Source organism: Muntiacus reevesi, chromosome X (assembly GCF_963930625.1).
Source record: "Muntiacus reevesi chromosome X, mMunRee1.1, whole genome shotgun sequence".
Classification (NCBI taxonomy): domain Eukaryota; kingdom Metazoa; phylum Chordata; class Mammalia; order Artiodactyla; family Cervidae; genus Muntiacus; species Muntiacus reevesi.
In genome coordinates, this window is record NC_089271.1 from 134097402 (window position 1) to 134241580 (window position 144179).

Below are 144179 nucleotides of genomic sequence, written 5' to 3' on the forward strand. Positions count from 1 at the left end.
GAGTGCGGTGGAATAATCCTGTCCCTGGTGTTCCTCTTCATTTCTTGTCACACTTCCCTTGCTTAATTTTTGTTAGTTTAACATGTGTCATGGTGTGTTTAGCCTTAGGGGATCCCGTATGGGCTTCTCTGGGCTTCTTGGACTTAGGTGGCTATTTCCTTACATGGCTACTGATATCTTTTCATGTGTATATTTGCGATCCATACATCTTTGGTAAAATATTTATCCCAATTTTTGGCCCACTTTGTAATTAGTCTGTTTATTTTTATTCTTTCTTTTCTAAACATTCTTTTTAAATTATATATATTTTTTGGCTGCTTTAGGTCTCCCTTTCTGCACACAGACTTTCTCTAGTTAAAGCGAACAGGGGCTATTCTTCATTGTGGTGCATAAGCTTCTCACTGTGGTGGCGTTTCTTGTTGCAGATCAGGAGCACTAAGGTGTGTGGGCTCAGTAGTTTTAGTGCACGGGCTTAGTTGCCCCCCTGCAGGTGGAATTGTCCCAGTCCTGGGGTTGAACCTGTGTCCCCTGCATTCACAGGTGGATTCTTAAACACTGGACTAGCAGGGAAGTCCTATTTTCTTATATTCTTGAATTTTGAGGGTTTCTCTATATTCTGGTTATAAGTAATTTATCAAATAGTTGTTTTAAAAATATTTTCTCCCTGTATGTGACTTGTCTTTTTTCTTTTCAAGATGTCTTTCTAAGAGCAATCTTGAAGTATAATGTATCAATTTTTCTTGTATGGATTATGCTTGTAAAAAAATCTTTGCTTAATTATATTAGTTTTGGGGCTGCCATGACAAATTATCACAAATTTGGTGGCTTAAAACATCAGGAATTTATTCTCTACACTTCCTGAGGCCAGAAGTTCCAAATCAAGATGTCAGCATAGTTGGTTCCTTTTGGATGCTCTAAGGGAGAATCTGTTCCATGCCTCTCTCCTAGTTTCTGCTGGCAAGACATGATGTTACTTGGGTTATGGGTGCATCACTTCAGTCTTCACCTTTGTCTTCACATGAGGATTTCCCCTCCACTTGTTTCTGTGTGTCCACTTCTCTTCTCATAAGAGCACCGTTCTTTGGATTTAGGCCCCACCTTAATCTAGTATGGCCTCATCTTAACATAAATAATTACATCTGCAAAGACTATGTTGAATAAGAGTGGCAAGAGTGAACATCCTTGTGATGTTGCTGATCTGAGAGGAAATGCTTTCAGTTTTTCAATATTGAGAATAATGCTTGCTGTGGCTTTATCGTATATGACTTTTACTATGTTGAAATCAGTATTCACCATTAAGTTCGGCTGCTCAGTTGTGTCTGACTCTTTGCAACCCTATGGACTGCAACATACCAGGCTTTCCTTTTTATCACCACTCCCGGAGCTTACACAAACTCATGTCTATTAAGTCGGTGATGCCATCCAACCATCTCATCCTCTGTCATCCCCTTCTCTTCCTGCCTTCAATCTATCACAGCATCAAGATTTTTTCCTACGAGTCAGCTCTTTGCATCAGGTGGCCAAAGTATTGGAGCTTCAGCTTCAGCATCAGTCCATACTATGTATATTCAGGACTAATTTCCTTTATGATGGATAGGTTTCATCTCCTAGCAGTCCAAGGGACATTGAAGAATCTAACACCACAGTTCATAAGCATGAATTCTTCAGCACTCAGCTTTCTTTATAGTCCATCTCTCACATCCATACATGACTAATGGATAAACCATAGCTTTGACTTAACAGACCTTTGTTGGTTAAGTAATGTCTCTATTTTTTTAATATGCTGTCTAGGTTGGTCATAGGTTTTCTTCCAAGGAGCCAGTATCTTTTAATTTCATGGCTGCAGTCACCATCTGCAGTGATTTTTGAGCCAAGAAAATAAAGTCTGTCACTGTCTCCGCTGTTTCCCCACCTATTTGCAGTGAAGTGATGGGACCAAATACCATGATCTTAGTTTTCTGAATGTTGAAATTTGAGCCAACATTTTTACTCTCCTCTCTACTTTTATCAACAGGCTCTTTAGTTCTTCACTTTCTGCCATCAGGGTGGTGTCATCTGCATATCGGAGGTTATTGATATTTCTCCCAGCAAACTTGATTCCAGCTTGTGTTTCATCCAGTCTGACATTTTGCATGATGTACTCTGCATAAAAGTTAAATAAGCAGGGTGATAATATACAGGCTTGACTTACACCTTTCCCAGTTTGGAAGCAGTCTGTTGTTCCATGTCCAGTTCTAACTGTTGTTTCTTGACCTGCAAACAGATTTCCCAGGAGGCAGGTAAGGCAGTCTGGTATTCTAATCACTTCAAGTATTTTGGAGAGTTTGTTGTGATCCACACAGTCCAAAGATTTAGAGTAGTCAGTGATGCAGAAGTAGATGCTTTTCTGGAACTCTCTTGTTTTTTTGATGATCCAGTGGATGTTGGCAATTTGATCTCTGGTTCCTCTCTCTTTTCTAAATCCAGCTTGAACATCTGGAAGTTCATGGTTCAGGTACTGGTGAAGCCTGGCTTGTAGAATTTTGAGCATTACTTCGCTGACATGTGAGATGAGTGCAACCATGAGGTAGTTTGAACATTCTTTGGCATGGCCTTTCTATGGGATTGGAATGAAAACTGACCTGTTCCAGTCCTGTGGCCACTGCTGAGTTTTCCAAATTTGCTGGCATAATGAGTGCAACATTTTAACAGCATCGTCTTTTACGGTTAAAATAGCTCAGCTTGAATTCCATCACGTCCATTAGGTTTGTTTGTAGTGATGCTTTCTAAGGCCCACTTGACTTCGCATTCCAGTATGTCTTGCTCTAGGTTAGTGATCACACCATCGTAGTTATTTAGGTCATGATGGTCTTTTTGTGTAACTCTTCTGTGTATTATTGCCACTTCTTAGTATCTTCTGCTTCTGTTATGTCCATACCATTTCTGTCCTTTTTTGTTCTGATTTTTGTGTGAAATGTTCCCTTTGTATCTGTAGTTTTCTTGAAGAGATCTGTAGTTTTTCACATTGTTTTGTTTCCTCTGTTTCTTTGCATTTATACCTGAGGAAGGGTCTGTTATCTCTCCTTGCTATTCTGTGGAACTCTGCACTCAAATGGGTACATTTTTCCTTTTCTCCTTTGCCTTTAGCTTCTCTTCTTATGTTGGGATAGTTTCCCTTTATGCTCACTTTCTGAAGAGTTTTTATCATAAATGAGTGTTGACTTTTCTCAAGAGCTTTTCTGTGTCTATTGAGATGACCATAAGGCTTTTATTCTTTAATTTGTTAATATGGTGTATCTTATTGATTGATTTCAGTATGTTGAAGAATCTTTGTATCCCCGGGATAAATCCCACCTGATCATGATATATGATCCTTTGAATGTGTTGCTGTATTTTGTTTGCTAGCATATTGCTGAGGATTTTTGTGTCTATGTTCATCAGTGAGATTCGTCTGCAATTCTCTTTTGTGTATGGTATCTTTGTCTGGTTTTGGTATCAGTGTGATACCTCAAGGAGAGTTCCTCCCTCTGCAATTTTTTGGAAGAGTTTGCAAATGATAGCTGCTAGCACTTCTCTAGATGATAAATTTGACTTTGAAGCCATTTGGTCCTGAACTTTTTTTTGTCACAAGCTTTTAAATTATGGTTCCGGCTCAGATGGTAAAGAATCTTGCTGCAACGCAGGAGACTTGGGTTCAGTCCCTGGATCAGGAAGATCGCATGGAGAAGGAAATGGTTACCTACTGCAGTATTCTTGCCTGTAGAATTCCAAGGCAGAAGAGTCATCTCTTCACATCAGGTGGCCAAGGCAGCTACAGTCGATGGGGTTACAAAGAGTAGGACACAACTGTGTGACTAACACTCATTTTCATTACTTGTGAAATTGGTCTGTTTATATTTCCAAATTCTTCTTGGTTCACTCTTAGAAAGGTGTATCTTTCTAGGAATATGTCCGTTTCTTCCAGATTGTCCATTTTATTGGCATACAGTTGCTTGTAGTATTCTTTTATGGTCCCTTGTATTTCTGCAGTGTTGGTTGTAATATCCCCTCTTTCATTTCTAATTTTATTAATTTGAGTCGTCTTCCTTTTTGTTTCCTCTTGCAGTCTTGCTAAGATTTACCCGATTCTTTTATCTTCTCAAACAACCAACTTTTGCTTTCATTGATCTTTGCTATTGTTTACTTCATTTCTGTTTCACTTATTTCTTATCTGATCTTTATTATTTCTTTCTTTCTACCGACATTGGGTTTTCTTTGTTCTTCTTTCTCTAGTTGCTTTAGGTGTTAGGTTAGATTGTTTATTTGAGACTTTTCTTGTTTCTTGAGGTGAGATTGAATTGCTATAAGTTTCCCTCTTAAAACTGCTTTTGCAGCCTCCTGTAGATTTGAGGTCAATGTGTTTTCATTGTCATTTCTTTCTATGTATTTTTAACTTTTCTCTTTAATTTCTTTAGTGATCTGTTGATCTTTTTTTTTTTTTTAGCAGTGCACTGTTTATCCTCCATGTCCTTGTGTCTTCTTACAGTTTTTTTTTTTTCCTGTAATTAATTTCAAATCCCCTAATGTAGTGGTTGGAAAGGATGCCTGATAAAATTTCAATTTTCTTAAATTTTCTGAGGAATGATTTGTGACCAAATATATGGTCTGTCCTGGAGGATGTTCCATATGCACTCGAGAAGAAAGTGTACTCTGCTGCTTTCAGGTGAAATGTCTTTTAATCGATTCAGTCCATCTGGTCTATTATGTCATTTAAAGTTTGAGTTTCCTTATTAATTTTCTGTGTGGATGATCTCTCCTTTGGTGCAAATAGAGCGTTAAAGTCCTCCAGTGTTATTTTGTTAGTGGCAACTTCCCCTTTCATGGTTGTTAGCATTTGCCTTATGTATTCAGGTCCTTCTGTGCTGGATGCATAAATATTTGTAGTTGTTATATATCCTTCTTGGGTTGATTCCTTGATCATAATATAGGGTCCTTCTTTCTCTCTTGTTGTTGTTCTTCAATCGTTCAGTCGTGTCCAACAATTTGTGGCCCCATGGACTGCAGCATGCCAGGCTTCCCTGTCCTTCATTATCTCCCAGAGCTTGCTCGAGCTCCTGTCCATTGAACCAATGATCCATTCCAACCATCTCATCTTCTGTCATCCCCTTCTCCTCCTTTCTTCAATCTTTCCCAGCATCAGGCTCTTTACCAATGAATCATCTCTTCGCATCAGGTGGCCAAAGTATTGGAGCTTCAGCTTCAGCTTCAGCAACAGTCCTTCCAATGAATATTCAGGGTTGATTTCCTTTAGGATTGACTGGTTTGATCTCCTTGCAGTCCAAGGGACTCTCAAGAGTCTTCTCCAACACCACAGTTTTAAAAGCATTAATTCTTTGGTGCTAAGCCTTCTTTATGGTCCAACTCTCACATCCATACATGACTACTGGAGAAACCATCGCTTTCACTACACAGACTAGCTTTTGCTTGTCTGTAAAGTTTTTGATTTCTCCATCGAAGCTGAATGAGATCCTTGTGGGGTAGAGCAATCTTGTTTGTAGGGTTTTACCTTTCATCACTGTAAATATATCCTGCCACTCCCTTCTGGCCTGCATAGTTTATGCTGAAAAACCAGCTCATAACTTTATGGAATTCCCTGGTATGTTATTTTTGCTTTACCCTTGCTGCTTTCAGTATTCTTTCTTTGTATTTAATTTTTCTTCATTTGATTAATATGGGTCTTAGTATGTTTCTCTTAGGATTTACCCTTTATGGGACTCTGCACTTCTTGAACTTAGGTGGCTATTTCCTTTCCCATGTTGGGGAAGTTTTTGACTATAATTTCTGTGAACATTTTGTCAATCCCTTTCTTTTTCTCTTCTCCTTCTTCTAGGGCTCCTGTAATTTGATTGTTAGTGTGGTTGTTTTTCTCCCAGAATTCTCTAAGACGGTCTTTAATTCTTTTCAGACTTTTTTTTTAAAAATTTTTTTATTATACTCAGCAGTTATTTCCACCATTCTGTCTTCCAACTCACTTATTCATTCTCTTGCCTCAGTTAGTTCGCTATTGTTTTTTCTGGTGTATTCTTTCATTTGAGTTATTGTGTTTTCATCTCTATTTGTTTGTTCTTCAGTTCTTCTAGATCTCTAGACACTTAAACATGTCTTGTATTTTCTTGATCCATGCCTCCATTCTATTTCCAATGTTTTGAATCATCTCTACTATCCTTGCTCTAAAATGTTTTTCCCGTAGGTCACCTATTTCCACATTTCTTTGGTCTCACAGTCATTTTAACTTGATCTTTTGCCTGTAACATATTTTTTCTCATGTCATTTCTTTTGATGCATGGGACTGTGTTCCTATCTTATGAGTTGTTTGCCCTGAGGCATACAGCACAGGAGTTTGCAGGCAGTTTGGCAGAATCAGATCTAGGTGTTGAGATAGGGCCCTCCAAGAGACCTCACTTCAATTAATATTCTTTGGGGCCTGATTTTCTCTGTTAGTCCAGTAGTTTGGACTCCATGCTCCCACCACAGAAGCTGAGGCCTGATCTCTGGCCCATGAATCAAGATCCTGTAAGCCACATGGCACAACAAAAAATAAAGAAAAACAAGAAAGAGGAGCAGGACAATAACAACAAAAAAAATAATAAATTTAGAAAACTAACAGTTATACTAGAAAAAATAAGCATGTAAATGAAATAATCACTGGAGGTAGAACAAAACCACAATAGGATAATAGCCACACACACCCCCCACCAGAAAAAAGCCTTTGTGCTGTGGAGGTGGGGCTTAGGTGGATAGAACTTAGCCAGGGTAGGGTCAGGCACAGGTGGGGCCTGGGGACCCCACAGGACTGGGGGTGGGGTGAGGGGAACACCAGGTGTATTCCCCTGAACTCTGGAGGGTCCTTCCCATCCCAAACTGATACCATGGAAGTAAGAGTGTCTCTCCAGGTCAGGGAAAACCTTTCCTCCCCTAGCTGCCCCTCAGGGAAACCAACCACAGCCAGACTCCACTTCTCCTCACTCTTACTACCCACCCCCCGCCCCCCAACATCCTACCCCATTGCTCAGGGGTTCCTCTGTTCTGTCTGGCTGTCAAAGCTCCCTTCCAATCTCCAGTAGGTGCCCTAGCTGTCTCACTTTTTTGATAATGTCCTTTGAAGGATAAAAGTTGTCATTTTGATGATTCCAAATTGCACATTGTTTCTTTTGTTGCTTGTGCTTCATATAAGGGAAATTATTACTTAATCAAAGATTAACATTTACATCTATTTTTTCTTCTGAATGTTTTATAGTTTTAGCTCTTATATTTAGGTTTTTGATCAGTTTTTAGTTAATTGCTATATACAGTGTGACATATAGGTCTAAATTAATTCTTTTGCATATGACCATTCAGTTACCCCAAGACCATTTCTTTTTTTTTTTTTTTTTTTAAATATTATTTTATTAGTTGGAGGCCAATCACTTTACAACATTTCAGTGGGTTTTGTCATACATTGACATGAATCAGCCATATAGTTACACGTATTCCCCATCCCGATCCCCCCTCCCACCTCCCTCCCCACCCGACTCCTCAGGGTCCTCCCAGTGCACCAGGCCCGAGCACCTGACTCATGTATCCCACCTGGGCTGGTGGTCCGTTTCACCATAGATAATATACATGCTGTTCTTTCAAAACATCCCACCCTCACGTTCTCCCCCAGAGTTCAAAAGTCTGTTCTGTACTTCTGTGTCTCTTTTTCTGTTTTGCATATAGGGTTATCGCCACCATCTATCTAAATTCCGTATATATGTGTTAGTATACTGTAATGATCTTTATCTTTCTGGCTTACTTCACTCTGTATAATGGGCTCCAGTTTCATCCATCTCATTAGAACTGATTCAAATGAATTCTTTTTAACGGCTGAGTAATATTCCATGGTGTATATGTACCACAGCTTCCTTATCCATTCATCTGCTGATGGGCATCTGGGTTGCTTCCATGTCCTGGCTATTATAAACAGTGCTGCAATGAACATTGGGGTGCACGTGTCTCTTTCAGATCTGGATTCCTCAGTGTGTATGCCTAGAAGAGGTATTGCTGGGTCATATGGCAGTTCTATTTCCAGTTTTTTAAGAAATCTCCACACCGTTTTTCATAGTGGCTGTACTAGTTTGCATTCCCACCAACAGTGTAAGAGGGTTCCCTTTTCTCCACACCCTCTCCAGCATTTATTGCTTGTAGACTTTTGGATAGCAGCCATCCTGACTGGCGTGTAATGGTACCTCATTGTGGTTTTGATTTGCATTTCTCTGATGATGAGTGATGTTGAGCATCTTTTCATGTGTTTGTTAGCCATCTGTATGTCTTCTTTGGAGAAATGTCTGTTTAGTTCTTTGGCCCATTTTTTGATTGGGTCGTTTATTTTTCTGGAATTGAGCTTCAGGAGTTGCTTGTATATTTTTGAGATTAATCCTTTGTCTGTTTCCTCATTTGTTATTATTTTCTCCCAATCTGAGGGCTGTCTTTTCACCTTACTTATAGTTTCCTTTGTTGTGCAAAAGCTTTTAATTTTCATTAGATCCCATTTGTTTATTTTTGCTTTTATTTCCAATATTCTGGGAGGTGGGTCATAGAAGATCTTGCTGTGATTTATGTCGGAGAGTGTTTTGCCTATGTTCTCCTCTAGGAGTTTTATAGTTTCTGGTCTTACATTTAGATCTTTAATCCATTTTGAGTTTATTTTTGTGTATGGTGTTAGAAAGTGTTCTAGTTTCATTCTTTTACAAGTGGTTGACCAGTTTTCCCAGCACCACTTGTTAAAGAGATTGTCTTTTTTCCATTGTATATCCTTGCCTCCTTTGTCAAAGATGAGGTGTCCATAGGTTCGTGGATTTATCTCTGGGCTTTCTATTCTATTCCATTGATCTATATTTCTGCCCAAGACCATTTCTTGAAACATTATTCTTTGCCATTGAATGGCCTCTGCATCCCTCACAATAGTCAATTGAACACAGAGATATGGGTTTGTTTCTTGATTCTATTTTATTCCATTATCTATCTATGAACTATCCTTATGTCAGCACCATAATGTCTTAATCATTGTAACTTTGAAGAGGGGTTTGAAATTGGTAAGTGTAAGTACTTGTCCTTTTTCAAGACTGTTTTGTCTGTTCACGGACACTTTTATTTCTTACAATTCTAAGATCAGTTTGTTGACTTCTGGGGGAAAGAGCAGTTCAAATTTTGATAGGGGTCTATTAAGGGAGTACTGCCATCTTAACACTAATAGTAAGTCTTCCAATCCATAAATGTGAGATCTCTTTTTATCTTATTTTACCTTTATTTATCTAGACTGTCTTTACTTTCACTCAACAATATTTTGTAGTTTTCAGTGTAAAAGTCCTGGATGTGTGTCGAAATATATTTGATTTTGGTATATGATCTTGAGAGGGTAACAGGCAGGAAGGTAAGGGGCTCCCAAACGGAGGAAATACACTGCAAGTATCAGACGTTTTATAAATCTCTCTTAAGTGGCAGGAGAAAACAAACTACAAGTGTCAGATTTTTTCCCTTCTCTATAAAAATTAAAAGGAGATTTCCTTTAAAATTCTGTGTTGCCATGATGACACCTGATTCCATCTGAACTTAACTTTGCTCACCTCTTGAGCTGACCAATGCGTTTTTCTTATGGAAACGTTTTTCTTAAGCTATGCTAATGAACTATGTATTTACCTTAGAATCTGTCTTTCTTCAAGTAGTTTCCACCCAAGACTCACAACTGACTTGACAAACCAGTATGTTTTGCTCATGCAAATGTTCTAAAAGCTATGATAATGAGACTATGTATTTGCTTGGAATCCTGCCTTTCTTCAAGATTCATGTCAATCATTTTATGGCCCGGGGTAATGCACCTTGTGCCAATGTTATCTCAAAATGCAAGTTGTATGTGAGGGACCTGGTGCCACACTCTGAGTGTTGAGACATTTCCTTTCTCTACTCAGCAGCCTGCTAGTCGTTATACAACTTCCTGCTAAAGACTAGCAGGGGGCGCTCTTTCTGCCCCCTTCTGAGGTCTATGTCAGAAGCTTTCTCTATCTCTTTTATACTTACTAAAACTTTTTATACAAAGCTCTGAGCGATCAAGCCTCACCACTGGCCCTGGAATGAATTCCTCTCCTCTGGCGGCCAAGAATCCTGGCATCTTTCACAGCTCAGCAACAACATTTCAATCTGTACCCTGTAACCTTGTTGAGCCCCTGTATTAGATCTAACAGTTTTGGAGGAAGGGGGTTCTTTAGAATTTTCTATACACAAGATAATGTCATCTGCAAATAGAAACGTTTCAATTTCTTTCCAATGCAGATTCATTTTATTTATTTCCCTTGCCTAATTATCGTGTACAGAACCTCCAGAACAATGTGGAACAGAAGTGGTAAGAGATGATATCCTTGTATTGTTCCTGATTTTAGGGTGAAGCATTTCTGCCTTTCATCACTAAGTACAGAGTTAGCTGTGGGTTTTCCATAGGTGTTTTATATCAAGGTGACAATGTTTCTTTCCTCTTCTAGTTTGAGTCTTTTTATCCTGAAGGGATGCTGAAGTTTGCAAAATGCTTTTTATGTAGATACCGAGATGATAATGTGGTTTTTGTCCTTTATTCTATTGGTGTGGTATATTAATTGATTCTTATTATTAAATCAATGTTGTATTCCTGGGATAAATCCCACTTACTCATGTTATATAATTTGGTGTGCTAGTATTTTATTAAGAATTTTTGTGTCTATATTAATACAAATATTGGTCTGTGGTTTTCTTGCTTGTGCTATCTTTGTTTGGTTTGGTATCAGGGTAACAACAGCCTGATAAAATTAGGTAAATTAATTAACTTCCTTAATAGATATGAAGTTATTCATATTTATTTCTTTTTGAGTGACCTTTACTAGTCAGCATTTTTCAAGGAATGTTCTCATTTTATCTAATTATCAATTGTTTTGGAAAATGTTTGTCTTCTGTCCTTTTTAAAATAGCTTTATTGAAGTATAAATGATATAGAACAAATTGTATACATATCATGTGTACAATTTGATTAGTTTGGACATATGCAAACAATGATTATATCATCACCACGACCAAGGTAACAGACATATCCAACACCTCCTAAACTTTCCTTGTGTCCCTTTATTTTATTATTATTATTTTTTTTGTTAGGTTTTATGTGTGTGTGTGGGGGGGGGCTTCCCAGGTGTCACTATTGGTAAAGAACACGCCTGCCAATGCATGAGACAAGAGATGCGGATTCCATCCCTGGGTTGGAATGATCCCCTGGAGGAGGGCATGACAACCCACTCCAGTATTCCTGCCTGGAGAATCCCTGGATGTAGAAGCCTGACAGGCTATGGTCCATAGAGTCACAAAGAGCTGGATATGACTGAGTAACTTGGCAAGCACAAATGTGTGCATGTATAGTGAGAACACAATATTAGATATACTCTCAACAAATTCCAGGGCTTCTCAGGTGGCTAAGTGGTAAATAATCCACCTGCTGATGCAGGAGATGTGGATTTGATCCCTGAATCAGGAAGATCTCCTTGAGGGGAAAATGGCCACCCATGTAAACTCTAGAGCCTGGAAATTTTCCAGCTAGCATGCTTGCCTAGAAAAATCCCATGAACAGAGGAGCCTGGAAAGTCACAATCCATAGGGTCACAAAGAGTCCAATATGATTAACCATGCAACAAATTTTGAATAATACTTTAAAAATCTTCCTTCATTGTGCATTTAATATCTGAAAGCTCTGTATTGATGTCTCCTATGACATTACTGAAATTGGTAATTAGTGTCACTACTTTCTCTCTCTCTCTCTTTTTTAAAATCAATCTGGCTGAAAGTTGATTATTCTGTTAATCTATTCAAAGTATCAACAATTGGTTTCACTGAATTTTCTGGTACTACTGATTTTCTGGTTTCTATTTAATTGATTTCTGCTCAGATGTTTGTTATTCTTTTTCTTTTTTTGGCTGGTTTTGGATTAAATTTTATTATATTTTTCTTGTTTCTTCAGTAAGATTATTGATCTTTGAACCATCATTGGCCTTTTCCCTTTTCTAATGCAAAGATTTAATGCTATAAATTTCCCTCTATGAAGATTTGGTGTCACCTCATGAATTTTGATCTGTCATGTTTTCTATTTCTCCTTTGATCTTTGCATTAATTTGAAGTGCTTTTTAATTTATAAATAGCTTGTGATTTTCCAGCTATCTTTCCACAGCTAATTTCTCTTTTAATTCTCTTGTGGTCAGGGAATATACTTTGTATGATTTCAGTCGTTTTGAACTCATGAAGTTTTAAAAATCACATATCGTATGAATTTCCATATTCACTTGAGAAGAATATGTATTTGCTTGCTGTTGTTCTGTAAATGGTCTTTCCAGGTGGCACAGTGGTAAAGAATCTGCCTGCCAATGCAGGAGAGGCAGGAGACGCACGTTCAATCTCTGGGTTTGGAAGATCCCCTGGAGTAAGAAATGGCAACCCATGCCGGTATTCTTCCCTGGAAAATCCCATGGACACAGGAGCTTGGTAAGCCACAGTCCATGGGGTCTCAAAGAGTTGGACACAACTGAGTGACTGAGCACATTCTATAAATATCAGTTAGGTCAAGCTGACTAATAGTATTATTCAAGTCTTCTATATATTTCCTATCTTTTTTTTTTGTTCCTTTAGTGTATTAATGATTGAGAGTGAAAAGTTAAAGTCTCCAGCTACAACTGTGGATTTGTCTGTTTCTCCTTACCATTCTATCAGCTTCTGGCTCCTATATTTTTTAAATTGCATACACATTCATGATTGTTATGTCTTCTCAATGAATTGAATTCTCTATCATTATGCACTGTCCTTCTTTATCTTCAGTAAAAGTCCTCATTCTGAAGTATAGTTTAATGGGATTAATTCAGCCTCTCCAGCTTTCATTTGATTTGGGATTTGGAGGTATAAGTATCTCCACCCATTTAATTTTTTTTTATGTTTTTTTTTTAATTTTATTTTATTAGTTGGAGGCCAATTACTTCACAACATTTCAGTGGGTTTTGTCATACATTGACACGAATCAGCCATAGAGTTACACGTATTCCCCATCCCGATCCCCCCTCCCACCTCCCTCTCCACCCGACTCCTCTGGGTCCTCCCAGTGCACCAGGCCTGAGCACTCGTCTCATGCATCTCACCTGGGCTAGTGATCTGTTTCACCATAGATAATATACATGCGGTTCTATTGAAACATCCCACTCTCACCTTCTCCCACAGAGTTCAAAAGTCTGTTCTGTACTTCTGTGTCTCTTTTTCTGTTTTGCATATAGGGTTATCGTTACCATCTTTCTAAATTCCATATATATGTGTTAGTATGCTGTAATGTTCTTTATCTTTCTGGCTTACTTCACTCTGTATAATGGGCTCCAGTTTCATCCATCTCATTAGAACTGATTCAAATGAATTCTTTTTAACAGCTGAGTAATATTCCATGGTGTATATGTACCACAGCTTCCTTATCCATTCATCTGCTGATGGGCATCTAGGTTGCTTCCATGTCTTGGCTATTATAAACAGTGCTGTGATGAACATTGGGGTGCACGTGTCTCTTTCAGATCTGGTTTCCTCAGTGTGTATGCCCAGAAGTGGTATTGCTGGGTCATATGGCAGTTCTATTTCCAGTTTTTTAAGAAATCTCCACACTGTTTTCCATAGTGGCTGTACTAGTTTGCATTCCCACCAACAGTGTAAGAGGGTTCCCTTTTCTCCACACCCTCTCCAGCATTTATTGCTTGTAGACTTTTGGATAGCAGCCATCCTGACTGGCGTGTAATGGTACCTCATTGTGGTTTTGATTTGCATTTCTCTAATAATGAGTGATGTTGAGCATCTTTTCATATGTTTGTTAGCCATCTGTATGTCTTCTTTGGAGAAATGTCTGTTTAGTTCTTTGGCCCAGTTTTTGATTGGGTCATTTATTTTTCTGGAATTGAGCTTCAGGAGTTGCTTGTATATTTTTGAGATTAATCCTTTGTCTGTTTCTTCATTTGCTATTATTTTCTCCCAATCTGAGGGCTGTCTTTTCACCTTACTTATAGTTTCCTTTGTAGTGCAGAAGCTTTTAAGTTTCATTAGGTCCCATTTGTTTAGTTTTGCTTTTATTTCCAATATTCTGGGAGAGTGCTGGCCTCTGGCTGGGTTCCTTCTTCCTGCCCTAATGCTTAGAAAGCTTCTTCAGAAAGTAAGCTAGTGAAAATTGTAGTTCTCAACTCATTTTTCCCCTTCTCTCAGGCATCAGCATCCTACATGTTGTATTATGTATGAAAACTGTCACAAAATTTTAGTTACTTAAAGTGGGAGGATAAATCCAAGCCTGTTAATTCCTCATGGGAAGAACCAATTCCTAAGTCAGTGTTGTTTTTTATTTTTTTTTAATTTATTTATTTATTTTAATTGGAGGATAATTGTCTTGTTTTTAAAAAACAGTTTATCTTTAATTGATCTCTCTACAATTTACATTTCTGTATGTATTTTGTAATAGACATAATTTATTAGCACAATTGTAAACCTGTAACATAAATAGAGAGTCTGTGCACCGCAAGCAAAGATCTGCAACTCAATTTGGGGTGCACCGACTCTCTAGTTGTGCCACAGGCTCAGTGGCTGCAGTGAACCCACATGCCCAGCGCTACAAGGTGAATTCTTAACCATAGGGCGACCAGGGAAGTCCCCTCAAGTCCATCTTAGTTATTGAATTCTGGGTTCAGAGGATCAGTTATCTTTCCCTATGGCATGTGTGTGTGTGTGTGTGTGTGTGTGTGTGTGTGTGTGTGTGTGTGTGTGTGTGTGTGTGTGTGTGTGTGTGTGTGTGTGTGTGTGTGTGTGTGTGTGTGTGTGTGTGTCCTGTGGTGAAAAGGTTGAGGGGAAACTCCCAAGAAGTTTACACCAGTGCAAAGATGTAACAACTTTGATGCAGTCCTGAAAATTACCACTATTTATGATGCAGAAAAGACCCTTACTTCTTGGAAGGAAAGTTATGACCAACCTAGATATCATATTAAAAAGCAGAGACATTACTTTGCCAACAAAGGTCCATCTAGTCGAGGCTATGGTTTTTCCAGTGATCATGTATGGATGTGAGAGTTGGACTGTGAAGAGAGCTGAGCGCCAAAAAATTGATGCTTTTGAACTGTGGTGTTTGAGAAGACTCTTGAGAGTCCCTTGGACTGTAAGGAGATCCAACCAGTCCATCCTAAAGGAGATCAATCCTGGGGTGTTCATTGGAAGGACTGATGCTGAAGCTTAAACTCCAATACTTTGGTCACCTGATGCAAAGAGTTTACTCACTGGAAAAGACCCTGATACTGGGAGGGATTGGGGGCAGGAGGAGAAGGGGATGACAGGGGATGAGATGGCTGGATGGCATCACTGACTCGATGGACATGAGTTTGAGTAAACTCCAGAAGTTGGTGATGGACAGGGAGGCCTGGTGTACTGCAATTCACGGGGTTACAAAGTGACACAAAGAGTTGGACATGACCGAGCGACTGAACTGAACTGAACTGATGATGCAGAGGAGGTTGTCACGAGGGTCTGGAGTCTGCACCAACCCCATCTTCCCTATTGTACCTACACCAGAAGCAGACCAGCAGGGTATGTTTACCATGGCCATGTGCTGCTCTTCCTACCCTCACATGAGCTGGGTTCCCTTATGCACACTAACTTCCTGGCCCTGGGCCATGTAAGTTTGAGAACCCTGTTCCTGGACATCTCCCAGAGGCCTTCACATAAAAATGCTCTGTGGTACAGGTACTGTTTTCATCATATGACCTTGCTTTATATATTAACAGTTACTCAAATATTATCTGAGTATGGGGGCTGATGAAAGATTCCATTAATATATCAGTACATGGACTAAACAAGTCATCTCTCTCCACGTTGTCTACTTCCAGGGCCTACCACTGGTGTTAGTTATTGTTGCCTCCTTGTTCCTTTTAAACACGTGTCTCTGTATTTAAAACTACACACACACACACACATGGGGCTTCCCTGTTATCTCAGCTGGTAAAGAATCTGCCTGCAATGTAGGAGACCCCAGTTTGATTCCTGGGTAAGGAAGAACCTCTGGAAAAGGGACAGGCTACCACTCCAGTATTTTTGGGTGTCCCTGGTGGCTCAGATTGTAAAGAAATTCACCTGCAATGCCGGAGACCTGATTGTGATCCCAGGGTTGGGACGATCCCCTGGAGGAGGGCATGGAAACCCACTTCATTATTCTTGCCTGAATAATCCCCATGGACAGAGGAGCCTGGAGGGTTACAGTCAATGGGGTCACAAACAGTTAGACACCACTGAGTGACTAAGCACAGCACAGCACACACACAGACACACACACACACACACACACACACACACACAGACACACACACACACACAGAGACACACACACAGCAGGCCCCACTATGAGCATCTCCCATTTGCTTCCCCTGCCCACAACTATTACCGGCATGTCCTGAAGCAGTTCCATCTTATCAGTACACACTGGTCCCTTCATTGTGTTCCGTGGCCAGTGTGTGCTGCATGCTATATCATGAACCCCTCTCCGTTCATTTACCATCCAAAGATCATTGACAATTAATGGACATAAAGAGGTTTTACACAATTATTTGCTACCACCATCCTTCTACACATAGGTCTACAAATGTGGGTGTGTTGATTATACATTTTTAAAGTGGAGCTGCTGGATCAAGACTCAGTCAGTCACCAACCACCCAATGAGTACCTACTATGTGCCACACACTGGGGTGACTGACAAAACTGGACAAAAAAATGTCCTTCCCTCAGGGACAGGACAAGGGATTTGTCAGGAGTTTTCACTTTGATAGATGCTGCCACAATGCTGTCCATATCTGGTGCAGAAGAAGTCAAGCTTGCTTACTACCTCCTCACATCATTCTTGGGGCAGACAGAGGGGAATCCCCTTTCTCAGATGTCCAGGAGGCCGCTCCACACCCATCCATGGCAGATTTGAATACACTGGCGGCAGTGATTGGTTGTGGAGCTTGGTAGGCAAGGAATCCTAGACCACTCTGGGCAGCCCAAGTGGAAAATGCAGATGCAGGCTCTCGTGGGGTACAAGGACAGAGACCCCAGATCAGACCAGGGCTCACACAGTCAAGCACTGAGGCTGATGAACAAGAGCTTGCAGTGGGGACCTGGGGGCTGAGCACTGAAGGACCAGTGGAACTCAATCTCCAGGAATGTTCGTTGCCCAGTCAAGAGACTGGAGACGCTTCTCCAATCAGTGGCTGTTTTAGTGAGGTCAATCTAGGAGTCAGCTGGCATCTGTGGGTGGGGCTCTGAGTTTCAGGTAATCATTCTTCTGAATTGCAGTGTCCTAAGCACTTCTCAAGTGCCATCTCACTTCTTCCTCATTAGCCCCTTGAGGATAACCCCGTCACACCTGTGGGACATTGAGTCTGGCTCTTTCTTTCAGAGACCCTCTCCCTTTCCCACCAGCCCTGAGGGAAGTGCCCTGAACTCCTGGTCTGGGTTTGAATTTTCTCTGGATCCTGGAGATTTCCAGTTCCTGCCTCACCAGGACTTTATGACAGACGTCTGTGTGTGGGCAGGAGAGAGGTGTCCTGAAGAATGCAGGGAGTAGACAGGGTCCTCAGGGGATCCCCTGAGGCAGTGTGGGTGCTGGGTGAGAAGCCACAATTGGAGTGAGGGTGTAAATGAGGCTCTGGGAGTAGGGCTGGGGGAGGGGCTAAAGAGGTCCCTGAGGTGGGAAGGGAGGCCTCTTGGAAGATGGGGGGGGGGGGTGGGAATTTTGGAGAGAGAGGAGTTGTGGCAGCTGTCACCAGGCGAGGGATTCTGGAAAATGACAGATGATTAAAGGGATGTAAGGGAGTTGTCATAAGCACAGTGAGGGGAAAACCTCTCCTATCTCCAGAATTCAGTAGCCCACAGTGGGTGCTGAGATAGAAAGGACCAGGTCCCTGGGGCTTCTATGGATCTGGGATTCACCCTGAACCTCTCCTGGGGAAGGATACAAAGTTACCATGATCAGAGGTGACTGGGGATCTGGGAGGGTTAGGGTCAAAGTCAGGACTCAGACATGGGAAATCAATTTCAGAACCCATCAACTCTAAGGCACACCACACCTCTGGAATGAACCTGCCTTCCTCAGAATGACATGCAGGTGAATACAGACTCCAGGGGTTGCAAGACTGGTGGCCTCTCTCCCTTGGGATTGACTTAACAGAGCCTCACTGCCACTGCCCACACAGAAGCCCAGAGGGAAATATTTGGGGCTCTGTGTCCCAGCGTGCAGGCTGTAGGCCCTGTGGGGAGGGCTGTGGGGCCTACGAGCTAAAGGCGAGGGGTTAGCTTGAGTAGTGTCTACTTAAAGAAAAACATACAGTGGAAGTGTTGTGAGTTTAAGTTGGATCCAGGGTCTTCTGGGGACTAGAGCCCAGGTCACAGCTACTCTGTTAGCTCTAAGGAAACTGCCCTGAGGAGGTACCAGAGAAGTCAGTATGATTTTGGCTAGGAAATACATGCAGTCAAGCATGCATATTGGTAAAAGATTACTGTGAAACACAGAGATCAGATATCACAAGTTAATGTTTTTTATGCTTTTCTGTTTTGGAAGATGCAAGAATCTGGGGTACTGAACCTTTTCCTGAGGTATCCATGTAACTAAACATAGGCTAGCTTGTCCAAAGCATAGTGTGCCTCATCCTGTTTTTCACTCTCAATTCCTTCAGAATTCAGTCTCATTCAGCAACCCCATAGGTTACAACTTCACCCCATAGAACTGGCTGTGAGCAATGCTGTTTGTTTTAGGGATCCTAATTCATCTGAGGCCACAGTCGGAATTTCTGAGCTGGTTTGGGTCTGTGTCCTCAGGTGTGACATATTTGAACTGATTGGAGTTGTTGTCCAGGATGAGCAGGCTCTGAGCTATTTGTGGATCTCTGTCTAGGCATGGAGTCTCTGAACTATCTGCCGGGGGGGTTCAGCAGGTTGGGCCTCTGAGCTGTTCATGTATCTGCAAATGAGAGTGTTCTTGAGATGTAGGCTGGATGGACCCCACTCTCACGGGTCTTAGAAGTAGACCTGTGATTTCACAGTTGCTATGATTTCTATTATGCCTCCCTACAGAGGTGAAATCTTGGGGCCCCATCCTCAGGGAGAGTAAGTGATGTGCTATTCACAGGAGCCCATGGTAATAATCCTGATAAAAACAAACCTTGCTGACAAGACTGCCACCCTTGATAGCGGCCCTGTGACCAAAACTGTGTTCACACACTCACTCATTCAATCTGCCCAACCCACAACAAGGAGGGCACCCTGTGCAGATGGGAGCCCAACGCAAAGCCCAGTGCAGATGGAAGGTCTCAGCACATGAGGAGGGGAGAAACTGGATGTAAGCTTGGGTTCCTTGGAGGAGGCAGTGAAGACTCAGCACAACCCTGGCCAGGTAGTGGCGGAGGGGGGCATTTGCACTGGGCCACAAGGACCCTGTGACTGATGCACTATCAGGATATGTCTCTGTGTCTCCCCTTCACACACCCAGCTTGTTACTGGATATATGGAATGTAACCTTCTCATTCCCTGGGAGGTGGTGCTGAAAGTCACAGAGATTAGCTTCCAAGAAGCTGGGGAGAAACCTCACATTCACCAATTTGCATGAGGCTCCACCACAAATGCAGAGATCCCTGCCTCTTTCCTCCATTAAAGCATTCATTGGCACTGAGGTCAGCAGGAGGGCAGTCTGGACAGAATAGGTTATGAGGGACCCTGTGTACAGCATGAGCCTCCCCATGACTGGAACATGTCCTTGTGTTGATGGGCAGAGGTCCCTGATGTGTATCAAGGGAGCACGACTGAGGCCCAGGCCATGGGCAACTGAGTCATTCCCTAGAGGCAGTCCCTGGGGAGGGGCCTCTTTCTCCTGTAGAGACAGGTACATCATCTAGTAGCAGGGCTGGGGCCCATAGGTGGATGATAACTAAGTGGGGACACTTTGCCTCTAGAAATAGTCTCTCTGCTTCTGTCTAATGCTCTAGCTTTGTCTTTCTCCCTGACAACTCGTGACTGTTACATCGTCCCTCTTTGCCTTTGCAAGACTGAATGTGACCTCATTCACACCATGAGGGTCCTTTTCTGTCTCTCCTGAGGGTATCATCAATTGACATGGATGTTCACTGGGAGCAGTAGGGGGGATTCCCCTTGAGAGTGGGGGATTTGAGGAAAGGCACGTTCAGTTTCAGAGGGCCTGTGGTTTTCTTGGTTTAAAAAACAAGTTCCTCAACAATCATTGTGTGATCTGGGCCTCTGAATGAAGTATGGGGGCTTCTCTTGTAAAGAACCCTCCTGGGGCTCAAGTCAAAGTCCTCCCCATAGCTAGTAGGCACCATGGGCCCTGCCCCTCATTACTTCTTTCATCAGATCTCCTGGATTTCCCTCCATCACGCTGTGACAGTCACATCGGCCTCCTCACTGTTTACACACACACGACACTGAGTTCCACTCCCCAATTTTTCCACTGGCCATTATTTCTGTCTGGGGTACTTTTCTCCCAGATAGGCATCTCCTCTAGGTTTTTGCTCAAATGTCACAATCTTAGAAAGAACTTCCCTGGCCACTCTTTCTATACATGATCCCTTCTCTCTATTTCACTCACCCAATTTAATTTTAATCACGGCAATTACAAACACCTGAAAAATTACTTATGGTTTGGGACTGTAATATCCGAACAGAATGTACATTCCATGAGGGCAAGCTTGATTTTCTCCTTCTTAACACTCATAGTTGTGCTTCACACATACTGTGGAGAGAATCAATGAATGACAGAATGAATAAATTTAAATTTCTTGAGAGAGGCACAGCTAGACAGGCTGAGGATTCTGCTAGGGAATATATTCAGGGATGACAAGATGATGACAAAGCTGTGGTCTTTATCTCACCTACACGGTGTCCTTGGGTCCCCTTGGAGATGACCCCTTTCCTAACAGAATGGAAAGTCCTGTTGTCCTTTCCCATGTCAGTCGCAGTCAGCGGCAGAGGCCGTCCCCTTGCCAGCCCTTCAGATCTTATTCTCAGATGCTTTATCTCTCCTCCCAGTTGGGGGGACTGTGGCTGGCTTTACCCATGAGACCTATTCTGTATTAAATCGGAAAGCACAAACAAGCACCAATGCCCAGCACAGAGAAAATTCTTTGAGTAATTCCTGTTACAGTAGTGACCACCACAGAGGAGTAATCTTCAGTTTATGAGGACTTTTTTTTCTGAGTCCAAGAGTGTGGCAATCTGTGGGGTTTTCATCCTGACTTTTATCTTTCCATCCTTTGCTTATCATCCTGGGATGGTAGGGGCATCTACGTCTGTTGTTCCTCAATCTCACCACCAAGGGGCGCTGGAGATGAAAAAGTTCTGTCCTGGGATGTACCACTGAGGGGTAGCGGTGGGACCACCCACTCTGGAAGGTACCATTGGGAGAGTGCGTGTGACGACACAGAGGGTGCCCTGACAGAGCGTCGCGCCTCGACCACAGTTCCTAGCGGGGACATTCATGGCGCTACTGGGTCCAACCGCATTCGCTCCACTCCGTCTTCCCGCCGCATTTGAATTCGAGTGGATACAGATATTAATTTGCAACTTTCTTTGTCTCTTTTCCAACTCCAACCCTTCGTTTCTACACGGTCATATCCAAGGTGGGAATGGCTACAGGGCGGAGACTGGCTGCCGCTTTGGGGGTACGGCGACCTGGAGATTGCTGGAATTAACTCTTCCGGGTGCGAGTACACCCGGAAGCCCGGCTACTCCCGCCCTCCTTCGTCTCCTGATCAGTTCCCATTGGCTGCCTGTCTTTGACAGGCACTGAGGTCCCGGAGCTGGAACTCTGGGCGAGAGGCGTGTGTATACCAGTGCTCCTGCGTTGGCTTGCGCGGCTTTTCAGAGTGTACAATTTTTCTCCGAGTTTTACCGCTTTTCCCGAAGGGGTTGAATAGCTGCCTTGCTTAGTGACGAGGTTCGGCACAGTCAGTGGCTGTGCAGGGTGACGGTGTTTCAGTCTTACTTAGCTCTCACTCAGTCTGGATCATATGGCAACGCGCAGTAAGTCACAGAGATGCATGCAATTCATGACCAGGGAGAGGCCTCTGGTCTTGTTTCGTGTCTCTCCCCGGAGAGTAACCTGAATCAGAGAGCTTGGGGTTGTGTATGGCTACCTATGACATCACAGATGCTGTTTGGGGTACATTTAATCTCACTGAGCCATTGCCCAGGATTGTGGGTGATGGGATATTTGATCTGAGTGGATTTTGCGAGTCATAGTCCAGAGCGTCTAGGATGTGTGTGCCTGTATGCCGGGATGTGCATTTTTGGAGCTTTCGGGCATTTGAGTCCCTGGGTGTGAGATCTCTGTGTAGGCATCTGCGCCCCGGAATTGGACATCTCTGAGCTTTTGATTCTGGTCCCAAGTTGTGATGTCTCTGAGCTGCTTTAAGGAGGGGTTTGTCTTAAGGTGTCAACTATCAGCTGCTTGGGGTCTGTGCACAGAGTGCAGGTGTTCCATTTGTCTGGGGACTTTATCTTCCGGTTGTATGATGTTCTTGAGTTACTCAAAGTTCTTTCTGTTGAGGGATTTCTGTATTAGGTTAATAAGTGTCCGGAGTGGTTCGGAAGTCAGTCTCCGAGATGTGAAGTATCTGTGCAATTCTCATTTGTTTCTGTCTTGAAGACCTTGGTCTCTTTGGAGGCTCTTTGTCGCAGTGTGTTTGGTCTCTGTCGTGTTTGAGGGTCTGAGACTCGAGTTGTGAGCTCTCTGTGCAGATGTTCAGTGACCTCTTTTTGGTGTCTCTGGGTATGTACCTGAGCTGTTTGGGGTCGTTGTGTTAGAAATAAAACCTCTCGTGTTCTTGGCTGTAAGGTCTCTGTCCAGGAACTGAGGATTTGGAGGCTGGCAGATATGATTCGGAAGCCTGGAACCTGACATGCTGACTGTTGTTGTTGAGTGTGTCACTCATCTCCTGGAATCTCAGTATGTATGAGAATTAATACAGTGGGGCCAGTGTCCATCTTGGAGGGTACCTGTGCGTGTGAGCAATGTGTGTAAAGGGCCTGGCTCCCGACTGTCCTCCAGCAAATGTTTTCTTAGCACCTGCCATATACCAGAGCACTATTTGAGGAGTTTGTGACAGGACAAAATGGACCAAGTCTCTCATTTCATAGACCTGGTAGTCAGTAAGTAAATCAAGGGTGTCAGGCACTATGAAGAAAGATAATGCTAGATCAGGGGAAAGGGTGTGTGTAGGTATGATGTTATTATTTTACTCAAGATAACGAGGAAAAGCCTCCCTGAAAGATGGCAATTAAGCAGAGATGTGGAGGAAGTGAGGGAACAGGCCTTGGGGTTTCCTAAGGGAAGAGCATTCCAGGCAGAAGGAACAATAAATGCAACAGTCCTGTTAGAGAAATCTACTTGACGTGCTTCTGAATGACAAGGAGTCCTGTGATGCTCTGGCTTTGGCATGTTTCAATGGATTTAGCACTCATTGAAAAGGGTCTGGTGCTGCTGTCTCTGTTTCTCCCACAATTTGTGGTCATCCGCATTTCACAGAGGAAGGACTCAAGGCTCCAACGTGTTCTCTGCACCTTCTCTCCAAGCTATACCTGAAATTAGGAGTGAGACCTCTGGTCCATGATGAGAGACAGAGATCTTGAGTATACCAGCAGTAGGGATGATAGCATCCATGCTGAATGTCAGTCAGCCAGCAGATAGCAGTTATAATGGGAGAATCGTGCCTCATAATATTGCTACTCTTGATAGAGGGCAGGACTTGAGAAGGAGAAAGCAACTGGGGCAAAGGAGGGAGGCAGGAAGGGGAAGCTGGAGGACAATGAGAAAATAAGAACCAATGACTTCATCACATTGCTTGGATTTGGTCCAATTTACCTTGAGTAACTGATTGTATTAGAATATAGTCACATTTTCTCTCTCCCTACCCATTTTTTCCCTCCGTTTCTCTTTTGGGCCAGGAATACCACCTGAGCATGGAGATTTCTGTAAATTTTTCAACTACTAGCTTGGTTTTTCAATAGATTATTTATTTCTTTTCTTTTTGGCTGAACTTAGTTAGTTCCTTTCACTGAAATTGCCAGATGTAGTTATGTAGAATCATTGACAGAATCCTTTTAATTTCTGTGGGATCTGAAATCTGTTTTACTCCCGATATTGGGAAGTGTTGTCTTTAGTTGTCTTGCTTTTTTTGGTCTGTATGGGTAGAAGTTTATGAATTTGTATTAATCTTTTGAAAGAGCCAGCTTTGGGTTTTGTTGATCATCTCTATATTTTTTTTCTCATATCTGTTCTGATCGCTATTTCCCTTATTTTGCTGACAGTTCACTACTAAAGGGGTTCAATAAAGTCCCTGAGAGTTTCCCAAGCATAGTGAAAACTGACAGATTCTAGGGCACTATTGTAGCTGCACTAAGTGAGATTCACTGAGTGTGGATCATGAAATCTGAATTTTTTTTTTTTTTTTTTTTTTTTTTTTTAGAATTCCTCAGTTCTGATTCACATGGACAGAGGAACCTGACAGGTTGCAGTCCATGAGGTTGCAAATAGTTGGACACAACTGAGTGACTAACACTCTAATAGTGAGTGATGGCGAGCATCTCTATATTAGCCCTCTGTATGTCTTCTTTGGAGAAATATCTGTTTAGGACTTTTGCCTACTTTTTGACTGGGTTGTTTGTTTCTCTGGTACTGACTTGTATGAGCTGTGTGTACGTTTTGGAAATGAATACTTTGTCAGTTGCTTCAGTTGCTATTATTTTCTCCCATTCTGAGGGTGGTCTTTTCACTTTCTTTATAGTTTCCTTTGCTATGCAAACACTTAAATTTTATTAGCACCCACTTATTTATTTTTGCTTTTATTTCCTTTATTCTAGGAGGTTTGTCATAGAGGATCTTACTATGATTTATGTCATACAGTGTTCTGCCTATGTTTTCTTCCAAGAGTTTTATAGTTTCTGGTCTTACGTTTAGGTCTTTAGTCCATTTTGAGTTTATCTCTGTGTAGAGTGTTAGGAAGTGTTCTAATTTCATTCTTTTGCACTTAGTTGTCCAGTTCTTCCTGCACCACTTGGTGAAAATGCTGTCTTGTTCCCATTGTATATTCTTGCCTCGTTAGTCAAAGATAAGGTGCCCATATGTGTGTGGGTTTTTCTCTCGGCTTTCTATCTTGTTCCATTGGTCTATACTTCTGAATTTGTGCCTGTAATATACTGTCTTGATGACTGTAACTTTGTAGTATAACCTGAAATCAGGTAAGTTGATTCCTTCAACTCCATTCTTCTTTCTCAAGATTACTTTGACTATTCAGGGTCTTTTGTGTTTCCGTATGAACTGTGGCATTTTTTGTTCTAGTTCTGTGAAAAACACCATTAGTAATTTGATAGGGATCACACTGAATCTGTAGATTGCATTTGGTAGTATAGTCATTTTCACAATATTGATTTTTCCTTCCCAGGAATCTGGAATATCTCTCCATCTGTTTATGTCATCTTTGATTTCGTTCATCAAATTATAATTTTCTGTATACAGTTCTTTTGTCTCCTTAGGTCAGTTTATTCCTAGATGTTTTATTCTTTTTGTTGCAGTGGTGAGTGGAATTGATTCCTTAATTTCTCTTTCTGGTTTTTCATTGTTAGTATATAGGAATGCAGATGATTTCTGTGTATTGTTTTTGTGTCCTGTGACTCTGCTAAATTCACTTATTAGCTCTAGAAATTTTCTGATACTATCATGGTTTTCTATGTACAGCATCCCATCATCTGCAAACAGTGAGTGCTATGCTTCTTCCTTTCTGATCTGGATTCCTTTTATTTCTTTTTCTTCTCTGATTATTGTAGCTAGGACTTCCAAAACTAGGCTGAATAATAGTGGTGAAAGTGGACACCCTTGTCTTGTTCCTGATCTTAGAGGGCATGCTTTCAGGTTTTCACCTTTGAGAATAGCATTTGCTGTGGGCTTATCATATGTGGCCTTTACTTGTTGAGGTAGATTCCTTCGATGCCCATTTCTTGAAGAGTTTTAATCAGGGCCAGTGTCCCCACAGACTGAGGGGTCCACAGGTAATGATTTTAGAGCCGCACACCAGTTGATTTATGCTGGGTGACTCTGCAAACCCTCCAAGCCCTCTTATGGATACAAACACACACAACAGGACAGCAGAAATTGTGAGCCTGTGTTTGTCTCCTGAGGTAATTGCAGATTTGTGGACTCACTACCCAGAGTTGTCACAGGCCATCCTTTACTCATTCTTGTCCTGGACAGGGGCGCTGCAGAGATGCGAGGACCAGTCTCCCCTAGTTTATGGGCGTCTCTTGCCTCCTCTACTCATCATTAGACATCTCATGTTCTTTCGCCTTCATCTCCGTGTCAGCAGGGGGCTGGGCTCATGCACACACATGCAAACACAGTGACACAAGCACACACTGGTACACACGCATGTCCAAGCCACAGGGATACAAACGGAACAAATGTGTCAGTACCTGAAGAACCAGTGGTTCATACAAAATATAGTGATTTCTTATTTCTATAGGAAAATCTCCATTCTGATCTTCAAATGTGAAATATACAGAAGTCCAACTTTCATGAAAGTGTTCAAACCTAGATTTTGATATAAGAAATACAAAGAATTTTATATGTCAGGGAAAAACAGTGGTGCACATATTTTCTCTTGTGAAATAGAGATAACTCCAATACCATATTGGTTCTTCATATCTTAAGAAAACCAAAACCATGATTTTCATCTGTGGAATACAGAGATTTCCATATTTGGTGTAAGGAAGTCACCACCCAAATTTTCATATATGAAGTATAGAAAATACTATATTTCATATAAGAAACTCAGCATACAGATTTTCATAAAGTAAAATATAAAAAGTTCAGTATTTCATGACGTCAATTCAGCAGTGACATTTTCATATGTAAAATATAGAGATTTCCATTTTTAACTGAGTAAAATTTTACCCTGATTTTCATATGTGAAATATGTATATTTTAGGTGGTAAAATTGGTGTACAGATTTTAATATCCAAAATATACATGATTCCAGATTGCACGTGACTTTAGCACCCAGTTTTTCATGTGTGACATACATAATGTTCAGTACTTCCTAGAGGATAATTTAAGCAGAGATTTTCATATGTGATATATAGAAAATTTCATAGTTTGTGGTAAATGGGTGCCTAGGTTTCTAATGTGATATATAGAGAATTCCACATTTCATGTGGGAAAATTGGCAATCATTTTCATATATGAAATATAGAGTTCAGTATTTTTTTGTATGAAAATCTGTTCACTGACTAATATATGTGAAAAGTAGAGATTTCATATTTCATGTAGGTATAGTTTTTCCCAGTTTTGTATAATGTGAAATATAAACAGTTACATATTTATGTAATAAAATCTTAATTAAGATTTTCATATATGAAAAATCCAGAATCCCATGTAATACAGAGGTCCATATTTCATTTAGGAAAACTTCCAATATGATGTCCACATGCAAAACACAAAATTCCACATTCACATTTGAGAATCTATGCCTACAAAACCCATGCTAATGTTTTAATATGTGAAGTTTGGGGAATTTAATAGTTAGTGTAGAAAAATGAATGTCTGTATTTCCTTTTTTTAAAATTTATTTTTATTAGTTGGAAGCCAATTGCTTTACAGTATTGTAGTGGTTTTTGTCATACATTGACATGAATCAGCCATGGATTTACATGTGTTCCCCATCCTGATCCCCCCTCCCACCTCCCTCCCCATCCCATCCCTCTGGGTCTTCCCAGCGCACCAGCCCTGAGCACTTGTCTCATGCATCCAACCTGGGCTGGCGATTTATTTCACACTTGATAATTATACTTGTTTCAATGCTCTTCTCTCAGAACATCCCACCCTCGCCTTCTCCCACAGAGTCCAAAAGTGTGTTCTATACATCTGTGTCTCTTTTTCTGTTTTGTGAAATACCAATACAGTATACTAATGCATATATATGGAATTTAAAAAGAATGTCTATATTTTCAAATGCTAAACACAGAGAACTCTGTATACCATGTAGGAAAATGTGCAATCAATATTTATAAATGCAGTACGAAAAATTCAATATTTCAATTGTGAAATATAGAGAAATACATATATTGTAGAATACATAGCACCCATATTTTCATATGTGAAAGATAGATTAGTCTATATTTAAATCAAGGAAATCTGCTCAGATCATTTATATGAAATGTAAAGAGTATCACACATCATGTAAGACAACCACTATCTTGATTTTCATTTGTGAAATGTACACATTTTGTAATTCTGGAATTAATATTTGCTTCTGGAATTTCATACTTGAACTATTGAGAATTGCATATCTCTTGTCAGAAAATTTAATTGAGAATTTATGAAAGTAAATTCCATAATTCAGCAGGAGAATGTATGCTCAAATTTTCCTATGTGAATAATACAGAATTCCCTATTCATGCAGGAAAATATGTGCCCATATATCCACATGTGAAACATGCAATATCCCATATATTATGACCAAATATACACAGCTAGATTTTCTACCATGAAATACAGATTTCATACTTCATGTGGAAAAATCTGCACCCATATTTTTGTGTATGAAATATAAATAGTTTCATATTTCTGATAGGAAAGTCATCATTCAGGCTTTCCTATATGAAATATAGAGAATTCCATATATTAAGCAGGAAAATCTGCACTAATACTTTAATACAAGAAATGTTCAGAATTTCATATTTCATGTAGAAAATCTATGCCTAGATTTTCATATGTGAAATAAAAGAATTCCATCTTTCATAAAGTTAACCTGTCCTCATATTTTGATAAAGGAAATACAGAGAATTCCATATTTCATGTGGGAAAATCTAGACCAAGATATTCCTATGTGACATGTAGCAAATTACACATATTATGGAGCTAAATCAGGGTCCACATGTCTTATAGGAAATATAGGGATTCTGTATTTCATAGAAGCATATCTAAGGTAAGATTTCCATATTGGAAACATAGAAAATTCCACATTTCATGTAAAAAAATCTGAACTCAAATTTTCATCTCTAAAATATACACGGTTCATATGTGATGTAAGAAAATCTATACCCTGGTTTTCATATGAGAAATGAACAAAAGTCCATATTTCATCTCAAAAATTCCTCATCTTGTTTTTACTTGGGAAATATATAGAGTGCCATATATTTTCTAAAATATCTGGACTGAGATTTCCACATATTAAATGTGAAAATTTTCATATGTAATGCGTGAATATCTGTACACTGATTTCTAGATGTGAAATACAGAGATTTCATATTACATGTAGGAAAATCTGTTCCCAGATATTTATATGTGAAATTGGTTACATATTCTATGTCGAAAAAAAATCATAACAAAGGTTTTCTTATATGAAATATGCAGAATCCCATATAGCAATATAGCAGAAAATCTACACTTATCATCTGTAAGATATACGTGATTTCATACTTCATTTAGGAAAATTTGCACTCAGATTTCCACACATGAATCATACAGAATTGCATATTTTCACAGTTGAAAAGCTAGGCTCACAAAACCCGTGCTAATATTTTAATATGACTTCTATAGAGAATTTAATATTTAATGTAGGTTAAGGAATGTCTATATTTTCCAAAATTAAACACAGAGAATTCCATATATCATGTGCAGAATGTGCACATAGACCTTAATCAGTGAAAAATAAAACATTCAGCATTTAAGCAGGAAAACCTTTATCCAGATTTTCATATAACATATTATATGTTTCATGTAGGAAAACTTGTGTCTAGATTTTCAAATGGGAAATACAGAGAGTTATATATTTAATGTAGAAACATCAGCACCCATATTTTCATATGTGAAATATAGAGTATCCCAAAACAAGGAAATCTGTGTCCATATTTCTTTATGTGAAGTGTGAAATATACCAACTTTCATGTAGGAAAATCTATACCTAGATGATCATTTCTGAAATATACAAATTTTCTAGTTCAGTAATGAAAATTTGCCTCCGTGTTTCACATTTGAACTATGGAGAATTATACACTTCATGTCTGAAAATCTTAACTGAGATTTTCATTACAAAACTACAAAATATTCCATACTTGATTCAGGAAAATATGTGCTCAAATTTTCCTATGTGAAATATACAGCATTCCATATTTATATAGGGAAAAAGGTGCAGAGATATCCAGATGTGAGCTATACAATAGTCCATCTATCATGACCAAAAATATACAGCTAGATATCCAAACATACATGCAGATTTCAAATTTAATGTAGAAAAAACTGTTCCCATAACTGATATGTGATATAGAGAAAATTGCATATTTCATGCAGGGAAATCATCATTCAGGTTTATATATACATAAAGGAGGGCATTCAAAACCAGTTCTCTAGAACAACCCATAGGAATAGGGTAGGGAGGGAGGTGAGGGGGGCTTGAGGATGTGTGGGACACATGTATACCTATGGCTCATTAATGTTGATATATATATGGCAAAAACCATCACAATATTGTACAGTAATTATCCTCCAGTTAAAACAAATAATTTGAATTTAAAAAAGAAAACAGGGGAAGGAACTCTACTCAGTGCTCTGTGGTGACCTAAATGGGAAGGCAATCCAAAAATGAAGGGATCTATGTATGCCTATAATAGATTGACTTTGATGTACAACAGGAACTGATATAAGGTGGTAAAGCAACTCCATTCCAATAAAAATTGTTTTTAAAAATATTACAATTCAACTATAGCTCCAGCGGTGAAGGAATACATGGTTCCCCCATTTGCAATATATATCTCCTAGGGGACATTATGCTTTTTAAGTATAATATTTCAGTTAGAGGAAGATAAAAACCACATAAATATCACATGATGTTGTTAGTTAATTTACCTAAGTTGTAGAAACAGAGTAGAATGTGATTATCTGGGACTAGTGGAAATAGACCATGATGGTTTAAGTTCTCAACTTTCAGTGAAAGGTTGAATACTCTCACCAAGGAAGATACTGTAATAGGCGAAAGATGGGCATGGAGCTGCTGTCCTTAGCTGAAGGCCATAGAGGTTAGAAGACTAGGTCCACCAATAGTCAGCCTGTCAGCAGAGTGTAGTAAAAGATATATTTCAACCTTTGTCCATGGCCCTTCAGGTCCTCTGGCCTTGGTCTGGGTAGCAAGGTGTGGAGCCACAGGACAGACTAAAGGCTGAGTCTCACAGAGGTCCAGAGACCTTGCTAGAGCCACTCACTGACCTGGCCCAGGGTTCAGAGCAATAGGCAACCTACCTCTGCCATCTCCACCTCCATGACCTAACACTTGAGCCAATCTGATTGGGTCAGAGTCTACAGGACTAAGCACCCCCCCAACCCCCCCACCCCAATTAGGGTAGACTAAGAAGACTGAGGGCAGCTGTGGGCTGGGCACCTGGCTTCTTCATTTAAGGTGGCTGGGTAGAGTATGGGCACCTTGGTAAGAGGAGAGCCCAGAGACTGAGATCTGCCTCTTCAGCTGTGACTGGCCACTGGTGGGAGGACCAAGACTGGGTGCTGGATGAATGTCTCAGACAGGATAATCAGCTTGCCCAGGAACTCCCTCCTCCTAAACAGGACCTTGGAGTGTGAAAGTCAAGCTTGGAGTCTTACCTTTCAGCATAGAGAATAGTATTTGTTCTGCTAGAGATTTACAGGAACATAGTTACCTCACCGTGACTTTTCTTCAAGAATAGAATATCTGACAGCAAGAAGTTTGTCACAGTGAATCGCATCCCTCCCTCAAGTTTTGCATAAGTGGACATTCTTGAAAGATTTTGGAAAGTCCAGGATTTTTAAAGGCATAAGCCACCCATATCCTTGCATGGCCCAGCAAGAAAATGCTCTTTTCTTTAAACTCCAGTGTTGTAATATATTGTTTGTCTAACTAACCCATGGGTACATCAGTTCAGTTCAGTTTAGTCGCTCAGTCGTGTCTGACCCTTTGCGACCCAATGGACTGCAGCACGCAGGCCTCCCTGTCCATCCCCAATGCCCGGAGTTTCCCCAAACTCATGTCCATTGAGTTGGTGATGCCATCCATCCATCTCATCCTTTGTCGTCCCCTTCTCCTCCCGCCTTCAATCTTTCCCAGCATCATGGACTTTTCAAATGAGTCAGCTCTTCTCATCAGGTTGCCAAAGTATTGAAGTTTCAGCTTCAACATCAATCCTTCCAATGAACACACAGGACTGATCTCCTTTAGCATGGACTGGTTGGATCTCCTTGCAGTCCAACAGACTCTCAAGAGTCTTCTCCAACACCACGGTTCAAAAGCATCAATTCTTCGGCACTCAGCTTTCTTTATAGTCCAACTCTCACATCCATATGTGACTACTGGACAAGCCATAGCCTTGACTAGACAGGACTTTGTTGACAAAGTAACGTCTCTGCTTTTCAATATGCTGTCTAGGTTGGTCATAGCTTTTCTTCCAAGGAGTAAGCGTCTTTTAATTTCATGGCTGCAGTCACCATCTGCAGTGATTTTGGAGCCCAAAAATGTAAAATCTGCCAGTGTTTCCACTGTTTCTCCATCTATTTGCCGTGAAGTGATGGGACCAGATGGCATGATCTTAGTTTTCTGAATGTTGAGCTTTAAGCCAACTTTTTCACTCTCCCCTTTCTCTTTCATCAAGAGGCTCTTTAGTTCTTCTGCACATTCTGCCATAAATGTGGTGTAATCTGCATATCTGAGGTTATTGATATTTCTCCTGGCAATCTTGATCCCAGCTTGTGCTTCTTCCAGCCCAGTGTTTCTCATGATGTACTCTGCATATAAGTTAAATAAGCAGGGTGACAATATTCAGCCTTGACATACTCCTTTTCCTATTTGGAACCAGTCTGTTATTCCATGTCCAGTTCTAACTGTTACTTCCTGTCATGCATACAGATTTCTCAAGAGGCTGGTCAGGTAGTCTGGGATTCCCATCTTTTTCAAAATTTTCCACAGTTTATTGTGATCCACTTAGTCAAAGGCTTTGTCATAGTCAATAAAGCAAAAATAGATGCTTTTCTGGAACTCTCTTGCTTTCTCAATGATCCAGCAGATGTTGGCAATTTGATCTCTGGTTCCTCTCCCTTTTCTAAAACCAGCTTGAACATCTGGAAGTTCATGGTTCATGTATTGTTGAATGCTGGCTTGGGGAATTTTGAACATTACTTTACTAGCATATGAGATGAGTGCTATTGTGTGGTAGTATGAGCATTCTTTGGCATTGCCTTTCTTAGGGATTAGAATGAAAACTGCTGAGTTTTCCAAATTTGCTGGCATATTGAGTGCACCACTTTCACAGCATCATCTTTTCAGATTTGAAGTAGCTCAACTGGAATTCCATCACCTCCTCTAGCTTTCTTCATAGTGATGTTTCCTGAGGCCCACTTGACTTCCCATTCCAAGATGGCTGGCTCCAGGTGAGTGTTCACATAGTCGTGATTATCTGGGTCATGAAGATCTTTGTTGTACAGTTCTTCTTTGTATTCGTGCCACCTCTTCTTAATATCTTCTGCTTCTGTTACATCCATACCATTTCTTTCCTTTACTGAGCCCATCTTTGTGTGAAATATTCCCTTGGTAACTCTGATTTTCTTGAAGAGATCTCTAGTCTTTCCCAATCTATTGTTTTTCTCTATTTCTTTGCAGTGATCACTGAGGAACATTTTCTTATCTCTCCTTGCTAATCTTTGGAACTCTTCATTCAAATGGGTACATCTTTCCTTTTCTCCTTTGATTTTCACTTCTCTTCTTTTCACAGCTTTTTGTAAGGCCTCCTCAGACAGCCGTTTTGGTTTTTGCATTTCTTTTTTCTTGGGGATAGCCCTGATCCCTGTCTCCTGTGCAGTGTCACAAACCTCCATCCATAGTTCATCAGGCACTCTGTCTGTCAGACTAGTCCTTTAAATCTGTTTCTCCCTTCCACTGTATAATCAAAAGGGATTTGAGTGGTTTTCCCCACCTTCTTCAATTTCAGTCTGAATTTGGCAATAAGGAGTTCATGATCTGAGCCACAGTCAGTTCCCTGTCTCATTTTTGCTGACTGTATAGAGCTTCTCCATCTTTGGCTGCAAATAATAAAACCATTCTGATTTCGGTGTTGACCATCTGATGATGTCCATGTGTAGGGTCTTCTCTTGTGTTATTGGAAGAGGGTGTTTGCTATGACCAATGCATTCTCTTTGCAAAACTCTGTTAGCCTTTTACCTGCTTCATTCTCTACTCCAAGACTAAGTTTGTCTGTTACACCAGGTGTTTCTTGGCTTTCTTCTTTTGCATTCCAGTTCCCTATTATGAAAAGGACATCTTTTTTGAATGTTAGTTCTAATAGGTCTTGTAGGTCTTCATAGAACCATGCAGCTTCTTCAGCATTACTGGTCAGGGAGTAAACTTGGATTACCATGACATTGAATGTTTTGCCTTGGAAATGAACAGAGATCATTCTTTCGTCTTTGAGGTTGCATTCGAGTATTGTATTTTGTACTCTTGTTGACTATGATGGCTACTCCATTTCTTCTAAGGGATTCTAGCCCACCGTAGTAGATATAATGGTCATCTGAGTGAAATTCACCCATTCCAGCTCATTTTATTTATTCACCCATTCCAGTTTGCTGATTCCTTAAATATCAACGTTCACTCTTGCCATCTCCTGTTTGACCACTTCCAAATTTGCCTTGATTCATGGACCTAACATTCCAGGTTGCTGTGCAATATTGGTCTTTACAGCATGGGACCTTGCTTCCATCCCCACTCACATCCACAACTCAGTGTTGTTTTTGCTTTGGCTCCATATCTTCATTCTTTCTGGAGTTATTTCTCCACTGATCTCTAGTAGCATTTTGGGGACTTACCAACCTGGGGAGTTCACCTTTCATTGTCCTATCTTTTTGCCTTTTTATACTCTTCTTGGGTTCTCAAGGCAAGAATACTGAAGTGGTTTGCCCATGGGGACATGGTATATGTTCATAGTAGGATCTTACCTCTCAATTCTTAATAGTAGCATCTTATCTCTCACTTCTGTGGAGGGTAACAGACTATCTGAATGTATGCCTCATTCCAAAGCCACCCTAAATCATAAAAGTGTGTGAAGTTTATCATTCTTCTGTAGAAACAAATTAGCAAACAGTGATGGTTACCCCAACTACTATGTCAATTTAGGACAAAATAACTGTGACAAATGTTTTAATCAGGTCTTTTTTGAGGACTGCTTATTATTTTGAATATTTTGTAATAAACTGTGCTTGTCAGGATCACTTCAGTTGCCTTCTCGTGTCTGAATCTTTGCGACCCCATGGACTGCAGCACGCCAGGCTTCCCTATAATCCTTTATCTCCTGGAGCTTGCTCAAATTCATGTCCACTGAGTTGGCGATGCCATTCAACCATCTCGTCCTCTATCATCCCTTTCTTCTCCTGCCTTCGGTCTTTCCCAGCATCAGTGTCCTTTCTAATCTGTTGGCTCTTCGCATCAGGTGGCCAAAGTATTGGAACTTCAGCCTCAGCATCAGTCCTCCCAGTGATTATGCAGACCTGATTTCCTTTAGGAATGATTGGTTTTATCACCTTCCTGCCCAAGAGACTCTCGAGTCTTTTGCAACACCACGGTTCAAAAGCATTAATTCTTTGGCACTCAGCATTCGTTATGGTCCAATTCTCACGTCCATACATGACTACTGCAAAAACCATAGCATTTACCATATGGAACTTTGTCAGTGAATAATGGGTCTGTTTTTTAATATGCTGTGTAGGTGTGCCATAGGATTTCTTCAAAACAGCAAAACTCTTAATTTCGTGGCTGCAGTCACGTTCTGCAGTGATTTTGGAGCCCAAGAAAATAAAGTCTGTCACTGTTTCCTTTGTTTCCACATCTATTGCCAGGGAGTGATGGGACCGAATGCTGTGATCTTAGTTTTTTGAATGTTGAGTTTTAAGTCAGCTTTTTTCAGTCTCCTCTTTCACTTTCAACCAGAGGCTCTTTAGTTCCTCTTTGCCTTCCGCCATTAGGTTGTTGTCATCTGCATATCTGAGGTTATTGATATTTCTCCCTGCAGTCTGTATTCCAGCTTGTGTGTCATCCAGTCCTGCATTTCCCATGATGTAATCTGCATATAAGTTAAATAAGCAAGATGACAATATTCAGGCTTGACATACTCCTTTCCCAATTTGAACCAGTCCGTTGTTTCATGTTTGGTTCTAACTACTGCTTCTTAACCTGCACACAGATGTCTCAGGAGGCAGGTAAGGTGGTCTGGTATTTCTCTCTCTTTAAGAATTTGCCACAGTTTGTTGTGACCCACACAGTCAAAGGCTTTAGCGTAGTCGACAGTTTGCTAGGATACATATTTAAAATATCTCTTTTCGTTGCAATGGTGAATGGTATTGTTTCCTTAATTTCTCTTACTGTTTTCTCATTGTTAGTGTATAGAAATGCAAGGGATTTCTGTGTGTTAATTTTATATCCTGCAACTTTACTATATTCATTGATTATCTAATGTAGAGGATCATGTCGTCTGCAAACAGTGAGAGTTTTACTTCTTTTTTTCTTTTTTTTTAATTTTTATTTTATTTTATTTTATTTTTTTCGCTCAGTTGTGTCCGACTCTTTGCGACCCTGTGGACAGTAGCCCACCAGGCTCCTCTGTCCATGGGATTCTCCAGGCAAGAATACTGGAGTGGGTTGCCGTTTCCTTCTCCATACTTCTTTTTTTCTTATCTGGATTCCTTTTATTTCTTTTTCTGCTCTGATTGCTGTGGCCAACACTTCCAAAACTATCTTGAATAGTAGTGGTGAGAGTGGGCACCCTTGTCTTGTTCCTGACTTTAAGGGAAATGCTTTCAGTTTTTCACTATTGAGGATAATATCTGCTGTGGGTCTATCATATATAGCTTTTGTTATGTTGAGGTATGTTCCTCCTATGCCTGCTTTCTGGAGAGTTTTTATCATACATGGATGTTGAATTTTGTCAAAGGCTTTTTCTGCATCTATTGAGATAATCATATGGTTTTTATCTTTCAATTTGCTAATGTGGTGTATTACATTGATTGATTTGCAGATATTAAAGAATCCTTGCATTCCTGGGATAAAGCCCACTTGGTCATGATGTATGATCTTTTAAATATGTTGTTGGATTCTGTTTGCTAGAATTTTGTTAAGGATTTTTGCATCTATGTTCATCAATGATATTGGTCTGTAGTTTTCTTTTTTTGTGGCATCTTTGTCTGGTTTTGGAATTAGGGTGATGGTGGCCTCATAGAATGAGTTTGGGAGTTTCCCTTCTGCAGTTTTCTGGAAGAATTTGAGTAAGATAGATGTTAGCTTTTCTCTGAATTTTTGGTAGAATTCAGCTGTAAAGCCCTCTGGTGCTGGGCTTTTGTTTGCTGGAAGATTTCTGATTACAGTTTTGATATCTGTGCTTGTGATGGGTCTGTTAAGATCTATTTCTTCCTGGTTCAGTTTTGGAAAGTTATACTTTACCAAGAATTTGTCCATTTCTTCCAAGTTGTCCATTTTATTGGCATAGAGCTGCTGGTAATAGTCTCTTATGATCCTTTGTATTTCAGAGTTGTCTGTTTTGATCTCTCCATTTTCATTTCTAATTTTGTTGATTTGGTTCTTCTCCCTTTGTTTCTTGATGAGTCTGGCTAAAGGCTTGTCAATTTTATTTACCTTTTCAAAAAACCAGCTGTTAGCTTTGTTGATTTTTGCTATGGTCTCTTTTGTTTCTTTTGCATTTATTTCTGCCCTAATTTTTAAGATTTCTTTCCTTCTACTAACCCTGGGGTTCTTCATTTCTTCCTTCTCTAGTTGCTTTAGGAGTAGAGTTAGGTTATTTATTTGACATTTTTTTTTGTTTTTTGATGTAAGCCTATATTGCTATGACCCTTCCCCTTAGCACTGCTTTTACAGTGTCCCATAGGTTTTGGGTTGTTGTGCTTTCATTTTCATTCGTTTTAATGCATATTTTGATTTCTTTTTTGATTTCTTCTATGATTTGTTGGTTATTCAGAAGGGTGTTATTTAGCCTCCATATGTTGGAATTTTTAATAGTTTTTTTTCCTGTAATTGACATCTAATCTTACTGCATTGTGGTCAGACAAGATGACTGGAGTGATTTCAATTTTTTTGAATTTACCAAGGCTAGATTTATGTCCCAGGATTTGATCTATCCAGGTTCCATGTGCACCTGAGAAAACAATGAAATTGTTTTGGGGTAAAATGTCCTATAGATATCAGTTAGGTCTAACCCTATATGCAAAGCAGAAAAAGAGACACAGATATATAGAACAGACTCTTGGCCTCTGTGGGAGAAGGCGAGGGTGGGATGTTCTGAGAGAATAGCATTGAAACAAATATAATATCAAGTGTGAAACAGATTCCCAGCCCAGGTTGGATGCATGAGACACGTGCTCAGGGTTGGTGCACCAGGAAGACCCAGAGGGTTGGGATGGGGAGGGAGGTGGGAGGGGGGATCAGGATGGGGAACACATGTAAATCCATGGCTGATTTATCTCAATGTATCACAAAAACCACTACAATATTATAAAGTAATTAGACTCCAACTAATAAAAATAAATGAAAAAAATCTCTTATCTCTTTGCAGTCTTTTAGTAGTTTGCTTATCATGTGCATCACATTATGCTTTAATACATATTCAATAATAGAAAAGTTTTCCATCCATTATGTCTCTGTGGAGAGGATTTCTAGATTGATAAGAAATGTGAATGTTGTTTTCATATGTGTTACTCCCAAACAACCCATTTTTTCTTAAGAACTGCTTTCTGTGTCAGGCGATCTGGTTAGTGGGGTGAGCTTTGGGAGACAGATGAATACAGAGCAGTACCAAATTGAGAGAAGAAAATCAATATTATGAATAAATTGTATTCTCTCAAAATTTGTATGCTGAAGATATAACTCTGTGTACATTATATTTTGTCAAAATGTGAGTAGATTGTCATTTCTTCTGACCCTATTTGGAAATAGGGCCTCTAAATAGGTAGTTGGGTTAATTCGACTGATTCTTTATAAGAAAAGGAGATCAGTTACAGACAACACAGAGACATTACTGTGTCAAGACAAAGCCAGAAAATTCTGGACTGACACAGTCCAGAACAGAACAAATCTCCTGACCCTTTGATTATTGATTTGATCTCCAGAAGCTTGAGAAAACATTTTTAAAGCTACCTGGTATGTTTCTCATTATTCTGGCAACCCTAGAAAACCAGTACACCCGCTTCCTCTTGAAAAGAGGCTTTAAGTTTGAAATGAGGCATCCTTTTCTTACCTAGTTTCTCACGGAAAGGAAACTGGTAAGGAAATCTCTTAATACATAAACTGATGATCCTCACAGATACCTAACTCTCCCTAAGAGTTTTCATTGTTTCTTTAGAGATTCAAGTGGGCTAGTACTTGTTCCTATTTCATGGGTAAAGTTGACCTAGAAAGTACTAGAATGAGCACCATTTACAGTAATTGGTAGAAGAAAATAAGCCTATCATGAAGGCAGCCCTGCCTCATAAAATAGATACAGTCCTCTCCTTTCATCTGTAAGAGGCAAAGGGAAGTGATCAAGGCATTGCTGCCTATTGCTTTAGTAATGACACAGAGTCGTGAAGTCATAGAAACCGTGCCTCCCTAAACCTCCCCTAACCAAGACACTAGGCTGTAGTAGCCATGGGGCAGGCTAGAGAATCACAGGCCCTCCTGAACTGTTGAAACCAGCTGGGTTTTTCCCCCAGAGAGTTTGCAAGGTGTGTTAGTGTTACCTTCTCCATTGCAGAATTTGTAATCTGTGTCCACCACTCTTATCAGCATCCCTCTGGTTTCCTGCAAACCCCAGGAGACCACCATTCTTACTTGCAAAGTACATATCTGGAAGAAAAAAAAAGAGAGAGAGAGAGAATGCAATCCAGTCCAAACTGAAGGGCTCCAACCCATGGAGATGTACAGGGTCCTCAATCCCAACAAGGGCTGTAAGAGCAGAAAACCGCAGTTCCAGGCAACCTCAGCATTAACACCTGCAGCCATGTCAGGAATATGTTACAAGTTCCGCACTTCAAGAGTGCAGACTTCAAGGCCTCTACGAACTTGAGAAATTGTGCCAACAAGATCTGTTGACTTCCATCTTAACCAAGCCTAAAAGACAGACTCTGTAGTGTAGCACATCAGGCCAAATGCATGTTCAACTGAGAATATTTGTATGTAAGAATATCAGGTACAGGGTATTGTGGAGAAGATGTGCAGCGCGAGTGAAGTCACATGAAAGGCTTTTGTGCCACTTTCAGAGGGAAGCTGTTCATCTTCCAGATGATCCAGTCGATAGGATTCATATCACTAATAAAATTCAACTCAGCCACAAGGCAGTGCAGGGTCCCTCTGTGGAACGTAGTAAAGAAGTTCCTGTGCAAGCCTGTCTGCAGCCTCTAATTTCCATTCCTCAAATGTTGTCATTCAATCAGCAGACAGTTCAAAATATGGACAGTGGGCAGGCACTCGTGGAAGATGATGAAGACTGCAAGAATAGAGCATCTTTCCAGGGCAATGAACACAGAATGCTGCAGGTTGGTGATAAGATGGAAGAAAGATGGACCGGAGAATGAAGGGGAGATTTCAGAGCTAGGATCTGGCTTTTTTGGGGGTGGTGGGAGCTGCTCCAGACCTGCCTGCAAGCCTTGGGGACATATTTCAAAATGTAATAACCAATGTGATCTCTGGCCTCAATGAGCTTTGGCAGTCTTAATGCCTCAGCATTCTAGACTAGACCAATTGCAGTGCAACAGCTTCGAAATTCAGGAGATATTATTTGGGGGAAGGGGGGCAGTGACTTAGAGGAGACTTGCTTGGTCACACTTGTTGAAACAGTGGGAATATTTAATAGAGCTGGAGCCGGGATTCACCTATATACAGACTGTTCTCTTAAGCATATTTCAATTTCGAGATCATAATGAGATAACCACGTATCTGTGATTTCATTTTCTTTCTCGTTGAATACTTCTCTACTTATACAACCAGAAGATAGCACTAACTTGGAAGTTACATTTTTTATTAGGACTTTTTTCTCACTTTTCCAACTGTACCAGTTGTGTTAAATGACTTCCTACCACTAAAGATGGCCCAGTTCATAGTAATTCCTCCTGCCATACAAGACTCAGAAAACCAAAAAGACAGATAGAATGCAAAAGCACAGACAAGCCACGTTTCTGAAGACTGTTTGAAATAAAGAAAGGCTTTATGGTGCTGACAAAGTTCAGCTTCACCTGAGCTATAAAAAATGTCACAGGAAAATCTTGGCAGACTTTCATGTTCCCAGAATGACAATGCAAAGCACCAACCTTCCTGTTCTGCCTTTGGTAAGACTTGTCCTAAGTCTCCAGACTCCTATTACAAGTACAGACCTTCCTCCTTGTCATTAAAGGGCAGACACAGACCATCCAACTCCTTGTTTTTTGTCTCATGACTAGTAACAGACATTAAAAGTCTGTTCTCCTGAAAATAGCCAGTCACAAAGATAATCATTTCCTGTTCTGTTAAGGAGACTTCCCACTAAATGTTTTCCCACCTGCAAATGTCCCCACTGTAACTAACTAGAGAGTAGTAGAGCTACTCTCTATGGAATAAAGTAGAATGCAAAGCCACCTTGCTGACAGTCTGATCTTCAGATCTGTGGTGCTCTCCCAGTTGCAATTGGTAGAATAAGGTCAGTGTCTTTATTAGTTTTTAGTCTTTCCCAGTGTGTTACTGGTAACAATTGGTAAGAAAAAATTCCAAGTAACAGAAGCTGCTGCTAATGTAGACAGGCGACAATACAAATTACCAGGCAATCAGGGAAAAGCCTCTGCCTTCCACCCCAAGAGCCACCACTCACCAGGTGTCATCTGTGATGTCGTCTCCAATACTCGGAAACTCTTGCTGTGACTTTGGAAGTAATTGTCCCTTCGAGCCTCCAAGCTGCTGGGAGAGGTTCTCTGACATGCAGCTGAGAAGACAGGGCACTACCTTCTCTTCCCCGAATACCCCCGCCCTACTGCCGCTGTCCCTGGGGAGGAACCTACGTTTCTTCAAGCCACTCTCAGCTCCCCGTCAATCCACTAAAATGCAGGGAGCATCCAGGAAGGTCCTTCTATAAGGTGGGGAGGGGTACATGTCCCATCTTTGTGATGTCAACTCAGACCTGCAGACCCCTCCCCGCTGAAGGGCAGGTAGGCTCTATGGGATGCTGGAGGACTCCTGCTCTCGGTGGTCTTTACCCTTCTATTTCCAACACATTGAGGATGGGAGGCCGACCCCATCCCCCTCCAACCCCGCAACTCCAGGTTCCTCTCCTGGGCTGAGGATGGGAGGTCCTGCATTGGCGTCCTGCTGGTGAGAACCTGATCCTGAGAAAGAACATGTGAGAGCCAGGGATAGAGAGAGGGACAGACATGCAGACAGAGGGAGACATCTATCTCTCTAGGACTGACCAGGTGTGCGTTAGGGTCACAGGACCAGAATCCTCTTTAGCCAAGTGGGATCCATGATTCTCTCAGAACAGTTACTTTCTGCAGATGCCCCACCTCTTCAGTATCAGATGGCAGTTGGACAGTCTGTATATGACTTATTTCTCTTTCTCTCCTTGGGGATTGCCAGTTTTAAGCCAATATTGAAACATCCAATGGTCATTGGCCCATGTCCGGGATAACTGGGCTCCAGTCGGTGTTCACCAGGTTCAGAAGTCGGCTCTTTCCATGGCATCTCCTCCCTCCCCGCCTCATTCCCACTTCATAAAATGAGACGAAAGAATGAAGTATTATCAGTCAGTCAGTTCAGTCGCTCAATCCTGCCTGATTCCTTGGAACGCCATGGACTGCAGCACGCCAGACCTCCCTGTCTACCACGAACTCCCGGAGTTTACCCAAACTCAGATCCATTGAGTCGGTGATGCCATCCAACCATCTCATCCTCTGTTGTCCCCTTTTCCTCCCACCTTCAATCTTTCCCAGCATCAGGTTCTTTTCAAATGAGTCAGTTCTTTGCATCAGGTGGCTAAAATATTGGCATTTCTGCTTCAACATCAGTCTTTCCAAAAAACACTCAAGACTGATCGCCTTTAGGATGGACTGGTTGGATCTCCTTGCAGTCCAAAGACTTGATCCCTGTCTCCTGAACAATGTTACGAACCTCTGTCCGTAGTTCATCAGACACTCTGTCTATCAGATCTAGTCCCTTAAATCTATTTCTCACTTCCACCGTATAGTCATAAGGGATTTGATTTAGGTCATACCTGAATGGTCTAGTGGTTTTCCCTACTTTCTTCAATTTAAGTCTGAATTTGGCAATAAGGAATTCATGATCTGAGCCACAGTCAGCTCCCAGTCTCATTTTTGCTGACTCTATTTAGCTGCTCCATATTTGGTGACAAAGAATATAATCAATCTGATTTCGGTGTTGACCATCTGGTGATGTCCACATAGAGAGTCTCCTCCTGTGTTGTTGGAAGAGGGTGTTTGCTATGACCAGTGTGTTCTCTTGGCAAAACTCTATTAGCCTTTGCCCTGCTTCATTCTTTACACCAAGGCCAAATTTGCCTGATACTCCAGGTGTTTCTTGATTTCCTACTGTTGCATTCCAGTCCCCTATGATAAAAAGGATATTTTTTTAGGTGTTAGTTCTAAAAGGTCTTGCAGATATTCATAGAACCATTCAACTTCAGCTTCTTCAGCATTACTGGTCAGGGATATTGAAATTATAGCAGGCATTCTTTCCCAAGTGTGTGAGTTAGGCCTTGATGTGACATAGGAATCAGTCCATACTTTTAAATAGAGTCCTTGAGACCTGCCTTCCTGAGCAATGCTTTTGAAAACATTTATCTCATGAATGAACAAGAGGCAGTGTATAGTAATTTAAAAAGAAAAGTATATTTGTTTGTCTGGTTTTCTGGAGTACAGCTGATCCTGGACAGTAGACTTCTGCTGTGGTCAGGAATTTGGATATATGATTTGTTAGGGGTTTCCATTTGTATTTCAATTGTTGTTCATTAGTCCCTAAGTCATATCCCACTCTTTTGCAACCCCATGGACTGTACCCACCAGGCTTCTCTGTCCATGGGACTTCCTAGGCCAGAACACTGGAGTGGGTTGCCATTTCCTTTTCCAGGAGGTCTTTATGAGCCAGGGATCAAACCCCAGTCTCCTGTATTAGCAAGTAGATTCTTTACCACTGAGCCACCAGGGAAGCCTTTGTATTTCCAATGCAAATGCCTTATATTTGACATACCTGCTTGTTTGTTTTCTCAAGAACAAAAAAGTGAAGTGGTTTTGCTTGCTTGAGTCTCTCAGGGAACCAGAAACCGAGAAAATGCATAAGAAGAAAGGATTTCCTTAACTTAAGGGAAAGAACTTCCACAACTCCCTATGAAAGGGGTTTAGTTTCCTGCCTAGAACATGTGGACATTCAATGAACTCTTTCGTGAGTGGTCATTTTAGGAAAGCAGTGGTTCTACTGTTCTTACTTGAATATTGGCTGCATTTAAAATTATGCTTGAGATTGTGTGAAATAGGTAAGTAAAACTACAGATCTCAGTGATGCATTTTCTTTACCCTGCATATGGGTGCAGTACAAACCCAGTGTAAACCATCAGTTTGGTTGGGGCCAATGTGCCCTGCAAGGAAATTTTGTTTATACAGTGAAGAGACTGGATATGTTAACAGGAAATCTATACATTGTTCAGCAGATTATTTACCTAATAAAGGGAGATGTATCGCCAAGGGAATGTATAATGTGGTGATTGTAAGTTAAAATAGGTGACAACATTAAGACAGAGAGAGAGAGTGGTGTAATGAATAGTGCAGAGACCTTTACATTTTAATAGATGTAGATGAAAAATGGTCAGGATCACTATCAAGCCCTGTGACCTTGAGTAAGATGCTCAGTCTCTCTGCTCCTGGGTTCCCTTGTCTGAAATGAGGACAATAATAGTATATGTTATCCCACCTGCAGGCGAATCCCATTCCTCACTGTCTGATCCCAGCCTCTGCTGGCTCCTGAGGCCAAGGCTCTCATCACACTTGTTGCACCATTGTCTTCAGTCTGGCCCCCTGCCCACGGTGAGCTCCTTGAGGACCCTTTTCCCACATGAAATGTCCCTGTGGGCACAAAGTCTGGAAAGCATCAGTCTGGGAGTCTGGTGCCCCACAGGTGCTCAGAACATGTTTACCATCTTATGAGTGATGATAAGGTGAGGCACACAGAGCCGCGCAGCTGTTGTTATGTTGTCAATTTGTTTGCTGCAAACAGCATATATGAAAGGAGTGGCTAGAGCAAACTGATCGCCTCAGTTTTCTGTTGGTCCAGGGCTGTTTGTGTCTTTTATCCCCACATTATCCAGAACCTTATTATACCAGAGTAACACCCGCCTTTCCCCTTCCTAGTGTGTAACCGTTGTAGCAGCCATATCTTAACTGAATTGTCAGTGAGTGAACCCTGAAAATCCTCAGCTCAAGGTTTTGTTCCCTCGAGTGGGTGAGGGACATCCTGTCTTCTAGCCCCACTCTGACAGGAGTGTCTAGTGTCCTTCTCTTCCCACTTAGCTTGCCCTTTATTCTGTGTTTTGGACAACCCTTTGCCTCCTGAGACTGTGGTGTCTCCTAGGTTATGGCTGCTTTCAGCACTGTGCTGAGGGCATTGATGACCAGGTGGGTGCTGAGGGGATACTTGTTGGATGAATACAGCTCAGAGAGTCAGTCTACTTTATTTCATGGGTGAGGGGTGTAGCTTCCACTCAGGCTGCCATCAGTAGGATGGATGGTTTGAACCCGCTGATCAGTGTCCTGGGCAAGTCCACAGGAGCTCTGTCACTCTGCTCTCCTCATCTTCCTCTTGCTTCCATAGCTGCTTGTACTCCTTACCCTCCTTTGTGCCCTCCTTTGTGCTCCCCCTGCTCTCTGTGTACATGTACTCTGTGCCTGAGCCTGAGCTGTCTCCTGACTTCATGTTGTGTGATTGTCAGTTACCTTTCTGATTAGGCCACTTTGAGGAGTTTTCTTTTCACTTGCAGCCCAAGGTGGATGCCCAAATACAGTAAGCATTGTGGGTCTCCCATTATTCTTGTTCATTCATTTTCTCCTTTTTTATTTTTACTTTTCTTTTCCTTTTATGAGGAAACAATATAGTGTTGTGGGTGAGGACACCAGCTCTGATTCAGAAAACCTTACTTTCAACCCAGTTCTGCCACTTGATATCATATCATCTTGAGAAATTAACTTGGCCCACTGTGGCATACTATGGTCACCTGAAAATGGGTGAATTATTCTTAATGACGACATGAACTGAGCGGGTTGTAATTGTGAGTATGGAATGAGGTTCATAGAAATGTGCTGGCTTGTTCCCTGTCGTAACAACTACTGAGCTGCCATGGGGCAGGTTGCAGGTCAGGCCTTACCTTCAAGCATCAGGAAGCACTTCAAGGTCACATTAGACATCTGTGTCCAGTTCTAGAGGCTCCTTCTTTCTCAGCCACAGTCCTCAAGCTTTTCCTTCACAGCTGGATGAACCCTCAGCAGGAGGCTGGCTTTTCTTTTACACATTGCCCACAGGGAACGCACCCCCAGACTTCAACTTCTATTTTGTGCACGATTCAATTCGTGGCAGTTTTGTCCGCAGATGGATTGGGGTTGCTCCTATTGCAAGGGGATGCCCAGGACTGATAACAAGGGTGTGATGTTTCCCTGTTCCCCCATGGTACTGAAACTCTCTGCGACCTGGGCCCAAACTCCTCTCCCCATGTCATCACAGTTCACAGTTAACACTCAAGCTGTGTTCCAGTGCAGCCCCTACCAGCCCAGTCACGCTCCTTCAGGCTCAAATTCCTTATCTATAAAATGGCAATAACTCTACCTGTTGGTGAAGTTTCTTGGGAGACCTACCGGAGATAACAGATGTAAAATACCTAGCGCCCTTGACCTGGCAGGGGGAAGGCACTAAATAAATGACTGTGCCCTCTATCTATCAGCTTCTTTAATGCACAGCAGCTGGTGTAGGATAATACAGTGACTCAGTCAATGTCTTTGGATTGGACTGAGTGAGATGTGACATACTGGGGTTGTATTTGTCAGGCTCTGCAGAGAAACACAACCAATAGAGAGAGACTTATTTTTGGGAATTGGATCATGGGCTCCTTGATGCTGGTAGTTCTGATATCTTTAGGGCAAGTCGGCTGGCTGGAAATCCAGGTTGCCATCCAGAATCCGAAATCTGCAGAGCAAGCCAGCAACTTTGAGTCTCGTGCAGGGTTTCTCAGGCTGTACTCTTGAGGCTAAATTGTATCACCCTCAGGAAGCCTCGGGAGAAGACAATGGCAACACACTCCAGTACTCTTGCCTGGAAAATCCCATAGGTGGAGGAGCCTGGTAGGCTGTGGTCCATGGGGTCGCTAAGAGTCTGACGCGACTGAGCGTCTTCACTTTCACTTTTCACTTTCATGCATTGGAGAAGGAAATGGCAACCCACTCCAGTGTTCTGGCCTGGAGAATTATAGGGACAGGGGAGCCTGGTGGGCTGCCCTCTACGGGGTCGCACAGAGTCAGACACGACTGAAGCGATTTAGCAGCCTAGCAGCCGCAGCAGCAACAGCAGGAAGCCTCAGTCCCTGCTCTTAAGGTTTTTCAACTGACTGAATGAAGAGGCCGCCCCGCCCCTGCCGCCCCCCACCCCTATTATGCAGGGTAATCCACTTCCCTTAAAGTCTACCGAGTACAATGTGAATCACAGATCCAAGTACATTCCTAGCCCGCCTTCTAGTGGCTAACATCTGAACAACGGGGCACCAGAGCCAAACCAAGAAGACTTTTACTTTATTCCTCACAGTGGGGAAGCAGTACACTGAGAGACATCATCTCCCAAACAGAATCTCTGGCCAATAGCCTGGTTGTCTAGCTTTACTCATCTCAAGTAAAATCTGTTCCCTTGCCTCAGAAGACATATGAGATAACGGAGGAATCTTGAAGCAGTGCTGATTGAGGCAGAGATTGGGTGTGAGATTTTTATTCACTTGGGCCAAGTGACTGCAGGGAATGAAGTGGGGTGGGGTGATGAAGGAAATGAGATGATGAATTTATTGCTCCAGCCACCTCCCTGCCCCCAGGTAGCTGACTTCAATAGGGCTGGCTGGTGTTAATGCCTTGTGTATAGGCTCACTAGGAACAACATCAAGTGTGCTTTATGAGAAACTTGGTGGGCAAATCTGATAGCATGGCCAAGTATTCACTTCTCAGAGTGGATGGAGGGAGAAGAGAAAAGAAGAGAATGGTGAACCATTGATTAGTTATGAGTCAGTTTCTAAAATCTCAGTATTTCTTCATAAGGTGTGTGTGTGTGTGTGTGTGTGTGCAAAATCTTTTCTTTATTTGAGAATTGGCTTTCTATGTGAAGAAATATCACTGTGAGAGACTCCCTGTGACATGTGAAAAGTGGTTGGGAGTGAGTTGGGTTCAGGTCATTTTCCAAATGTTTCACACCACGTGTTTGTATAAGGGGACAGTAGCCCTGAAGAACTGAACTGAGTGGTCAAAATACAGGTTTCAGTTACTGAAATGTGAAGAGGCTCTTTCTGGGATGTGTGTTCCTCCTAGCCTGTGGTCACAGGCAACCCATAGGATTTGAACTCTGTCTTCCTGATGTGTTTTGTTTCCTGCCTTGAATGTACTGGAGGCCGCAGGTCCGGTTACTAAAGTTGCTAAGTAATAGTTCTCTGAGAAAAGTAGCTCTCTAGAAAAGAGCAGTGCCTGGGAAGCTGATCTAAAGTTTTAGTATAGCCTGTGGTGTAATTTTTGTTAGCTTCACCCAAGATATGATTATTCAAGGAATATAAAGAGATGCACCTACTTCAATATCTACCACTGGATTTTTCAAATGAACCTATAGTAAGATTGGCCTGGTTTTCTTTCTAGTTTATTTACTTATTGTTGGCTGCACTGAGTCTTTGTTGCTGCGTGAGGGCTTTCTCTAGTTGTGGAGAAGGAGGACTACTCTCTGGTGGCGGTGCATGGGCTTTTCATTGCAGGTACTTCTCTTGTTGTGGAGCACAGGCTCTAGGCTTGTGGGCTTCAGTAGTTGCAGCAGGCAAGTTCAGTAGTTGTGACACACAGGTTTAGTTGTCCTGTGGCACATAGGATCTTCCTGGACTAGAGATCGAATGCCTGAGCATTGCATTGGCAGGTGGATTCTTCTTTTTTTTTCAATCATTAATTTAATTGGAGAATAATTACTTTACAATATTGTGATGGTTTTTTGCCATATATCAACATGAATTTGCCACAAGTATACACGTGTTCCCCCATCCTGAACCCTCCTTCCACCTCCCTCCCCACACTATCCTTCTAGGTTGTCCCAGAGCACCAGCTTTGGGTGCCCTGCTTCATACATGGAACTTGCACTGGTCATCTATTTTACTTACGGTAATGTACATGTTTCACTGCTATTCTCTCAAATCATCCCACCCTCGCCTTCTCCCGCCTACTTGAAAAGTCTGTCCTTTATGTCTCTGTCTCCTTTGCTGCCCTGCTTGTAGGATCATTGCTACTGTCTTTCTAAATTCCATATATATGCGTTAATATGTACTATTTGTCTTTCTCTTTCTGACTTCACTCTGTATAACAGGCTCTAGGTTCATCCACCTCATTAGAACTGATTCAAATGTGTTTTTAAAGCTGAGAAATATCCCATTGTGTATAGATACCACAATTTTCTTATACATTCATCTTCCAAAGGGCATCTACATTGCTTTCATGCCCTAGCTATTGTAAACAGTGCTGCAATGAACATTGGGGTACATGTGTCTCTTTCAATTCTGGTCTCCTCAGGGTATATGCCCAGCAGTGGGATTGCTGGGTCATATAGCAGTTCTAGTCCCAGTTTTTAAAGGAATCCCATACACTTCTCCAGAGTGGCTATACCAGTTTGCATTCCCATGAAGAGTGTAAGAAGGTTTCCTTTTCTCCCCACCATTTCCAGCATTTATTGTTGTTAGACTTCTTGATGATATCCTTTCTGACCACTGTGAGATGACACCTCATTGTGGTTTTGATTTGCATTTCTCTAATCATGAGTGATGTTGAGCATCTTTTCATGTGTCTATTAGCCATCTATATGTCTTCTTTGGAGAAATGTCTGTTTAGGTCTCTTGCCCACGTTTTGATTGGGTTGTTATTTTTCTGGTATTGAGCTGTATTAGCTGCTTGTATATTTTGGAGATTAATTCTTTGTCAGTTGTTTTATTTGCTATTATTTTCTCAAATTCAGAGGGCTGTGTTTTAGCCTTGCTTATAGTTTTCTTGGTTGTGCGAAAGCTTTTAAGTTTAATTAGGTCCCATTTGTTTATTTTTGTTTTTATTTCCATTACTCTGGGAGGTAATGGCAAATCACTTCATGGCAAATAGATGGGGAAATAGTGGAAATAGTGGCAGACTTTATTTTGGGGGACTCCAAAATCACTGCAGATGGTGACTGCAGCCATGAAGTTACAGACACTTACTCCTTGAAGAAAGGTTATGACCAACCCAGACAGTATGTTAAAAAGCAGAGAAATTACTTTGCCAACAGAGGTCCATCTAGTCAAGGCTATGGTTTTTCCAGTAGTCATGTATGGATGTGACAGTTGGACTATAAAGAACGATGAGCACAGAAGAATTGATGCTTTTGAACTGTGGTGTTGGAGAAGACTCTTAAGAGTCCCTTGGACTGCAAGGACATCCAACCAGGCCACCTTAAAGGAAATGAGTCCTGAATATTCATTGGAAGGACTGTTGCTGTAGCTGAAGCTGAAACTCCAATACTTTGGCCACCTGATGCAAAGAACTGACTCTTTGGAAAAGACCCCAATGCTGGGAAACATTGAAGGCAGGAGGAGAAGGAGACGACAGAGGATGAGATGGTTGGATGGCATCACTGACTCAATGGGCATGAGTTTGAGTAAGCTCCGGAATTCAGTGATGGACAGGGAGGCCTGGTGTGCTGCAGTCCATGGGGGTCGCAAAGAGTCAGACATGACTGAGCAACTGAACTGAATTGTACTCTGGGACGTGGATCATAGAGGATCTTGCTGTGATTTATGTCAGAGAGTGTTCTGCCTATGTTTTGCTCTTGAGAGTTTTATAGTTTCTGGTCTTACATTTAAGTCTTTAATCCATTTTGAGTTTATTTTTGTGTATGGTGTTAGAAACTATTTCAGTTTCATTCTTTTACACATAGTTGACCACTTTTCCCAGCAACACATGTTGAAGACTGTCTTTTCTCCACTGTATATCTGTGCCTCCTTTGTCAAAGATAACATATACATATGTGCATGGATTTATCTCTAGTCTTTCTATTTTGTTCCATTGATCTATATTTCTGTATTTATGCCAGTACCATACTCTCTTGATTACTGTAGCTTTGTAGTATAGTCCGAAGTCAGCAAGGTTGATTCCTCCAGTTCCATCTTTGTTTCTCAAGATTGTTTTTGCTATTCGGGTCTTTTGTGTTTCCATACAAAGTGTGAAATTAATTGTTCTAGTTCTGTGAAAAATACCATTGGTAATTTGATCGGGATTGTGTTGAATCTGTAGATTGCTTTGGGTAGTAGAGTCATTTTCACTATATTGATTCATCTAATCCAAGAACATGGTACATTTCTCCATCTGTTTGTGTCTCTTTTTATTTCTTTCATCTGTTTTTTTATAGCTTTCTGTATACAGATCTTTTGTTTCTTTAATTAAATTTATTCCTAAGTGCTTTATTCTTTTCATTGTAATAGTGAATGGGATTGTTTCCTTAATTTCTCTTTCTGATTTACATTCTTAGTGTATAGGAAAGCAAGGGATTTCTGTGTATTAATTTTATATGGCAGTTGGATTCGTAACCATGGGACCACCAGGGAATTCTTGCCCTGGTTGTCTTTGGGTGTGTAGCTCTCCGCACACTGACACCCAGAGAGAATCCAGTGACCACCATCATGAACACTGCCCACATCCATCACCCTGAAAACACCCAGGTTCTGCCCCTTTCTGGTTTCCCTTTCCACACCTCAATCCATGGCAAAAGGATCTGCCCTCCTTCACTACACTTTTTCCTTTGCAACTTTAAAATTCCTTATGTATTCTGAATATAAGACTTTTCTCAGATCTGTGATTTATAAACATCTTTCCCCTAATAACAAATAGCTTCTGTTTTCATTAGAGGAGACATGAGTGATGAAATCTAGTTTTCCTCCCCACACTCGGAGTCCAGTGTTGTGTACTCGGCAAGTGCCCATGAGATTCTTCAGAAGTGAAAAGGAATTCTGCTCTCTGTCATTCTGTGCTCTCAGCTGGTCCCCAGAGACATATTTCTGCAGGAATCCACGAGTCTTCTGCAGACACAGGTGCTCGAGAACAGGTGAATTTATTGGAGTCTGAACTTGTGAACTAATCAGATAGCTTCAGAGCTCAACCTGTCTTGTGAGACTTGTCTCCCAGCTCCAAGGGATAAGGTAAGTCAGGCCAGGTTTTTCTTGAACGTCAGAGGCCTGAATTTACTCACTACGGGTATGTTTGGCAGGGGTAACATGGGATTTCAAGGCTCTTCATCCTTTCCCAGATATCAGAACATAAGCAATATATGTATTTCTGTCACCTTATTTAATCCTCCTTCACAGATCCATTATTTTGGAAGATTTCAACCATAACTGATAAGGTGAGAAAGCAGAGGAAAGGGAAGTAAGGGGGATTGGTCACAGTCACATAAATTGTCAGAGGAAAAGTGACCCACAAATCTCAGCATCATCCATTCAGAGTCCATACTCTTAGTTTCTTCAGTAAGGTTGCCATGTGTGCATGCATGCTAACTCATTTCAGTCATGTCCAACTCTTTGTGACCACATTACTGTAGCCCACAGACTACAGAGGAGATAGGCTCCTCTGTCCCTGGGATTCTCCAGGCAAGAATACTGGAGTGGGTGACCATGTCCTCCTCCAGGGGATTTTCCTGAACCAGGGATCGAAACCACTCCTTGTGCTGCTCTAGCACTGTAGGATGATTCTTTACCACTGCACCACCCGGGAAACCCCAAGTTGCCATATGATATTATGTTAGTTTCAAGTGCACAAGCAAAGTGATTCCATATATTTAAACATTATGAAATGATTTACTATAAGTTTGGTTACCATCTGTCACCACAGAGATTTATTACAAGATTATTGACTATGTTTCCTGTATGTATATTCCATTCCCATGACTTTTTATATAACTGGAAGTTTGTATCTCCTAATCCCTCCCTGTTTTATACATCTACCTACTCCTTCCTCCTCTGGTAAACACCAGTTTGTTCTGCATCTCTTACTCTATTTCTGTTTTGTTTCCTGTGTACTCTTATTTATTTCTGAGATTCCACATATAAATAAAACTGTGTGGCATTTGTCTTTCACTGTGTGCCTAGCTTCACTTGCCATAATACCCTCTAGGTCCATCCATGTTGTCGCCAATCACAAAATTACATTTTTTTAATTGCTGAGTAATATTCCAGTGTGTGTGTGTGTGTGTGTATCATTTCTTCCTTTTTGATTCATCTATCAATGGGCACTTAGGTTCCTTCCATATGTTGGTTATTGTAAATATTGCTGCAGTGAACAGAGGAGAACATATAACTTTTGTGACTAGTGTTTCTCCTGTTCTTCAGAAAAATACCAAGAAGTGCAATTATATGTTAGTCAGCAAAGCAAGCAAAAACAAGACTGGGAGCTGACTGTGGCTCAGATCATGAACTCCATATTGTCAAATTCAGAACTAAATTGAAGAAAGTAGGGAAAACCACTTGAACATTCAGGTATGACCTAAATGAAATCCTTGACGATTATACAGTGAAAGTGACAAATAGTTTCAAAGGGCTAGATCTGATAGACAGAGTGCCTGAAGAACTATGGACAGAGATTCATGACATTGTATAGAAGACAGTGATCAAGACCATCCCCAAGAAAAAGAAATGCAAAAAATACGAAATGGTTGACTGGCGAGGCCTTACAAATAGCTGAGAAAAGAAGAGAAGCTAAAGGTAAAGGAGAAAACGAAAAGTATACTCATTTGAATGCACAGTTCCAAGAATAGAACGGAGAGATAAGAAAACCTTCCTCAGCAATCAATGCAAAGAAATAGAAGAAAATGATAGAGTGGGAAAGACTAGAGATCTCTTCAAAAAATTAGAGATACCAAGAGACCATTTCATGCAAAGATGAGCACAATAAAGGACAGAAATGGTATGGACCTAACAGAAGCAGAAGATATTAAGAAGAGGTGGCAAGAATACACAGAAGAACTATACAAAAAAGATCTTCACGACCCAGATAACCACGATGGTGTGATCACTCACCTAGAGCCAAACATCCTGGAATGCGAAGTCAAATGGGCCTTAGGAAGCATCATTATGAACAAGGCTAGTGGAGGTAATGGAATTTAAGTTGAGCTATTTAAAATCCTTAAAGATGATGCTGTGAAAGTGCTGCACTCAATATGCCAGCAAATCTGGAAAACTCAGCAGTGGCCACAGGACTGGAAAATGTCATTCTATCCAATCCCTAAGAAAGGCAAGACCAAAGAAAGTTCAAACTACCCCACAATTGCAGTCATCTCACACGCTAGCAAAGTAATGCTCAAAATTCTCCTAGCCAGGCTTCAACAGTACTTGAACTGAGCTTCCGGAAGTTCAAGCTGGATTTAGAAAAAACAGAGGAACAAGAGATCAGGTTGCCAACATCTGCTGGATTATAGAAAAAGCAAAACACTTCCAGAAAAACATCCACTATTGTTTTATTGATTATGCTAAAGCCTTTGACTGTGTGGATCACAACAAATTGCGGAAAATTCTGAAAGAGATGGGCATACCAGACCACCTGACCTTCCTCCTGAGAAATCTGTATGCAGGTCAGGAAGCAATATTAGAACTGGACATGGAACAACAGACTGGTTCCAAATCTGGAAAGGAGTACATCAAGGCTTTATATTCTCTCCCTTCTTATTTAACTTATATGAAGTGTATATCATGCGAAATGCTAGGCTGGATGAAGCACAAGCTGGAATCAAGATTGCCGGGAGAAATTTCAGTAACCTCAGATACACAGATGACACGACCCTTATGGCAGAAAGCGAAGAACTAAAAAGCCTCTGATGAAAGTGAAAGAGGAGTGAAAAAGTTGGCTTAAAACTCAACATTCAGAAAGCTAAGAACATGGCATCCAGTCCCATCACTTCATGGCAAATAGATGGGGAAACAATGAGAGACTTTATTTTGGGGGCTTCAAAATCACTACAGATGGTGACTGCAGCCATGAAATTAAAAGACCCTTGCTCCTTGGAAGAAAAGCTATTACCAACATAGACAGAATATTAAAAAGCAGAGACATTACTTTACCAACAAAGGTCCATCTAATCAAAGCTGTGGTTTTTCCAGTAGTCATGTTTGAGTGTGAGAGCTGGACTATAAAGAAAGCTGAGTGCTGAAGAATTTACGCTTTTGAACTGTGGTTTGGAGAAGACTCTTGGGAGTCCCTTGGTATTCAAGGAGGTGAATCCAGTCCATCCTAAAGGAAATCAGTCCTGAATACTCATTGGAAGGACTGATGCTGGAGCTGAAACTCCAATACTTTGGACAACTGATGTGAAGAACTGACTCATTGGAAAAGATCCTGATGCTAGGAAAGATTGAAGGCAGGAAGAGAAGGGGACAACAGTGGACGAGATGGTTGGATGGTATCACCAACATGATGGCCATGAGTTTGAGTAGGCTCCGGGAGTTGGTGATGGACAGGGAAGCCTGGCATGCTGCAGTTCATGGGATTGCAAAGAGCCGGACATGCCTGAGCGACTGATTTCATCTGATGGTAGCTCCAGTTTTCAGTTTTTGAGGAAAACCTCATTGTCTTCATCGTGGCTGCACCATTGCACATTCCCACCCACACTGCATGCTGGTTTCCTTTTCTCTACATCCTCCCCAACATTTCTGACTTGCTGTCTTTTTGATAATAGCTACTTGACAGGTATGAGGGAGTACTCACTGTGGCCTTGATTTTCTAATGCCTGATGATGAGATGTTGAGCATCTTTTCACATGTCTATTGGCCATCTGTATTTCTTTTTTGGAGAAATGTCTATTCAGTGCTTTACCCAGTTTTAAATTGGGTTTTGGGTCTTTTTCATAATACATTCTATGAGTCCTTTAGCTATTTTGGATATCAACCTCTTTCTGGATATATATTACATACTCATATCTTCTCCCACTCAGCAGGTTGCCTTTTGGTCTTGTTGACAGTTTCGCATGCTGTGTCAAAGCTTTTTAGTTTGTTGAACTCCCATTTGTTTATTTTTTATTTTGTTGCTTCTGCCTGAGAAGACACGCCAAAAAAACTATTCCTGAGACTGATATCAAAGAGCATACTGGCTAAGTTTTCTTCTAGGAGTCTTATGGTTTAAGGTCTAAAATTTTCATCTTTAATCTTTTGTTCTTGTTGTTTATTTTTGAATATTGTGTGAGAAAGGGGTCCAGTGATCCCCTAACTGTTTATTGAAGAGACAGCATTTTCCCTAATGTATATTCTTGGCTCCTTTATCATAGAGTAATAGGCCATATGAGCACAGGTTTATACCTGACAGAGCATCCCCAGCTGTACCCTCTCTAAAGGCTGGTGTGAAATGAGAAGACCTGGTGAGTTCAGTGTCCATCCACAGCTGGTGGCAAACCAAGTCTGGATAAGATATGTCACTGATGCTACCCACAACGCACTGGGGCAAGGATAGGCATCCCCACCTGGTACAAGTTCCCCAGGGTGGGGATGCCATTGGCTCATGCCAGCAGCAAACCCAGGTCGATCCCACCAAACACACTCCCTCCTTTAGCGAATCATGAAGGTTTTTGCTGTATCTATTACATCCCTCCTATGCCATGCCAGGCTGGCTATCGAGACAGTGAGGTGAGGAGGAATTGCATGGCCTGTCACTACCCTCGAGAATTGAGTCATTAAGCCCAGAGGAAATCTGACATCCTTTGATGTGGTGGCGAGTGCATCACTGATCCCCTGTGAGGCTGCATTGCTAGGAGATGAGAGAAGTAAGAAGGATCAGGGTAGAGTGAAGCGGACATGGTGGGGGAGGGGACAGGATATTCTGGGTGCTTGCTGTGCCAGTACCAACTGGAGAATTACCCATAGCCTTCATGAGGGCACACAGTTATGGATGGGCAGGTGCAAATGAAGGTATCAGCAGTGCCACCCCTTCTCCACCTCAAAGCCTGTATCCCCAACGTGCCTATTGGATGTAGGTGATCTTGGGGTCACTTCTGAGACAGCATACTCTCCGCAGTTGCAGAGTAGTAGCCAGAATCCTGTGATGTGCAGGTGTCGAACATGTCGAATTCTAGGCCAGAATTCGAGCCATAGGAACCAACAGACCAGAGAATACTGGATGGGAGTTGGCTGACATGAAGTGGCCAAATATCAAATCTGAATGTACCGGTAGCAAGCAACCTTATTTAACCATACATTTAAAAACCTTCCCACAAAGGGAAGTTCTGGGCCTCCTGGTTTCATTAGTGAAATCTACCAAAAGTTTTAAGAAGAAATAACACCCATCCTTCACAAATTCTCCCTGAATAGACAGCAAGGAGGAGGGAACATTTCCTAACTCATCCTATAAGAATAATGTTACCCCACTACCAAAGCCAGACTTGACATCACCAGAAAGCTACAGACCCATATCTGTCGTGAATAGCAATGCATACACCCTCAACACAGTATTAGCAAGCCAAATCAAGAAACACTTGCAAAGGGTTGTGCAAGATTTATCCTGGGGTTACAGTATTGGAGAAACACTCAACTTCAGTTATGGGAAAGAGTGTATTAATATAACGAAGGACAGACACCACCTGCCATTTTGACAGACAAACAAACAGCATTTGACACAATTAAAGAGTCATTCGTGATAAATAAGTATCTAACTAAATCAATAAACATGGTCAACCAACTTGGGATAGAAGGGATCGTCATCATTGTGCTGAAGAACATCCCTGAGAAACATTCAGCTTGCGTCACATCACATCTAGCAGTGTTTTAGTGAATGCTTTCCTCTTGAGATCCAGACCAAGGATAGGGGGTCTGCTTCAACCACCTCTATTCCACACTGACTGAAGTGTCTAGTAGGTGCACCATGCAAAATAAGAAATGAAATCATGGGGAAATGAAAAATGAAACCTATGTTCACACAAATACTTGTCTTTAAGTGTCTTTCACAGCAGCACTGTTTTTAACCTCCAAATAGTGGAGCAGCCTAAAAGTCTGTGACCTGGAGAGTGGTAAACAAAGTATTCTGTACCCATAGAGTGGAAGAGCAGAGATGGATGAAAAGTGATGAACTTCTGCTTTCTGCTGCCACATGGGTGAGCCTCCAAAGCATTATGCTAAGTGAAAGAACACAGACCCAAAAGGCCACTTCCTGTAGGAATTCGTTTATATGAAATGCCCAGAAAGGGCAAAACTACAGAGACAGAAATTAGAAGAGAGGATGCCTTGGCCTGCAGGTCCTATTGGGGATTGACTGCTGATGGGTACACAGAACCTTTCTGTGGTGCTGGCAGTGTTCCACAACGGCACTGTGGTGGTGGTTGCACCACTGTGTGAAGTTACTAAAAGTCACTGCCTTGACTTGTGGTACGTAATTGTACCTCAGTAAAACAGTTTAGGAAGGTAACACAGATGTCCAAGTGAGACATGTGGGAAAAGATATGCCATTGCTTTCCTAACAACGAGGAGTGCCCCTGCTCCTTCCACGTTCTGGGTCTGGCCTCCTCCATGTGTTCTAGATGCTCCCTCCAGAAACAGCCGGCATGAACATCAGGACAGATTCCCCAGTGAGCATATATGTCTAGTGTGTCTCTGTGTTCATGCACAGTTGCCCGTTGTGTGACCACAAGTCAATGGCTCTGGGCAGGCTCCCAGAACCCACACTGCATCTCAAATTCTACTTAGCTGTTTTTCCGTTCTTCTCAAATCACAAGGGAACAGCTTATGTACTGGTAACAGACCTCAGCCCTTAGCTGCAACCTCTGCTCACAACAATACCTGTAGCCAGGTGTGAAGGCCCTGCCTGAGCTCAGCAACACTTGATGGATCCTCAGCAGAGCAGTAACCAAGACAATGGAACTCCATCCATTCTTCTTCTGCCTCCAGGATTGAGGTGCATTCCCTACCCTCCATTTGCCTGAGTATTTGGTAAGGAAGGGCACTTGGGGGCATAACCCCACCACTGAGTCATTGAAATTGTTCTAAATATGGCTGTGATAAATACGTCAAAAATACCTCTCAGAAGGGAAAATACATAATTGCAAATATTTTTTAAAAAATTTCATTAGTAGCAAGCATGGCTCTTCAGTTCAGGATTCTACTTAAAACCAGGATGGGTTGAAGCAGCATGAGACTGTGCTTCTCAACCTAAACTGTGCATCAAATCTCCCCTGGAGAGGCTTTAGAAGAGCTGATGCTGGCAGGACACTCAAGGAGTCTGAAGTGCGGCAGTGTGGAAGTCTGGAATATGGCCCTGATGTGAGCATTATCTCAAAATGTGCTCTTATGAAAGCCAAGATTGCAGCTGTAGAAACAGAACCCATTCTTACAGGAGGAAATTGAAAACTTCCAACTCCTCTCTATAAGGAAAGCAGGCTTTCATCATGACCTGCTATGCTTGATGAATGTCTTAGGCTGAGGAAAGGGACAACTTGCTCAAATTAATACTTGTTTGAAAACTGACCTTGTGCTTGCTCTGCTGCATGTTCTGAATCCAACGTTTTCCAGTTAAAACCCTGCTGTTGTTAATAAAACTCAGTATGTTTTAGTTCTTGTCAGGATCCCTTATACCTAGTTAGTTGAATGCATTTCTAAAATACTGTGGAGATAACTTCATGCAACAGATCAAAATAGTGCTTCAAAGATTAAAGATGGCTGAGAATTGTAGCTGTTGATGTAGGTGTAGAAGGATTGGCTGTCAGTTTATCTGCTGCCTGTGCTTAGTTGCACTTCTAAACTTTTTCCTGTGTTATCATATTAACTCCCATGTTCAGATGAAGCCCAAAACCGAACAGGATGTCTACTGGGAAAAACACAATTAAGCAGTCCCTTGTTTGGTGCACACCCATGAAGACCCACCTTCCTAAATGTTCTCCTTGAGGGATCTCTTCTGGATATTCTTTGGCACATTCCCCAGTGATGGGCTTAGACTGCTGTGTCCTGATTCATCGTCTTGTTAAAGACAGGGCTTTCAACCTCTCGGGTACAGTGCCTGGGTTTTCTCGGAGATCCAAAAGAGGGTGATGGCCTGTGCTCAGGACATCTTCAGAGTGTGTCTGTAGGAACACGGCCTCACAGAGTATCTGATTCCCACATGTGGCAACAGGAAGATCTCGGGTGAAACTTTTCCAGAACAGCTCTGGGAGAGCCATGGCACAGTGAAGATCACACCCAGCAGCATGCCTGGTATTGTGGTTTAAGGAACTGGGTGGATGGCAGTGCCGGTGCATGAGACAGGGAATGTTGGCCTGGGGCTACTAGCAAGTCTGCAGGACTTATGGGACATCTGAGTGCAGATGCCACATACGTCTCGGCCTGTGGGGGATCTGGGGCCCAGTGGAGATGTCTTAGGTAGATTTGGTGATAGGAAAAGACATCAGCACACAGGGGATACTGATGAAAAGAAGTCAGATGGGTAAAAGCTCTGGGAGGTGATGTAGTCACCCAAGGATCATGTATAGAATGGAAGAGCACAGTGCAGAGGTTGGAAACCAGAGGAAAATGAAACCAAGATTTAGGAGGGGATCAAAGTAAATGGACAGACAAGGAGACTTAGAAGTAATGGACTTAGAGGCGGGGGAAAGCCATGGTGGGCTTCTGTCACAGACGCTGACCAAGGAAAATGGTTTTGAAAATGGAATGTGTGTGTGGCCAATACAGCAATGGGTACCATGGAACTCTTGGGAGACGTTAGCAAGGGGATGTTCTGTGGATAGGCATATGAAGGAGGAACTGAGAGGGAACCAGGTAAGGATGCTCCTGGAGCTTACACTTTCAAGAAGCATGGCTTGACAGGAATCAGAGATGCAGGGTATTGGAAGTAGAGGGCTGTGTCCTTGCAGGGTATGTTATTTTCTGTTCCCGAAACCAAAAAGACCAGGATGCAAGTTCCAACAATTCCTAAGAAACATCAGGACTGTTGTATAGAAGACAGAGTGGAGAATTGGAAGGATCCTCATAGGAGAGTCTTCAAGTTGAGGAGTGAGGAGTCTGGTGGTTTCAAAGCAGCAGTGGAGTTCCATGAAGACTTCCTTCCTTTCCCTCTGAGTCCCATTCTGCCTGTGACCCATGGTCATGGGAAGAGCTTGGGTGGTGGTGGTGAGGGTTCAGGGATGCTGAAATCACAGTCTCAATGTATGTGCCTCAGACTCCACGGGCATTTTGGTGTATTTGTTCTCCCTGGCTGATCTGATCTTCACAATGAGTGTTCACCCTTCATACTGGTTAGTAAGGGGAAAACCCCCACTGAATTTACTTCTAATCTGGAAAGTGTGGTTGCATGCAACCAACTGAATGTCCACAGATATAAATGCTCAGTCTGTTCCGGTGAAAATGCTCTCTACTTCTTTCAGCCATGGGGCAGAGCTGTGTGTTGCTTACAAGGCTCATTTGGATTGTGGGAGGGGGAATCTGTAAAATGGCACACCTTTGTTCCTCAGAGTGACCTCAGTGGTCCCTGAGGGAAAGTTGACTCTCCTCTTCTGACTCCAGCTGGTGATGCTGATCTACACTGCCCACAGGTGGAGGTGATGAAACTTGCCTTTTTGTCTCCCTCCTCTTTCTGTGGACCCGGTGCTCCCTGGATGACTGAGCCTCAGCCACCCTGCTGGCATCTGCAGACCCCTCTGAATCCGGGTCTCATTGTCCAGCCCATCGCTAGGCAGGGATGTCCACTCCTCAGCCTCAGCTTCAAGCCCCCGTAACCCATTGCCTGCCTAGGCTTCATCTGGATTCAGTCCCTTTCCACGTTTCTCCCTCAGGTGATGCAGATTCCTCCCTTGGATCTCACCTGCACCAGAGCAGGAACCAAGATCAGCTCCAGAAAACGAAACTCCTAATCTGCAGCTACCTATCAGACCAAAGACGTTGTTGGGTCATGGTACAGTGTGCTCCTGTGAGTCCAAAATGTGAGTGCGGTGGAATCCTCCTGTCCCTGGTGTTCCTCTTCATTTCTTGTCACACTTCCCTTGCTTAATTTTTGTTAGTTTAACATGTGTCATGGTGTGTTTAGCCTTAGGGGATCCCGTATGGGCTTCTCTGGGTTTCTTGGACTTAGGTGGCTATTTCCTTACATGGCTACTGATATCTTTTCATGTGTATATTTGCAATCCATACATCTTTGGTGAAATATTTATCCCAATCTTTGGCCCACTTTGTAATTAGTCAGTTTATTTTTATTCTTTCCTTCATAAACATTCTTTTTAAATTATTTATTTGATTATTTTTGGCTGTTCTAGGTCTTTCTGCACACAGACTTTCTCTAGTTAAAGCGAACAGGGGCTATTCTTCATTGCGGTGCATCGGCTTCTCACTGTGGTGGCGTTTCTTGTTGCAGATCAGGAGCGCTAAGGTGTGTGGACTCAGTAGTTTTAGTGCACGGGCTTAATTGCCCCCCTGCAGGTGGAATCTTCCCAGTCCTGGGATTGAACCCGTGTCCCCTGCATTTGCAGGTGGATTCTTAACCACCGGACCACCAAGGAAGTCCCATTTTCTTATATTCTTGATATTTGAGGGTTTCTCTATATTCTGGTTATAAGTAATTTATCAAATATTTTTTTAAAAAATATTTTCTCCCTATATGTGGCTTGTCTTTCTTTCTTTTCTCCATGTCTAAGAGCGATCTTGAAGTCTAATGTATCACTTTTTCTTGTATGCATTGTGCTTGTAAGAAATCTTTGCTTAACTCTAGTACTTTTGGGACTGCCATGACAAATTTTCACAAATTTTGTGGGTTAAAACAACAGAAATTTATTCTGTACACTTCTTGAAGACAGAAGTCCCAAATCAAGATGTCGGCAAAGTTGGTTGCTTTTGGATGCTCTAAGGGAGAATCTGTTCCATGCCTCTCTCCTAGCTTCTGCTGGCAAGACCTGATGTTACTTGGATTACAGGTGCATCCCTTCAGTCTTCACCTTCATCTTCACATGGGGATTTCCCTTCCACTTGTTTCTGTGTGTCCACTTCTCTTCTTATAAGAGCACCATTCTTTGGATTTAGGGCCCACCTTAATCTAGGAGAAGGAAATGACAACCCACTCCAGTATTCTTGCCTGGAAAATCCCATGGACTGTGGATCCTGTTAGGCTACAGTCCATGGGGTTGCAAAGAGTTGGACATGACTGAGTGACTTCACTTCACTTTAATCTAGGATGACCTCATCTTAACATAACTAATTACATATGCAAAGACTGTGTTGAATAACAGTGGCAAGAGTGATCCTTGTCTTGTTTCTGATCTGAGAGGAAATGCATTCAGTTTATTCAATATTGAGAATGATACTTACTGTGGCTTTGTTGTATATGACCTTTACTATGTAGTACTCTTGCCTGGAAAATCCCACGGATGGAGGAGCCTGGTGGGCTACAGTCCATGGGGTCACTAAGAGGCAGACACGACTGAGCGACTTCACTTTTGTGCATTGGAGAAGGAAATGACAACCCACTCCAGTGTTCTTGCCTAGCGAATCCCAGGGATGGGGGAGCCTGGTGGGCTGCCATCTATGGGGTCGCACAGAGTTTGACACAACTGAAGTGACTTAGCAGCAGCATGTAGAAATCAGTAGTCAGTATTCCGTTCAGTTGGTCAGTTGTGTCCGACTCTTTGCAACCATATGGATTGCAACGTGGCAGGCTTCCCTGTCCATAACCAACTTCTGGCGCTTACTCAAACTCCTGTCAATTGAGTAGGTGATGCCATCCAATCAGCTCATTCTCTGTCATCCCCTTCTGCTCCTGCCTTCAATCTATCCCAGCATCAAGATCTTTTCCAATGAGTCAGCTCTTCACATCAGGTGGCCAAAGTATTGGAGCTTCAGCTTCCGCATCAGTCCATACAATGTATATTCAGGACTGATTTCCTTTAGGATGGACAGGATTCATCTCCTTGCAGTCCAAGGACCATCAAGAGTCTTCTCCAACACCACAGTTCATAAGCATGAATTCTTTAGCACTCAATTTTTTTTATAGTACATCTCTTACATCCATACACAACTACTGGAAAAACCACAGCTTTGACTAGATGAACCTTTGTCGGTAATGTAATGTCTCTACTTATTAATATGCTGTCTAGGTTGATCATAGCTTTTCTTCCAAGGAGCAAGCGTCTTTTAATTTCATAACTACAGTCACCATCTGTAGTGATTTTGGAGCCAAGAAAATAAAGTCTGTCACTATTTCCACTGTTTCCCCATCTATTTGCCATGAAGTGATGGGACCGAATGCCATGTTAGTTTTCTGAATGCTGAAATTTAAGTCAACATTTTTACTCTCCTCTTTCACTTTCATCAAGAGGCTCCTTAGTTCTTTCTGCCATAAGGGTGGTATCATCTTTGTATCACAGGTTATTGAAATTTCTTGTGGCAACCTTGATTCCAGCTTGTGCTTCATCCAACCTGGCATTTTGCAAGATGTACTCTGCATAAAAATTAAATAAGCAGGGTGATAATATACAGGCTTGACTTACACGTTTCCCAATTTGGAACCAATCTGTTGCTTCATGTCCAGTTCTAAATGTTGTTTCTTGACCTGCCTGCAGATTTTTCAAGAGGCAGGTAAGGTAGTCTGGTATTTCCATCACTTCAAGAATTTTCCAAAGTTTGTCATGACCCACACCGTCCAAGGTTTTAGAGTAGTCAATGATGCAGAAGTAGATGTTTTTCTGGAACTCTCTTGCTTCTTTGTTGATCCAGTGGATGTTGGCATTTTGATCTCTGGTTCCTCTCTCTTTTTTAAATCCAGCGTGAACATCTGGAAATTCACTATTCACGTACTGTTGAAGCCTGGCTTGGAGAATTTTCAGCATTCCTTCACTAGCATGTGAGATGAGTGCAACAGTGTGGTAGTTTGAACATTCTTTGGCATGGCCTTTCTTTAGGATTGGAATGAAAACGGACCTTTTCCAGTCCTGTGGCCACTGCTGAGTTTTCCAAATTTGCTGGCATAATGAGTGCAGCATTTTAACAGCATCATTTTTTAGGATTCCAAATAGCTCAGCTTGAATTCCATCACCTCCACTAGCTTTGTTCATAGTGATGCTTCCTCAGGCCCACTAGACTTTGCATTCCAGGATGTCTGGCTCTAGGTGAGTGATCACACCATCGTAGTTCTGTAGGTCATGATCATCTTTTATGTATAACTCTTCTGTGTATTCTTGCCACTTCTTAATATCTGGTCCTTCTGTTAGGTCCATACCATTTCTGTCCTTTATTGTGCTGATCTTTGCGTGAAATGTTCCCTTGGTATCCATAGTTTTCTTGAAGAGATCTCTAGTCTTTCCCATTGTTTTGTTTCCTCTGTTTCTTTGCATTGATACCTGAGGAAGGCTCTCTAATCTCTCCTTGCTTTTCTGTGGAACTCTGCATTCAAATGGGTACATCTTTCCTTTTCTCCTTTGCCTTTAGCTTCTCTTCTTATGTTGAAAGTTTCCCTCTATGCCCACTTTCTGGAGAGTTTATTTATTTTTTATCATAAATGGGTGTTGAATTGTGTCAAAAACCTTTCTGTGTCTACTGAGATGATCATATGATTTTTATTCTTTAATTTGTTAATATGGTGTATATTATTGATTGATTTTAGTATGTTGAAGGATCTTTGCATCCCTGGGATAAATCCCAACTAATCATGATGCATGGTTCATTTAATGTGTTGCCATATTTTGTTTGCTCACATATTGCTGATGATTTTTGGGTCCATGTTCATCACTGAGATTCATCTGTAATTCTCTTCTGTGTATGGTATCTTTGTCTGGTTTTGGTATCAGTGTGATGCCTCATGGAGAGTTCCTGTCTCTGCAATTTTTTGGAAGAGTTTGCAAATGATAACTGTTAGCTCTTCTCTAGATGTTAAATTCGACTTTGAAGCCATTTGGTCCTGAACTTTTGTTTGTTAGAAGCTTTTCAATTATGGTTCTGGCTCAGATGGTAAAAATTCTGCCTGCAGTGCAGGAGACCTGGGTTCAATCCCTGGTTTGGGACAATCGCATGGAGAAGGCAATGGTTACTCACTGCAGTATTCTTGCCTGGAGAATTCCAAGGCAGAAGAGTCATCTCTTCGCATCAGGTGGCCTAGGCAGCTATGATCCATAGGGTCACAAAGAGTAGGACACGACTGTGTGTCTAACACTTTCACTTTCATTACTTGTGAAATCAGTCTGTTTATATATTCAAATTCTTCTTGGTTCAATCTTAGAAACTGTACCTTTCTAGGAATATGTCTATTTCTTCCAGGTTGTCCACTTTATTGGCATATACTTGGCTTCTCTCCTAGCTCAGTTGGTAAAGAATCTGCCTGCAATGCAGGAGGCATGGGTTCAATTCCTGAATCAGGAAGATCCCCTAGAGAAGGAAATGGCAACCCACTCCAGTATTCTTGCCTGGAGAATCCCATGGACAGAGGAACTTTGCAGGCTACAGTCCATGGGGTCACAAGAGTTGGACACGACTGAGTGACTTTCAGCACTACTACTACTACTTGCTTGTAGTATTCTTTTATGACCCCTTGTATTTCTGGAGTGTCAGTTGTAATTTCCCATATTTCATTTCTAATTTTATTTATTTCAGTCCCCTTTCTTTTTTTCTTGTGCAGTCTTGTTAAGATTTATCCATTTTTTTACCTTCTCAAATAACCAACTGTTAATTTTATTGATCTTTGCTATTGTTTACTTCATTTCTGTTTCACTTATTTCTGCTCTGATTGTTGTTATTTCTTTCTTTCTACCGACATTGAGTTTTCTTTGTTTTCCTTTCTCTAGTTGCTTTAGGTGTAAAGTTAGATTGTTTATTTGAGATGTTTCTTTTTTCTTGAGGTGAGATTGAATTGCTATAAACTTCCCTGTTAAACATTTTACTGCCTCCCATAGGTTTGAGGTCAGTGTGTTTTCATTGTCATTTCTTTCTATGTATGTTTCTATGTATGTTCCTCTTTAATTTCTTCAGTGATCTGTTGGCTTTTTAGCAGTGCACTGTTTATCCTCCATGTGCTTGCATCTTTTTACAGTTTTTTTCCCTGTAATTAATTTCAAATCTCCTAATGTTGAAGTTGGAAAGGATGCCTGATAAAATTTCAATTTTCTTAAATTGTCTGAGGCATGATTTTTGTCCCAAGATATGGTCTGTCCTGGAGGATGTTCCATGTGCTGTTGAGAAGAAAGTGTACTCTGCTGCTTTCAGGTGGAATGTCTTTTAATTGATTCAGTCCATCTGGTCTGTAGTGTCACTTAAAGATTGAATTACCTTATTAATTTTCTGTGTGCTTGATCTCTCCTTTGGTGCAAATGGAGCGTTAAAGTCCTCCAGTATTATTTTATTAGTGGCAACTTCCCCTTTCATGGTTGTTAACATTTGCCTTATTGCATTCAGGTCCTTCTGAGCTGGGTGCATAAATATTTGTAATTGTTATATGTCCTTCTTGGATTGATTCCTTGATCATAATATAGTGTCCTTCTTTCTCTCTTGTTGCTGTTCTTCAGTCGCTCAGTCCCATCCAACACTTTGTGGGCCCTGGACTGCAGCATGCCAGGCTTCCCTGTCCTTCACTACCTCCCAGAGCTTGCTTGACCTCCTGTCCATTGAGTCAATGATGCATTCCAACCATCTCATCTTCTGTCATCCCCTTCTCCTCCTGCCTTCAATCTTTCCCAGCATCAGGCTCTTTTCCAATGAGTCATCTCTTTGCATCAGGTGGCCAAAGTATTGGAGTTTCAGCTTCAGATTCAGCAACAGTCCTTCCAATGAATCATCAGGGTTGATTTCCTTTAGGATTGACTGGTTTGATCTCCTTGCAGTCCAAGGGACTCTCAAGAGTCTTCTCCAACACCACAGTTTGAAAGCATCAGCTCTTCAGTGCTAAGTCTTTTTATGGTCCAACTCTCACATCCATACATGACTACTGGAGAAACCATTGCCTTCACTACAGAGATGAGCTTTTGCCTGTCTGTAAAGTTGTCGATTTCTCCATCGAAGTTGAATGAGATCCTTGCTGGGGAGAGAAATGTTCCTTGTAGGGTTTTCCGTTTCATCACTGTAAATATATCCTGCCACTCCCTTCTGGCCTGCAGAGTTTCTGCTGAAAAATCAACTGATAGCTTTATGGAATTCCCTGGTATGTTAGTTTTACTTTTCCCTTGCTGCTTTCAATATTCTTTCTTTGTATATAATTTTTCTTTGTTTGATTAATATGGGTCTTGGTATGTTTCTCCTAGGCTTTACTCTTTATGGGATTCTGCACTTCTTGAACTTAGGTGGCTATTTCCTTTCCCATCTTGGGGAAGTTTTTGACTATAATCTCTGTGGACATTTTGTCAGTCCCTTTCTTTTTCTCTTCTTCTTCTTCTAGGGCTCCTGTAATTTGGTTGATAGTGTGGTTATTTTTGTCCCAGAATTCTCTAAGACTGTCTTTAATTCTTTTCACTCTTTTTTAAAAAATTCTACTCAGCAGTTATTTCCACCATTCTGTCTTCCAACTCATTTATTCTTTCTCCTGCCTCAGTTAGTTCACTGTTGAATTTTTCTGGTGTATTCTTTCATTTTAGTTATTGTGTTTTCATCTCTGTTTGTTCCTTAGTTCTTCTAGATCTTTGTTAAACATTTCTTGTATTTTGTCAATCCATGCCTCCATTCTATTTCCAATATTTTGTATCATCTTTACTATCTTTACTCTAAAGTGTTTTTCCTGTAGGTTGCCTATTTCCTGATTTATTTGGTCTCATAATTATTTTAACTTGATCCTTTCCCTGTAACATATTTTTTGTCATGTCATTACTTTTGATGCATGGGACTGTGTTCCTATCTTACGAGTTGTTTGGCCTGAGGTGTCCAGGACTGGAGTTTGCAGGCAGTTTGGTAGAGTCAAATCTAGGTGCTGAGATAGGGCCCTCCCGGAGATCTCACTCCAATTAATATTCTTTGGGGTCTGATTTTCTCTGTTAGTCCAGTAGTCTGGACTCCATGCTCCCACCACAGAGCTCAGGCCTGATCTCTGGCCCATGAATGAAGATCCTGTAAGTGCATGGCACAGCAAAAGATAAAGTAAAACAAGAAAGAGGAGCAGGACAATAACAAAAATTAAAATAAATTTAGAAAACTAACAGATATACTATAAAAAATAAGCATATAAATGAAATAATCACTGGAGGTAGAACAAAACCACATTAGCAAAATAGAAAAAAAAAATAAAGACTTTGCGCTGTGGAGGCGGGGCTTAGATGACTGGAACTTAGCTAGGGCAGGATCAGGCAGGGGTGGGGCCTGAGTACCCCACAGTGCCTCCAGTGTCAGAGTGCAGAAGATCAGGCCCTCAACCTCAGCAGGCTCCCAGAGGTGGAGTGGGGATGGGGTGAGGGGAACACCAGGCGCATTCCCCTGGACTCTGGAGGGCCCTTTCCATCCCACACTGATACCGTGTAAGTAAGAGTGTCTCTCCAGGTCTGGGTAAACCTTTCCTCTCCTAGCTGTCCCTCAGGGAAACTGACCACAGGCAGACTCCACTTCTGCTCACTCTCGCTACCCCCACAACATCCTACCCCATTTCTCAGGGGTTCCTTGGTTCCACCTGGGTGTCAAAGCTCCCCAACAGCCTCCAGTAGGTGCCCTAGCTGTCTCACTTTTCTGATAATGTCCTTTGAAGGATAGGTTTCATTTTGGTGATTCCAAATCGCCTGTTTGTTTCTTTTGTTGCTTGTGCTTTTGGTCATAGAAGGGAAATCATTGCCTAATCGAAGATTAACATGGACATCTATGTGTTCTTTTGAGTGTTTTATAGTTTTAACTCTTATATTTAGGTTTTTGATCAGTTTTTCATTAATTGTTATATACAGTGTGACATATAGATCTAAATTTATTATTTTGCAAGTGAACATCCAGTTATCCCAAGACCATTTCTTGAAACATTATTCTTTGCCATTGAATGGCCTCTGCACCCCTCACAATAATCAATTGACCACAGCAATATGAGTTGATTCTTGACTCTCTATTTTATTTCATTATCTGTCGACATACTCTACTTATGACAGTACCATAATGTCTTAATCATTGTAGCTTTGAAGTGGGCTTTGAAATTGGGAAGGTTAAGTACTTGTTCTTTTTCAAGACTGTTTTGGCTATTCCTGAACACTTTTATTTCTTACAATTCTAGGATCAGTTTGTTGACTTCTGTGGGAAAGAGCAGCTCAAATTTTGATAGGGGTCTATTAAGGGATTACTGCCATCTTAAACAGAGAAGGCAATGGCACCCCACTCCAGTACTCTTGCCTGGAAAAATCTCATGGATTGAGCAGCCTGGTAGGCTGCGGTCCATGGCGTTGCTAAGAGTCGGACATGACTGAGCGACTTCACTTTCACGTTTCACTTTCACACATTGGAGAAGGAAACGGCAACCCACTCCAGTGTTCTTGTCTTGAGAATCCCAGGGACGGGGGAGCCTGGTGGACTGCCATCTATGGGATCACACAGAGTCGGCCACGACTGAAGTGACTTAGCAGCAGCAGCAGCAGCCATCTTAACACTAATAGTAAGTCTTCCAATCCATAAATGTGAGGTCCCTTTTTATCTTATCTTACCTTTATTTATCTAGACCGTCTTTACTTTCACTCAACAATATTTTGTAGTTTTCAGTGTAGAAGTCTTGAATGTGTGTTGAAATATATTTGATTTTGGTATATGATCTTGAGAGGGTAACAGGCAGGAAGGTTAGGGGCTCTGAAACGGAGGAAATAGGCTTCAAGTGTCAGACATTTTATAAATGTCTCTTACGCGTCAGGAGGAAACAAAATACAAGTGTCAGATTTTTTCCCTTCTCTATACAAAATTAAAAGGAGGTTTCCTTTAAAATTCTGTGTTGCCATGATGACACCTGGTTCCACCTGAACTTAACTTTACTCATACCTTGAGCTAACCATTGCATTTTTCTTATGGAAATGTTTTTCTTAAGCTATGTTAATGAACTATGTATTTACCTTAGACTCTGTGTTTCTTCAAGTAGTTTCCACCTAAGACTCAATACCAACTTGACAAACAAGTATGTCTTACTCATGCAAATGTCTCTTAAGCTATGTTAATGAGACTATGTAATTGCTTGGAAACCTGCCTTTCTTCAAGATTCATGTCAAACATTTTATGGCCTGGGGTGACTCACCTTGTGCTAATGTTATCTCAAAATGCATGTTGTGTGTGAGGGGCCTGGTGCCACTCTCTGAGTGTTGAGACATTTCCTTTCTCCAATTAGCAGCCTGCTAGTCTGTATATAACTTCCTGCTAAAGACTAGCAGAGGGGCACTCTTTCTTCCCCCTTCCTATATCTATGTCAGAAGTTTTCTCTATCTCTTTTATACTTGAATAAAACTTTACTATGCAAAAATTCTCAGCGATGAAGCCTCACCACTGACCCTGGATTGAAATACTCTCCTCCAGCAGCCAAGAATCCCGGGGTCTTTCACAGCTTGTAACAATCTTTCAATCTATACCCTGTAACCTTGTTGAACCCCCGTATTAGATTTAATAGTTTTGGAGGAAGGGGGTTCTTTAGGATTTTCTATACACAGGATTATGTCACCTGCAAATGGAAAGATTTCACTTTCTTTCCAATGTAGATTCATTTTATTTATTTCCCTTGCCTTATTATCCTGTCCAGAACCTCCAGAACAATGTGGAATAGAAGTGGTAAGAGATGATATCCTTGTATTGTTCCTGATTTTAGGGTGAAGCATTTCTGCCTTTCATCATTAAGTTCAGAGTTAACTGTGGTTTTTCATAGGTGTTTTATATCAATGTGATGATGTTTCCTTCTTCTTCTAGCTTGAGTCTTTTTATCATGAAGGGATGCTGAATTTTGCAAAATGCTTCTTATGCAGATAATGTGTTGTGCTTTATTCTATTGGTGTGGTGTATTAATTGATTCTTATTGTTAAATCAAAGTTGCATCCCTGGGATAAACCCCACTTGCTCATGCTATATAATTTGGCCTGCTAGTATTTTATTAAGACTTTTTGCGTCTATATTAATAAAAATATTGGTCTGTGGTTTTCTTTTCTTGTGCTATCTTTGTTTGGTTTTGTATCAGGGTAACAGCCTCATAAAACTAGGTAAATGAATTAACTTCCTTAATAGATATGAAGTTATTCATATTTATTTCTTTTTGAGTGACCTTCATTAGTCAGCATTTTTCAAGGAATGTTCTCATTTTATCTAAGTATCAATTGTTTTGGAAAGTGTCTTCTGTCCTTTTAAAAATAGCTTTATTGAAGTATAATTGATATACAACACATTGTATATATTTCACATGTACAATCTGATGAGTTTGGACATATGCAAACAATGATGTCATCACCACAATCAAGGTAGTAGATGTATACATTGCCTCATAAAATTTCCTTCTGTCCCCTTATTTTTGTTATTTTGTTAGGTTTTGTGTGTGTGGGGGGGGGTGGGGGGGGTGGGGTTCCCTGGTGACGCTAGTGGTAAAGAACCTGCCTGCCGATGCAGGAGACAAGAGATACGGGTTCAATCCCTGGGTTGGACAGATCCCCTGGAGTAGGGCATGACAATCTACTCCAGTATTCCTGCCTGGAGAATCCCTGGACGGAGGCACTGGATGGGCTACGGTCCATAGAGTCGCAAAGAGCTGGACATGACTGAAGCAACATAGTACACACAAATGTGTGCATGTATAGTGAGAAGATAATATTAGATATACTCTCAACAGATTCCAGGGCTTCTCAGGTGGCTCATTGGTAAAGAATCCACCTGTCGATGCAAGAGATGTGGGTTTGATCCCTGGATCAGGAAGATCTCCTGTAAGAGGAAATGGCCACCCATGTAAACTCTAGAGCCTGGAAATTTTCCAGCTAGTATTCTTGCCTGGAGAAATCCCATGGACAGAGGAGCCTGGCAGGCTACAGTCCGTGGGGTGTCAAAAAGTTGGACACAACCGAGCGACTGAACACATGTTATAAACGTCAGTTAGGTAAAGCTGGTTAATAGTATTATTCAAGTCTTCTATATATTTTCTCATTTTTTGCTCCCTTAATGTATTAATGATGGAGAGTGAAAAGTTAAAGTCTGCAGGTACAACGGTGGATCTGTTTCTCCATTCCATTCTATCAGCTTTTGGCTCCTATATTTTTTAAATTGCATACAATTTCATGATCGTTATGTCTTCTCAATGAATTGAATTCTCTATCATTATGCACTGTCCTTTTTTAACTTCAGTAAAAGTCCTCATTCTGAAGTATACTTTAATGGGATTGATTCAGCCTCTCCAGCTTTCATTTGACAGAGGATTTGGAGTTATAAGTATTTCCACCCATTTAATTTAAATTATTAGCTTATTCAAGGTGAGATTATTTTTGACCATAGATAATGTGATCTGACAAACTAGGTCTTTATATACTTACTTGGCTTTATGGGTCTTTGATGCTGCATGAAGGCTTCTCTCTAGTTGCAGTGTGTGGGCTTCTCTTGTTGTGTCACAAGGGCTTATTCATCTTGTGACATGTGGGAGCTTTGCTCCCAGACCAGGGGTCAAACCTGTGTCATCTGCATTGGAAAGCAGATCCTTAACCACTGGACCACCAGAGGGTCCCCCAAAGTAGGTCTTTTAATTGACAGGTGTAGGCAACTTACAATCAGTGTATAAAGAGTTCAGTTTTAAATCTACCATCTGATGACTATACTACCCAAAGCAATCTATAGATTGCTTCAATCTATAGATTGCAAAAAAATTTATTGCAATCAATGCAACCCCTATCAAGCTACCAATGATATTCTTCACAGAACTAGAAGAAATAATTTCACAATTTGTATGGAAATACAAAAAAACCTCGAATAGCCAAAGCAATCTTGAGAAAGAAAAATGGAAATTGAGGAATCAACCTGCCTGACTTCAGACTCTACTACAAAGCCACGGTCATCAAGACAGTATGGTACTGGCACAAAGACAGAAATATAGATCAATGAAATAGAATAGAAAGCCCAGAGATAAATCCACGAACCTATGGACACCTTATCTTCGACAAAGGAGGCAAGGATATACAATGGAAAAAAGACAATCTCTTTAACAAGTGGTGCTGGGAAAACCACTTGTGAAAGAATGAAACCAGAACGCTTTCTAACACCATACAAAAAAAAAAAAAACTCAAAATGGATTAAATATCTAAATGAAAGACCAGAAACTATAAAACTCCTAGAGGAGAACACAGGCAAAATACTCTCTGACATAAATCACAGTAGGATCCTCTATGACCCACCTCCAAGAATATTGGAAATAAAAGCAAAAATAAACAAATGGGATCTAATGAAACTTAAAAGCTTTTGCACAACAAAGGACACTATAAGCAAGGTGAAAATACACCCTTCAGAATGGGAGAAAATAATAGCTAACGAAGCAACAGACAAAGGATTAATCTCAAAAATATACAAGCAACTCCTGAAGCTCAATTCCAGAAAATTAAATGACCCAATCAAAAAATGGGCCAAAGAACTAAACAGACATTTCTCCAAAGAAGACATACAGATGGCTAATAAACACATGAAGAGATGCTCAACATCACTCATTATCAGAGAAATGCAAATCAGAACCTCAATGAGGTACCATTACACGCCAGTCAGAATGGCTGCCATCCAAAAGTCTACAAGCAATAAATGCTGGAGAGGGTGTGGAGAAAAAAGAAGCCTCTTACACTGTTAGTGGGAATGCAAACTAGTACAGCTACTATGGAGAACAGCGTGGAGAGGCCTTAAAAACCTGGAAATAGAACTGCCTTATGACCCAGCAATCCCACTCCTGGGCATACATACGGAGAAAACCAGATCTGAAAGAGACACGTGCACCCCAATGTTCATCGCAGCACTGTGTATAATAGCCAGGACATGGAAGCAACCTAGATGCCCATCAGCGGACAAATGGATAAGGAAGCTATGCTACATATACACAATGAAATATTACTTAGCCATTAAAAAAAATTCATTTGAATCAGTTCTAATGAGATGGATGAAACTGGAGCCCATTATACAGAGTGAAGTAAGCCAGAAAGATAAAGACCAATACAGTATACTAGCGCATATATATGGAATTTAAAAAGATGGTAACGATAACCCTATATGCAAAACAGAAAAAGAAGCACAGATGTACAGAACAGACTCTGGGACTCTGTGGGAGAAGGCGAGGGTGGGATGTTCTGAGAGAATAGCATTGAAACAAGTATACTATCAAGGGTAGAACAGATCATCAACCCAGGTTGGATGCATGAGACAAGTGCTCAGGGCTGGTGCATTGGGAAGACCCAGAGGGATGGGATGGGGAGGGAGGCGGGAGGGGGGATCAGCATGGAGAACACATGTAAATCCATGGCTGATTCATGTCAATGTATGGCAAAAACCACTACAATATTGTAAAGTAATTGGCTTCCAACTAATAAAAATAAATGGGGGAAAAAAAGGAGAACTCAAGTTTGCTTACTACCTCCTCACATCATTCTTGGGGCAGACAGAGGACAATCCCCTTTCTCAGATATCCAGGAGGCCTCCGCAGCCCCACTGTGCCCACACCCATCCCCTGTAGATTTGAATACACCAGCAGCAGTGATTGGTTGTGGAGCTTGGGAGGCACGGAATCCTAGACCACTCTGGGCAGCCCACATGGTAAACGCGGGTTCAGGCTCTCACAGGGTACAGGGATAGAGACCCCAGATCAGACCAGGGCTCACACAGTCAGGAACTGAGGCTGATGAGGAAGAGCTTGTAGTAGGGGCCTGAGCACTGAAGGACCGGTGGAACCCCTTCTCCAGGAGTGTTTGCTGCCTAGTCAACAAGCTGGAGACGCTTCCCCAATCAGTGGCTGCTTTAGTGAGGTCACTCTAGGAGTCAGCTTGCATCTGTGGGTGGGGCTCTGAGTTTCAGGTAATCATTCTTCTGAATTGCAGTGTCCTAAGCACTTCTAAGATGCCATCTCACTTCTTCCTCACTAGGCCCCTTGAGGGAAACACTGTCACACCTGTGGAACCTTCAGTCTAGCTCTTTCTCTCAGAAACCCTCTCACTTTCCCACCAGCCCTGAGCGAAGTGCCCTGGACTCCTGGTCTGAGTCTGGATTTGCTCTGGATTCTGGAGAGATTTTTAATTCCCCCCTACCAGGACTTTATGACAGACCTCTGTGTGTGGGCAGGAGAGAGGTGTTCTACGTAATTCAAGGAGTAGACAGGGTCCTCAGGGGATCCTCTGAGGCAGTCGGGGTGCTGGGTGAGAGACCTCAATTGGAGTGAGGGTGTAAATGAGGCCCTGGGAGTAGGGCTGGGGGAGGGACTAAAGAGACCCCTGAGGTGGAGGGGAAGCCTCTTGGAAGATGAGGGGAGAGGTGGGAATTTGGGGAGAGAGAGGAGTTGTGGCAGCTGTCACCTGGAGAGGGACTTTGGAAAATGGCAGATGATTAGAGGGATGTAAGGTAGTTGTCAAAGGAACAGTGAGGGGGAAACCTATCCAATCTCCAGAATTCAGTAGCCCACAGTGGGTGCTGAGATAGAGATGACCAGGTCCACGGGGCTTCTTCTGTGGATCTGGGATACACTCTGAACCACCCATGGGGCAGGATACAAAGTTACCATGATCAGAGGTGACCAGGGATGGGGGAGGGTTAGGGCCTAAGCCAGGACCCAGACATGGAAAATCAGTTTCAGAACCCCTAAGCTTAAGGCACACCACACTCCTGGAATGAACCTGCCTTCCTCAGAATGATATGCTGGTGAATGCAGACTGCAGGGATTGCAAGACTGGTGGCCTCTCTCCCTTGGGGTTGACGTAACAAAGCCTCACTACTTCTGCCCACACAGAAGCCCAGACAGAAAGATTTGGGGCTCTGTGTCCCAGGGTGCAGCCTGTAGGCCCTGTGGGGAGGGGCATGAGGCCTCCGAGCTAAAGGGGACCTATTAGCTTGAGTAGTGTCTATTTAAAGAAAAACATACAGTAGAAGTGTTGTGAGTTTAAGTTGGATCCAGGGTCTTCTGGGGACTAGATCCCAGGACACAGCTACTCTGTTAGCTCTGAGGAAACTGCTCTGAGGAGGTAGCAGAGAAGTCAACATGATTTTGGCTAGGAAATACATGCAATCGAGCACGCACATTGGTAAAAATTACTCTGAAACACAGATATCAGATATAACAAGTTTATGCTTTTCATGCTTTTCTGTGTTTGGGAAGATGCAAGAATCTGGGGTCCCTGAACCTTTTCCTGAGGTATCTGTGTAACTAAATAAAGGCCAGCTTGTCCAAATCATCGTGTGCCTCATCCTGTTTTTCACTCTGAATTCCTTCAGAATGCAGTATCATTCAACAACCAGAGGTTACAACTTAACCCCATAAAACTGGCTGTGAGCAATGCTGTTTGTCTTAGGGATCCTAATTCATTAGAGGCCACAGTGGGAATTTCTAAAGTGCTTTGGGTCTGTGTCCTCAGGTGTGACATATTTGAGCTGTTTGGGCTTGGTCCAGGATGAGCAGGCTCTGAACTATTTGTGGATCTCTGTCCCAGGATGGAGTCTCTGAACTATCTGTGGGTGGGGGTGGGGTGGGAGGTCCTTGTCCAGTGTGTTGTGCCTCTGAACTGTTCATGTATCTGCAAATGAGAGTGTTCTTGAGAGGAAGGCTGGATGGATCCCACTCTCATGGGTCTTAGAAGTAGACCTGTGATTTCACAATTGCTATGATTTCTACCATGCCTCCCTACAGAGATAAAAACTTGGGGCCCCATCCTCAGGGAGAGTAAGTGATGTGCGGTTCCCAGGAGCTCATGGTAATAATCCTGATGAAAATGTTAGGTACTTATAATAGGGAAAAGGAGTCCAGAATGGCGATGGCTAAAAGACCTGGAAGGGAAAAGCCTGCGAAAATAGAACAAAGGAAGGTCTGAGGGTTGGAGTGAGAACCTCAGGTAAAACAAACAGCACTCTTGGCTGGCCCATTTTACATAGGACAGGCCCAGGGAGAGGAAAACATATAAAAAGAGGGGCCAAAGCTCTCTTCTCGCTCTCTCTCCCGCGTGATGGGGCTCTCTTCTCTTCACATCTTTGGATCGACGTGCGCTCACGCCTCGAAGATGGATTTTCCTGCTATTGTATAAATGAAAAAGAGCTGTAACACTGAGCTGTAACACTGATTTAAGAGCTATAACACAGTCCATTCGAGACCTGAGAGTTATAACATGGTCTGTGTAAGACCCGAGAGCTGTAACATGCTGAGGGGGCTTTAATGTCTGTCACTTCAAATCTTTGTTGTGACGAGACAAAAACCGAGGAGCATACACTCGCCTGACAAAAACAAAACTTGCTGACATAACTACCACCCTTGATAGGGGCCCTGTGACCAAAATTGTGTTCACACACTCACTCACTTAATCTGCCGGCCCACAACAAGGACGGCACCGTTTGCAGATGGGAGCCCAACCTAGAGCCCAGTGCAGATGGAAGGTCTCAACACATGAGGAGGGGAGAAATTGGATGTAAGCTTGGGCTCCTTGGAGGAGGAAGTGAAGACTCAGCACAACCCTGGCCAGGTAGTGGCGGAGGGGGGCATTTGCACAGGGCCAGAAGGACCCTGTGACTGATGCACTGTCAGGATAGGTCTCTGTGTCTCCCCATCACACACCCAGCTCATTACTGGATATATGGAATGTGACCTTCTCATTCCCTGGGAGGTGGTGCTGAAAGTCCAGGGGTGAGCCTCCAACCTGGGGGGGGGGGACCTCACATTCACCAATTTGAATGAGGCTCCCCCACAAATGCAGAGATCCCTGCTTCTCTTTCCCCCATTAAAGCATTCATTGGCATTGAGATCAGCAGGAGGGCAGTTTGGAAAGGACAGTTTGTGAGGGACCCTGTGTGCAGCATAAGTTTCCCCATGACTGGAACATGTCCTTGTCTTGAAGGGCAGAGGCCCCTGATGTGTGTCAAAGGAACATGACTCAGGCCATGGGCAACTGAGGCATTCCCTAGAGGTGGTCCCTGGGGAGGGACCGCTTTCCTCCTGTAGAGACAGGTACCTCATCCAGTAGCAGGGCTGGGGGCCCATGCTGCTGCTGCTACTGCTAAGTCACTCCAGTCGTGTCCGACTCTGTGCGACCCCATCCCTGGGATTCTCCAGGCGAGAACACTGGAGTGGGTTGCCATTTCCTTCTCCAACGCATAAAAGTGAAAAGTGAAAGTGAAGTCGCTCAGTCATGTCCGACTGTTCGCGACCCCATGGACTGCAGCCTACCAGGCTCCTCCGTCCATGGGATTTTCCAGGCAAGAGTACTGGAGTGGGGTGCCATTGCCTTCTCCGTCGGGGCCCATAGGTGGGTGCATAACTAAGTGGGGACACTTTGCCTCCAGAAATAGTCTCTCTGCTCCTGTCTAATGCTCTAGCTTTGTCTTTCTCCCTGACAACTCCGTGCCTGTTACCTAGTCCCTCTTTGCCTTTGCAAGACTGAATGTGACCTCACTCACACCATGAGGGTCCTTGTTCTGTCTCTCTTGAGGGTATCATCAACTGACATGGATGTTCACTGGGAGCAGCAGGGGGGATTCCCCTTGAGAGTGGGGGATTCGAGGAAAGGCACACTCAGCTTCAGAGGGCCTATGGTTTTCTTGGGGGTAAACCAGGAGTTCCTCAACAATCACTGTGTGATCTGGGCCTCTGAAGAAAGCATGGGGCTTCTCATTGTAAGAACCCTCCTGGGGCTCAAGTCCTCCCCATGGCCAGTAGACCCTATGGGACCTGCCCCTCTTTACCTCTCTCATCAGATCTCCTGGATCTCCCTCCATCATGCTGTGATAGTCACATCAGCCTCCTCATTGTCTTCACACACATGACACTGATATCCACTCCCCAGTTTTTCCACTGGTCATTATCTCCATCTGAGGTACTTTTCTCCTAGCTAGGCATCTCCTTCAGGCTTTTGCTCAAATGTCACAATCTTAGAAAGAATTTCCCTGACCAGTCTTTCTAGACATGTTCTCCTCTCTCTATTTCACTATCCTGATTTAATTTTCATCACAGCAGTTACAAACACCTGAAAAATTACTTAGACTTTGGGGCTGTATGATCCCAACAGAATGTAAGTTCCATGAGGGCAAGATTTTCTCCTTCCTAACACTCATAGTTGTGCTTGACACATACTTTGGAGACAATGAATGAATGACAGAATGAATAACTTTAAACTTGTTGAGAGAGGCACAGCGAGACAGGCTGAGGATTCTGCTAGGGAACATATTCAGGGATGACAAGATGATGACAAAGCTGTGGTCTTTATCTCACCTACATGGTGTCCTTGGGTGCCCTTGGAGATGACCCCTTTCCTAACAGAGTGGAAAGTCCTGTTATCCTTTCACATATCACTTGCAGTCAGTGACAGAGGCTGTCCCCACACCAGGCCTTCGGATCCCGTTCTCCGAAGCTTTATCTCTCCTGCTGAAGGAGGAAACAGACAGAACAGGCTCCATCTTGGAAGCATTACTCCATCTTGGGCTAGACTGTCGGCTTTGAACTATATGCCCAGTGTCTATGGAAACACCGTACCAACTGGAAAACTAGACCCCCTTGGATGGAAGAGCCCCAGGGCTCGTACCTAGACTATCTGTCACCTAAAAGAACACCATAATTATCTGTGTAACCAAATAGAATCATAAATTCTATCATGCTTATTGGGATATGACTGCAGGCCTATTGATAATTGTCCACTGAACTACCTAGGCTTAAGGCACACGAATCATGGGTTTAAGGCAAACGAATCACAGGTTAACTTTGATTGTATTTTTCTTTTCCTTTGTTCAGACTAGTTTCAGAGAATTTGGGAAGGTGGGTTTGAGCACATACATTTAGGGTATATAAGGTTTTCACAAGGGGCTAAGAGGAGACTCTGCCTTGGGCCTGCCGGTGTAATAAACTGCACTCCACTATCTGCATTGTCCTTCTGAGTGAGTTTGTTTCCTGGAAATCGTGGCTACAACACTGCCAGTTGGGGGACTGCGGCTAGCTTTCCCCATGAGACCTATTCTGTATTAAATAGGAAAGCACAAACTAGCAACAATGCCAATGCCCAGCATAGAGAAAATTCCAAGAATGCTTCCTGTTACAATAGTGGCCACCACAGAGGAGTAATCTTCAGTTTATGAAGACTTTTCTCTGAGTCCAAGAGTGTGGCCATCAGGTTTTCATCCTGACTTTGTCTTTCCTTCCTTTGCTTATCATCCTGGGATGCTAAGGGTATCTACGTTTGTTGTTCCTCAATCTCACCACCAAGGGGCGCCCGAGATGAAACAGTTCTGTCCTGGGATGTACCACTGAGGGGTAGCGTTGGAACCACCCACTCTGGAAGGTACCATTGGGAGAGTGCGTGTGACAACACAGAGGGTGCCCTGACAGCGCGTCCGGCCTCGACCACAGTTCCCAGCGGAGGCGCTCATGACGCCACTGGATCCAACCGCATTCGCTCCACTCCGTCTTCCGGCCTCATTTGAATTCGAGTGGACACCAATATTAACCTGCATCTTAGTCTCTTTTCCAACTCCACCTCTTCTTTTATACATGGTCACATCCAAGGTGGGGATAGCTACAGAGCGAGAGATTGGCTGCCGCTTTGGGGGTGCGGCGACCGGGAGATTACCGGAATTAGCTCTTCCGGGGCGTGAGTATACGTGGACATCCAGCTACTCCCGCCTTCCTTACTCTCCTGCTGAGTTCCCAATTGGCTGCCTGTCTTAGACAGGCACTGAGCTCGCAGAGCTAGAAATCCGGGCGAGAGGCGTGTGTATACCAGTGCCCCTGCGTTCGCCTGCGCGACTTTTCAGGGTGTGCAGTTTTTTTGATCTCTCTGAGACATTGGCTAGGATTGTGGGTGATGGGATATTTGATCTGAGTGGATTTTGCGAGTCATAGTCCAAAGCCTCTAGGATATGTGTGCCTGTATGCCGGGATGTGCATTTTTGGAGCTTTTGCTCATTTGAGTCCCTGGGTGCGAGATCTCTTTGTAGGCGTCTGTGGCCCAGAATGTGAGATCTCTGAGCTTTTGATTCTGGGTCCCAAGTTGCGATGGCTCTGAGCTGCTTTGAGGAGGGGTTTGTCTTAAGGTGTAAACTGTCAGCTGCTTGGGGTCTGTGCACAGGGTGCAGATTTTCCATTTGTCTGGGGAGTTTTATCTTAAGGTTGTATGATGTACTGAGTTACTCAAAGTTCTATCTTTCTGCATAGGGGTTTCTGTATTAGGTTAGTAAGTGTCCGGAGTGGTTCGTAAGTCAGTCTCCGTGATGTGAAGTATCTGTGCAATTCTCATTTGTTTCTGTCTTGAAGACCTTGGTCTGTTTTGAGGCTCTTTGTCGCAGTGCGTTTGGTTTCTGTCGTGTTTGAGGGTCTGAGACTCGAGTTGTGAGCTCTCTGTGCAGATACTCAGTGACCTGTTTTTTGTGTCTCTGGGTATCTACCTGAGCTATTTGGAGTCATTGTGTTAGAAATAAATCCTCTTGTGTTCTTGGCTGTAAGGTCTCTGTCCAGGAACGGAGGAGTTGGAAGCTGGCAGATGTAATTCCGAAGCCTGGAACCTGACATGCTGTGTGTTGTTGAGTGTGTCACTCATCTCCTGGAATCTCAGTATGTATGATAATTAATACAGTGGGGCCAGTGTCCGCCTTGGAGGGTACCTCTGCATGTTAGCAGTGTGTGTAAAGGGTCTGGCTCCCGACTGTCCTTCAGCAAATGTTTTCTGAGCACCTGTCACATACCAGAGCACTCTTTGAGGAGTTTGTGACTGGACAAAATGGACCAAGTCTCTCATTTCATAGACCTGGTAGTCAGTAAGTAAATCAAGGGTGGCAGGCACTATGAAGAAAGATAATGCTAGATCAGGGGAAAGGGTGTGTGTAGGTATGATGTTATTATTTTATTCAGGATAATGAGGGAAAGTCTCCCTGAAAGATGGCAATTAAGGAGAGATGTGGAGGAAGTGAGGGAGCAGGCCATGGGCTTACCTAAGGGAAGAGCATTCCAGGCAGAAGGAACATAAATGCAACAGTCCTGGCAGGGAAATCTACTTGACGTGCTTCTGAATGTCAAGGAGTTCTGTGATGCTCTGGGTTTGGCATGTTTCAATGGATTTAGCACTCATTGAAAAGGGTCTGGTGCTGCTGTCTCTGTTTCTCCCACAATTTGTGGTCATCCGCATTTCACAGATGAAGGACTCAAGGCTGCAACATGTGCCCTGCACCTTCTCTCCTGGCTGTACCTGAAATTAGGAATGAAACCTTCTGGTCCATGATGAGAGACAGAGAGCTTGAGTGTACCAGCTGCAGGGATGACAGCATCCATGCTGAATGTCAGTCCACTAGCGGATATCAGTTATAATGTGGGAATTGTGCCTCATAATGTTTCTACTCTTGATGGAGGGCAGGACTTAAGAAGCAGAAGGCAACTGGGGCAAAGGAGGGAGGCAGGAAGGGGAAGCTGGAGGACAACGAGAAAATAAAAACCAATGACTTCATCACATTGCTTGGATTTGGCCCATTTTACCTTGAGTAACTGATTGCATGAGAATATAGTCACCTTTTCTCTGACCCTACCCATTTTCCCCTCCTTTCTCTTTTGTGTCAGGTATACCACCTGGGCCTGGAGATTTCTGTAAATTTTTCAACTACAAGCTCAGTTTTTAAATAGATTATCTATTTCTTTTTGGCTGAACTTAGTTAGTTCCTTTCTTTCACCAAAATTGCCAGATGTAGTTATGTAGAATTATTCACAGAATCCTTTTAATTTCTTTGGGATCTGAAATCTATTTTACTCCCAATATTGGGAAGTGTTGTCTTTAGTTATCTTGCTTTTTTTTCGTCTATATGAGTAGCAGTTTATGAATTTGTATTGATCTTTTGAAAGAATCAGTTTTGGGTTTTGTTGATCATTTCTATTTATTTTTCTCATATCTGTTCTGATCACTATTTCCCTTATTTTGCTGACAGTCTCACTACTAAAGGGGTTTAATAAAGTTCCTGAGAGTTTCCCAAACATAGTGAAAAACAACAGATTCTAGGGCACTATTGTAGCTGCAGTGAGCTGCATTTTTTTTTCTTTTTTTAGAATTCCTCAGTTTTGATTGACACGGACAACTTGTCTAGGCACTACGAGAGCAGAGGAATGGTCTTATTTTGCCTCCTGCCAGGCTCTGTCTCCATTGGGAACATGTGTAGGTGACAGGGGTTTCCTGCCTTCTCTGATGTACAAACCCAGGACCCGCAGTCTAGGAGACTCACTGACATGCTGTCTGCTGTGCTGAAGAGGCTCTCAGACCATCATTTCTACAAAACATCCTAATTCCAGTCTTGCAAGCCTCTATCTGAAAGATTTCTGAAGAAATCAGATTTCTATTTAGTGTGCATTTCTTTGATGTAAGATCAATTTGTGTTATGTGGTAGCTGTTATTCTACATATTTTGCCATAGCTGTTGGATCTTACCCTTGACAAAATAAATGCAGAGCACACTGAGTTTTCCACAATGCCTCCAGACCCGTGGCTCCCTTACTGCTGTGCGATACTGAGAAAGTTACATAGCATCTCTGTGCCTTGTTCCTCTATTAGCCACATAGAAACACTAGCTTGGAGTAAATTTAACTACTTCCTGGGGCAGTGTAGAACACTAACTATGTTAAGACATGGGAAATTTTCAGAACAGTATGTGCCATATGGTATGTTCCCAGTCAATTTTAGTTGTTGTCATTACTGTAGTTAATATTATTTCTGTTCCACCTTTCCCTGGATAGTGTTCCAGGGACACAGTGTCAAGACCACCTTGACTCACCACATGGACTTTGCAATATCACTTCAGCTCTTCAGGGTCTTAAGAACGGAGTGTATGAGGCCTGGGGGAAGGTTTTTTTTTTTTTTTTTTTTTTTTTAGCATAATGAGTATTTGCCTCTTTTTGTGAGGATATCGTGAAGTCTAAATGCAACACTGAGGTTTCATCATGTGCTCGTATGGAAAAGCTTAGTGCATATTCTCTATGAAATTACAAGTCTAATGACACCTTCATATGATCTGTATAGTGACAGGAAATAAGTGATCACTGGACAGTTATAGAATATGAGTATATAAAGTTTTAAAAACCTTATACAGGGAAATTTAAAGGCCGAGAAACCTCATCACACAGCTATTTTTTTGGGGGGGGCATTCTTTTTATCGAGTCTAATTCTCCTATATCAAATTCTGATAATCTGAATCTGATCAAGATATGAAAATATTAGTAGTTAAAGTTTCATCAGTTATGCTTTATTTCTTGCATAGTTTTCACATTGCCAATGTTAGTCTGTTTCTTATTTCTTCTGCTCATATTCATTATTTTTAATCCAAGGGTGATGGTATTGATATTTTCTGAGGTAAATTATGAGGAGATTGTCAGCCATGGTTTTGGATGGAGAGTCTGAGAATGGGGCACAGGTGCTAGAGAGCAGAGTTGGGGTGGGAAGGGAAAAGGATGGGGGCAAGGACAGGGGTAGTGAGTACAAGCAGAAAAAGGAAGTGAAGAGAGGCAAGAAAATAAGCTCACCCTTCTGAACCGTGGTTAGCTCTCCATATTTACACATATAATAAAGTCTTTGAGTATTCATCACAACACTATGAGGTAAGCATTTTTAATACTATCATCCCTTTTGGCAGCTAAGGAAGCAGAAACATGAGGCGGTAAACAGGTGAATGAATTTGCCCAGTCACCTCCCTAGCAAGAGCTGAGTCAGATTGGTGCTCAGGCCAGAGAGGAACAGAGACGTGTTGTATCTGACCCCCAATCTGGAATACATTGCATTGTCTAGTGTACTCTGGATCAAAAGGCAGATCAACATGTCCATCCACAGGAAACTTTACTGTGTATGGATCTGTGTATGGATTGAACACAGTGTCTCCTAAGTGCGTGAAAGACCATGGGGTGTCATGTCAGCATGCACACATCACAGAGAACAGTTCCTGGTCCAAATAACAGATAATTAACTCCCCTATCTCATACATTTTAAAAATGAAGAGAACAGACCTGGAAGGCAATAGACCGCATATTGTTTTTTTTTTTTTCCTCTCAAGTGTGACATTCTAGATAATTTCCAAATAACCTTTTTTTTATATTTGAAAAACATATTTATTTTTCATTGATTGACTATTATTTACAGTATTGGTTTGATTTCTGTCATACATCAACTGGAATTAACTGTAGGTGTAGGTGTACATATGTCTCCTCCCTCTTTAATGCCTCCCACTTTCTGCTCATTCCCACCCCTCTAGGTTATTACAGAGCCCCCATTTGAGTTCCCTGAGTCATACAGCAAATTCCCATTGGCTATCTATTTACATATGTCAGTGTATATGCATCCATGCTACTCTCTCCATTTGTCTCACCCACTCCCTCTTTTCCCCTACCCGTGTGCATAAGTCTGTTCTCTATGTCTATGTCTCCATTGCTGCTCTGCAAACAGGTTTATCAGTAACATCCTTCTTGATTCCTTATATATGCATTAATACACGGTGTTTGTTTTTCTCATTCTAACTTACTTCACTCTGTATAATAGGCTCTGGGTTCATCCACCTCCTTAGAACTGACTCAAAGACATTCCTTTTTTTCTATGGCTGAGTAGCATTCCATTGTATATATGCACCATAGCTTCTCTGTCCATTCCTCTGTCGATGGACATCTAGCTTGCTTCCATGTCTTGGTACTGTAAATAGTGCCGCAATGAACACTGGGGTACGTGTGTCTTTTTTGGCTTTGGTTTTCGAAGGGTATATGCCTAATAGTGTGATTGCTGGGTCTTATGTTGGCTTTAGTCCTAGTTTTTTTTTTTTTTTTTTTTTTTTTTTTTTTTGTAATCACCATACTATCTTCCCTACTGGCTGTATCAATTTACATTCCCACCAGCGGTGTAGGAGGGTTCCCTTTTCTCCACACCCTCTCCAGCACTTGTTGTTTTTGGATTGTTTGATGATGCCCATTTTGTCTGGTGTGAGATGATATCACATTGTAGTTTTGATTTGCATTTCTCTAATAATGAGCTTCCCTGGTGCCTCAGAGAGTCTTCCTGCAGTGCGGGAGACCTGGGTTCAGTCCCTGGGTCGCGAAGATCCCCTGGAGAAGGAAATGGCAACCCACTCCAGTATTCTTGCCTGGAAAATTCCATGGACAGAGGAACCTGACAGGCTGCAGTCCATGAGGCTGCAAAGAGTTGGACACAACTGAGCGACGAACACTCTAAAAATGAGTGATAGCGAGCATCTCTTCATGTCCTTATTAGTCATCTGTATGTCTTCTTTAGAGAAATATCTGTTTAGGACTTTTTCCCACTTTTCGACTGGGTTGGTTGTTTCTCTAGTATTGACTTGTATGAGCTGTTTCTGTTTTGGAAATTAATACTTTGTCAGTGGTTTCAGTTGCTATTATTTTCTCCCATTCTGAGGGTGGTCTTTTCACTTTGTTTATAGTTTCATTTGCTATGTAAAAACTTTTAAATTTAAATAGTGCCCACTTATTTATTTTTGTTTTTATTTCCTTTATTCTGGGAGGTTTGTCGTAGAGGATCTTACTATGATTTATGTCATACAGTGTTCTGCCTATGTTTTCTTCCAAGAGTTTTATAGTTTCTGGTCTTACATTTTGGTAGTCCATTTTGAGTTTATCTTTGTGTATGATGTTAGGAAGTGTTCTAATTTCATTCTTTTGCACTTAGTTGTGCAGTTCTTCCAACACCCCTTATTGAAAGTGATGTCTTGTTCCCACTGTATTTTCTTGCCTCCTAAGTCAAAGATAAGGTGTCCATGTGTGTGGGTTTTTCTCTGGGCTTTCTGTCTTGTTCCATTGGCCTACACTTCTGTTTTTTTGCCTGTAACGTATTGTCTTGAATATAACTTTGTAGTATAACCTGAAATCAGGTAAGTTGATTCCTCCAGCTACAGTCTTGTTTCTCAAGATTACTTGGCCTATTCAGGATCTTTTGTGTTTCCATATGAACTCTGACATTTTTTGTTCTAGTTCTATGAAAAACGCCATTAGTAATTTGATTGGGATCACATTGAAGCTGAAACTCCAATACTTTGGCCACCTCATGCGAAGAGTTGACTCATTGGAAAAGACCCTAATGCTGGGAAGGATCGGGGTCAGGAGGACAAGGGGACGACAGAGGATGAGATGGCTGAATGGCATCACCGACTCGATAGACATGGGTTTGGGTAGACTCCAGGAGTTGGTGATGGACAGGGAGGCCTGGTATGCTGCGATTCGTGTGGTCACAAAGAGTCGGACACAACTGAGCAACTGAACTGAACTGCACTGAATCTGTAAATTGCATTTGGTACTATAGTCATTTTCACAATATTGACTTTTCCTACCCAGGAACCTGGAATATCTCTCCATCTGTTTATGTCATCTTTGATGTCTTTTATCAAATTATAATTTTCTGTATACAGTTCTTTTATCTCCTTAGGTAAGTTTGTTCCTAGATGTTTTATTCTTTTTGTTGCAGTGGTGAATGGAATTGATTCCTTAATTTCTCTTTCTGATTTTTCATTATTAGTATATAGCAATGCAAATGACTTCTATGTATTGATTTTGTATCCTGTGACTTTGCTAAATTCACTGATTAGCTCTAGTAATTTTCTGATAGTATCATGGTTTTCTATGTACAGCATCCCATCATCTGCAAACAGTGAGTGCTATACTTCTTTACTGATCTGGATTCCTTTTCTTTCTTTTTCTTCTCTGACTGTTGTAGCTAGGACTTCAAAAACTAGTCTGAATAATAGTGGTGAAAGTGGACACCATTGTCTTGTTTCTGATCTTAGGCGGAATGCTTTCAGTTTTTCACCTTTGAGAATAATATTTGCTATGGGCCTAATATATGTGGCCTTATGTTGAGGTAGGTTCCTTCTATGCCCATTTCTTGAAGAGTTTTAATCAGGGCCAGTGCCCCCAAAGACTGAGGGGTCCAAAGGTAATGATTTTAGAACCCCATACCACTTGATTTATGCTGGGTGACTCTGTTGATGATTATTCTGTCATTAAGTTAGTAAAAATATAAAGTAGAGCTAATAAGTTAATATGAATACAGAAAGTCTCAGTGTAGTCACTAAGAAAATAAAACTTAAACTATATCACTAAGGCAAGCCAAATGCTAAACTGAAAAATTTCATTTACAAATGAAGGCAATAAAGATAAAAAGAAGGACAAAAAAACATGAATTTTGAAAAAAATAAAATAGTCATAAATTTGATCATATTAATAATGATGCAAAATGCTAGGCTGGATGAAGCACAGGCTGGAATCAAGATTGCCAGGAGAAATATCAATAATCTCAGACACACAGGTGACACCACCCTTATGGCAGAAAGCGAAGATGAACTACAGAGCCTCTTGATGAAAATGAAAGAGAAGAGTGGAAAAGCTGGCTTAAAATTCAACATTCAGAAAACTAAGATCATGACATCCGGTCCCATGACTTCATGACAAATAGATGGGGAAACAATAGAAACAGTGAGAGACTTTATTATTATTATTATTATTATTGCTCCAACATCACTGCAGATGGTGACTGCATCTATGAAATTAAAAGACACTTGCTCCTTGGAAGAAAAGCTATGTCCAACCTAGGCAGCATATTAAAAAGTAGAGACATTACTTTGCCAACAAACGCCCAGTCAAAGCTATGGTTTTTCCAGTAGTCATGTATGGATGTGAGAATTGGACTATAAAGAAAACTGAATGCCCAAGAATTGATGATCTTAAATGTGGTGCTGGAGAAGACTTTTGAGAGTCCCTTGGACTGCAAGGAGATCAAACCAGTCAATCCTAGAGGAAATCAGTCCTGAATATTCACTGGAAGGGCTGATGCTGAAGTTGAAACTCCAATACTTTGGCCACCTGATGCGAAGAACTGACTCATTGAAAAAGACCCAGATGCTGGGAAAGATTGAAGGAGGGAGGATAAGGGGATGACAGAGGATGAAATGGTTGGATGGCATCACCGACTCAATGGCCATGAGTTTTAGCAAGCTCTGGGAGTTGGTGATGGACAGGGAAGCCTGGAGTGCTGCAGTCTATGGGGTTTCAAAGATCAGACACAACTAATTAACTGAACTGAACTGAATAATTATGTAAATTATGAATGAATTGAACAATCTAATCAAAAAGCAAATATTCTGAGACTAGATAAAAAACAAAGATAAAACTATATGCTCTCTACAGGAGGCATAATTTAGAGTCAAAGGTATACATTTTAAATGAAATGACAGAAAAACACATATAATGCAAACATCAACCAAAGAGAGAATTGGGTATACTGTACTAAGGAAAAAAATGATTTTTATTAAAAATTATACTAGGGGTAAAGAAGGACATTTCATAATGATAAAAAGGGGACTCTATTAGGAAGACATAATAATTATATATGCACCTAACAAAACAACAGAAAAATGCATGGAGGAAAAAAAAACTGATAGAATTGAAGAAAGAAATAGACAATTCAACAATAATTGCTATACTTTACTAATCCACTTTCAATAATGGATAGAAAGATTAGCAGAAGATCAACAATGAAATAGATATCTTGAACGAGAATAGAAACCAGATGGACCTAACAGATATCTATAGAGCAATTTATCCAATACAGGATATGCATTCTTCTTAAGGGTGCAGGGAATATTCTCTAGAATACCCTATATTCTAGGACATAAGACAAACCTAAATAAATATTAAAGGGCTCAAACCATATCAAATCCATCCTCTGAATATAATAAAATTGGAAAACAAAACATCTTGAGAAACAGACAAATATGTGGAAGTTAAACAGCATACTCCTAAATAATCAAAGGGTCAAAGAAAGAATCACAAGAGAAAGTAGAAATACATTTGGCTCTTCAACAGTGCGGGATTTAGGGCAACCACCTTTTCTGCAGTCAAAAATCCATATGTAACTTGTAGTTGGCCCTCTATATGGTTCTTCCAAATCCGTGATTTCACCTCTGCAGATTCAACCAGCTGCAGATGGTGGAGTGCTGTAGAGTTTACTGTTGAAAAAAAATCTTTGTATAAATGGACCTACACAGTTCATATGTCTGTTGTTCAAGGATCAACTTTACTTTGAGAAGAATGAAAGAGAAAACACACCACACCTATGTGAGGGGATGTAGCAAACTAAACTCAAATAGGCAGTCATAGTAAACAATTAATTCTAGAACAAAATTAATGGAATAGAGAATAGGAAAACCACAGAGATACTCAACAAATTAAAATTTGGTTATTTAGAAAGGTTAATGCTGCTGCTACTGCTGCTAAGTCGCTTCAGTCGTGTCCGACTCTGTGCGACTCCATAGACGGCAGCCCACTTGGCTCCCCGGTCCCTGGGATTCTCCAGGCAAGAACACTGGAGTGGATTGCCATTTCCTTCTCCAATGTAAGAAAGTGAAAAGTGAAAGTGAAGTCGTTCAGTCGTGTCCGACTCTTCGGGACCGAATGGACTCCAGCCTACCAGGCTCCTCCATCCATAGGATTTTCCAGGCAAAAGAGTACTGGGGCAGGGTGCCATTGCCTTCTCTGAGAAAGGTCAATAAATTGACACAACTTTAGCGATTTTGATCAAGGGAGGAAGAAGACTCAAATTACTAAAATTAAGAATAAAAAGGAAAAATTGCTACGAACTTTAGAGAAATAAATATAATTGTAAAGGAATACCATGATGCTAGTTAGAAAATTTAGATGAAATGGACAAATTTCTGAAAATACACAAATGACTGAAATTGACTCAAGAAGAAAATGAAAATCTGAATAGCAAGAGATAGAATTAGTCATTTTTAAACTTCTTGCCCAGCCCACCTCACAAAAGTCCCCCCTTACCCTACCTAGATCCCGATAGCCTTGCTGCTGAACTCTGCCAAATATTTAAATCAAAAAATCATGCTAATTCTCCACACATACATTCTAAATGTGTCCATAGAAGTGGAAAGAAACATTTCCCAACTCATTCTATGAGGCAGTATTACTCTGATGACAAAACTAGAGGTCAGTTATTTTGTAGAATTCTCCACAATTTTGCTCCATCCAGTATTTGCTCATGACAAATTTCATGTTTTGCATCTTTGACAGGAAAATGACAGAAATGATACTGTGTTCATATAATCTCATTCTATCAGGTGGTTCATGATTTCAGTGTGTCCCAATATTGATGATATTCACTTGGGTCACTTGATTAAAGTGGTTGCTGACAAGATTTTCCACTGTCAAGTTACTCTCCCCTATCTTATATTTTCAAAATTTTTTGTATTTTAAAGTTTTTTTTAAATTTTTTTTATTAGTTGGAGGCTAATTACTTCACAACATTTCAGTGGGTTTTGTCATACATTGACATGAATCAGCCATAGAGTTACACGTATTCCCCATCCCGATCCCCCCTCCCACCTCCCTCTCCACCCGACTCCTCTGGGTCCTCCCAGTGCACCAGGCCTGAGCACTTGTCTCATGTATCCCACCTGGGCTGGTGATCTGTTTCACCATAGATAATATACATGCTGTAATTTCAAAACATCCCATCCTCACCTTCTCCCCCAGAGTTCAAAAGTCTGTTCTGTACTTCTGTGTCTCTTTTTCTGTTTTGCATATAGGGTTATCGTTACCATCTTTCTAAATTATATATATATATATATGTGTTAGTATGCTGTAATGTTCTTTATCTTTCTGGCTTACTTCACTCTGTATAATGGGCTCCAGTTTCATCCATCTCATTAGAACTGATTCAAATGAATTCTTTTTAACAGCTGAGTAATATTCCATGGTGTATATGTACCACAGCTTTCTTATCCATTCATCTGCTGATGGGCATCTAGGTTGCTTCCATGTCCTGGCTACTATAAACAGTGCTGCAGTGAACATTGGGGTGTACGTGTCTCTTATTTTATGCCTCACCAAAGTTAGATGTATTCATTTATTTGTGTCTATTTGATTAAGGCTCTCTTATTTTACTAATTGAATCAAGATCTGTCACTTGTTATTTACTTTGAAGTTCACATTGTTCCAGCCTCAGACAGTGGGAAACTACTTAAGCCTGGCTCTATGTCCTTTTGACATCTCCCCATCAGTCTCTGAAAAATCTGATGCTTTTGGTACAAGATATTCCAGGCTCATCTTGTACTTTTCCTGTCCTATCCATGGAATTAACAATTTCTCCAAGAAGTCTCAAGTATTTTTAGTGGAAAATGAAATTTAGAATCCAATATATGAGATCTGTATGTACTCATTATTTCCCAGTTCCTCTCATTGACATAGTATGGGAAGTGTACATGTGTGTCCATGCCTGTGTGTGTGTGTATCCTCCTGATATAGCTCAGACTCTGATATCACAAAATGCTGGATTGTCCCCAACTCACGTGAATGCCTTTCTCAACATATCCAGGCTCTGACACCCTCTCCAGGTAGCCCTTATATAAACATACCCCCTCGCCCTGCTTGGGTTCTGATACTCTGCACTGGCACACCCCCATGTGCAGACACTCTCCTTGTTCCACTCAGTCTCTAACTGCCCACTCGGAGCCGGCCCACCTCCATCCATGGATGCCCTCCTCACATTGCTTGGCCTCTGACTTTCTACACAAATCTGCCTCCTCCTTGTGGATTTCGTCTTCTCTGAACTGAGGCTTTTACTCTGCATGCCTGGCCAGCTTCCTATTTAATATCCTCCGGGCTAAACGGACTCTTGTAGCAAGCTGCTTTGCTCTGTGAATGTCTCCTAATGCCACTTTGGCACTGACCGCACATTCCATGTCCTAGTATGGACATCCTTTTTTCCTTACTCAAATTCTGACATCTCATGCTACACATGCTACACCCTATTTGAATTCTGACTCCCCATACTAGGCTACTCTGACTGCATGGATATCCACTTCACCCCTATTTCACTTCTAACATCTCACTCTGGCCCATTATGCCTCCATGACCCCTGTCATGGATATCTGTCTTGATTGATCTCATCTAATCGTTTGTGATGAGTTTCTCAGCAAGAGGGAGAAGGGGGAGCGAGAGGGGGTTCTTGAATTGAATTTTGAAGCATAAGTGAGCGTTGCAATCAAAGATAGATAAACCACATTTCAAGTAGGGAACTTAATATGTGAAAAATGGGGTATAGAAAAATAATTCTTCAAGTTTATATTTTTTTCCCCAGAGGGTTACTACATAATGCATCAACATTAGTTGAAGAAACTTTCTTCTCCCAGTGTAAAATGACACCTTCTACCTTTATCATATTCTTAATGAGTATGTGTGTCTATGTATCTTAGTGCATTTGGGCTGCTATAACAAAATACCAGGCATAGAGGTGCTTGTGAGTAACAGAAATTTATTTCTCACAGTTCTGGAGGCTAGAGGTATAAGATCAGGGAAGCAGTATGGCCAGATGAGGGTCCTTTTCTGAGTTGCAGACTTCTCTCCTATAGGACGTCTCCTGCGTATGAACAAGTTCCATTCTGAGAGTTCACTTTTAAGCCCTATTTGTTCATAAGTCCAGCAAAGTTAGCCTTAGTACCCAAATAACAGAACTGGCTGTATACTGCTGCTTTTTTAAAAAATTAATTTTTTTATTGAAGGATAATTGCTTTACAGAATTTTGTTGTTTTCTGTCAAACCTCAACATGAATCAGCCATAGGTATACATATATCCCCTCCTTTTTGAAACTCCCTCCTATCTTCCTCCTCTCTAGGTTGATACAGAGACCCTGTTTGAGTTTCCTGAGCCATACAGCAAATTCCCGTTGCTTTCTACTTTACATATGGTAATGTAATTTTCCATGTTACTATTTATATCCATATATCATCTATATCTATATTTATATCTATATCTCTCTCTATATATATCTCCATGTATACTCTTTACTCCGTATATCTCACTCTCTCTTCCCCTCTTCCCATGTCCATAAGTCTATTCTCAATGTCTGTTTCTCCACTGCTGCCCTGTAAATAAGTTCTTCGGTACCATTTCTCTAGATTCCATATATATGGGTTATGATATTTCTCTTTCTCTTTCTGAGTTACTTCACTCTGTATAATAGGTTCTAGGTTCATCCACCTTATTAGTGAAGTGAAATTCACTCAGTTGTGTCCAACACTTTGCGACCCCGTGGACAATACAGTCCATGGAAACTTCTCCAGGCCAGAATACTGGAGTAGGTAGCCTTTCCTTTCTCCAGGGGATCTTCCCAACTCAGGAATCGAACTGAGGCCTCCTGTATTGCAGGCAGATTGTTTACCAGCTGAGCCACAAGGGAAGCTGATCCACCTTATTGGAACAGACTCAACTTTTGGAACTGACTCCTTTTTATGACTGAGTAATATTCCATTGTGTATAAGCACCAGAACTCCTTTATCCATTCATGTGTTGATGGACATCTAGGTTGCTTCCATATTCTAGCTATTGTAAATAGTGCTGGAATGAACAATGGGATACATGTGTCTTTTTCAATTTTTGTTTCCTCAGGGTATATGCCTAGGAGTGGGATTGCTGGGTCATAGGGTATACTGCTCTTTTATACGTGCTTTCAGACTTCCTGGGCTAGAAATCGACGTAGGGTTCTAATGTACTCTATACAGCACTGTGCTGTAAAATACACAAAAGCACAACCACTTGTAGAGCATGCACGCATGTGACAATGTCCACCAGATACGTGAATTAACTTACATGACTGGATATGGGAATGCAAGTTCGAATCTTTGAAATTTCAGTTTGAAGATTCCTGTGTAAGGGACTTTCTGTGTTCTCACATGGCAAAAGGAGCTTTGGAGCTCTGTGAGTTCTCTTTGTAAGAGCATTAATCTCCGTTCTTGAGGGCTACACCCTCATGACCTAAATATCTCCCTAAGGCCCCACCTTCTAATATCATCACACTGGACATTAGGTTTACAACATGAATTTTGGGGGGTGCCACATTCCTACAAAAGCTGTATGTGTGTGTATTTGAGTTGATGTCTGCTTTCACTTCTTACCTCATGAGCTGTAAGTCTAACCATGTACCAGTACTAGTCGTATACCAGTACTTCTCTATGTAAGCATGTAGGCTATCCATACGCTTTAAAATCTAGTAAGGACAACCTTCATGCTCATTCATCTTCTTTTTCAGAAGTGCCCTGCCTCTTACAACATTTTTATTTTTCCAAATATATTATAGAATTAGCTTATTTCTCATACCAATCATATTAGTATTTTTGTTGAAATCTCATCATAACTTCAGAATAATTTGGGGACAATTGATATCTGTATAAAATCTTTTCATACTCCCAAAAGATACATCTTTCCATTTTATCGTGCATTTCATTTTGTTTTTCAGTAGGGTTTCAGAATTTTCTTCAAATAGCTATTGCATATTTGTTCTTAAATATATTCTTAATGTTTATCTGTTTCTAGCTATTATAAATGGTGTCTTCCATTATAAATGTAATTGGTTGTTAGTGTGTAGGAACTCTGTTCTGTATATTTTTATTTTTATCCAGGCATCTAGTTCAATTTCCTTAAAATACAGCTGTCCCTCAATATTTGTGGGAGATTGGTTCTAAGACACCACCGCCAAAGATCAAATACCCAAATCCACAGATGTTCAAGTCCCGTATAATAAGCAGCATAGCATTTTAGTATTTGCATATACACTGCACATATCCTGTCATAGACTTTAAATCATCTCTAGATTACTTATAATACCTAATACAATGTAAATGACATGTCAAAGTTGACAGCATGTGGTAAATTTGAATTTTGATCTTTGGAAATTTCTGGAACTTTTTTGAATAAATATTTTTAATCCACACTTCGTGAATCCCTGCATGCAAAACCCATGAATAGTAAAGGGTGAATGCATAGAGTACTTTTCTTTGGAGTCTCCTGTCATCAGCAAATAATGTTAATGTTGCCTCCACTGCTCTATGTTTTAAAAATAAACTTTAAAAAGCCTTAGAATGATTTTACTAACAAAAAAGAGAAGATAGCTGCTTTGTATCAGAAAGCTCCAAAATATCACACATATTGTTATACACTAGAGTGCCTACTTTATTTCTAAGATTATTTTCATATTAAGATTTTCTTAGTTTTTACCCAATGTCCTTTTTCTGATCCAGGAACCCATCCCAGATCCTACATTGTATGTAGCAGATGTCTCTTTAGGCTCTTCTTGGATGTGACAATTTCTCAGACTTCCTTTATTTTTCACAACCTTGATAGTTTTGAGGAGTATTAGTCAGGTATTTTATAAAATGTTCCTCAACTTGGATTTGTCTGATGCTTTTCTTATTAGCCTGGGACTATGGATTTTTGGAGGAGTCTTCCTTGTGGTTCAGCTGGTAAAGTATTCACCTTCATTGGGGGAGACCTGGGTTTGATCCCTCGGTTGGGAAAATCCCCCAGAGAAGGGAAGGCTACCCACTCCAGTATTCTGGCCTAGAGAATATCATGGACAGTATAGTCCATGGGGTTGCAAAGAGTCAGACATGACTGAGTGACTTTCATTTTCACTTTCACTTCACGGGTTTGGGGGGAGGAAGACTGCAGAGATGGAGTGTCCTTTTCTTAACCACATGATACAATCTACATGCCTTATCCCTGGTAATGTTGACCTTGACCACTTGGCTGAAATAGCGTTTGTCAGGTTATTCCACTGTCAAGTTACTCTTTTTCTCCCTCTCCATATTGTTGTATTTTTTGGAATGAAGTCACCATGTGTAACTCATTCTTAAGGAATAGGGAGTTACACTCCACCTCCTTGAGAGCACAATTACCTAAGTCAATTATCTGAAATTCTTCTGCATGGGAAATTGGTCTGTTCTCTCACATGTATTCAATCATTTATTTATATCAGTATGGACCCGTAGATATTCATTTTATACTTTGGGGTATAATCCCAAAAGATAACTTACCTAATTTGTTACGTTGCTCATTTTGTTATAGCTTTGGCCATTGGAAGCTCATTCCTGTCTTGTTTGACATACCCCTGTTACTTCAGGGCTTTTTTATTTTTTTTTTAAATTTTTTAAACACTTCCTTTTTGATACAATAAGATTCCCCCAGACTTCTCTTCTATATTTCCTCTCTGAGCCCTACAATCAATAACTTCTCCAACAAGCCTGGTTCCTTTTATCGGAAAAGAGTATTGGGAACCAAGATCTGTGCTTATTTCTACATAATTGTTTCTTTCAGATTTTGGGAGTATCATTTCTCTTAAACCTTTCAGCTAAGAAGTTAAAGAAATATATGTATGTAAGTTCACGTGCCATCTATATAACTGTTCAAGTATGCATGTGTAACAATATCAGGATTGTTAACCTGTACCCCTACGAGAAATAACACTATCAACTAGATTACACTGGTTTTATATTTTACTTTCAGTCTTGCAAACTCCATTCATTTCCAAAGTTACTTAAGTCAGGGGATCTTAGTGAGGTGGTTTCATACATTTGTAATATAATTCCATTCTTTAGTCAAATTCTGCATTCCATTCTTGATGTCAAAGTTTTAAAAAATATACATGCATTGATTTAATTGTGTGCTGTAAGGTTCTTCCAATTTTCACAAATATGTAGTGTCACGTATTTTCTATAACATCATACAGAATAGTTTCACTGCCCTAAAACAGCCTCTATGCCTGGAGAAGGAAATGGCAACCCACTCCAATATTCTTGCCTGGGAAATCCCAGGGATTGAGGAGCTGGTGGGCTACTGTCCATGGGGTCTCAAGGAGTCAGACACGACAGCGACTGAGCACAGTCATTTTTAGGAACAGTGCAGCCACACAAAACACATCAGTGGCTTCTAGTTTGTGGCCTCTGGTTTAATATCTTACTTTCCCACTTGTCCCTCTGCTCCATAGGGGCACATGCCCATGGGCCTGCTCTGCTCAGCCCAGGGTCTGGATTCAACAAATGGAATAATGAAAATCGAAGATGGAACCACCCTCCCGGGAGAGCACCAGGTTGAGAAAGAATACACTGGCATGGAAATGGCATTCTGTCACTCCCTCTTCTTCTGTCAGTCCTCTTTTTCAATTGCCCTCTGGGAATGTCGCCATTTCCCTTTAAGCCCTACTCCCAATTGACCCCCACAAGCCTCCTTACCCTCTGCCCTGAAGTCATCACAACGACCACGTGGGTTCTGGCTGGGGCGGGGCCCATTGTGACATCACCAAGGGCCAAGCTTGGCTGGTCCTCAGTCTCCAGGTGCCAGCGCAGACCAGCACACCAGGAGCTGTTTCCTCTCGGCTCACCATGTGGTCCATCCAATGGTTCCTGTGCTTTTCCATGGCCGTTACCTATGTCGACGGCTTAATGTTTACTTCCCTGAGAGAGACAGCCGAAGAACTCCAGCGTCAGGTGCTCTGCGGAGGACACTGTTTAATTCAGCAGAATCAACCAGAGCATGCCCAGGACTGGCTTAAGATGGTGTTACTCGGGCTTTTCTTCATTGTGCTCATGTACCTGACAGTGAAGTTGACAGGAGAGAGTGGTGAGAGTAATGTGCAGACTCCTCCTGCCTGTCAGGGTGGTTCATTTGGCTCTCTGGGACAGAAAAAGAAAAAGGCCCCCCCAGACAAGGACTATATGTTCGCTACCTTAACCCAGCTCGAGATGGACCTTGTGAAATTTGTGTCCAGGGTGCGGAATCTGAAACTTGCCGCGGCAACCTGCAGTAACCTCAGCCCTCCCAATGTTGAGGTTCCCGCAGACGCACACGATACCATTACAGTGTATGAACTCTGGTGCGAAGAAGACTCTGAATGAGTGGATTTGTGTGTCAAAGTAGGAGAGGATAAGGTGTTGACATAACTTATCCAAACTAATAAAACTCCTCTGAAGCAAAAGAAAGAAGCCTCTGATAATTTTTACTTGCTCTACAGTTTGACCTTTTCCAGAGTGTGGTATAATTATCAGCTTGCAGTGTTTAACCTTTTCCAGACTAGCTTATTTTACTTAATAACATTCATTCAGGTTTCATCCATTTCTTTTTGTGATTTTATAGTTCACTGCTTCCAGTTTGTGGGTGAGAGAGAGAGAGAGTATGAATTAAGCTGTTATAAAATTTATGTGCACGTTTTTGTGTGGGCATTAACTATCAAATCATTTGCTGAACAATCTAGGAGTGTAATTGATAGATCATGTTGTATAACAACTCTCTCTATATATGTATAATAACTCTGTAAGAAATTGCTTCCAAAGTGATTCTACCATTTTGCAATCGATTAACAACAAATGAGAGTTCCTATTGTTCCTCACCTTTGCCAGTAACTGGTTTGTCAGAATTTTGTATTTGACCATTCCATTAAATGTAGTGGTATCTCATTGTTTTAGTTTCACCACTCTACTCTAAAACATTATCTTATTTTCATTTTTCCATTGCAGCATTTCCATTGTGTTTTATTACCATCAATTCTTCAGGAGTTTTATCTTTAATCTGAGGTTTAAATAGATCTTCTGCTCAGCAAAACTTCTGCTGCTGTTTATACCATCAGTGATTACTTTGCTTAATTAGTCCTCTAATAATTTTTTCTTGAACGACTCATAACTTGAAATCATGTATAACACTGAGCACGTTTTCTTTTCCTGAGTATCGCTTTGTCCACTAATGTTGAATGCCTCCATGCAAAAGTTTATGTTCAGCATGAACTCGCTTCCCCCATTTTTTTCAGTTTGTTTAGATTCTCTTATATACTTACTAGATGATAACCAAATCTGCATTTGTACCAGTTGCAGTTGCAGTGGTACATTTACCCTGAAGTTTTATTACAAGCAAATATGTATTTTATCAGAATCTTGACTTATTATGTGTCTTCTTCATATAGTTTTGAAAAACTACATGCCCATTATTCAAGTTTTTAATAATCTGTGCCTCTTCTCCACTAAGATTCTAATGAGTCAATATGTATTGATAGAACTAGAGAGCAATCATAAAATATGTTGGTATGGTTATTGAATAAGTTATATTTAAAAAATGACAGTAACTAAACTGTTTGCTATTGGTAACAATTAGTTTTCTCTCAGTGATTCTGTAATTTTGAAGGTCCAAATGCTCTTCGATATAATCCATAAACAGAGAAGATAAATTAGCAAGCACCTAAATAGAACATAGATTCATAGCATGTCTAATGATCAGTTTTAACTAGTTTCACCTAGAGTCTTGTAGTTCAGTTATAAACATTTTTGTTTTTCTGCAGTAAAGAGAATTTGCTAGTTCTCTTGGGGGGAAGACTATTTTGCTCAATGTTTTCCTATGCTTTTGATTTTCAAGAGAAGAGAAATCTTAAGACACTTGTCTTCTAATGTCTGGTACTGTGCCTAATGAATATTTTTTTCTAATTAATATGTTATCATTAATAAAATGTACATTATGTTTACTTCCAACACTAATTTAAAGTGACTCATGATAAAAGACATATTTCAGTTAACTATGTTTGGGATTGACAGGTACACACTGCTGTATTTAAAATGCATAACCAACAGGGACCTATACAATAGCACAGGAAAGTCTGCTGAATACTCTATAAGGACATAAACAGGAAAAGAATTTGAAAAAGAATAGATATATGTATAACTGAGTCACTTTGCTGTAGACATAAACTATCACAACATTGTTAACCAATTGTCTTCCAGTATAAAAATAGAATATTAAAAAAGGAAAATACTTTCACTGAAGCCAAAAATAGCAATATAAACTAAACAATGTTGAGATTGAGGCAAATGATTAGGGTTAGGGCTGATTCATGTCAATGTATGACAAAACCCACTGAAATGTTGTGAAGTAATTAGCCTCCAACTAATAAAAATAAATTAAAAAAGAAAGAAAGAAAGAAAGAAAGAGGAGCCTGGCAAGACCTGAATGATGGAACTCAAACCCTGACTTTAGCTTTGGTCTGGCAGCTGATAAGAAGGTATGGTACACAATTTTAACTGCTTAAGCTTCACTATCATACAGGTCTGTGATCTAGTCTTTACTGCTTCTAAGGAAATCTATCAATGGCTACACCTTTGAAATTTTTGTGTTTAGACTCTGAAGTGAGCTTAAGTAATGAATATAAGTTGGATGGTCAATGGGAAATGCCTTCTTGAAAGTGTTGCAGCAGAACTGTGAATATTTCCCTTTTTTCATAATATGCATGACACAGACTTGAGCCTCATTTTGTCTTGGTGAATAAAAACAGCAAAAATTATGAACATGTATACATTTGAGAAAGAAGATCTCTTAACTGTAGTGCTAAAAAGCAATTCATTATAACTGGGTACCAGCCAAAGCACAGCTTACTTTAAGTCGTTACCATGGGTTGGCCTAGTACAAAATGAGCCTGCAGTAGACTGGTGAACTTACTCTTCCTGCCACCAGTGTAAAAAGCAGCTCAATGGCAAGTCACTACTACTTGAAATTCTTTTTTTTTTGTTTTCATATAGTGTGAATGTCTTCTTGTGAAATCTTTTCTTTAATCTCTCAAACCTAAGGAAAAGAAATGAAAGATAAAGCATCTTTCTAATATTTGTATTTTTTCTAATAAACTAGAACGGAACTTGTTCTGCTGTTTTTTTTTTTTAATTAATTTTTATTGGTGTTTAGTTGCTTTACAATGTTGTGTTAGTTTCTGCTATACAGCAAAGTGAATCAGCTATGTGTTTAAATATATCTCGTCTTTTTTCAGATTTCCTTCTGATTTAGATCATTGCAGAGCATTGAGTAGAGTTCCCTATGCTATACAGTAGCTTCTCATTAGTTACCTGTTTCTTCTGCTGCTTCATTTAGATATACCCTCAATGCCCTGGAAGATCTTGGTGATGGTCAGAAAGCTAATGATGACATCATTGTAAGCTGGGCGAACAGAACATTGAATGAAGCAGGGAAATCAACCTCCATTCAGAGTTTTAAGGTAAGAATTCCATGTTTGACTATTAAACATTATGTTTGCTATAGAAAGTATCTATAGTTTAGAAGGCTAGCCTTTGGTTTCTTTGTCAGTGAGATCATTGTGGGGCTAATGACATGGTTCTTTTTTAATTCACTAGACTTTGTTTTTGACAGCTTTATATAAGTGATCGTGCATTAATTTGTACACATGGAAATTCTCAAATGTATTTACTCTAGGATAAGACGATCAGCTCCAGTTTGGCAGTTGTGGATTTGATTGACGCCATCCAGCCAGGCTGCATAAACTACGACCTTATTAAGAGTGGCACTCTGGCAGAAGATGACAAGCACAATAATGCCAAGTAAGAGATGCTGCCTAATATCCTGATAAGGGCATAGGCAATGTAGGTAGGCAGATTTGCATTATCATTCAGGTTCTGCCACTTAAGAATGGTGTCAGCTGGGGGAAATGTCTTCTAGCCTCAGATTCCTCATCCATAAAATGGGAGCAATAATACTTATCTTGGAGATTTTGAAATGAGTAAAATACATAAGAGCCTAGCATTGTTGCACCTGACCTAGTAGGTAGGTGCTCAGTCAGCCACTGGTTTGTAGGTTATAGAAATAATGTATGTGTTAAAGCAACTTAGCTGCAAACTTAAAACAAGGGGAAAATGGGCAAAGGATAAGCATGCCTTTGATAGGGTTTTCTTTTGTTGCACTTTTTTAAAATGCTTTAAAAACTTACTGTGCATAGCCCACCTTACTACGTACATTGAGTTTGTTATCTTGGTCCTTTAAGTGGGCAGGATGCTAAACTCTCAGCTGAAACCGTGCGTTGAAATTTTCCGGCATTTTGACAATACTGAGAGGGTCTTTTCCACCTGCCTCTTCCCTTCTTCTCCAAAGACCTAGACTGTGATCTGCTTTCATGGGCAACCCATGAAAGCTTTCCTAGTATACACTGAAAATCAGCTCCCAACAGGGCTTCACAAGATAGCTAAGAAGCATTATTGCAAAACTTCATTTTGGCATCACATACTGTGTCAAATCATTTCTTCCCTCCTTGAAAAAAATATTTGCAGCATAATATGATAAAGATTTATAGAGAACTCTTCAAACTTCTTTTTCCAGAAACTTGATCATATTTAAAGATTCATGTTACAGAACACCTAGAAATGCCTTGTGTATTAATTGAGGGATGCTCTTGCAAATTTCCTCAGTTGAACTTGTCAGTTCTTAACTCCTTTCCTTTCTGGATCCTTTTCATCCCTTTCTTCAGCCACTCTGGCATGTACCATATAGACTCTGTCTCTTCCCTTGAATATTTGAAAATATTCACTGCATCTATGAAATTGTATTTTGCATCTGGCACAGTTTCCCACTGTGTCTCTAACATCTCGTTATAGTCACTGTTATCTTATTACATGCTCAATGAGAATATCAACATCTGAGTACATATACATATTTTCAACATCTGGGTATACACACACACACACACACACACACACACACACACACACATATTCTGGAAAAAATGTTTTTTTTTCACATCAGTGCTCCTAAATTGTTCTCATTTTACATTGTAGAAAAGGAGTGAATACATATTATCAGTCCCAAATAGTAGAGCTTAAAAATCTGGTATCACTTAAGAGGGACCTCACAAAATAAAAAACAATGAAAAATGAAGTCATTCTGATTTGAACTCTTTCTGTAGAAGTTTTGTACCCCAGACATTGGATATATGAGAGGAAATAGAGGCCTCATGTTGTGCCCTTGACTAACCAGAATTGAACCTCAAATTTTGTTTCCTCCAAAAAATAGGTACACAGTGTCGATTGTTAGAAGAATTGGAGCCAGGGTGTATGCTCTCCCAGAAGACCTTGTGGAAGTAAAGCCCAAGATGGTCATGACTGTTTGCATGCTTGATGGGCAGAGGTATGAAGAGAGTGTAAAATAACCAATTTGAATAAAAAACAACCAGTACAACAATCTCTGGCTGAAGTGCTCATGGCTTAAGAAACTTTTGGTTTCTGAAAGGACTTTTTAGTTTTAACAAGACTAAGCTCATCATGGGAGCCCTCAGGAGAAAGAGTTTTAGTAACAACAACTCCTCTTTCCCATAGTCAAGGTGGATTTGTCAGGCCCACCCGAAATGTGCCCGTAGTCAAATAATTTACTCCCTCCTCCTAGATCGCTGCCCTTGACATTTCCCATTGCTGTACGTATTTCTATGTATCTGTTTTCCTCTTAGAATGTCCGCCTCCTGGGACTTGCTTAGATGATTGAATATGAATATTATTGGTATTAGACAATAATTTGCTTTCCATCCAGTATGCTAGTTCTTATTCAAGAACTTTGGTCAGAGGGTATTTGTATATGAGTATCCTTTGCTTATCAATTGACAGAAGTAACTGACTGTGCAGAATGTAATAGAAGCTTCTCATATTCTTTTATTCTTAAAATCAGTATCTTTTTACAGTATTCTTTCTACATGATCCTTTTTTGTACATTTAAGAATATTTTGATTACATTAAATAAGACTGCTGATTTTGCTACTTTTTTTTAAGGGGTCTTCAAGTAAGTAAAAAACATACATTATAGGTAGAGGGAAATGTACCTTGAATTTCCATCTTCCCTCTCACACTAAAGGTGTAAACACTTGGTTCAACATATGCTTATTTGTTTTAAAACGTGTACCATCAAACTCTCTCTTTAGATTTAAAGTGTTGCTGTATATGACACTTTTGAGGAGAGAGTGGGCTCAGAATTTAGGAAGGATATGGTAGGCCAAGTATGCTAAGTGTATATTGCATTTTCTAATTTTACACCTAAGATAAGGAGCTGTGGTCACTAAAAAATAAACATATATGTAGGACTTAATATACTCTAATGTACTCTTGCTTTGTCAAGCTGTTTGCTATAGTTTTTTAAGATCATAATGTTACTCTAACTCTGAAAAGTGTTGTAATCTGGTAGCAATGTATTAGTTCAAATAAAGGCATTTACATAATTAATCTCTTCAGGCCTCTGTCCCTTTGTAGTATGCCTATAATGTTTGCCAGATTTTTTTCTCCAATATTCTAACTCATTTTCTGGTATACTTTATAAAATGATGTTTGTTAAATTTATGTTTTGGAGCTGAATTACACGGATGGATAGATTAAGGTTATAATGATCAATGAGGTCAGATGGTTTTCTCCAACTTACCAAAATTTCCTTATCCGGTTTCTCCTTTTTTCTTTCTTTTCCATGTCACTCAATCTTTTCAGTGTTCAATAATGACATGATATGTGTTTGCGTGTGTGCTCAGTCACTTCAGTCTTGTCCGATTCTTTGCGATCCTACGGACTGTAACCCGCCAGGCTCCTCTGTCCAGGGGATTCTCCAGGCAAGAATACTGGAGTGGGTCGTCATTCCCTTCTCCAGGGGATCTTTCCGACACAGGGATAGAACCTGCAACTCCTGCATTGCAGGCGATTCTTTACTGCTGAGCCACCAGGGAAGCCTGTTCTATGATATACAGTAGGTCAAAACAATGGGGATCCGAACAACCAGGAAGGAGAAGTGGTTTATGACAGGTTTTCTTAGCCTCATCACTATTGACATTTTGGGTTGGATAATTCTTTGTTGGAGGTGGGAGGGAGCTGTTCTGTGCATTATTGCAGGGCATTTAGCTGTGTTCCTGGCCTCTATCCACTAGATGTCAGTAGCATACCCCTAGTGTGTAGACCAAATATGTCTCCAGAACTAGCCAAATGTTCCAAAGTGGGGGCAAAATCATCTCTAGTTGACGAACTGTTGTTTATGGTACCATTTTAACGTTTTGTGTGAATGAGTAATATGAAATGCAATCCTTTAAGGAACTACATGGTGATAACTATAAAATATTTTTTATTTATAACCCAAGAAAGACCTTTCTTAATATGATATAAACCCCAGAGACATAAAAGAAAGATAAATGTGACAATTCTGCTTTTGCAATAAATGAGTAAGCAAAGTCAGAATATAGATGACTAAGAAAAAAGTTTGGTCCCATTGTCTTAGTCCATTCAGGCTGCTGTAACATGGTATCATAGACTGGGTGATTTATAAACACCAAATTTATTTCTCACAGTTAGGCAGTCTGGAAGTCCAAGATCAAGGCACTGGCAGGTTTGCTGTGTGGTGAGAGCACACTTCCTAGTTCATAGATGGCTGTCTTCTATCTGTAACCTCACATTGTGATAGGGACAAGGAATGTTTGGCGTCTCTTTAATAAGGACACTAACCCCACTCATGACTTCACCTTTATAACTTAATGTCCCACCTCCTAATACCATCACACTGGGAGATTATGTTTCAACATACGAATTTTGGAGACGCCTGAAACATTTAATCTATAGTACCCGTATGATGGATTTTCTTAACATAAGGCTAAAAGACCAGTCTCTGCAAATATTTACCAGGGTAACTGATAAGACAGGACAGTTGTATCTTATGACCTGTCTTTTACTTTGTATTTCCTATGCTTATCTACATTTGTTTCCTTCCAGGTACAAAAGTTCTCTGCAAGTAATGTCTTGAAGTGGCTTTGAAGCAAGATATTGATAAAAAGACATATTCCATCTTTCCCTTTATTCCAAACAGGAGCTAGTCTCTTGGGTGGTTCACTGTACAGAGCCCACCATCTGTAGGAATGCACCTTTGGTTACTTAAGTGTCACATGAAACAGTTGGCCTGAACACACCGTTTCTTCTTTCCTCCAAATAAAGGGCTAAAATCACTAATATATTAAGAAATCTAACAAATCTATAAAAGAGAAAGTTCCATTAGAAAAATGGGCAAAGGAGATCAATATCGAATTCAAAGCCTATAATTAAACAAAGAACATTAAAAGGCAATGCTGATTCTCAAAAAGTAACAAGGGCTATGTAGTTTCAACCAACAAAGAGCTGCCTTTTTTAGTAGACTTTATTTTTAGAGCAATTTTAGGTTCACAGCGAAATTGAGTAATATGTACAAAGATTTTCCATATACCTCCAGCCCACACACATGCATGAGCCTCCCTCACTAAGAACATCCCCCATCAGAGTGGTGCGTTTGTTATAGTTGATGAACCTACATGGACACATCCATAATCACCTAAACTCCATAGCTTACCTTGGATATCCTGTGGATTTTGACAAATGTGTAATGACATGAACCTACCTTTATAGTATAATATATAGGATTTTCACTGCTCTAGAATCTTCTGTTCTCTGCCTTGCCATCCCTCCCTATTCCTAACCACTGGAAACCACTGATCTTTTTACGGTCTTCTTAGTTTTGCCTTTTCCAGAATGTCAGAATCATATAGTAGAGCCTTTTCAGATTGTTTTCTTTCACTGAGTAATAGGCATTTAATGGAAGGTGTCTTTTTTTATGAACTGCCTGCCATTGATTTTTTTTTTAAAAAAGTAATTGATAAATTATTTGATGCTGATGAAGGTATGAGCATACAGGCATTCTCTGACACCACAGATGGAAGAGTGATCAGTTTATAGATTGTTGAAGGCAACTTGGTAATTACAGAGAAACCAAAAACTAGCATATCCTTCAATTCTGCAGCCAGCAAGTACAGCAGTGTGCCATGATACATCTTGTAATACAATAAAGGGTTGGTGAGGTAAATGTGGTTCATCTACACAATGCAGTATTTATGTAGTTGTTAGAAAGATGGCTGTGGCTCAGAGCACTGGCTTTGAGTGCTCTGCTTCAATGCATAGAACTTCCACTGGTCATCTGTTTTACATATGGTAATATACATGTTTGAATGCTATTCTCTCAAATCATCCCACCCTTGCCTTCTCCCACTTAGTCCAAAAGTCTGTTCTTTATGTAGAATCTGAAAAGGAAAAGGTGGGGTACAAATATTTACAAACCAGAAGTAGAGTCACACATATAGAAAACAAAATTTTTGGTTACTTCAAGGAAAGGAGGGGATAAAGTGGGAGATTGGGATTGACATGTAACACTACTATATATAAAATTGACATTTACACACTGCTATATATATAAAATAGATAACTAATGACAACCAACTGTATAGCACAGAGAGCTTTACTCAATACTCTGCACTGACTTGTATGGGCAAAGAATCTAAAAAAGAGTGGATAAATATGTATAACTGATACACTTTGCTGTACAGCAGAAACTAACACAATATTGTAAGTCAACTATTCTCCAATAAAAAGTTTAAAAAATAAAAAAAAGATGGCTGTGGCTCTATAATGACAAGGAAAGATGCCCTGTGTTAATCCCATTTTAGAAAAATAAATGATAGTATATATATGTATAGATAGATAAAAGTGTCAGAAATTCCCATAAATATATTTGTGTAGTTATACTTGGAGGGATGTAGTGTGATAACAAGGGGTTTTTACTTTTCATATTACATATTTCTATAATATCAGAAGGTTAAGATTAAAATACACTATTACCATAATCAGGCAAATAACAGAATTTTCTTTAACCTACAATGAAGTTAAGAGTGTTACAGTGAATATGTATATATTGTTTACCTAAATTCCTCAGTTGTTAGCATTTTGACATAGTTGTTTTGTATCTGTGTGTTTTTTTGCTGAACCATTTGAAAGTAAGTTATAGATATTGTGACATTTTACTCTTAAATATTTCATCATAAATCTGAAAATAAGGACATTTTCCCACATGCTACAACAACATTGTCATGATGTCTCCAAAATATAACATAGATATGTCTAATATGAAATCCAAATTCAAAATTTCCAGATGATTCCAAAAATATATTTTTAAAAAAATTTTCTTGGCAGATAGTTAATTTTCAATGTTGTATTAGTTTCAGGTGTACAGCAAAGTGATTCAGTTATACATATATTCATTCTTTTTATATTCTTTGCTCACAGAGTTTATCACAGGATATTGAAGAATAGAGCTCCCTGTGTTATCAAGTATGTCCTTCTTGATTATCTATCTTATATATAGCAGTGTGTAGGTGTTCATCCCAAGCTTCTGATTTATCCCTCCCTGCCACGATTCTGTTTTGGTGACCATAAGTTTGTTTTCAATACTTTCAGGGATCATTTCTATAGTTTGTAAGTCTCTTTCTATTTTGTAAACAAGTTCATTTGTATCTTTTTTAAAATTAGATTCCACATATGAGTGATATCATATGATATTTGTTTTTCTCTGTCTGGCTTGTATGATAATCTCTAGGTTCATCCATGTTGCTGCAAATGGTATTAATTCATTGTTTTTTATGGCTGAGTAGTATTCCATTGTATATGTATACCACATCTTCTTTATCCATTGCTCTGTCAATGGACATTTAGTATAGCTTATCTCTTCATTTAGTTAGGTCTTCTTAGTTTATTTAATCAGCATTTAAAATATTTTGGTATACAGATTCTGTACATTTTTTAAAGTTTATACTTAAGTATTTCATTTTATTTGGAGTTTTTGGGTAATTTCTTTGGGATTTCCTACATAGACAATCATGCCATCAGCAAAAATTTGTTAAGACGGTGGATCTCATGTTAAGTGTTCCTAAAGATAAAGACAAATCATTGCTAAATTAATGGAAAGTGGTCCTCTGTCCTTCATATACTTTCCCAGAAACACTGCATGGAAAGGTTTATTTCAAGGATCAGCAAGATGGAGATGACAACCACTTACTGGAAAGCAAATAATATTGGCAAAAGGTTTTTAAGTAAAACCATTAAACACCAGGTAAAGGAACTTGCAGCAACTCATGAAGAATTTATCAGATTTTGTCCACTTTGTGAAATGTCCCTCAGGGAAGAATTTAGGACTTTAGTCTTCCTCATCTGTCACCTTTTATTCAACATACTTCCTGTACCTAGAGAAGTTCTGCAAGTTACATTTTACTTTGAGTCTTTTGTTAAAATATTTCTCCTATACGGTCAGTTAAACAATATTAAGCAACTGCTTAATTTCAGGCTTTTGTCTAAGGCCTGAATAAGATGAATGAGACCCATTCTTTTCCTTGAGCTCAACAGTTGCAGATCGGGGATATGAACACTTACCACTAGTTTAAAGTGTGACTGGAAGTTTGTATCCAGAGCCCCAGTCAAAAAGGGTAGATTTGGACAGGGGTAAACAATGTGAAGAAAGCTGAGCACCGAAAAATTGATGATTTTGGAACTTTGGTGTTGGAGAAGACTCTTGAGGGTCCCTTAGACTGCAAGGTGATCCAACCAGTCCATCCTGAAGGAGATAAGTCCTGGGTGTTCATTGGAAGGACTGATGCTGAAGCTGAAACTCCAATACTTTGGCCACCTGATGTGAAGAGTTGACTCATTGGAAAAGACCCTGATGCTTGGAGGGACTGGGGGCAAGAGGAGAAGGGGACGACAGAGGATGAGATGGCTGGATGGCATCACCAACTCAATGGGCATGAGTTTGAGTAAACGGGAGTTTGTGATGGACAGGGAGGCCTGGCGTGCTGCCATTCATGGGGTTGCAAAGAGTCGGACACGACTGAGCAACTGAACTGAATTGAACTGAACTGAAACAATGTGTGTGGTTCAGGGTCATGGTACTTGACAAAATCCCCAATGCAAAGTGATGTTTAGCTGCTGATTTATTTCTTGCAAATTTGATTGGAGATAAAGGGTCCCAGAGAGGTTTTTTGAAATCCTGCAGGCTTCTTGAGGTTCAGATTTGACCTATATTTACTCCCGGGTTTCAAAATCTTAATTTCAAAACTGCTACAACTCACTGGATTTCATGGAAGGGGCTCCTTGTAAGGCTTGACCGCCGAGACTTAAAATATAGATAAGACAGTCCTCTCAGAGTCTGTGTCATTGATAAGAAAGCGGAAAATAGCCCCTGGCCTATGGGAGCTGGCCTGGCATTGACGGCTCAGTCTGTTCTCTCGTGAGCATGGAGAAATTCACATGCCAACATCCGACAAGGCCCCTCTGAGGTGGTGACAAAGTGAGACCAAAACAAGACCACTGTGTAATCTTGTCTGAACACAGACAAAACATGAATGCCCTCTAAGTGTCAGAAATGAACAAACATCCTCTCTTCCCTGATAGAAGGTACTGCTGCTATCTTTTCTCTAATACAGTTTTAGCCTTGGTAAAATCTAGTGTGGTTTTATGGTGTTGATTATAAATATTTCTTGTCTTTAGATACTTAGGACTTACACCTTGTCTTCTCTGACAACTAGCCTTGATTTTGCGTTTCCCAAATCCAGGCTCCAAATTCAGATTCATAAAATTACTAAGACATCTTTTATGCCTAAACTATGTTTGGGTCTCCTGAAGTGGCCACTAGAGACTATGAAGATTTGAGTCTCAATTCTATATAAGAATAAATTTCTATACTATTTAATCAAGTCCAAACTGTAAAAATAATGGTGATGATAAACTTGACAAATTAAGAGTTTATATTGCTATTTTAATTTTGCATAAATAAAGTATGGTACTTATGTCTTTCAGTGATTGAATACATTTCAAGTTAAAAGAAACATGCATTTAAGCACAAAGACTGATGCACTGACTCTGCCAAGTATTTTTATAGGATTCTGGATTCACTGATTATTTTTCTTTTTTGTTCAAAATATTTGTGGGTAGGCACTGGGGGTATTAACTCAGTTACATAGGATTTGTGAAAAGTCTATTTTTTAGATTCAATAACCAAGACATCCCCACTTTGCAAGCTGTAACAGCAACAACAAAATATGTGAAAACGTCAAGAACTTAAAGTCTTCACTAAATGTAATGGCTCTAGTGCTATATACACTCTTCCATGAAGGAAAAGTGTTCACCACCTTTCAGCTAGTCACCTAAGAAATATTGCAATATTTCAGGGCTAGTCACACACCTTTCTTCACCTGAACTGGAAAACCCCTATGGCTGTTTATAGCTTTAAGGAGATTGTCTATGTGCCCTGGACAGACCTCCTAGAGACTCAAAGAACTGTGATGCAGTTGTATTTGTTAATGGTTCAAACAGAAAAAGTAAAACCAAACAATTGCTACATAAGATACGCTATTCAGTTCAGTTCAGTCGCTCAGCCGTGTCCGACTCTTTGCGACCCCATGAACCACAGCACGCCAGACCTCCCTGTCCATAACGAAATCCCGGAGTCCACACAAACCCATCTCCATTGAGTCTGTGATGCCATCCAACCATCTCATTCTCTGTTGTCCCCTTCTCCACCTGCCCTCGATCTTTCCCAGCATCAGGGTCTTTTCCAATGTGTCAGCTCTTCGCATCAGGTGGCCAAATTATTGGAGTTTCAGCTTCAACATCAGTCTTTCCAATGAACACCCAGGGCTGATCTCATTTAGGATGGACTGGTTGGATCTCCTTGCAGTTCAAGGGACTCTCAAGAGTCTTCTCCAACACCACAGTTCAAAAGCATCAATTCTTCAGCACTCAGCTTTCTTTATAGTCCAACTCTCATATCCATACATGACCACTGGAAAAACCATAGCATTGACTAGATGGACCTTTGTTGGCAAAGTAATGTCTCTGCTTTTTAATATGCTGTCTAGGTTGGCCATAACTTTCCTTCCAAGGGGTAAGCATCTATTAATTTCATGGCTGCAATCACCATATGCAGTGATTTTGGAGCCCAGAAAAATGAAGTCAGCCACTGTTTCCACTGTTTCCCCATCTATTTGCCATGAAGTGATGGGACCGGATGCCATGATCTTAGTTTTCTGAATGTTGAGTTTAAGCCAACTTTTTCACTCTCCTCTTTCACTTTCATCAAGAGGCTTTTTAGTTTTTCTTCACTCTCTGCCATAAGGATGGTGTCATCTGCATATCTGAGGTTATTGATATTTCTCCCGGCAATCTTGATTACAGCTTGGGCTTCCTCCAGCCCAGCATTTCTCATGATGTACTCTGCATACAAGTTAAATAAGCAGGGTGACAATATACAGCCTTGACGTACTCCTTTTCTTATTTGCTATTACAGATTTAAATATCTTCTTAAAATGTTGAAAGTTTCTCATAGAAATTAAATCAGTTCTTATGGCTCAATTAATTGTCTGTGCTCAGACTAACCAACAAAATATTTAAGAGGATATTTTATATTGATAGTAAACAGATGATTTTAGGTTAATTACATGATGTCTACATGGTGTACAAACAAAGATTTCCTGACCTCTCCAGGAACCCCTATAAAATAAACAATGACTTAACAAACCTTGAGATGTTTGGCCATTATCTAAGAAGATAACTTTGATAAAAACAGATTTTAGCAAAAATGCTTCATGGTATCACAGTCAATAGCAGAGCTAGTTTGACCACAATATTGAAGTAAGAGTCGGGGAAATGGTAAGTATTACTGAGGGTGCTTTCAGGGCATGTCCTACCTGCAATCTCACAAATCCTGAAAGTCTGTAAATGTAGAAAATAGGAACCAAAGCTTCAAGGTCCCCTTAAACATCTCCAAGTGGGCAATGACTGGGTTCTGTTTACTGTATCTTCTTGGGGTGGGTTGAGCCCTCTCTGCTGGAGAGCCAAGTGAAGTGATTTCCCAGTCCTGATGTCAGAAATCCCAAGGTATCTCTCTAGTAACAGGGACACACATTTTGCTAATATTGCTACTTTTCAATCCTTTAAAGTATTAACACTTTACTCAGAAATTCCTCTGTACATACCATATTCAATCTCAAAAAATAAAGAAAGTTAAGACAATTCTATCCTTTGATCATTATGTAGTGTCCTTCTTTGTCTCTTTTCACAGCTTTTATTTTAAAGTCTATTTTATCTGATGTGAGTATGGCGACTCCTGCTTTCTTTTGGTCTCTGTTTGCGTGAAATATTTTTTTCCAGCCCTTCACTGTCAGTCTGTGTGTGTCCCTTGTTTTGAGGTGGGTCTCTTGTAGACAGCATATATAGGGGTCTTATTTTTGTATCCATTCAGCCAGTCTTTGTCTTTTGGTTGGGGCATTCAACCCACTTACATTTGAAGTAATTATTGATAGGTATGGTCCCGTTGCCATTTGCTTTGATGTTTTGGGTTCACGTTTACACAACCTTTCTGTGTTCCTTGTCTAGAGAAGATCCTTTAGCATTTGTTGAAGAGTTGGTTTGGTGGTGATGAATTCTCTCAGCTTTTGCTTGTCTGTAAAGCTTTTGAATTCTCCTTCATATCTGAATGAGATCCTTGCTGGGCACAGTAATCTGGGTTGGAGATTACTCTCTTTCATTACTTTAAGTATGTCCTGCCATTCCCTTCTGGCCTGAAGAGTTTCTATTGATAGATCAGCTGTTATCCTTATGGGAATCCCTTTGTGTGTTATTTGTTGTTTCTCCCTTGCTGCTTTTAATATTTGTTCTTTGTGTTTGATCTTCATTAATTTGATTAATATGTGTCTTGGGGTGTTTTGCCTTGGGTTTATCCTGTTCGGGACTCTCTGGGTTTCTTGGACCTGTGCAACTATTTCCTTCCCCGTTTTAAATGGGAAGTTTTCAGCTATTATCTTCTCGAGTATTTTCTCATGGCCTTTCTTTTTGTCTTCTTCTTCTGGGACTCCTATGATTCAAATGTTGGGGCATTTCACATTGTCCCAGAGGTCCCTGAGGTTGTCCTCATTTCTTTTCATTCTTTTTTCTTTTTTCCTCTCTGCTTCATTAATTTCCACCATTTTATCTTCTACCTCACTTATCCTATCTTCTGCCTCCGTTATTCTACTGTCAGTTCGCTCCAGAGTGTTTTTGATCTCACTTATTGTGTTATTCATTTTTAATTGACTCTTTTTTTATTTCTTCTAGGTCCTTGTTAAACATTTGTTGCATCTTCTCAATCCTGGTTTCTGGGCTATTTTTCAGTAACTCCATTTTGTTTTCAAGATTTTGGATCATTTTTATTATCATTATTCTAAATTCTTTCTCAGGTAGATTCCCTATACTCTCCTCTTTTGTTTGGCTTGATGGGCATTTTTCATGTTCCTTTACCTGCTGGGTATTTCTCTGCCTTTTCATCTTGTTTAGATTGCTGTGTTTGGAGTGACCGTTTTGTATTCTGGTAGTCTGTGGTTCTTTTTTTATTGTGGAGGTTTCTCCCAGTGGCTGGGGTTGAATGATTGGCTTGTGAAGTTTTCCTGGTTAGGGAAGATTGCATTGGTGTTCTGGTGCACGGAGCTGGAATTCTTCTCTCTGGAGTGCAATGGAATGTCCAGTACTGAGTTTTGAGGTGAATCCATGTGTTTGTGTGACTTTGGGCTGGGCAGCCTGTATTGTTGATGCTCTGGGTTGTGTTCCTGCATTGCTGGAGAGTTTGGGTGGAATGTCTTGCTCTGGAACTTATTTGCTCTTGGGTGGTGATTAGTTTCAGTACAGGTATGAAAACTATAAAACATTCATGAAAGAAATCAAAGAGGAAACAAATAGATGGAGAAATATACCATGTTCATGGGTTGGAAGAATCAATATTGTGAAAATGAGTATACCACTCAAAGCAATCTATAGATCCAATGCAATCCTTATCAAGCTACCAATGGTATTCTTCACAGAATTAGAACAAATAACTTCACAATTTGTATGGAAATACAAAAAACCTCAAATAGCCAAAGCAATCTTGAGAAAGAAGAATGGAATTGGAGGAATCAACCTTCCTGACCTCATGCTCTACTACAAAGCCACAGTCATCAAGACAGCATGGTACTGGCACAAAGACAGAAATATAGATCCGTGGAACAGAATAGAACAGAATAGAACAGAGATAAGTCTACGTACCTATGGACACCTTATCATTGACAAAGGAGGCAAGAACATACAATGGAAAAAGACAACCTCTTTAACAAGTGGTGCTGAGAAAACTGGTCAACCATTTGTAAAATAATGAAACTAGAACCCTTTCTAACACCGTACACAAAAATAAACTCAAAATGGATTAAAAATCTAAATGTAAGACCAGAAACTATAAAATTCCTAGAGGAGAATATAGGCAAAACACTCTCCAACATAAATCACAGCAGGATCTCTATGACCCACCTCCCAGAATATTGGAAATAAAAGCAAAAATAAACAAATGGTACCTATTTAAACTTAAAAACTTTTGCACAAGAAAGTAAACTATAAGCAAGGTGAAAAGACAGCCTTCAGAATGGGAGAAAATAATAGCAAATGAAGAAACAAAGAATTAATCTCCAAAATATACAAACAGCTCCTGCAGCTCAATTCCAGAAGAATAAATGACCCAATCAAAAAATGGGCCAAAGAACTAAACAGACATTTCTCCAAAGAAGACACACAGATGGCTAAGAAACACATGAAAAGATGCTCAACATCACTCATTTTCAGAGAAATGCAAATCAGAACGTCAATGAGGTACCATTACATGCCAGTCAGAATGGCTGCTATCCAAAAGTCTACAAGCAATAAATGCTGGAGAGGGTGTGGAGAAAAGGGAACCTCTTACACTGTTGGTGGGAATGCAAACTAGTACAGCCACTATGGAGAACAGTGTGGAGATTTCTTAAAAAACTGGAAATAGAATTGCCATATGACCCAGTAATCCCACTCCTGGGCATACATACAGAGGAAACCAGATCTGAAAGAGACACGTGCACCCCAATGTTCATCACAGCACTGTTTATAATTGTCAGGACATGGAAGCAACCTAGATGCCCATCAGCAGACGAATAGATAAGGAAGCTGTGGTACATATACACCATGAAATATTACTCAGCCGTTAAAAAGAATTCATTTGAATCAGTTCTAATGAGATGGATGAAACTGGAGTCCATTATACAGAGAGAAGTAAGCCAGAAAGATAAAGACCAATACTGTATACTAGTGCATATATATGGAATTTAGAAACATGGTAATGATAACCCTATATGTAAAACAGAAAAAGAGACACAGATGTACAGAACAAACTTTTGGACTCTGTGGGGGAAGGCGAGGGTGGGATGTTCTGAGAGAATAGCTTTGAAACAAATATGCTATCAAGGGTGTTACAGATCACCAGCCCAGGTTGGATGCATGAGACAAGTGTTCAGGGTTGGTGCACTGGGAAAACCCAGAGCGATGGGATGGGGAGGGAGGTGGGAGAGGGGTTCAGGATGGGGAACACATGTAAATCCATGGCTGATTCATGTCAATGTATGGCAAAAACCACTGCAATATTGTAAGGTAATTAGCCTCCAACTAATAAAAATAAATGGAAAAAAAAAGAGAATTCTAGAATTTTAGTTATTAAACCTCCCAAGAAACCTCGGACTTCCCAGGCCTAAAGTACTGCCATTAGCCCTAAGATGATGAACTCAGGTCACTCAAATTTCCACAATTTTCTTCCTTGTATGTTAATAAAAAGCTGCCTCATGCATCTAGGAATTTCACTTCCAATTCCAGACTCGACTTTATTTACAGGCTCATGTGACTGAGTACTCCCGGAGACTTATAAAGTATCTCCAACTTTATGACTAATGGATATAAGGCACATCTTCAAAACACTTACCTAAACATCCCCTGTGAGATCTGCCACCTGGAGGTTTGGTCTTCTGAAATAGGTAACAGAGATAAAACTTCATTGAGCCTTAGTGAAAATATCTTGTTGGTACTGTTAACAACTGATATATCAGTAAATCTCCAAGATACTGATACTTAGACGTTTTTTGAAAGTATATCAAATGTTTACTTTAAAAGATATACATCATTTCCTCCCATACTACTGAACATTCATTTGATCAGAAGACCTTAGGCTAAGGATTCGTAGGACTCCCCCAGAAGCTGCTAACTGTGGAAATAGGCAGCTTCTGCCCGAGACAACAAAAGCTTCTGTCTTCAGAACTGGATAGGTTCCACCCAAGATGACAGAATGGAGATCAATTTTCTCATTTTTAACACTCTTTCTGTCCCTTTACCCAGGGGCTTCCCTGGTGGCTCAGAGGTTAAAGCATCTGCCTGCAATGTGGGAGACCTGTGTTTCATCCCTGGGTCAGGAAGATTACCCTGGAGAAGAAAATGGCAACCCACTCCAGTATTCTTGCCTGGAGAATCCCACAGACGGAGGAGGCTACACCCCACAGGGTCGCAAAGAGTCGGGCACGACTGAACGACTTCACTTTTACTTTTCATGACACTTTTACACCCTCAAGAACACTATTGTGATCTCCCTTCTATTGTTGTTCAGTCACTAAGTCATGTCCAATTGTTTGCAACCCCATGGACTTCAGCACGCCAGGCTTCCCCATCTTCCCCTGTCTCCTGGAGTTTTCTCAAACTACTCAAACTCATGTCTATGGAGTCAGTGATGCCATCCAACCATCTCATCCTCTGTCACTCCCTTCTCCTGTCCTCAATCTTTCCCAGCATCAAGGTCTTTTCCAATGAGTCAGCTCTTAAGTAGCCAGAGTATTGGAACTTCAGGTTCAGCATCAGTCCTTCCAATGAGTATTCAGGGTTGATTTCCTTTAGGTTTGATTGCTTTGATCCCCTTGCTCTCAAAGGGACTCTCAAGAGTCTTCTCCAGCACCATAATTTAAAAGAATTATTTTTTCAGCACTCAGCCTTCTTTAAAGCTTATCTTCATCCTATTATTTTTATCCTTTAAAAATTGTTTTAATCTTTTTTTGTTTCATCCCATTGTATTTTATCTCCTGTTAGATATTCTATCACCATCCTGTTAGTTTTAAACCCCTATTGCCCTCTTGTGCCACTTTAGGGAAAACAAAACTCTCCTATATATTTTTCCCAGTCATAGCTGCTGCTCTGAATTTATCTGATTGCTAGATCTAATATCCTCCACCAGACGCTGGGGACACTAATTTAATATAAATTCCTTTAAACATCTTGGAAGGAAGACGCTCTTATAAGCCCCTCCTGGCACTTAAGCTTCCCTCATATCATTAATCCCACTCTTCAACCTTATAAAATTGGACCTTGACCTTATATTATCAGAACACTTCTGCTAAGGTTTTTATAATACCATCAGCAAGACCTGCCAGTCAGTAGCAGACAATAACATTGAGGCCTGTTGACCGTGAGAGTCAGTCCACTCTCTTCAGAAAACCCTGCTTTGCTGATCTGTTTAATTCCACTCAGAAGATATGTCTTCCATACATAATACCATTGCACTATACTCTTAAAAATTAAGATGGTAAATTTTGTTATGCATATTCTACCACAACTACAAATAAAAAATGTACTCTGGAAAGAAAAAAAGTGTTTTCCTTGAAGGATACCAAGCTGGCCTCGCCTTGTGATAAATGATACTTAGGCTTCCAGTATAGTTTACTTCCAACTAGGGTACTCCATTTTACATAGATAGGCTTCTACCGATCTGCCACACACTGATTTATTCTGTGTACTCAGGATAATTATGAGACACTTCTACATATTTAAAGGTACCATCCCTCCTGTGGATCATGTGGGAAAAAAATACTACCCAGAAACCTTCAAAATGCAGTGCACCCAAGCTCATTAAAACACAACCCCTCCAGACGTTCTGTTTAAATGCATACTTTATAAGTGGCAATTTCCTCTTAGGGGTAATATCACTGACAAGCACGGCCCAAAACTTGCCTTAGACTCTAATAAATCATTAGTGATACAATTTAAACTTTGAAAGACAAACTAGTCTAAACCCATCAGGGTTGCTATGGACAATCATGCAGGGCTTGAAAACCTCTTAACCAGCCAAAGTGGAATTTGCGCTATGGCAAACACTCCTTGCTGTACCTATTGGTAAAGGTGAGTCATATATCAGGACCCACAAAGTGAAGCCCACCCTAGTGGCCAGGCCCACATCACGAATCTAAACCTAACTCAGCAGGCACTTATAGGAAACATCTGTCAAGGAATCCTCACACACCTGTAACTATCCGCCAACCCCGCTTTAGTGATTTACCTTAGAAAACAGGGCTTACTAGCCTTAGAAGGAAATCCCTGATCTCCTAGCAAATCGTGCCTTCTTTCGGCACTGCCTCTTCTAACTCTATAAAACTTGCTCTTCCCAAAATCCCTCAGGAAGAGTGCTTCATTCTTTGTGAGGCACTGTACTTCCCAATCCAGGGACTGTTTTCCCCTACATAATGGACTTCAAACTCGTAACCAAGTTGTTTTGTTTCATCAACTGACAGTTTTGGCAATGAGCTGAGACCTGAAGAGAGCTACTGAAGATTCCATGAACTGGATCTCTGGTAAGCTTCTCTCAGGTTTATCCCTGCTTATTTTGTGTTCGGAGTTTTTGGAGTTTGTTTGTCCTAATCCTTCTGAGTGGAAAATTGGGGTGTGAAAGACTCCAGACTTTTCTAGGTGAGACTTACTGGGCCACAACATTTGAGTTTGTTGTCAACTTCAGGAGGTTTTGATAGGTCTCATGAGCCATGCACAGGCAGCCAGAAACAGTAAGTCTCATTGAACTAGGGAGGATTATTTCGACAAGGGAAAATAATGGATACTCTTCAATCTAAGAAAGCAAGATGGACACTGTTAGGAGCTTTGCAAATCTTCAAGGTAAGCCCACAGCATAAACCACAGTGGGGCTTGGGGAAACAAATTAAGATAAGAAATTCTGACTGCTTTGACTGATGGTACATCAGAATCTATGTAGGCACATGTTGGACTATTTAAAACCTTTAGGATGTCTGCCACTGTCAAGAACTCTTGTGAAAGGAATAATAGATCTATTGCTAATGCGAATCTTGGAAACCATAGCCACAAAATTGGTGACTACAGGTGAAGCACTTAAAAGCTGTTAAGAGTGCTTGCTACCTAACTCTAATGTTACCTGCCAACCTCAAGAAGTGTGTGCATGCTCATTTGCTTCTGTCGTGTCCAACTTTTGTGACCCATGGACTGTAGCCCGCCAGGGTCCCCACTCCATGGGATTCTCCAGGCAAGAATACTGTAGTGAGTTGCCATGCCCTCCTCTAGGTGATCTTCCCAAAGCAGGGATCGAGCCTGCATCTCTTATGTCTCCTGCATCAGCAGGCGTGTGAAGGTCTATACAAAGAGGTATGCTGTAAAACACCACAAAATCCCCAACCCAGTAGCACTTTCCTCTTAGGTATTAATTTGGCTCTGAGAGACCTAAGACTTAGCTAAAGAAATGGCATCCTCAAATTTCAAAGTATTAAGCACACCACCTTCTGGCACACCTACTAATTCTGTGTCTAAGCAATGCACTCCCTTCTGAAGCTATCACTATCTACAAAAATGGCAGATTCTTACTAAGACCACCTAGAATCACAGTGGTCATTGTGAGGTACACTTCAATTAGACAAGGTCATTCATTTAAGAAGTTTACTTGAAAGTAAGAGTTCCCAAGTCAAACATACACAATGGGATACCTATTTTAACTGGCAGGTAGAAGCCTCCAAAAGGCCTTAGAATTCCAAAATGGCTTCTTTGGATGATTCACTGACGAAGACCAGGAAACAATAAAGACACACGAATTATCTAAAGTAAGACTGACATGACTCCTACTACTCTATTCTCCTTTGTCTGAGCATTCAGTCTACTAATCCTCTATCTGAATTGCTATTCAACTCTGAAGGGACTCAAGTCGGTCAGGTTAATGACCTTACAGATACCCTCACATCTACCCTTGTAGGAGGGCCCCTGTTTCTTCCAGTCCTGTGGGGCTCCTGCAATTAAGCTCCTCTTGCCTTCAAAACCTAGTACTCTGGGGTCTCCTCTTTCCAGTGCTGTACCCACAGTCTGGGAAGCCTGATGTGGAACTCAGAATTCTCACTCCTGTGAGAGAAATTCTACAATAGTCTACAATTTCCCAGTCTGTGGATCCCCCACCCACGGGGTTTGGGATTTGATTATATCACAATTCCATCCCTCCTATCCCTCCTATCTTATTGTGATTTCTTCTTTATGTCTTTAGTTGTAGAAGATCTTTTCTTGCAGGTTCCTGTATTTTCCACTGATCATTGTTCTGCAGATAGTTGTGATTCTAGTGTGCTTGTGAGAGGAGGTGAGCTCAAGGACTTTACTCCACCATCTTGGCCACTCTACATAAGTCTGTACTTAGTTGGGAGCTAAGGACATTCTGCCCTGAAATGGCCAAGATGGGGCTCTTTTTTGACATTCCAAAACTGGCTTTTGCCTATGCAACTAGAAAAATCCAGCTTGATAAAAACATCTTTTCAAAATTCTGATGCTACAGGAACAAAGTCCTTCTAGGAGGACCTCAAACAAAACCCTGTGCCTTCGAGAGGTAAATGTTCTACCAAGGCTCTCAGGAACTCTTACCTTACTTTTGCCTAGACCATCTCTACTTTCTGAGACTGAGGGGGGAAAAGGGGGAAACTTTTTAAAATTTATTTACTTATTTTACTTGAGGATAATTACTTTACAATATTGTGATGGTTTTTGCCATACATCAATATGAATTAGCTATAGGCATACATGTGTCCCCTCCCTTCTGAATCTCCCTCCTACCTTCCTCCCAACCCCATCCCTCCAGATTGTCACCAAGCACTGGCTTTGGGCTCCCTGTATCATACATCAAACTCCCACTGGCTATCTGTTTTACATATTGTAATGTATACATTTCAATGCTATTCTCTCAAATCATCCCAGCCTCTCCTTCTCTCACTGACTCCAAAAATCTGTTCTTTGTCTGTGTCTCCTTTGCTGCCCTGTACATAGGATTGTACATAGAACCATCAGTGCCATCTTTCTAGATTCCATATATATGCATTAATATATGATATTTGTCTTTTTCTGACTTCACTCTGTTTAATAGGCTCTAAGTTCATCCACCTTATTGGAACTGACTCAAATGTGTTTCTTTTTATAGCTGAGTAATATCTCATTGTGTATATGTACCACAACTTCCTTGTCCATTCATCTGCTGATGAACATCTAGGTTGATTTCTTGTCCTAGCTATTGTAAATAGTGCTGCAGTGAACTTTGGGGTACATGTGTCTTTTTCAAGTCTGGTTCCCTCAGCGTATATGCCCAGTAGTGGGATTGCTGGGTCGTATGGTAGTTTTATTCCTAGTTTTCTAAGGAATCCCTACCCTGTTCTTCATAGTAGGGGAAACTTTTTAAACTCCAGCAAGTGAACTTAAACAGTTATTTATAAACTAGTGAGTTTATATTATAGTATCAAATTTATGACTAGGTTTCCAAACAAAGCTATGAGATGTCTAGTGTGTGTCTGTATGTACATTATAGATATGATATGGCTCTATCTCCAAATAGCATTGCCAAAATTAATTTGTAAATGAGCTCTATTTAATTTGCTTAAAGTAAGTTTTCAAAAATATAAAGAAATTAACCCAAATGAATTTCAGGGTCACATGATCCTGGAAACATTCAGGTTAAAGTAATAATTGGTATTAAATTTAGTTTGATTTAAGTAATATGGACATGTCTTTAGAGTCATCAACATTAAATATATAATACCTTTATTATACCTAGGTTTGAAAGAAGTCAAACAAGATCTTATCACATTTATTATATAATTTGTTAGCAAGAAAAATAACTTGGTATGATATTTTCATAGGTAAATTAAATGTAAATGAAATAAGAATTTTTAGGTGAAGTCTAAGGATAAATATGTTTCATATTCTATCTATTTAAAAATATTTCTCCAGATATTTAGTAACTTGAAACCTTAGAGTTTTGCCATATTAAGTTAAATGTGGAAGTTTTTTGAATATCTGTATCATTCCAAACTAAGATACTGAAACAGTTAATGAACATAGGCTTCCTTTTACAGAGAAACTAAGGATATTTAGGACTCTTAATAAATATGTTTAGTGCCATACTGAGACATTTTATATAAGAAAGTACACACATTTTAGAAATTGTAAATAGTGTTTATCAGTTTGCTAGCCTAGAGAATGCTAATGTAAAAGGCTGCCCCTAATTCAGACACCAGTCACAAGTCTCAGGTTGCTACTTGTACCTTGGACCAATTGGTTATAAATCAAAGATTCCCATAACCCCTCCTCAGGTTTGATAAGTTACTAGAACAGCTCACAGAACTCAGTAAAATGCATATACCTACTGCTTTATTATAAACAATACAACTCAGGAATAGCCAAATGGAAGACACATATGTGGGGGAAGGGAGATGCAGAGTTTCCATGATCTCTTCAGGCATGCCACCTTCCGAGCACCCTGCTGTGTTCACCAACACAGAAGCTCTCTGAATCCTATGGTTGAGGGGTTTTATGAAAATTTTATTATGTAGGCACAATTCATTAAATCATTGGCTGCTAGTGATTATATTATTCTAGTAAGTTTCTCTAGAGAAATAGAACCAATGGGAGATTATATATATATATATATATATATATATATATATATATATATGTATATATATATAATGAATTGGCATTGCTCATGTGGTTATGGAAACCAAGAAATCACACTAATTAGCATCTGCTAGCTGGATACCCAGGAAAGCCATTGGTGGCATAATTCAGTCAAAGTCTGAAGACCTGAAGAACAGGGGAGGCAATAGTATAACTCTCAGTCCAAAGGCCTAAGAACTCAGAGTAGGGGTTGATACAAAAATCACCCTCTGTATACCAATACCAAATTGAATCTTGGAGATAGAGTTTTGGGTGAAATATAAAAGTAGAGCTTTATTGCTTTGCCAGGAGACAAGAGTGGGCTAATGCCTTCAAATCTGTGTATCCCAACCTGGGGTGAGAAGGAGTTGTGAGTAGTCTTATAGTCAAGGAGTGGAGTTGATGATAAGGATAAGGGTACATGCAGGGCTCGCATTTTTTCAATACAGAGATCATCTGGTATCAGAAGGTCTCATGGTGGCCTTCTGTGATTCTCGATATTACTGAACTTTGACCTTCTCTCTGGAATGAAGAATGCTTCATCGAGTAGTTTACATCTTCCTTTTGGTGGGGATTTTTAATTCTCAATGATATCTTTGAGCATATCATTATGTTGTTCAGTAGCTAGGTCGTGTCCAACTCTGCAGCCCCATGGACTCCAGCATGCCAGGCTTCCCTGTCCTTCACCATCTCACGGAGTTTGCTCAAACTCATGTCCATTGAATCAGTAATGTCATCCAACCATCTTGTCCTCTGTCGACCCCTTCTCCTCCTGCAATCTTTCCCAGCATCAGGGTCTTTTCTAATGAGTCGACTCTTCACATCAGGTGGTCAAAATATTGGAGTTTCAGCTTCAGCAACAGTCCTTCCAATGAATATTCAGGATTGATTTCCTTTATGATTGACTAGTTTCATCTTCTTACAGTCCAATGGATTCTCAAGAGTCTTCTCCAACACCACACTTCAAAAGTATCAATTCTTCTGACTGGCGCTCAAGCTTCTTTATGATCCAACTCTCACATCTGTACATGACTACTAAAAAAGCATAGTTTTGACTATACGGAACTTTGTTGGCAGAGTAATGTCTCTACTTTTTAGTATGCTGTCTAGGTTTGTCATAGCTTTTCTTACAATGAGTAAGTATCTTTTAATTTCTATTGTTTCCCATTCTATGGTTTTCCTTTATTTCTTTGCATTGATCACTGAGGAAGGCTATCTTATCTCTCCTTGCTATTCTTTGGAACTCTTCATTCAAATGGGTATATCTTTCCTTTTCTCCTTTGCCTTTAGCTTCTCTTCTTTCCTCAGCTACTTAAAAGGCCTTCTCAGGTAACCATTTTGCCTTTTTCTATTTCTTTTACTTGGGGATGGCCTTGATCACTGCCTCCTGTACAATTTCATGAACCTCCATCCATAGTTCTTCAGGCACTCTGTCTATCAGATCTAATCCCTTGAATCTATTTGTCACTTCCACTGTATAATCGTAAGGGATTTGATTTAGGTCAGACCTGAATGGCCTAGTGGTTTTCCCTACTTTCTTCAATCTAAGCCTGAATTTTGCCATAAAGAGTTCATGATCTGAGCTGCAGTCAGCTCCCAGTCTTGTTTCTTGCTGACTGTATAGAGTTTCACTATCTTTGGCTGCAAAAAACATAATCAATCTGATTTCAGTACTGTTCACCTGGTAATATCCATGTGTGGAGTCATCTCTTGTGTTGTAGGAAGCGGGTGTCTGCTCTGACCTATGTATTCTCTTGGCAAAACACTGTTAGCCTTTGCCCTGCTTTATTTTGTACTCCAAGGCCAAATTTGCCTATTACTCCAGGTATCTCTTGACTTCCTACTTGTGCATGCCAGTCCCCTATGATGAAAACAACATCTTTTTTTTTTTTTTTTGGTGTTAGTTCTAGAAGATCACATAGGTCTTCATAGAACCGTTCAGCTTCTGTTCAACTTCAGCTTCTTCAGCATTAGTGCTTGGGGCATAGACTTGGATTACTGTGATATTGAATTGTTTGCCTTGGAAATGAACAGAGATTCTGTCATTTTTGAGACTGAACCCTATACTGCGTTTTGGACTCTTTCATTGACTCTGAGGGCTACTTCATTTCTTCTAAGGGATTCTTGCTCAGCGTAGTAGATAAAATGGTCATCTGAATTAAATTTGCCCATTGCAGTTCATTTTAGTTCACTGATTCCTAAAATGTCAATGTTCACACTTGCCATTTCCTGTTTGATCACTTCCAATTTACTTTGATTCATGGACGTAACATTCCAGATTCCTATGCAATATTGTTCTTTATGGCATTGGACTTTATTTTCACCACCAGACACATCCGCACCTGGGCATTGTTTCCACTTGACTCAGACTCTTCATTCTTTCTGGAGCTATTTCTCCACTCTTCTCCAGTAGCATTTTGGGCACCTACTGACCTGGGGTGCTCATCTTTCAGTGTCATATCTTTTTAACTTTTCATATTTTTCATGGAGTTTCAAGGCAAGAATGCTGAAGTGATTTGTCATTCCCTTCTCCAGTGGGCCACGTTTTGCCAGAACTCTCCACCAAGACCTGTCCATCTTGGGTGGCCCTACGTGCCATGGCTCATAGTTTCATTGAGTTAGACAAGGCCTGATTCATGTGATTAGTTTGGTTAGTGTTGTGTGATTGTCATTTTCATTCTGCCTGCCTTCTGTTGGATAAGGATAAGAGGCTTATGGAAGCTTCCTGATGTGAGGGACTGGCTCTGGGGTAAATTGAGTCTTGGCTGTGATTGGCAGGGTCATGCTTTGTAAATCTTTAATCCACTTTTCTGTTGATGGGTGGAGCTGTGTTCCCTCCCTGTAGTTTGGCCTGAGGACTTATGACAGCATGCCACAGCTCCCAGAACTGTTGTATTCAGTGCCTCTGACCCTGTGGCAGGCAACTGTTCACCCACATGCCTGCCAGAGTGTCCTGGACACTCACAGGCAAGTCTGGCTCAGTCTCTTGTGGAGTCCCTGGGTCCTGGTACACATAAAGTTTTATCTGTGTCCTCCTGAGGCAGGGAGGGTATGATGTTTGATGCTAAATGTGATCATTATGTACATCCTAGTACTTGCAAGGGAATCAGAGCTCTGCCTCAAGGCTACATTGTTGTTTCTTGATTGTTCCTCTCTTGTCTTTGAATCTTCTCTGTTCCCTGATAAACAACTGCTTGAACCTGCCCTAGGGTTCCCTAGTGGCTTCCCTAGTCAAGAATCTGCCTGCAATCCAGGAGACCTGGGTTTGATCCCTGGGTCAGGAAGATCCCTTGGAGTCCAAAGGATGGCAACCCAATTCAGTATTCTTGCCTGGAGAATTCCATGGACAGCAGAGTCTGGTGGGCTACAGCTCATGGGATTACAAAGAGTCAGACCTGACTGAGCAACTTTCACTTTGGAACTCAAGGAGGGTCATGGAGACTGGATGAAGCCTATTTCCTACAAACAAGGAGTAGGGGCAGGGGGGACACAGAAAGCTTTTGTGCCTAGGCCCACAGGGCTTGATTGGTTTCAGATTGAGAAATAATTTACTGCTGCTAGTCCTAGTCCCAGGGCCCAAGAACCAGGAGCTGTAATGTCTGAGGGCATGATTAGCTAGATGTCCTGCCTCAAGAGAGAGAGACAGACAGAGAATCCACCATTTCTCTGCCTTTTTGTTCTATTTGGACCCTCAATTGGTTGGATGGTGCCAGTTTACACTGGTGAGGGTGACTGAACTCAGTTGCAAGTCCGTTTCCCCTCCCTGGAGGTCAGAGGATGGGGCTGAAAGTTTCACCCTCTAATCATGCTTTCATCTTTCTGAGACCAGCCCCCAGACACCAGTCACCTCATTAGCATAAAAAACACATTCTTATAACCTGAGAGATTCCAAGAACTTTATTTTTTGACTTTTTTTTTTTTTTTTTTTGCTGTGCTGTACAGCATGTGGGATCCTTGTTCCTTGACTAGGGATGGAGCCCACACCCCCTGCAGTGGAAGTACAGAGTCTCAGTCACTGGACTACCAGGGAATTCCCTCCAAGAGTTTTACAATCTGTGTGCCAACAACCAGGGACAAAGACCAAATATTTATTTTTTATTATATCACAGCATATAATCTAGAACAAAGCACTAATTCTTTCAATCCTCTGTAAACCATCTAATACACATTAAAACCCCATATTAAGTCCTTTCTTACAACCTTTTATGGAGGTCATCCATGATTTCTTCAATAAACAAGAATTCTCACTTTTTTTCACTACAGGGACGGATGGTCCTAGTGTTCATTAATGCAGGAAGCAACAGCCTCCATCTTCACGTTGTTTGCAAGGAGAGTGAGAAAGTGCATTTAAGTTTCGCTTCTACTCACATACCCAGAACTGGTCTCCTTGTCTCCAGTTTTCCTTCAGTTCACTGCCTTATTTCCTCTGGCTTTATGTTTGAAAAAGAGGAAAATAATTTTGCAACACACCTACTTCACCCCTAGAAAGAGCTCAAAGTACTTAGCATGAAATGACTTTTAAAGATATGTGAATAACTGAATGAAATTTGGATTAGTTTTTCTGTGTTTGAAAGGACCTCTGCTCAGCAAGCTTGCTGAGGATTCCTTTTACATACATTTTCAACAAAAGTGGAGCCTCTGTGTTTGTCCTGTATTTCCATTAAAAGTTTCAGATATTCTTTCCCAATTAAAGTGGTTTTCTTTAAAAGAGTTCTTAAATGTGAAGGGAGGATGTAAAGAGGGCAGATTTACCAATGTGGAAATGAGGTTGATAATAAAAATTACACTTGCTAACATTATCAAGATATGCTTGGGAAAAGCTTCTTTCAGCAAAACTAGATCAGTTCCTCTTGCTTTGTCTGGGGCGTCCCCCTGTGATCACTTGGAGTTGTTCTGAGCAGTTAATGTTATACTCAAATTGAACAGGTCCTGCCATCTAGTTGTTAAATTGCATAATGCAACTTGCTTATTTAAAAATTGAACTAAAGGTAAGGAAAGTTTTAAATTTTGGGGAAATATTATGTCTTTAGAAGGAAAATAAGGGAAGGATTTTGACTTGACCTTGAAGCTGAGGTTTCCTTTAATCCTAGGTACATATGATCATGTGTGTGGGTATTTGTGGTAAAGAGGCCTTCCCTGGTGGCTCAGATGGTAAAGCATCTGCCGGAGAGATGCGGGAGACCTAGATTCAATCCCTGGGTCAGGAAGGTCCCCTGGAGAAGGAAATGGCAACCCACTCCAGTATTCTAGAATGGAAAATCCCATGGACAGAGGAGCCTGGTAGGCTACAGTCCATGGGGTCACAAAGAGTCTGACACCACTGGAGCAACATGGGTATTTATCTTGAAATCATGATGGGCTATATTTCAGGCGGGAAGATTCTGAGAGCAGAATAGGTGATTTTGTAGATTTCAGGAAAAATATTTGCCAGCCGAGGCCTCATGCCCCTTACAAGGGTGCAGAAAGCATGAAGGGGCCACAATTTCTATCCCAGTGATTTCAGGGAGATAGCAATGAGCAGTAGCTCAGGGTGAGACCTTAGTTCCTTGAGCAGATATTTAACCCTGATCACAGTGGTAACAGCACCGAATCCTAACTGAGGCAGAGGATAGATGGGCCCCAGGCTGAACAGTCTCTCCCCCTATTGACCAAAACTTCATAAAAGTTGGATGATGGCGGAGGCTGGGCTCTGCCCAGATAAGAGATAAAAGACCACATATTCCTCATACTTGAAGTCAAGAAGACCTTCCTGACTACATAGGCACAGAAAGGCTTTTTGGAGGTCACAAGGGAGGGGGCGCTGTCACCTCATAGTCAGTGATGTTAACCTACCCATGGGCCTCTCTACTAGAATTCATCTTGGCTAAGAGATACCATGCACACATGGGAAGATACTGAGATAAACCAAATACAGACTTAGAACCAGAGAAATGAAAATGATTGGCCAAAGGAAACCCAGAAGAGATGCTCCATAAAAGTGATTTAAACCACCACGAGGGTGTATCCCTCTCTCTCACTCTGAACCTGCCTGTGTGTCTATCCACATGTACTCTTTTGCCTCTTAATGAACTACTTCTTTCACTACTTTCCATCTCTATGGAAATTCATTTCTACACAGCTGAGGGACCAAGGCCTTGTCACTGGCTAGGATTTGGTGCTCTTCCTGCTGTGACCTGACCTCAGTCTCTGGTTGGGAACAGAAACCCTGCTATAAGCTGCTGTAGGGTGAGGCTACATGAGATCAGAGCCACTAGACCATGAGGGCCAGAGACTAGAGTCTGCAATCCAGTTCTTGTCTGCATTGGAAAAAAAATGACAAAAAGACAGAAGGTAGAGAGGAAAAGGTGTCTATTAAGAAAACAGAATACATGCTGACAGACACACAGGTGAGCTCTGAGAAGTCGTGGCTTTGGGATATTTAAATCATTTATAAGGGAGCCATCTTCTGGGTCTCCATTTTCCTCTGGCCAATCATTTTGTTTGGACCCAATAGCTGATTTGTCTCAGGGCCCTCCCTGTGTGCACACAGATCCTTTAGCCAAGATGAATTTCAGCCTAGGGACTTTCGGGTTGTTAGCAAGACTTATCATTGTCTGGTGTCCCCTTCCTTCTTGACCTCCAGGAATCCTTTCTCTGCATGTGCAACTGAGATCTCCTTGACTCCAAAGATCAGAAATATGTGACCTCTTGATCTTTTATCCAAGCAGGGCTTAACACCTCTCTGCCCCTGCCATTACTGTTATCTTATAATGTCCACAGGAGACAAAGTCTAGCTGTTTACCTGGTTCCTATTATTATTCCTGTCTCAAAGTATAAACAGGAGGCTGGTTGGAAATGTCTTACCTGGAGCCCATCCATCTCCTACTTACCAGAATGCCAGAGCTAATTGTGGAGTTCCAGGGAATTCAGGGGCTAGGGGAGTGAGCTTGATGCACTGAGTATTGAACTTGTGAATCAAAAACCATCCACAGGCAGGAGCGGAAACCCTGGGGGGAAGTAATGTTCAAGAACCCGAGCCGAGGCACAACTGGAGAGAACAGGGGCAGGCCAGAAACCAGGTCAGGATGGTCCTGGCCTGTGACTGAGAAAGGAACTAAAATCATCTCTGTTGGTGTTGCAACTGGGTGGATCCAGAGAAGTGAAATTGGAGCTGGAGCTGAGGCTGGGAGTCTATTAATAGAAGCATCAAGTGTTAGGAAGTTTGCAGGTCAAGTTGGTCTCCACTCTGGAGGGGAACACAATTTGCCACCCCCAACAGTCTCCTTGGCCTGCAGATTATTTTGAACTGAAAACAATCAAGACCCCAAAGACTCAGGACACTTTGACTTTCCTCTAAGGAATGTGGATAGAGGATCTGTTCCAGGAAGGGGTATGACCATAGATAACTATAAAATGGACTAGACAGGGAGGAACCTAGCAAAGTCTGTTTGGTAAAATTCCTCTCAGTGTCTAGTTGTCTCTGCCTGACCCAGCATACATTTGTTTACCAAACATTTGCTTTTCATGTGAATTGCTCCATGTGTATTGCCATCCCCCCTTTGAAGTTCCAAGCCACTACACCCAACATCCTCTTTTGTTTTCAGCTGAAGATGGTATTTAATGTGAGGGTTTCAGCAATTTTAGTGAAGTTTTCAGTTTTTCTGGTCTTTCCCATGAATACATTATGAAACTTTGATTTTCTCCTATTAATCTCTCATGCCAATTTAATGTTTAAAACAGCCAGAAGAGCCTAGAAACATAGAAGAAATGAAATAAAAAAGTCCATTTATAGCATGGAGAGAGCAATTAATTTGAAGCATGAGTAGCCCACATGTGTGAATTTATCATGTGAAAATTGGTTCACAATGGCAAAAACAGTTAGCCTCTTTGGACCTTGGTTTCCTGGCATACTTGCTTATATCACCTTTCACACCATCCACTGCTGTCCCTTTTATTAAGGAACACTTTCTTCTGATGCAGGTCAACCCCTTGTTCATTGTTGTATCTCTCTCTTTGTTTCTGCTATCAACGGGACACATTCCTTGCCCTCTCTTTTGACGTGTACACTGACCACCATGTACAGGCCAATGGCTACATGAAGTTCCAGAGGAATACTTTTTGCTGTTTTGGCATTCGTATATTTGAGCACTTGCTTATCACCAAGCCTATATCCTTTGGTAGGCTCTCCAAACAAAGGCAGCTGTCTTTTGTTGGTACAACATTTGATCTTGAATATGGTCTTTCCGCTGTCTGTTTGGAAACTTATTGATCTTACTCTGGCTCCATATCCAGATATTTACTTGTGGTCTGGTTTCATTTTATGGATTGCTACTTTAGTAAAATCAATGTGACTCTCTGGTTAATTGAATCCTCTAGAAGTTGACTCTCAGGTTGCTGTGTTAGTGTGATGGCTCAGAGACAAATGATATCTGATCCTCATGTAGCACCTAGTCCTGGGCTTGAATAAGTATATATGCTAAATAAAATAAGCTGGACAAAAAGGTTCAGTTCAGTTTAGTCGCTCAGTGATGTCTGACTCTCTGTGGCACCATGGACTGCAGCACGCCAGGCTTCCCTATCCATCACCAATTCCCAGAGCTTACTCAAACTTATGTCCATTAAGTCGGTGATGCCATTCAACCATTTCGTCCTCTGTCGTCCCCTTTTCTCCCCACCTTCAATCTTTCCCAGCATCAAGGTTAGTTAGTTCTTCGCATCAGGTGGCTAAAGTATTGGAACCTCAGCCCTTCCAATGAATATTCAGGACTGATTTCCTTCAGGATTGACTAGTTTGATCTCCTTACAGTCCAAGAGACTCTCAAGAGTCTTCTCCAGCACCAAAGTTCAAAAGCATCAATTCTTCAGTGCTCAGCTTTCTTTATAGTCCAATCCTCACATCCATACATGACTACTGAAAAAACCATAGCTTTGACTAGATGAACATTTGTCGGCAAAGTAATGTCTCTGCTTTTTCATATGCTGACTAGGTTGGTCATAACTTTTCTTCCAAGGAGTAAGTGTCTTTTAATGTCATAGCTGCAGTCACCATCTGCAGTGATTTTGGAGCCCCCCAAAATAAAGTCTCTCACTGTTTCCATTATTTCCCCATCTGCTTGCTGTGAAGTGATGGGACCAGATGCCATGATCTTAGATTTCTGAATATTGAGTTTTAAGCCAGCTTTTTCACTCTCCTCTTTCACTTTCATCAAGAGGCTCTTTAGTTCTTCTTCACTTTCTGCCATAAGGGTGGTTCATCTGCATATCTGAGGTTATTGATATTTCTCCTGGCAATCTTGATTCCAGCTTGTGCTTCATCCATATGGCATTTGCATGAGGTACTCTGCATATAAGTTAAATAAGCTGGGTGACAATATACAAAGGTTACAAATATTGTTAAATATTATATGATTCCACTTATATGATGTACAACTGAACAACAACTACTGTTGTTCAGTCACCCAGTCATGCCCAACTCTTTTCGACCCCATGGATTGCAGCATGCCAGGCCTCCCTGTCCCTCAAAATCTCTTGAAGTTTGCCCAAGTTCATGTCCATTGCATCAGTGATGTCATCCAGCCATCTCATCCTCTGATGCCGTCTTCTCCTTCTGCCCTCAATCTTTCCCAGCATCGGGGACTTTACCAATGAGTCACCTGTTCACATCAGATGACCAAAATATTGGAGCTTCAGCTTCAGCATCAGTCCTTCCAATGAATATTCAGGACTGATTTCCTTTAGATTGACTGGTTTGATCTCCTTGCTCTCCAAGGGACTTTCAGGAGTCTTTTCCAGCACCACAGTTCAAGGCATCAGTTCCTTGGCGCTCTGCCTTCTTTACAGTCCAGCTCTCACAACCGTACATGACCACTGGAAAAACCATAGCCTTGACTATATGGACCTTTGTCGGTAGAGTAATGTCTCTGCTTTTCAACACATTGTCTAGGTTTCTCATAGCTTTCCTACCAAAAAGCAATCATCTTCTGATTTCAGGGTGGCAGTCACCAACTGCAGTCATCCTAAATTTTCTAAAATTGAATTTTTAATCAACTTTTTAATTTGTTTTTCATTATGACAGAGCTTTAGCATATTGAATATTTCCCAAATTCTTGGTATATGCACAATGTCTTAAGCCATGGCCCCCCTCATCTGTCTTCTGCCATCTAGGCCTGCCCTAGCCCCTTACTTTGAACTCAGTATATATGAACACATAGACCATATTCTAGACACTGTGAGGGCTTCCCTGGTGACTAACATTAAAGAATCTGCTTGCAATGCGAGAGACCTGTGTTTGATCCCTCGGTTGGGAAGATCCCCTAGGGGAGGGAATAGCAATCCACTCCAGTATTCTTGCCTGGAGAATTCCCATGGACAGAGGAGCCTGGCAGGCTACATTTCGTAGGGTCACAAAGAGTTTCACTGGACTGAGTAACTAAGCAGAGACACTGTGATAGTCCCCAAAATAGCTATCCAACCTGAGACAGTCATTTACTTGAAGGGGAGAGGAGTGACATCTATTAAGTGATTACTGTGAGTCAATGTCTATGCTACTGATTGACTGGTTTGATCTCCTTGCTGTCCAAGGGACTTTCAGGAGTCTTTTCCAGCACCACAGTTCATGGTGGTGAATAACACTATTTCAATAGTCTTTCAATCCTCACCAAAATCTGAGAGGTAAGGTGCCCATGCTATAAATGAGGAAAAACTTAGGTTAAATAAGACATTCAAAGTATTAAAACTAGAATGGGAGTTCATTGTTATTTTCATGCTCAGAACAGTCCTAGGTTCATTCACTCTAAAAATAAGTTATTTGAAAAAGCACTTCTAGAATCGTGGCATGAGAAGCTCCATGGATCCCTTCTATCAGCAAAACAGCAATAACTGGCAATTAAAAAATATTTAATATATCTAGAAATTACTCTAAAGCCTACAGCAAATGAAGAAACATTTTTAAAAATACTTATTTTTACTTTATTTATTTATTTTGGCTAGGCTGTGTATTCATTGTGTGCTAGGGCTTCCTCTAGTCTCAGTGAGCAGGGACTACTCTTTGTTGTGGTGCTTGGGCTTCACATTTCGGTGGCTAATCTTGTTGTGGCATGCAGGCTTCAGTAGTTGCAGTACATGGGCTCTGGAGCAGGGGCTCCATGGTTGTGGTGCACAGACTTCATTGCTCTATGACATGTGGAATCTTCCTAGACCAGGACCAGGGATCAAACCCATGTCCCCTGCTTTGGCAGGCAGATTCCTATCCACAGCACCACCAGGGAAGGCCCGGGGAAACATTTACTCAATAAAATCTAGTAAATCTTGGTAAGATGAGCTAGAGTCTATGGCATTTGAACCATGACCTACTCCCCACCTCCCATCTTGCCCAGCTCAGTGCAACAGAAACTCTATTCTACGTGGTTATAACTAATTACACAGGACTTGCTCTTTTTTCCAGACTTCAATTCAAGACAATGATTTCTCCCCATGAGGGGTTGGCTCCAGCATTCTTTATCCTTCCCAGCTTTATTGCAGAAGCTCTTTCCAGGTCAGAGAGATTCAAGACTCCCTTCCTCTACCCAGCTTACATCCATAACACAGAAACTCTGTCCTAGGCCGAGAGGAGCTACTCCACATTCAAGATCAGAAAGGGCGGCCACGAGAAGATACCTGTCGTCCAAGGTAAGGAGAAGCGGCTGCGCTTTGCTGGAGCAGCCAGCAAAGAGATACCCCACATCCAAGGTAAGAGGAACCCAAGTAAGACAGTGGGTGTTGCGAGAGGGAATCAGAGGGCAGTCACAGTAAAACCATAATCACAGAAAACTAGCCAACTTGATCACAGAACCACAGTCTTGTCTAACTCAATGAAAGTAAGCCATGCCGTGTGGGGCCACCCAAGACGGTCGGGTCATGATGGTCTCACAGAATGTGGTCCACTGGAGAAGGGAATGGCAAGCCACTTCAGTATCCTTGCCTTGAGAACCCTGTGAACAGTGTGAAAAGGCAAAATGATAGGATACTGAAAGAGAAACTCCCCAGGTCAGTAGGTGCCCAATATGCTACTGGAGATCAGTGGAGAAATAACTCCAGAAAGAATGAAGGGATGGAGCCAAAGCAAAAACAATAGCCAGCTGTGGATGGGACTGGTGATAGAAGCAAGGTCCGATACTGTAAAGAGCAATATTGCAAAGGAACCTGGAATGTTAGGTCCATGAATCAAGGCAAATTGGAAGTGGTCAAACAGGAGATGGCAAGAGTGAATGTCGACATTCTAGGAATCAGTGAACTAAAATGGACTGGAATGGGTGAATTTAACTCAGATGACCATTATATCTACTACTGTGGGCAGGAATCCCTTAGAAGAAATGGAGTGGCCATCATAGTCAACAAAAGAGTCTGAAATGCAGTACTTGGATGCAACCTCAAAAACGACAGAATGATCTCTGTTCATTTCCAAGGCAAACCATTCAATATCACAGTAATCCAAGCCTATGCCCCAACCAGTAACGCTGAAGAAGCCAAAGTTGAACGGTTCTATGACGACCTACAAGACATTTTAGAACTAACACCCCCAAAAGATTTCTTTTTCATTATAGGGGACTGGAATACAAAAGGAGGAAGTCAAGAAACACCTGGAGTAACAGGCAAATTTGGCCTTGGAGTATGGAATGAAGCAGGGCAAAGGCTAACATAGTTTTGACAAGGGAACGCACTGATCATAGCAAACACCCTCTTCCAACAACACAAGAGAAGACTCTACACATGGACATCACCAGATGGCCAACACCAAAATCAGATTGATTATATTCTTTGCAGCCAAAGATGGAGAAGCTCTATACAGTCAGCATAAACAAGACCTGGAGATGACAGTGGCTCAGATCATGAACTCCTTATTGCCAAATTCAGACTTAAATTGAAGACAGTAGGGATAACCACTAGACCATTCAGGTATGACCTAGATCAAATCCCTTATGACGATACAGTGGAAGTGAGAAATAGATTTAAGGGACTAGATCTGATAGACAGAGAGCCTGAGGAACTATGGACGGAGGTTCGTGACATTGTACAGGAGACAGGGATCAAGACCATCCCCATGGAAAATAAATGCAAGAAAGCAAAATGGTTGCCTGAGGAGGCCTTACAAATATCTGTGAAAAAAAGAGAAACAAAAAGCAAAGGAGAAAAGGAAAGATATTCCCATTTGAATGCAGAGTTCGAAAGAATAGCCAGGAGAGATAAGAAAGCCTTCCTCAGCCATTAATGCAAAGAAATAGAGGAAAACAACAGAATGGGAAAGACTAGAGATCTCTTCAAGAAAATTAGAGATACCAAGGGAACGTTTCAGGCAAAGATGGGCTCCATAAAGGACAGAAATGGAATGGACCTAACAGAAGCAGAAGATACCAAGAAGAGGTGGCAAGAATACACAGAAGAACTGTACAAAAAAGATCTTCATGACCCAGATAATCACAATGGTGTGATCACTGACTTAGAGCCAGACATCCTGGAATGTGAAATCAAGTGGGCCTTAGAAAGCATCACTATGAACAAAGCTAGTGGATGTGATGGACCAGTTGAGCTATTTCAAATCCTGAAAGATGATACTGTGAAAGCGCTGCACTCAATATGCCAGCAAATTTGGAAAACTCAGCAGTGGCCGCAGGACTGGAAAAAGTCTGTTTTCATTACAATCCCTAAGAAAGGCAATCCCAAAGAATGTTCAAACTACCGCACAATTGCACTCATCTCACACACTAGTAAAGTAATGCTCAAAATTCTCCAAGCCAGGCTTCAGCAATACATGAACTGAGAACTTCCAGATGTTCAAGCTGGTTTTAGAAAAGGCAGAGGAACCAGATATCAAATTGCCAATATCCACTGGATCATCGAAAAAGCAAGAGAATTCCAGAAAAACATCTATTTCTGCTTTATTTACTAACACCAAAGCCTTTGACTGTGTGGATCACAATAAACTGTGGAAAATACTGAAGGAGATGGAAATACCAGACCACCTGACCTGCCTCTTGAGAAACCTATATGCAGGTCAGGAAGCAACAGTTAGAACTGGACGTGGAACAACAGACTGGTTCCAAATAGGAAAAGGAGTATGTCAAGCCTGTATATTGTCACCCTGCTTATTTAACTTATATGCAGAGTACATCATGAGAAATACTGGCCCGGAAGAAGCAGAAGCTGGAATCAAGATAGCCGGGAGAAATATCAATAACTTCACATATGCAGATGACACCACCCTTATGGCAGAAAGTGAAGAGGAACTAAAAAGCCTCTGGATGAAAGTGAAAGAGGAGAGTTAAAACGTTGGCTTAAAGCTCAACATTCAGAAAACTAAGATCATGGAATCTGGCCCCATCACCTCATGTGAAATAGATGGGGAGACAGTGGAAACAATGTCAGACTTTATTTGGGGTTGGGGGTGGGCTCCAACATCACTGCAGATAATGACAGCAGCCATGAAATTAAAAGATGCTTACTCCTTGGAAGGAAAATTATGACCAACCTAGATAGCATATTGAAAAGCAGAGAAATTATTTTGCCAACAAAGGTCCGTTTTGTCAAGGCTATGATTTATCCAGTGGTCATGTATGGATGTGAGAGTTGGACTGTGAAGAAAGCTGAGCGCCAAAAAAATTGATGCTTTTGCACTGTGGTGCTGGAGAAAACTCTTGAGGGTTCCTTGGACTGCAAGGAGATCCAACCAGTCCATCCTGCGGGAGATCAGTCCTGTGTGTTCATTGGAAGGACTGATGCTGAAGCTGAAACTCCAACACTTGGCCACCTCATGCGAAGAGTTGACTCACTGGTAAAGACCCTGGTGCTGGGAGGGATTGGGGGCAGGAGGAGAAGGGGATAACAGAGGATGAGATGGCTGGATGGCATCACCGACTCGATGGACATGAGTTTGAGTAAACTCCGGGAGTTTGTGATGGACAGGGAGGCCTGGCGTGCTGCGATTCATGGGGTCGCAAAGAGTCGGACACGACTGAGCAACTGAACTGACCTGCACTGAGGCACAGTAAGCTGAGGATACTAGGCTTCAATAATCTTCACACCAGGTTCCCTGTAGGGCAGAGATTCCACACTGGGAGAGACAAACCAAGAAGAGCAGCGATGACCCATCCCCTCCTGCCCCCACCCCCCAGCCTAGAGTCTTTCTTGTATGGGAATGACACTGCCAGGATAAAAGTTCCTGTCCCATCTCTGGAGCAGTAGCACAGAGATTTGGCAGAGGGTGAGAGTCAGGCTGTAAGAACAGAGCTGCCTAGCTGTCCTGAAGAGACTAACATTATTTGGAATAGAGACTGAAGATGTTCAAATTTAAGAGTGCTATAAGAAGTGCAGGTTTTGCTGCTGAGCAAACAACAAAAATGCAGAAGAGGAGATGGAGCTGTATAGGAGAAACATTTCTATATCTCACTGTCATTGTTGTTGTTGAGTCACCCAGTCATGTCCACCACTTTGCAACTCCACGGACTGCAGCATGCCAGGACTCCCTGTCCCTCATCATCTCCCAGTGTTTGCCAAATTCACATCCACTCCATTGGTAATCCCATCCAGCTGTCTTATCCTCCAATACCCTCTTTCCTTCTGCCCTCAATTTTTCCCGGCATCAGGGACTTTACCAATGAGTCAGTTCTTCACATCAGATGACCAAAAGACTGGAGCTTTAGTTTCTGCATCAGTCCGTCCAATGTGTATTCAGAGCTGATTTCCCTTACAATTGACTGATTTGATCTCCTTGCTGCCCAAGGGGCTTTCAGGAGTCTTCTCCAGCACCACAGTTTAAAGGCATCATTTTTTTGGCATTCTGCCTTCTTTACAGTCCAGCCCTCACAGTCATACGTGACCACTGGGAAGACTATAGCCTTGACTATATGGACCTTTGTCAGCAGAGTAATGTCTCTACTTTTCAAGACACTGTCTAGGTGTGTCATAGCTTCCCTACCAAGAAGCAGTTGCCCTCTGATTTCATAGCTGCAGTCACCATCTGCAGTGATCTTAGAGCCCAAGAAGAGGAAATCTGTCACTACTTCCACCTTTTCCCCCTTTATTTGCCCTGAAGTAATGGGGCTGGATGCCAAGATCTTAGTTGTTTTTTTTTTTAATTTTATTTTATTAGCTGGAGGCTAATTACTTCAATCTATTTAGTTTTTTTTTTTTGCATAAGGTTTAATTTATTCAGTTTAAAAGACTGTATAATTATAAAATTATGTCATTTCCATTCTTCTGATGTATCTCACCTTCATCAAGAGTCTCTTTAGTGCCTCTTCACTTTCTACCATTAGAGTGCTATCATCTGTATATCAGAGGTTGTTGATGTTTCTCCTTGCCTATCTTGATTCCAGCTTGTAACTCATCCAGCCTGGCAGTTCTCATGCTGTGCTCAGCGTACAGGTTAAACAGGGTAACTGCAGACAGCCCTATTGTACTCCTTTCTCAATCTTTTTTTTTTTTTAGCAGTAGCTATTTGCATTTGCTTTATTATAGTTATTCAAAAAGCATCATACAAGTCAGGCTTTGTTATTGTTGTCCAGTCAGTAAGTCATGTCCAACTCTTTGCGACCCCGTGACCTGTAGCACACAGGGTCCCCTGTCCTTCACTATCTCCCTGAGTTTGCTCAAATTCATATTCATTGAATCAATGATGCTGTCTAACCATGTCATCTAATTCAAACTTTATATTACTTCTAATGGCCCTTCTCTGTTATGTTTAAATCAATTAAGTTTTTTAAATTTAAATTTATTTATTTTTGACAGTACTGAGTCTTTGTTGCTTCAAGGGTTTTTTTTTTTTTTTTCCTAGTTGCAGCAAGCAGGGCTAGTCTCTACTTGTAGTGCAGGATTCTCACTGTGGTAGTTTTTCTTGTTATGGAGCATGGGCTCTAGGGCATGCAGGCTTCAGTAGTTGTGGCACATGGGGTCTGTAGTTGTGGCTCCTGGACTCCAGAGAACAAGCTTAGTCGCTTTATAGCACATGGGATCTTCCCAAATCACGGATCAAATTCATGTTTCCTGCATTGGCAGGCAGATTCTTTACTCCTGAGCCACCAGGGAAGCCCTAAATCTGTGTAGTTGCTTTTTTTTTTTTTTTCACAAAGTTTATTTATTTTTAGTTGAAGGATAATTGGTTTACAGAACTTTTTTTTTCTGTCAAAACTAAAGGTGAATCAGCCATAATTTTATGTATGTCCCCTCCCTCTTGTACCTCCCTCCCATCTCTATCCCCATCCCACCCATCTAGGTTGATACAGAGCCCATGTTAGAGTACCCTGAGACAGAGAAAAGTCCCATTGGTTATCTATTTTATAGATGGCAATGTAAGTTTCCATGTTACTCTCTCCATATATCTCACTCTTTCCTCCCCTCTCCCCTTTTCCATAAGACTGTTCTCTATGTCTGTTTCTCCATTGCTGCCCTGCAAATAATGACTTTGGTACCATCTTTCTAGATTCCATATTGGCATTAGTGTACAATATATATCTTTCTCTTTGTGATGTACTTCACTCTGTATAATAGGCTCTAGATTCATCTACCACATTAGAACTGATTCAAATACATTCCTTTTTATGGCTGAGTAATATTCCATTGTGTATATATACCACCATTTCTTTATCCATTTATCTGCTGGTGCACATCTAGGTTGCTTCCATGTTCTAGCTATTGTAAATAGTGCCGCAGTGAACATTGGGGTACATGTGTCTTTTTTGATTGTGGTTTCCTCAGGGTATATGTCTAAGAGTGGAGTTACTGGGTCATATGGTGGTTTTCTTTCTAGTCTTTTTTTTTTTTTTAATGAATCTCCATACTGTCTTCCATAGTGGTTGTATAAATTTACATTCCCACCAATAGTGCAAGAAGGTTCCCTTTTTTCCACACCCTCTCCAGTACTTATTGTTTGTAGACTCTTTGATGATGGCCATTCTGAGTGGTGTAAGGTGATATCTCATTGTAGTTTTGATTTGCATTTCTCTAATAATGAGCAATATTGAGCATCTTTTCATGTGTTTGTTAGCCACCTATATGTCTTCTTTGGAGAAATGTCTGTTTAGGTCTTTCCCCCACTTTTTGATTGAGTTGTTTGTTTTTTCTGCTATTGAGTTATATAAGCTGCTTGCATATTTTGGAAATTAATCCTTTGTCAGTTGTTTCATTTGTTATTTTCTCCCATTCTGAGGGTTGCCTTTTCACCTTGCTTATAGTTTCTTTTGCTGGAAAAAGTTTTAAGTTTAATCAGGTCCCACTTGTTTAGTTTTGTTTTTATTTCCATTACTCTAGGAGGTGAGTCATAGAGGATCTTGCTTTGATTTATGTCATCGAGTATTCTGCCTGTGTTTTCCTCTAAGAGTTTTATAGTTTCTGGTCTTACATTTAGGCCTTTAATCCATTTTGAGCTTATTTTTGTGTTTGGTGTTAAGAAGTGTTCTAATTTCATTTTTTTACATGTAGCTATCTGTTTTCCCAGCACGACTTATTGAGGCTCTTGTTTCTCAATCTTGAACCAATCAGTTGGTCCATATGGGGTGCTACCTGTTGCTTCTTGACCCATATACAGGTTTTTCAGGGGACAGGTAAGAGGGTCTGGTATTCTCATCTCTTTAAGAGCTTTCATTAATTTATTATGATCCACACAGTCGGAGGCTTTAGCATAATCGATGAAACAGACATAGATGATTTTTGGCATGCCC

At 41.0% G+C, this 144179-nt stretch overlaps 1 protein-coding gene across 2 annotated transcripts; it reads left to right on the forward strand.

Moving 5' to 3' along the window:
- The first annotated feature begins 21922 nt into the window (after positions 1–21922).
- On the forward strand, positions 21923–106272 carry LOC136153555 (plastin-3-like). 2 transcript variants are annotated; one of them, XM_065915492.1, is made up of 5 exons: positions 21923–22095; positions 88753–88843; positions 103154–103277; positions 103493–103617; positions 105080–106272. In XM_065915492.1, exons 1-5 carry the CDS (start codon positions 22083–22085, stop codon positions 105213–105215), a joined length of 489 nt encoding a protein of 162 aa, XP_065771564.1. In that variant the 5' UTR covers positions 21923–22082; the 3' UTR covers positions 105216–106272. The 2 variants fall into 2 exon arrangements, with proteins under 2 accessions (XP_065771564.1, XP_065771565.1); XM_065915493.1 differs by lacking the exons at positions 21923–22095; positions 88753–88843 and adding exons at positions 82156–82198; positions 82886–82993.
- Positions 106273–144179: the final 37907 nt, after the last annotated feature.

What these genes read in the sequence shown, in the direction of transcription:
- LOC136153555 (XM_065915492.1), top strand. An exon ending in CAGTTCTTTTATCTCCTTAG is followed by an intron (nt 88,844 to 103,153) that starts GTAAGTTTGTTC and finishes TGCTTCATTTAG; the next exon opens with ATATACCCTCAATGCCCTGG. An exon ending in GACAAGCACAATAATGCCAA is followed by an intron (nt 103,618 to 105,079) that starts GTAAGAGATGCT and finishes TCCAAAAAATAG; the next exon opens with GTACACAGTGTCGATTGTTA.